Source organism: Lithobates pipiens, unplaced genomic scaffold (assembly GCF_037356315.1).
Source record: "Lithobates pipiens isolate NorthernLeopardFrog02 unplaced genomic scaffold, aLitPip1_a1.2 Scaffold_23, whole genome shotgun sequence".
Lineage (NCBI taxonomy): Eukaryota > Metazoa > Chordata > Amphibia > Anura > Ranidae > Lithobates > Lithobates pipiens.
The window spans coordinates 127,919,218-128,063,396 of NW_027507785.1; the positions used below are offsets into that span (position 1 = coordinate 127,919,218).

At 44.0% G+C, this 144,179-nt stretch overlaps 2 protein-coding genes across 2 annotated transcripts; both read left to right on the forward strand.

Annotated features, from left to right (window-relative positions):
• The first annotated feature begins 42,603 nt into the window (after positions 1-42,603).
• On the forward strand, positions 42,604-67,609 carry MIURF (mitochondrial elongation factor 1 upstream open reading frame). The gene is made up of 2 exons (XM_077452329.1): positions 42,604-42,704; positions 67,361-67,609. The coding sequence occupies exon 2, from the start codon at positions 67,397-67,399 to the stop codon at positions 67,607-67,609; it is 213 nt and encodes a 70-aa protein (XP_077308455.1). The 5' UTR covers positions 42,604-42,704; positions 67,361-67,396.
• Positions 67,610-71,765: 4,156 nt separating this feature from the next.
• MIEF1 (mitochondrial elongation factor 1) lies at positions 71,766-102,102 on the forward strand. Its single transcript, XM_077452330.1, has 5 exons — positions 71,766-71,909; positions 77,405-77,585; positions 95,251-95,268; positions 98,278-98,513; positions 101,000-102,102. Exons 1-5 carry the CDS (start codon positions 71,766-71,768, stop codon positions 101,804-101,806), a joined length of 1,386 nt encoding a protein of 461 aa, XP_077308456.1. The 3' UTR covers positions 101,807-102,102.
• Positions 102,103-144,179: the final 42,077 nt, after the last annotated feature.

A 144,179-nucleotide genomic window follows, 5' to 3' on the forward strand; every position in this document is an offset into this window, starting at 1 on the left:
CCGTCTTGGCGCTTCTTAACCACTTACAGACCGGACCATTTTGCTGGTCAAAGACCAGACCACTTTTTGCGATTCGGCACTGCGTCGCTTTAACTGACAATTGCGCGGTCGTGCGACGTGGCTCCCAAACAAAATTGACGTCCTTTTTTTCCCACAAATAGAGCTTTCTTTTGGTGGTATTTGATCACCCCTGCGGTTTTTATTTTTTGCGCTATAAACAAAAATAGAGCGACAATTTTGAAAAAAACGCATTATTACTTTTTGTTATAATAAATATCCCCAAAAATATATAAAAAGCATTTTTTTCCCTCAGTTTAGGCCGATACGTATTCTTCTACATATTTTTGGTAAAAAAAAAAAATCACAATAAGCGTTTATTGATTGGTTTGCGCAAAAGTTATAGCGTTTACAAAATAGGGATAGTTTTATAGCATTTTTATTAATAATTTTTTATTATTTTTTTACTAGTAATGGCGGCGATCAGCGATTTTTATTGTGACTGCGACATTGTGGGGGACACATCGGACATTTTTGACATATTTTTGGGACCATTGTCATTTATACATTAATCACTGCTATATAAATGCAGTGATTCCTGTGTAAATGACACTGGCAGTGAAGGGGTTAACCAGAGGGTGGCAGTGTAAGGGTTAAGTGTTCCTAGTGGTGTGTTACTAACTCTGGGGGGGTTGGGCTTTCATTTAGTAAACACTGATCTCTGCTCCAATCACATGGAGCAGAGATCAGCGTCACTAGTTGCTAGGCAGAATGGAGAAATGCTGTTTACACGGCATTTCCTCCATTCAGCCATCCCGTGAGACGATCGCGGGTATGCCCACGGCGATCGAGTCCGCGGGACCCGTCACCGGACTCAAGGGGGTCCCGGGCAGCGCGCTCGCGATGGCAGGGCGGCATTGAAGATTGGACGTACCTGTACACCAATATGCCTGCCCGTGCCATTCTGCCGACGTAAATCGGCGTGCGCTGGTCGGGAACCGGTTAAAATATATGGATGTGATAATCTACCGACATCTAGTTAATGGTTTGTTATATTCCTCGAACCTGAAGTCACTGGAATATAACTCCTCATTTTACAAATACAGCTTCTAATGTCAATACAGCTAGGATCTCACATTGGTGACTTTTACCATAATTATATATATGTATTACCGTATATACTCGAGTATAAGCCGAGATTTTCAGCCTCTTTTTTGAGGCTGAAAGTGCCCCCCTCGGCTTATACTCGAGTCATCGCTGTCTGCCCGCTCGATCAGCGTGTCGAGCAGACAGACAGCGGCCATTCTATAATTCAAAAGCCGCGCCTCCGGCTCCGCCTTTGCCTGTGATAGGCGGAACACTGAATTTCCCAGCAGCCTGTGTTCCGCCTATCACGGACATCGTATCATCCTCGTACTACGGACGAGGATGATACGATGTCCGTGATAGGCGGAACACAGGCTGCTGGGAAATTCAGTGTTCCGCCTATCACAGGCGAAGGCGGCGGCGCAGCTTTTGAATTTTACAATGGCCGCCGAGGCGCCGACGAAGAGGGCACGGGACGGAGGCAAGGCAAGGCACGGCACGGGACGGGACGGGACGGAGGCAAGGCACGGCGGCAAGGCACGGCGGCAAGGCACGGCACGGGACGGAGGCAAGGCACGGGACGGAGGCTCGGGACAAAGGCTCGGGACACAGGTAGGCTGGACACACACACACACACACACACACACACACACACACGGATGGATACACACACACACACAGGGATGGATGGATGGATGGAGACACACACACACAGGGATGGATGGATGGAGACACACACACACAGGGATGGATGGATGGATGGATGGAGACACACACACACAGGGATGGATGGATGGATGGACACACACACACACAGGGATGGATGGACGGACACACAGGGATGGACGGACACACAGGGATGGACGGACACACACACAGGGATGGACAGGCATGTCTCACCCTCGGCTTATACACGAGTCAATAAGTTTGCCAGTTTTTTTGGGGGTAAATTGGGGGCCTCGGCTTATATTCGGGTCGGCCTATACTCGAGTATATACGGTAAATGGGTTTATATATGAATAACTAATACAGATATACTATAACCATATTATGAATGAAAACATTATTTAAAATACATCTATAATACGATAGCTTATTTGTGAATAAACCCTCTGGTTTCGTTACACAAAGACAATACTATTAGTTTATGTTTCACCGTCTGTGGAATACACAGTCTGTGGAATTTCCCCTTAGCTTGTTTATTTTACTAAGTGTCTAATTCTTTGAATTATAACCTGGGGAGTTTGGCATAGATAGATTTACAGACTCTTTGTAAGACATAAAGCCACTGTCTATTCATGAGCTATAAACTTCTGATTCAACTTTAGAGGGAAAATGGCTGCCCTCATGTTCATCTGAAAAATATACAATATAAAGGCCTATATTATATATATATATAGATATATGAATATAAATTCTTTTAACCCCAAAAGTTCTGACAAGCTGAACACCAAACAGATACAAGAGAACCCAGATAAAGAAAATATGTTTTAAACACAAGCAGTATACAGAATATACCTGAATAATAGAAGCAGCATAAAGAGCCAATTAGTTGTGATGCTGTGCTTATGTGCTAATAAGGGACATACTGATAGGATGAGATTGCAGACTGACAGAAAGAAGAGCTCATCCGTCTGCTGCTTTTCTTTCACCATCCAGTCACAGGCTGGAGGGGGACAAGGACTGTAAGCTGTATTTAACTTCAGTAGAGAAAAATTATACTCTCCTGCCGTGCTAGGTAGGGTTGTGCTATGAGTTGTATATGGCCCCTTTTACATGGGCTGTCCGATCAGGTCTGTCTGTCAGTTTTTCAGGTGGACCTAATCGGACCCTCCGGTCTCTTCTATGGAGTGGCAGATGTCAGCTGAGACCCGCCACCAAGCTGAACCAATTCTGTCTGCCAAAAACAGGTGGATGGTGGTCCTATACTCAGGGCTGGTGCAAGGATTTTTGACACCCTAGGCAAAAACTCATTATGTTGCCCCTATTGGCCCCACCCCTGACTCCACCGCCTTTGCACTGCTCATGTGACAGGAGGTGTTGCTTTACAGGAAGCATTGGCTCGGCTTCCTCTAGTGCTGGCTCCAGTGCTGCACTGCACCTCTAATTACACTACCGGTCGGACGGAGCAGCTGCCTGAGACGGAGAGCATGCAGATCCAGAGGAAAACCAGTAGCCGGGCGCCCCTGGCCGCAGTGCGCCCTAGGCGGTTGCCTAGTTTGCCTAGTGGTAGCATCGGCCCTGCCTATCTGTCCAGTGGATCAAATGGAAACGGACAGGCAGTCCATTTCCATCCGATTGCCCCATAGAGGAGAGCACGGACCTGTCACCTCTCCACTGATCCCCACTGAGCTGGCAGAGCCTGCTTAGCAAAGGTGTCTGTGTGAAAGGGGTCTAAATCTCAAAACTGAATGTATACAAATACACACCCTTTGGCAGGCAAAATAGCCCTTGTATGTATTTTTCTGAATTCCTACTGTAGTGGTTTGCCAAGAGTTTAAAGTATGGATTTACTTGTATATAATATATTTAAATGTCATAAAACATTAGCTTATAAAGCTGAATACTTACTACAACTTTTAGAAACCAATTGCTTTAAATTGTACTGTATAATTAAAGATTTTTTTCCAATCTTATCATTAATGAACAAAATTGTTCTCTCTTTTCTTCCTTTTACAGTGATATTAAGATAACCATGTATTAATAATTCCAAGTACTTTCAAAGTATTTTTCCCCCTTAAAGAGATGTTTAAGGAAAAGGGTATTATTAGTAATATAAAGAATAATGGTGGGAAAGGAACTTTTTAAGTAATTAGGTTATCCGTTTTATTTCTGGCTGTATCATTAAATGAAAATGTCTCATTAAGCAGATTTTTCTACTGGATTTCAGCAAGAATCAATTACCAGTGATTCACCATATTACCATAAACTAGTAGAAGGTTTCTATAGAAATATTCAAACAAAAAAAGACAATAGCGATTATAAAGGTGAAGAGCCAATTTAGAATCATGTCAATACATGATTTTCCTTTGTTACAATTTCTTCTCATAGGAAGAAGTCCAATGTATGACCTTGGTGTAGGGAAAATGAAAAAGCCAATTTTTAGATAAACAGAAGAATAAAACTGAATCCAACCTTATCTTCAGTCTTGTACATGCTCTGCTCCTGTACTGAAAAATTGCTTAGGCCATCTCATTTCCTGGCTAGAGGATGTCCAGCATCCTCTAGCTCTTTTCTCCTTAGATTTACTGTCCCTGGCCTGCCTCCTTTCACATGGACGTCACCAGTTCAGACACTTTCTTGCAGAAAAAAATTGAGGAATACGGATTTAGGTTACATCAGTTTTTTTTTGCCTAAAAACAAACATAAAGGGAATGGACGTAAACGGACAGCATCCATTTACATCTGTTCTGATCCATCTAAAACTGCATGTGTCAAACAAAAGGCCCATGGGCCGAATCTGGCCCACTAGGTCATTTCATGTGGCCCTCACATCTCTCCTGCAGCTGCAGTACCCTCCTCGTCTCTGAGTGCTCATGCACACGGACGTTTTAAAAAACTGGCTGCAAAGCTAGCTCTGACACCTGGAAAAATCGGCGTTAAAAACTCGATTCTTACCGCGTTTTTGCATTGGCATTTTTGCGCCTTTTTGCGCATTTTTTAGCGTTAGCGTTAAGTAGCGTTTTTTAAAGAAACACATCTCTTGGCTATAGCACTCCCAAATTTCCCACAATGCCACAGAAAACAAAGAAAATATGTTACGCGTTTATGCGCGTTTTTCCGCGAGTCGCGTTTTTACAGCTCTAGCTCCGTGCCACGGAACGCACTGGTCCTGGGTTTTTTTTACAGCTTAAAAACGCCTATGCCATTTGCAGCTCAAAAACGCCTAGGTGGGCATGAAGCCATAGACTAACATGGACAGCCGTTTTTAAGCTGCAAAAAAAGCTCAAAAAAGCGGCTGTAAAAACGTCCGTGTGCATGAGGCCTGACTCCCACTTTGTCTCAACAGTTGTCAACAGAAAAAACAAGGACAAGAATAATCCTACAGATCCTGGGCAACTTCAGCACCCCTCCTTTCTGCTTCCCTTGCTCTCAGCATTCATCCCGACCAGGACGCCATCTGCCTGGAGTTTGCATGTTCTCCCTGTGCCTGTGTGGGTTTCCTCTGGTTTCCTCCCACACTCTAAAGACATGCTGGTAGGTAAATCAGATCCTGTCCAAATTGGCCCTAGTATATGTATGAATGTGTGTTGGGGACCTTAGGTTGTAAGCTCCTTGACTGATGTGAATGTACAATGTATATGTAAAGCACTGCATAAATTGACGGCGCTATACAAGTACCTGAAATAAATAAAATAAAAATAATTCTATGCCAAATAAAAAGGTGAGTCATACACCAATGGTATCATCTACAACAGTGGTCGTCAACCCTGCCCTGTCCTAACAGGCTAGGTTTGGAAGATAACTGAAATACATCACAGGTGTGATATAATTTGCTGCTCAGTGATTGCAGTATTCTAGCCTGCATCTCTCCAAGGTAATACATAAAACCTGGCTTGTTAGTGGGCCTGAGGACAGGGTTGATGACCACTGATCTACAAGAAACTTTATTAGAGACTGCTCAGGCAGAACACTATGGCAGGACTGTGTTCTGTCTGAGCAATCTCCAATAAATTTTCTTGTGGATGATACCAGCGGTGTGAAAACCTCCTTTTCAGACTTACATCATCTTCTACAGGAGGGTGAGTGGGCTCTGTGGCAGTCTACCCTTCACAGCTTAAATCTTAAGTTATTACTAAAACCAGTAAGAGGTAATTTTTTTATTTGATAAATAGTAGATACTTTTATATAGTCCTACAGATTCAACTGGCCCTTTGAGGACAACTATATTGCTGATGCGGCCCATTATAAAATAGTTTTTGACACCCTTGATCTAAAACGGAAAAGGAGGCAGCCTTGTTCTGTTTGAAAAATTGGACATGAACAGACACAGATGTAGACAGATATAAACAGATGACCATGCTACAGTTCACCCTCTACAAACTTGTGGAACTGATAGATCCCTGCAAGGGCCCTGATACACCATATTGCCTTCCTCTCACTTTATTGTAATTATCCAAAGATTTGTAAGTTGATCATTCTGTACAGCTGGCCTGTGTGAGAAGCAATTGTCTCTGTCATCTTTTAGTGGCTTTGCATTTGCTGCTCTCAAATCAATAAAAATAATGATGATCATTCATTTACATCCTCTCACCCATAGACATACATTGTGGTTCAGTCTGAATGCATCTGAAAAACTGACAGACTGATCACCCGTTTTGAAAGTGCCCTTACAGTCATAGCAGCTCAGCATTACATTTGGCAGTTACCTACGGCAATTTGCATGAAAATACTCTCTGCCCTGGAACCCCCCTTTCCCCAGACTGATATCCACCCATCAAAACATTCTGATATTTGCATAACTCCTCGCCAGAGCCAGCCCATTGCTAGCATCAGGGCTGAGGGCTCTTGACCGGGGAACAGGTAGGTTGTTATAATGATAATGAAGCTACACACTGGACCCTGCAGGCCCCTCACACCAGCCAGGATCTGCCATTATTGCATAGAGAAGCACATAGTCTCATAAGTCCAAAATAAGGTGTGAAATGAAAACAGAAAAAAGTTTTATTTTAACATTTTATTTGCACATCGATTAATGGTGGATTGGAAGAGAGGAACCCGGGAAGGCAAAAATAAAAGCAGGATAACATTTTAGTTTTAAATATCGGGTGTAAACATCTTAAGAAAAAAAAAAACACCCTCACACAGTTTCTAAATTTTTACCTCCTTCACCCTAAAGAAAATAAAAAGTTTTAAACTAGACACAAAGTCATGGAGTCCAATGTTTAACTTTAAAGTAAGGCCTCTAGGTGATCTATATATGTTTTTTTTTTAGCAAACTTTGTTGCAGATTGTTGCACTCCCTTCTGTTCTGAAGAAAAACCCCCACCCCACCACATCAATCACCCCAGTCAGAAAAACTGTTCTCCAGGGCTCCCTGGTCCCCCGATCAATCAGTGTGTACATTCATAACTGAAGCAAAGTAAACTGAGTTTATTATGCTTCAGTTTACAAATGAACAGGAGCCTCTATCTCTTGTTTATTGAACTGCAGTGCAGCTGTGGCTACAGGGAAAGAGAATGTTTCCTCAGTCTCTTTCTTCGTCTCAAAACGGAGACATCAGGGGTTTATTTAGGCCCTTGATATTTTACCAATGCTCCCCACAGGGCTGTTAAAAAAATAGTAAAATTTAAAAAAATGAAGGGCTCATTTACACGGGTTCTTTTGCACATGCAGTGTGAAGTAGCGTCTTTTTTTGGGCGTCTGGAGCCACCTGTTACTCTATGGAGATGAAGCCACTGTAAGAACACAGCTTCAGGTCCCAATTTGACAGGTGTCTAGGTGCAGGCGAGTGGCCCCGAATGTACACTGTGTTTGGGGCTGCATATGGGCATCCGTGCGCCTGTCAAATTAGGACCTGTGGCTGGTTTGTACTGTACAGGCCACAGCACCCATGTGACTAAGCCCCAAGGCCTCATTCACGTACAGAGTTTTATTTATTAACTCAATACCGTTTCATCTTTTAGATTTAGCAGGAATTGTGTCAGTTATGTTGTGTTTAAATAACAAGCATAAAAATGCAGTGTTTCCATATACGTTTTTACCTGCATTTTTTATTTCCTTAAGTGTGAACCAGGGCCAAGAGTAGATACAACAATGTTACTTTGTAGCTCTTTATTTCTTGCCTAAACAGTCATTTTGACAGCCAGAAATGGCAAACAAGTTGGAAGGCTGGGGGGGGGGGGGGGGGGGGGGGCAGTAGGGAAAGGGGACAGCGTGTACTACACATGCTCTGGGTACTTTGATGAAGTTATTCTGGGTGCATGGAACATGTTTAGTGTCCGTAATTGTTTTTATTAGGAACAAGCAACCCTGAGGAAGTGTTAGACCAAAAATGAAACTCCTATTGCAGGGAATACCCAACATTTGATCAAAATCTCAGTGCAGAATTGAAGGAAAATCAGTGTGCCAGAATGTGTCCAACTTGAAATATTTAAAGAAAGCCATGCTGTCAGTGCTACCCATCTACCTCAATCCAGTGCATCCTATGCTTCCCTGCACCATGTGATCTCTGTGACCAAATTACTGCCATCACATTAGTAACAATGGCTGCATTATTCCAAACTGTGATAGTAAAATGATTGTTTATACAGTCATTATGACTGTATAAGCAATCACTGTGTAATAATAAAAAATAAAAAAACAATCACACTACACTCCTCTCAGTCACAGTGTACCTGATCACTGACACACCAGTGTCCCTAATCACTGCCAAAACTACCACTGTCCCTGATCACGCCACACCAGTCTCAATGTCCCTGATCACTGTATCACAAGTCATAGTGGCATAAAGACTTGTTTGCATGTGCAATGCTCTTTGAAGATTGATCCATGTTCAAATTGCTCTTCAGAAAGCATTTAACTGGTTCCCGACCAGCGCACGTCGATGTACGTCGACAGAATGGCACGGGCAGGCATATTGGCGTTCAGGTATGTCCAATCTTCAATGCCGCCCTGCCGGACTCGATCGCCGCGGGCATACCCACGATCGTCTCACGGGACGGCTGAATGGAGAAAATGCCATGTAAACAGCATTTCTCCATTCTGCCTAGCAACTAGTGATGCTGATCTCTGCTCCATGTGATTGGAGCAGAGATCAGTGTTCACTAAATGAAAGCCCAACTCCCCCACAGTTAGTAACACACCCCTAGGAACACTTAACCCCTACACTGCCACCCACTGGTTAACCCCTTCACTGCCAATGTCATTTACACAGGAATCACTGCATTTATATAGCAGTGATTACTGTATAAATGACAATGGTCCCAAAAATGTGTCAAAAATGTCCGATGTGTCCGCCACAATGTCGCAGTCACAATAAAAATCGTTTAAAAAATAAAAAATTATTAATAAAAATGCCATAAAACTATCCCTATTTTGTAAACGCTATAACTTTTGCGCAAACCAATCAATAATCTCTTATTGCATTTTTTTTTACCAAAAATATGTAGAAGAATACGTATCGGCCTAAACTGAGGGAAAAAAATGTTTTTTTATATATTTTTGGGGGATATTTATTATAACAAGAAGTAAAAAATAATGCGTTTTTTTCAAAATTGTCGCTCTATTTTTGTTTATAGCGCAAAAAATAAAAACCGCAGGGGTGATCAAATAACACCAAAAGAAAGCTCTATTTGTGGGAAAAAAAGGACGTCAATTTTGTTTGGGAGCCACGTCGCACGACCGCGCAATTGTCAGTTAAAGCGACGCAGTGCCGAATCGCAAAAAGTGGTCTGGTCTTTGACCAGCAAAATGGTCCGGTCTGTAAGTGGTTAAAGTGGTGTTCCACCCCCAAAAAAACATGACTGTGCCTAAAAAAAAAAAAAAAAGAAAAGAAAAGTTTGGATTTTTTTTTTTTTTTTACTCACCTCTAAATGGCTGTTAGGGGGGTCCCTCGTAGTCTGCCTCCTTCAGTGCCTGGGCTCTTGATGCCACTTCCCCTCAGCTCAGGAAGGGCTCAGCTCTGCCCCCTCCCTCTTGTCAATCATCTGGGACACGTGACAGGTCCCAGATGATTGCGTGGCTAATCACGGCACGCGGCGCCACTTGCACACACACACAGTGGGTGCCCGGCGGTGAAGCCACAGCCGAGCGCCCACAGTTACAATGCCGGTGCTGCCGAACAGAGGGGGAGATGACCGGGGCTTCGACCCCCCGCATCGCTGGACCCTGGGACAGGTAAGTGTCCGATTATTAAAAGTCAGCAGCTGCAGTATTTGTAGCTGCTGACTTTTAATTTAATTTTTTTAAATGGGAACCCCACTTTAACAGGCAATGAGGAGTTGTAGTACCTCCTCACAACCTGCTTTAACCCCTTGGACTCCACACAAGAACCCCTATTCTCTTGAATGAGTCATGATCGGCGAGGGTACAGGAGGTATAATTCTTGCCACAGCTGTAGCTGTGGCATGTGTACACCCCTGGCTGTCTCTACAGTTAAAGAGGGTAGTGGTTGAGGGGCATTAAAACCGTAGTTCAACTGAAAGGTTTAACCATCCCCCAACCTCACATGTGGACAAGCCTTACTGGTGCAGCCAATCAAAATATCTTCAATCATCACCATGCCAGTAACAGTGTCGCCAGGGCTGTGTAGCTATAACAGGGGTGGATCCAGAGTCTATTCTCGGGAGGGGCGCTGACAGAAAATATGTTTTTTTGCTGGCAATTTATCACGAAAATGGCTGGTGTTGGCGCTTTAATCAACCCGGCACCATGGTTGTTATGGTGTCAGGATGATTGAAGCACATTATTGCTATTATTACATTGTTATAGAATGAAATTGTTCAACTCACCAAAATGTAGAATCAGTGAGAACTCTGAGCGTGTCACTTGCCACCTGATATGGATTGTCACTTACCACGTCACCTGCCACATTTTGTGCATTGTCACTTAGCACGTCACGTGCCACACGCTGCGGATTGTCACTTGCCACACGTTGCAGATTGTCACTTGCCACACTTATCGGATTTTCACTTACCACGTCACCTGCCGCATGCTGCGGATTGTTGCCACGTCACCTGCCACAAGTTATAGATTGTCCCTTGCCACATCACCAGATGCAGATTGTCACTTGCCACGTCACATGCCACACATTGCGGATTGCCACGTCACCTGCCACAAGTTGCAGATTGTCACTTGCCACGTCGCCTGCCACCAGATGAGTTTCTATATGTGGACGTGGGGAAGAATGGCCGGATGTCGGATGGTGGAGTCTTTGCCCAGACCGAGTTCTATGGACGTCTCCAGAGAGGTGTCTTGGGATTGCCACCTGCGGAAGAGAACGTCAAAGGACTTCTGTTTGTTTTTCTTGCTGATGAAGCATTTGGTCTGGGCAATCACGTGATGAGGTCATTCCCCCAGAGGACCCTCACCCCTGAGAAGAGGGTTTTTAATTACCAGCTGGCCAGAGCCTGAAGAGTCCTGGAGAATACCTTTGGGATAATGGCCAGCTGGTTCTGCTTATTTCTAACGGCAACCAATCTGGTGGAGTACAAACTGAACCACATTGTTTTATGCTGCTGCATCCAGCACAACTTTTTAAAAAGAAATGCTCCAAATTATATAGCCTCAGTTGGGCCTGAGGCCGGACTTCGGGAACCAACAATGATGGCCCTTGAAGCTGTCTCGTCCTGGCTTACCCCCCCAAAGCCTTTTACTCCATGTACATTCACATGTGCGTTTTATAAAACATTTGGCAGTAAAAAAAAAACACATGTTTTTTTTCAAAGTTTTACCTTGAATTTTTTTTACAAATATAGAAATAGGCATGTTTCCAAACATAACATACACAACTCTGGAACTTACAAAGTTCAACATTGCAAAAAAGAAGGCCATATCAGACATTTTATAGTGTGAAAAGGGTCTTGATCTTGCCTTCATCAGATGGGGTGAAGTCACCCCGTAAAAGAGAAATTTAGAAGATGCACACAAATTGTCAAAATGGGGATTTCTGATCCCATACGTAATGTCAACGTGTGCTATCTCCCATCATGGGGGATCAATGGACGTGTTTTTGGGGTGCCACCACTTCCTCTTACCAACTAGAGTTGGGAGGAAGGGGTTGCACCCACAAAAAGCATACATTGAAATCCCCTGATGGCAGATAGCACATGTTGACACACTGTGTGCACCTTCCAAATTTGGCTTTTAAACTGTATTAAAAGTTTAGATAAAATTTTGGTTAAAATAAAAAAAAAACAAGAATCTTTTTCAGATTTAAATTCTCCCTAGTACATCAATCATGTTCTTCAGTCTTTGTTCAATCTGCTTGGGTTTTTTGTTTGATAAGGTCCAAATCCCGACTGCAAGACATGATTTCCTGGAAAAGCCGCTGTGCCCTGTCAGTGGTGAAATGACTGGTTTTTGGTACCACAACCTGAACATCACCTAAAAAAAAAAAAACACACCATGTCTTAAAAATATGCAGGCAAACATCTATTACCTGAATCTGTGGTGTCCGACACTGACCTGTTGTGGTGCCAAATTCCAGCACTTTTTCCACCTCTCCTTCCTTCACATCCTCAGGTACCACAAAACTCTGCTCCCCTTCTTGAGGAGGCGGGGGGGGGGGGGGTCCATGTTGTCCTCCAAGGGAGCGAGTCTTTTCTCCCCTATGAGAATGAAATAAAAGGTATACTTAGCACACAGATATTTGTGGCCAGAAATATGAATGTGAAACATTGCTTGGAAGTGGTGTAAAATTGTCTGTTTGAGTTCCAAGTTGAAGACATGATTAATTCCCTTTTAACCAAGCTAGAATACTTACCTTTTTTGGACAAGTTTCACAGATGGAGACACCCCAAGTATCCACTGGAGCACCTGTGTGGGTCACCCTAAAAAATGTGCTCAGGTGTCCCACATTAGTCCAGATGTGTAAACAGCTGATGAGTGTCCTCTCCTTACATTACACTAAATCAAGTTTGCAATTCATTCTAGTTTCAAAGACATCTAGACAATGTCCTAAACTTCTTTTAATACAAATTAGCAGGACCAAATGTAGTTAACCCTGTATCAGCTAAAAACATTGTATTTAGTTGGCAAACGAACAATATTTCCTAGAGAACGAATACTGTGCCCACGAACATGAAAGTAGCCATTTCAAAGTGTACAGTAAAGAAAAGCACATGGAGGAGCATGCACGTTAATAATCATAATAGGAACACACGACAAGTACTTACTTTTTTGAAGCCTTTACTTTTCTTTATCCTTCTGTACTGATCCAGCTCCCTTAATTTTAGGTCTCACCAGCGTTTCCTTAATTGCTCCTATGATCGTCGTATCCCAAATTTCTGCCAAAGACTCTTCACCACTTTCATCATGATTTTGGCCTTTTGCAGATTGGGGTTTGGGTACGGCCCATTCTTTCCATCATAGTCGGCCCTCTTCAATATGTGGACTATCTCCATCATCTCTTCAAAAGGACATATTGGAGGCCTTAAACCTCCTCCTGGATCGGGACATTTCGGCCTCCGGGCTTTCCTCCACATTACTACTAGTAGTAGTCACCTGCTGTGTCTCTGCCATGTTCCTCTCCCACTGTGACGAAAGAGACGGGTTGGGGAATCTTTGAGAAAGAATATTAGGGGCAGGCGACGCAGGCGGAGTTTCATGCATGCACAGTGTATATAAAGTTAAGACGCGTGTGTCGTACGTACATTTGGTGTGCTGAAGAAGGGGGACGAACGTTCTTGAGGCCTATACTGGGATAAGATTAGGAGAGTTTAGCCTGATATTTAGAGTTTTTGTCTTGTGTTTTGTCTTGCAGCAAATATGAAAAAATTCAAAGACCCTGAATTAATGGGCCACTTCATAGACAAATACAGGGATATGCGAAATTTGTGCGAGGTTAAAAACTCCTTATATCGAAATAAACCAGCTAGGAAGGCATTGCTGGAGAAACTGCTGGAATATGTGAAAACGCAGGTCTCCAACGCAGACATTGAGTTTGTGGAGAGGAAAATTGGTAGCTTGAGAAGCACATATAGGAAGGAACTTAATAAGGTTCAGGCTTCCATGAGATCAGGAGCTGCAGCAGAGGATGTCTATGTACCCAGTCTGTGGTACTACAGCAGGATGCGGTTTCTGGAAGACCAGATGGAAGTCAGGGAATCACTTTCTACCCTTCCCTCAACCCCAGCTGACGCTTCAGAGGACCAACCCGGGCCTTCCATCCTGGAAGAAGTTAAGGAGCCCCGCTAGAGCCAGGTATAGTATTTTTTAACATATTTATTGTCCGAAAATGATTGTTGTTAACTAGATGTGTGACAAGAAAAGTCACTAGTGTGACAAGAACGAAAAATTCTGGGGTCAGAATGATAGTCTTTTCTATTTATTAACATTCAATTTGCATGAGCTGAAATTTGGGTGTGATTGATGAACCAAAAACAAAACGTATGTCCCTTTTTCATACATAGGAATACCTCAGCCAGGACGAGGCTCTGGAATGTGTCAGCCAGGAGGAGGCAGGGGTAAGTGGCAGCCAGGAGGAGGCAGGGGTAAGTGGCAGCCAGGAGGAGGTGAGGGTAAGTTGCAGCCAGGAGATGGCAGGGCCATGTAGCCTCACCCAATCTCAGGTGCCTCCCCTCCGCCTTCCAACAAAAAGGGCCAGGAACGTGGAGGAGACAGCAAAGGGCCTCATTAAGGATGCTAATGTGGCCCTGAAAAGCCCCCCCCAATGCTGTAGAGGCCTAAGGCTGCTATGTATCTGCTAAATTGCAGCAAATGGAGGAGGGACAACGCCTCAGGTGTGAGATATTTGTTTTTGAGGCCATTCAGAAGGGGTTGAGTGACCAAATAAGTGATAACATGCACTTATGTATGCTCGCCCATCCTCCTCCTCCTGCCACAAGTCCACCTCCAGAGCCACAGCATCCAAGGAAGGCTGCAGGGAAGACAAGAAAGTAATGGCCTGGGTTCAGTCTGGTCTGATAGAAGAAGCAGCCTGTAGTAGTACCACCGCCTGGGGACATATATGTCATCTGCTGCTGTTCATGATCTCTGGAAGTCCTAGACCAGATTGTGCTCCCAATTATATGGACTTCTCAGGCTACCAATTTTCTTTTCCAAATAGTTGACCTGGGGTAGAAAGGCTTCACAAATTCCAACAGTTTATCCAGCTTTGCCTTCTTTATTTTGTTTTAAAAGGGAAAACACTGTGCTGTGATAGAAAAAAGCTAAAAATAAAGGACAGCAGCTAACACTCAAACAAACAAAGTTCAGTGAATATAAAGTAACAAATAGTGTAGCGCTAAATAAGTGAGAGAGTGTCAGCAATGAAGCTGACAATATACCGCACATAAATAATAAAATATGCAATTGCGTGAAAAAAGTAAAATATTAGTTCACTAAAAATACAACATAAATATAAAAGTGTGTCGATACTGAAAGGTATCGGTAACTAGAATGTGAGTCCCAGTGAAATAGTCCACATATATTAAATGGTAAACAAATGTTATGGTTAATCTTCCCAACGAGGAGGTCAGGCAATCTATGAGTCAGATAAGACCAGAAATAACGGCTTTTCTGAAGTGGCTTCAAAAAGTGGTTAAATACTCTTACCAGAGAGGATGCACTCATCTGTCATACGACGGTTGAGTCAACAGCGCTTGAGGTCCAGAAATGGAACCAATAGTAAGTTGATAGTAGTCCAAGCAGGTGGCTCAGCTGTCTCCAGATTGGGAGGACTTCCAATATAGAAAGGCTGTGGTATGCGTCTCTCAGGGTGACAGGATCCGATTAGTCGCATTGGGGTGCCAACCTCAAATGTAGAGGATGGTCGGCAAGTGGGGAAAAAGAAGGGATCAGTAATTAGAAACAAAATGTGTGCGGGATGGTTATCCAATGAAATTATATCATGGGTGGTTCACTTTAAACTTAGTAACCAATGAACATCGGGCCATCCAACACACAGACACCATGTAAACGCCAGTCAGCTAAATACATTATCAGAATATCAATGAACTCAAACAGTGTAATCAAAGCATTCACAAGTAAAGCTACGGTTCCACATCCATCCCTCCATATCACAAACGAAGCACTTACTAATGTGTCATGCAAAGTCAGTTCAGTCACATGGAGGCATGGGAGATTAGGGGGATGTGCGTAGTCAGCGCACCGGCCAATATACACTCAAGAGACCAGATGCTGAAAATAAGCAACCATCTAACCCCTCTCACATGGCGGCCAGGTGTTCACATAACACGGATGGCCCTCACTTCACCAGCGACGAACCTGCCCAACCAGGCAGGGATCGCTGGATGGATCCTATGGCGTCCGTGAGCACAGTGTCTCCATTGCCATGACACTGGCCGGGACGCTGCGCACGCACACCCCTCCATTCGGGGTCACATGACTCACGACGTCATCGCAGCTGGTACAATACAGAGCGCCACGTCTGGTCCCATGGTGTCCAAGGTCAGTTGCCATGACACCAGGGAGGGACGCTGTGTGCGCACCTCCTAATTCCGGGTCACATGACTCACGACGTAAACACCGCTGGTCACGCGACGTGACCCCTCCCATCCTCCAAGCACGTAATGTCCGACATCAGCGTTCTGTGTAAAGAACACAGGCGCTGGGCGGACATCCCTGCTGACAGTGGGCGTGGCCACAACCTGTGTCCCCATATACGACATTTAAGCAAACAGGGCTGTACTGCATACCATATGGGACAGATGGTTGATGAATGCAAATGCAAACTATGCCAATTGGAACCCGCAATATAGTACACCTTATCCCCAGTATGCAGTGCTGTCACTTCACGAGGAAAAACTGCAAAATCTTCTAAATTTAAATATGCAGCTACGCATAAAATTATTTTGCTTAGAAAAAATGCATGTATACAAGATGGGGAACCTTAAAAGAAAGGAAATAGTTGCGACTCCATGTAGTCATTATACCTACATAGAAACACAAATACTCAAACCGATATTGATCTGAAATATATTGTGTATCTACGTAGGTTATTATGGGCATATGGTCCATATTTCTTAGAACCACCTCTAGACAATCACTATATTATATAGAGTATAAAATCATATCTATTCCATAATAATGATAATTTTAGGGTATGCAATATATTTCTACATAAATAGTTGGAGGCATGGAATCCATATATCTTAGAGCCCACATATAATATCAAAAAGTAATAGTCTAACTTTACCCAGGATATATACATCAGGGGATGCCTATCCCTATTTAGATGTACATTTATGCTTGATTGATGAAGCAATTAATATCCCAATCAGTGTTCATGCCGTGGGGGGAGTAGCACCTCAATTCGTGTATCCAGAAAGTTTCAAGGCGCAACACACCCCGCAAGCATGAATCGCCCCTCCAATTAGGAATGAATCTATCTATAATTTGGAAATGCGTGCCTGTTGGGTCTCTACCATGGTGCAACCCTTTTTTATTTTTGCAAGATGTTCGTTCACCCTAATTGAAAAATTTCTGATGGTACGGCCAACGTATTGTTTTTTGCACGGGCATGTAATAAGATAGACTATAAATCTGGTTGTACAAGTAGTGAAATGCTTCATAGAGCAGGGGTTGACAAATTTGCTTGGAATCTAGGAGCCAGCTTAAAAAGTTAGGAGCCAGGTCCGTGACGGCGATCCAGACCCGGCCTGACATGGAGACGAGTGAGGGGAAGATAGCAGCGCCGTCGCCGCCGCCCCCCCGTCTCCAAGTCATTGCCCATAGCGCTTAGAGGGACATTTTTTTTTTTTTTTAAATGACAATTTTTTTTTCAATTGCATTTTAGTGTAAATATGAGATCCGAGGTCTCTCTGACCCCAGATCTCATATTTAAGAGGACCTGTCATGCTTTTTCTATTACAAGGGATTTTTACATTCCTTGTAATAAGAATAAAAGTGACACAACATTTTTTTTAAAAGAACAGTGGAAAAAAAAAAAAGAGTTAAAATAAGCAGAAAAAATAATAATTTTTAAACGCGCCCTGTCCTGCCCGCATATAAAATCGGTGTTCGAACCACACATAGGAGGTAGCGCCGTGATCGGTAGAGCAAGAGCAATAATTCTAGCCCCAGACCTCCTCTGTAACTCAAAACGTGCAACCTGTAGAATTTTTTTAAACGTCGCCTATGGAGATTTTAAAGGGTAAAAGTTTGTCGCCATTCCATGAGCGGGTGCAATTTTGAAGCGTGACATGTTGGGTATCAATTTACTCGGCGTAACATTATCTTTCACAATATAAAAAATAATTGGGCTAACTTTACTGTTGTCTTATTTTTTTATTAACTAAATTATTTTTCCCAACAAAAGTGCGCTTGTAAGTCCGCTGCACAAATACGGTGTGAAAGACAGTATTGCAACAACCACCATTTTATTCTCTAGGGTGTTAGAATAAAAAATATATATAATGTTTAGGGGGTTCTAAATAAAGGGAAGAAGAGGCAGGTAATATAAAACAGTCATTAGCATTGCTGGTTTGTCATACCAACGGCGACCACAAGAGGGCGCCAGATTCCATAAGGAATCATAGGACCGCAGAAGGCCTCAAAGCCGCGGCCTAAATTTTCGGCCGCCGGCGGAACGGCCCGACGCGATCACGCTGGGGGGGTCCACAGAGACAGGATACCCCCAGCTGTGCTGCCCCAGGCGCGAGGTCGCTATTTCTAGTCGCCAATGCGACCTGGCGCCCGGGTTTTGTCGAGCCCTGTCATAGAGTATACCCGCTGCGTGGTTGTGGATGTGAAAGTACCGCTCTTTCGCCTCCCCAAAGCATTGTGTATACAAACATTGCATTTTCTGCAAGCAAAGAAACCCTTACATTGCGGAAAGTACTGAACAGGTTTGGGAATATCGATCGCATTAGGGGCAATATCGCTCTGAATAGAGCGAGCCCCCCTGTAAATAGCCCCTGCTTTCTCCGGAATCAAACTTCCAAGAATTTTGTCACTACAGAGTATTTTCCAATGTTTATTAATGATTTTCTTTATTTCGTTGTGTTGAGTGGAAAAGGTCGTGAAAAATTACTATTTGAATTTATCATTCTTCTTGATTTTGGACTTTTTTTTTTTTTTTTTTCAATGAATCTCTGCCTGATGGTATGGGCTTGAGATATGAAATCACTGTCATTAGTGCAGTTACGCCGCAACCGAAGGAATTGGCCACGTGGGACAGATTTTAGCCATTGATGGTGGTGGCAACTGTCCACAGGGATGTAACCATTCCTATCGGTTGGTTTGAAAAAGGTTTTAAGCTCCAGGCATTTCTGAACGACAGTGATTTCCAGATCTAGAAAATGTATGCTAGTGGTACTAGCTTCAAAATTCAAAATAATGCCACGATCGTTGTTATTGAGAGTTGCCATGAATGAATTTGGGAGGGCCGGGTGCCTTTCCATAGGAGGAGGATGTTGTCTATATATCTAGCCCATAGGACCAATTCGGGCCTATTTAGGGCATAGACGATATCCTCCTCCCATTGGGCCATGAAAAGATTGGCCAAACTGGGAGCATATTTAGCTCCCATGGCAACTCCCTTGATCTGTAAATAAAAGGTACCCTGAAACCAAAAATAATTGTGTGTAGTAGCAAATTGTAAAAGTTCCATGACGAAATTTCTATGAATGAAAGAGAGTGTAGAGTCTCTTGAAAGAAAGGATTCTACTGCGTTTAAACCCAAATGTTGTGGGATACAGGTGTACAAGGCGGATACATCAGCCGTAACCAGGATTAGATCATCATGGTATTGAACCTTCTCTAGTAATCTTATCGTATCTCCTGTATCTTGTAAATAAGACGAAATACGTCTCACCAAGGGCTGGAGATAAAAATCTATATATTTACCGATTCGGGAGGTGACCGAATCGATGCCACTAACTATCGGACGACCAGGCGGGTTAACAGGGTCTTTATGTATCTTAGGTAATTGATACATGATAGGGATACGAGGTGCAAATGGAATCATAAATTCCTTTTCTTTGTGATTGAGTATATTAAGGGAAAAACCTTCATTTACAATTTGAATAAGTGCTTTTTTATATTTAGAAGTGGGGTCCCCCAGCAGTGGGCTGTAGGTAGTGCGATCTCCCAATAACCTATTCATTTCTTGAATGTAACGTTCCTTGTCTAATATTACTATTCCGCCCCCCTTGTCGGCGGGACGGATAATGAGATCCTTCCTTTCACAGAGAGATTTAAGACCAGTCTGTATGGCTTGATCATGATGTATTCTTTTATTGGGCAATTTATCTAGGTCATTTAACACAAGATTTCGGAAAACATTAATAGATGGAGCTATAGTGCCCGGAGGGTTAAATAGGGAAGGGTTAGCTAATCCCGAATGTCTATCCAAATTGCAATCTGGGGTTGTAGTATTCCCAGTAGGCATGGACAAAAAATGTCTTTGGATATTGAGTTTGCGAATGAATTTTTGCACATCTATAAAAGTGGTAAATTTATTTAACTTCCTAGGTGGGACAAATTTGAGGCCTTTATCGAGAATGCGTTTTTCACTTTCGGTTAGGGTTACTGTGCTGAGATTAAAAATACCCGTTCCTATTGTGTCCGCTTTCTTTTTCCGTTCGATGCGCCACCCCCTCTGGAGCCTCGTTTGGTTTTGTATTTCCTGTATGGTTGGGAGTAGGCCTGTGAAAATCCTGGTATTGTGGTGGTCCAGGGTAATTATGGTTATAATTATATGGAGTCCTGGGGATCTGTTCTTCCCCATGAGTCATATAAGAATAAGGGTCACGATAGGTGTCATATGGGCCCTCATCCCTAAGGGGCATGTAGCGGTTATGTGTACGTATGGGGGTACTATGGGAATAGTTGTCCCTCCTATAGTTTGATCTGTCATCCCGCCAAGGTCTAATTGTCTCCCGAGGGGCTTCGTGGTGATATCCACCATCGGTTTCACCATAATGGCTATCTCTACCACGGTTATGATTGCCTCTACCTCTATTTCGGGGTTTTGGGCCATTTCCTTGGTGATTGGGATGTTGAGCCTTGTTCCGTGGTGTATGTACATATTCCCCGGCTCCAATTGGGCCTGGGGGGGTAGTTGGGATGGAAGAGGTTCATAGGTTAGCCTCCTATCAGTGTTCGGAACCTCAAATTCTACAGTTTCCATCGGCAAATTGCAGCCTGATTCAGTAGCAATTTTTTTCTGCCAATTAAAGACAAAATTATTTTTATAATCGTTAATGTCACAATTATATTTTTTCTGTTTCTTACTTCGCTGTTCCTTCTCTTTTTCAAGGTGACTTTTTAAATTAGTAGACAATGTGATGTACTCTGATGTACCTAATGAGGGGGGTTAGTTTTTCTTTCAAGTCTTTGATCTCTTTATCAATAGAGATGATGATCTAATCCTGGTTACGGCTGATGTATCCGCCTTGTACACCTGTATCCAGTAGCGGAACTACCGCCATAGCAACACATGCGGGCGCTATGGGGCCCACAGTCAAGTGGGGCCCGGTGAGGACAGGCGGCGCGGCTCCGTGGGTGATAGCGGGCGGCCCACAGCTCCACGAGTGGTCCGCGGGCGAGAGCGGGTGGCTCCGTGGGTGATAGCGGGCGGCCCGCGGCTCCGCAGACGGTCCGCGGCTCCGCGGGTGGTCCGCTGGTGAGAGCGGGCGGCTCCGCGGGTGAGAGCGGGTGGCTCCGCGGGTGAGAGAGTGGGCGTGAGTGGGCTGGCCAATCAGGGAGCTGATGGGTGGGGGACCATAGAGATGACATCATCTCTCACTGCCCGGCGCCTGCCCTGCATCCCTGCAGTGCAGTTTCCCCCTCACTGTGCAGGCAGCCAGGAAGAAGAGAGATGACATTATCTCTCTGCTGCCTGACTATATGCTGCCTGACTCTGTGGCACAGCAGGAAAGTGACAGAGCAAGTGACAATCCATAATGTGTGGCAGGCGACGTGGCAAGTGACAACCGGGACATGGCAAGTGACAATCTGTAATGTGTGGCAGGTAACGTGGCAAGTGAAAAACCGTGACGTGGCAAGTGACAATCCGTAACGTGTGGCAGGTGACGTGGCAAGTGAAAATCCGTGACGTGGCAAGTGACAATTCGTAATGTGTGGCAGGTGACATGGCAAGTGACAATCCATAATGTGTGGCAGGTGACGTGGCAAGTGACAATCCATAATGTGTGGCAAGTGACAATCCATAATGTGTGGCAAGTGACAATCTAGGACGTGGCAAGTGACAATCCATAATATGTGGCGAGTGGCAATCTAGGACGTGGCAAGTGACAATCTGTAATGTGTGGCAAGTGGCAATCTAGGACGTGGCAAGGGACAATCCGTAATGTGTGGCGAGTGACAACCCGGGATGTGGCAAGTGACAATCCATAATGTGTGGCAAGTGACAATCTAGGAAGTGACAATCCATAATGTGTGGCAAGTGACAATCTAGGACGTGGCAAGTGACAATCCATAATGTGTAGCAAGTGGCAATCTAGGACGTGGCAAGGGACAATCCGTAATGTGTGGCCAGTGACAATCCGGGACGTGGCAAGTGGATAATCCGCAACATGTGGCAGGTGACATTCTGCAACGTGTGACAAGTGACAATCTGCACCTGGTGGCAGGCGACGTGGCAAGTGGACAATCCACAACGTGTGGCAGGTGATGTGACAAGTGACAATCCTTAATGTGTGCCAAGTGACAATCCAGGACGTGGCAAGTGACAATCCATAACGTGTGGCAGGTGACGTGGCAAGTGAAAATCCGTGACGTGGCAAGTGACAATCCGTAATGTGTGGCAGGTAACGTGGCAAGTTACAATCCATAATGTGTGGCAGGTGACGTGGCAAGTGACAACCTGGGACATGGCAAGTGACAATCCGTAATGTGTGGCAGGTGATGTGGTAAGTGACAACCTGGATGTGGCAAGTGACAATCCGTAATATGTGGCAGGTGACGTGGCAAGTGAAAATCCATGACATGGCAAGTGACAATCCGTAACGTGTGGCAGGTGACGTGGCAAGTGAAAATCTGTGACGTGGCAAGTGACAATCCGTAATGTGTGGCAGGTGACGTGGCAAGTGACAATCCATAATGTGCGGCAGGTGACGTGGCAAGTGACAACCTGGGACATTGCAAGTGACAATCCGTAATGTGTGGCAGGTTATGTGGTAAGTGACAACCTGGATGTGGCAAGTGACAATCCGTAATATGCGGCAGGTGACGTGGCAAGTGAAAATCCGTGACATGGCAAGTAACAATCCGTAATGTGTGGCAGGTGACGTGGCAAGTGACAATCCATAATGTGTGGCAGGTGACGTGGCAAGTGACAACCTGGGACATTGCAAGTGACAATCCGTAATGTGTGGCAGGTTATGTGGTAAGTGACAACCTGGATGTGGCAAGGGACAATCCGTAATATGCGGCAGGTGACGTGGCAAGTGAAAATCCGTGACATGGCAAGTAACAATCCGTAATGTGTGGCAGGTGACGTGGCAATCCATAATGTATGGCAGGTGACGTGGCAAGTGACAACCCGGGATGTGGCAAGTGACAATCTAGGACGTGGCAAGTGATAATCCATAATGTGTGGTGAGTGGCAATCTAGGACGTGGCATGTGACAATCTGTAATGTGTGGCAAGTGGCAATCTAGGACGTGGCAAGGGACAATCCGTAATGTGTGGTGAGTGACAATCCAGGACGTGGCAAGTGGATAATCCGCAACATGTGGCAGGTGACATTCTGCAACGTGTGACAAGTGACAATCTGCACCTGGTGGCAGGCGACGTGGCAAGTAGACAATCCGCAACGTGTGGCAGGTGATGTGACAAGTGACAATCCTTAATGTGTGGCAAGTGACAATCCAGGACGTGGCAAGTGACAATCCATAATGCGTGGAAAGTTACGTGGCAAGTGACAATCTGGGATGTGGCAAGAGGACAATCCGCAACATGTGGCAGGTGACATTCTGCAACGTGTGACAAGTTAAAATCTGCATCTGGTGGCAGGCGATGATGGCAAGTGACACGCTTAGGGATCCCACTGATTTTGCATTATGGTGAGTTGAACTATTTTGTTTTATATAACAGAACAGAAATTGGTTAGAAGGCATGGAGGTCAGCAATGTGTTCCCTTCAGAGGCTGCATACAGTATACTGCATACTTTGTTGTTAAAATTAATATAAGCTGTTGCCTGGGTACTGTGCCACATGGATGTGGTAGTCTGTTGTTCAATGGCATTAGTTAATTATTTTTTTGTGGGGGGGTGGGCCCCATACAACATTTTGCTATGGGGCCCTGTGATTTCTAGTTACGCCCCTGCCTGTATCCCACAACATTTGGGTTTAAACGCAGTAGAATCCTTTCTTTCAAGAGACTCTACACTCTCTTTCATTCATAGAAATTTCGTCATGGAACTTTTACAATTTGCTACTACACACAATTATTTTTGGTTTCAGGGTACCTTTTATTCACAGATCAAGGGAGTTGCCATGGGAGCTAAATATGCTCCCAGTTTGGCCAATCTTTTCATGGCCCAATGGGAGGAGGATGTCGTCTATGCCCTAAATAGGCCCGAATTGGTCCTATGGGCTAGATATATAGACGACATCCTCCTCCTATGGAAAGGGACACTCCCTAGATTCATTCATGGCAACTCTCAATAACAACAATCGTGGCATTATTTTGAATTTTGAAGCTAGTACCACTAGCATACATTTTCTAGATCTGGAAATCACTGTCGTTCAGAAACGCCTGGAGCTTAAAACCTTTTTCAAACCAACCGATAGGAATGGTTACATCCCTGTGGACAGTTGCCACCACCATCAATGGCTAAAATCTGTCCCACGTGGCCAATTCCTTCGGTTGCGGCGTAACTGCACTAATGACAGTGATTTCATATCTCAAGCCCATACCATCAGGCAGAGATTCATTGATAAAGGATACAAACCATATGATTTAGACACTGACATAATATCAGTGTTACAAACCAATAGGACTACTCTTATGGAAAAAAAGTCCAAAATCAATAAGAATGATAAATTCAAATGGTCATTTTTCACGACCTTTTCCACTCAACACAACGAAATAAAGAAAATCATTAATAAACATTGGTACATACTCCGTAGTGACAAAATTCTTGGAAGTTTGATTCTGGAGAAAGCAGGGGTTATTTACAGGGGGGCTCGCTCTATTCAGAGCGATATTGCCCCTAATGCGATCGATATTCCCAAACCTGTTCAGTTCTTTCCACAATGTAAGGGTTTCTTTCCTTGCAGAAAATGCAATGTTTGTATACACAATGCTTTGGGGAGGCGAAAGAGCGATACTTTCACATCCACAACCACGCAGCGGGTATACTCTATGAAGCATTTCACTACTTGTACAACCAGATTTATAGTCTATCTTATTACATGCCCGTGCAAAAAACAATACGTTGGCCGTACCATCAGAAGTTTTTCAATTAGGGTGAACGAACATCTTGCAAAAATAAAAAAGGGTTGCGACAGACACACTGTCCCCCATCATTTCTTGGAGCACCATGGTAGAGACCCTACAGGCACGCATTTCCAAATTATAGATAGATTCATTCCTAATTGGAGGGGCGATTCATGCTTGCGGGATGTGTCGCGCCTTGAAACTTTCTGGATACACGAATTGAGGTGCTACTCCCCCCACGGCATGAACACCGATTGGGATATTAATTGCTTCATCAATCAAGCATAAATTTACATCTAAATAGGGATAGGCATCTCCTGATGTATATATCCTGGGTAAAGTTAGACTATTACTTTTTGATATTATATGTGGACTCTAAGGCCGCGTACACACGGGCGGATTGTCTGCCCAACTAAGTTCGTCAGACAATCCGACAGACAGTCCGTTCAAAATTTGCATGAGCGGACTTGACCACACACGATGAGCAGACAGTCCGCTGAAAGCGTGCGCGATGACGTGTACAGCACGTACGACGGGACTAGAAAAACGACGTCCTATACACTGCAATGCAACCTTCGGCCGTGTAAATCCGTTCTGAGCATGCGCCATACTTAGTCCGTCCAACTTGCCTACACACGAGCGGACTGTCCGCTGAAACCAAGTTTGGACGGACAAAACCAAGTTTGAACGGACAAAATTTCGGAAATTCCGTAAGACTTTGTTCGTCAGACAGTCCGCTGGAAAAGTCCGCTGAAGCCCACACACGAGCGGATTGTCCGCTGAAACACGGTTCAGCGGACTAAGTTGGACAGACAATCCGCCCGTGTGTACGCGGCCTCAGAAATATGGATTCCATGCCTCCAACTATTTATGTAGAAATATATTGCATACCCTAAAATTATCATTATTATGGAATAGATATGATTTTATACTCTATATAATATAGTGATTGTCTAGAGGTGGTTCTAAGAAATATGGACCATATGCCCATAATAACCTACGTAGATACACAATATATTTCAGATCAATATCGGTTTGAGTATTTGTGTTTCTATGTAGGTATAATGACTACATGGAGTCGCAACGATTTCCTTTCTTTTAAGGTTCCCCATCTTGTATACATGCATTTTTTCTAAGCAATTAATTTTTTGCACATCGTTACATCCCTACATTCCCATATGGGGTGGTACTTATTTTTTATATCTGCATTTTCATGCAGAAATTTTTTATTTTTAACTTGGTTTTATTTGTTTCTGACTTTTTATGTGTAGCTGCATAATATTTAAATTTAGAAGATTTTGCAGTTTTTCCTTGTGAAATGACAGCACTGCATACTGGGGATAAGGTGTACTATATTGCGGGTTCCAATTGGCATAGTTTGCATTTGCATTCATCAACCATCTGTCCCATATGGTATGCAGTGCAGCCCTGTTTGCTTAAATGTCGTATATGGGGACACAGGTTGTGGCCACGCCCACTGTCAGCAGGGATGTCCGCCCAGCGCCTGTGTTCTTTACACAGAACGCTGATGTCGGACATTACGTGCTTGGAGGATGGGAGGGGTCACGTCACGTGACCCGCGGTGTTTACGTCGTGAATTACGTGACCTGGAATTAGGAGGTGCACACACAGCGTCCCTCCCTGGTGTCATGGCAATTGACCTTGGACACCATGGGACCAGACGTGGCGCTCTGTATTGTACCAGCTGCGATGACGTTGTGAGTCACGCAACCCCGAATGGAGGGGTGTGCGTGCGCAGCGTCCCGGCCAGTGTCATGGCAACGGAGACACTGTGCTCACGGACGCCATAGGATCCATCCAGCGATTCCTGCCTGGTTGGGCAGGTTCGTCGCTGGTGAAGTGAGGGCCATCCGTGTTATTTGAACACCTGGCCCCCATGTGAGAGGGGTTAGATGGTTGCTTATTTTCAGCATCTGGTCTCTTGAGTGTATATTGGCCAGTGCGCTGACTACGCACATCCCCCTAATCTCCCATGCCTCCATGTGACTGAACTGACTTTGCATGACACATTAGTAAGTGCTTCGTTTGTGCTATGGAGGGATGGATGTGGAACCATAGCTTTACTTGTGAATGCTTTGATTACACTGTTTGAGTTCATTGATATTCTGATAATGTATTTAGCTGACTGGCGTTTACATGGTGTCTGTGTGTTGGATGGCCCGATGTTCATTGGTTACTAAGTTTAAAGTGAACCACCCATGATATAATTTCATTGGATAACCATCCCGCACACCCTTTATAGGCGGGCCAGTTATGGGGTCGTTTATAAATCAGATAGCAATGTGGAGGGTTACAATATGCCCCTGTTGAAGACCTATGCTGTCGAAACGCGTCGGGCTTGCATTTGGCACCCACATTGCTTTTGTATGTTTTAAACATTTTTTTGTGATCACGTCATAATTTTGTTACAGTTCTTATGACTTTTTTTTAAAATAAACCCAAATGGTTACCATCTGATCTGCACCATTTGGAGCCTTTTTTTCCCTTCTTTTTCCCCACTTGCCGACCATCCTCTACATTTGGGGTTGGCACCCCAATGCGAATAATCGGATCCTGTCGCCCTGAGAGACGCATACCACAGCCTTTCTATATTGGAAGTCCTCCCAATCTGGAGACAGCTGAGCCACCTGCTTGGACTACTATCAACTTACTATTGGTTCCATTTCTGGACCTCAAGCGCTGTTGACTCAACCGTCGTATGACAGATGAGTCCATCCTCTCTGGTAAGAGTATTTAACCACTTTTTGAAGCCACTTCAGAAAAGCCGTTATTTCTGGTCTTATCTGACTCATAGATTGCCTGACCTCCTCGTTGGGAAGATTAACCATAACATTTGTTTACCATTTAATATATGTGGACTATTTCACCGGGACTCACATTCTAGTTACCGATACCTTTCAGTATCGACACACTTTTATATTTATGTTGTATTTTTAGTGAACTAATATTTGACTTTTTTCACGCAATTGCATATTTTATTATTTATGTGCGGTATATTGTCAGCTTCATTGCTGACACTCTCTCACTTATTTAGCGCTACACTATTTGTTACTTTATATTCTTTATTTTGTTATCAGCCAGAATAAATGGAGATTTTTTTTTTAGAAATTACTTGCCTATGTGTTTTTCTTCAAATAGGACAGTTTGTTTTTGTGAGTAGACAGGTACATTTCAAAAATACAATATCAAATTAACAAGGGACACAACCAACCTCCTTGAGCTTTAAAAAGACAAGATAATAATGTTGTTGTGTAAACTTGACATAAAAAAAAAAAAAAAAAAATGTTGGAGATAACTAGAAAATAATTTCTAAAAATTCCAAAAAAAGGAGTTCTTGATTAAAAAATAAATAAATAAATAAATAAAACACAAAAAAAAAATCCAAACATTATTATGGAGATTTGGCTTGAAAAAACAAAAATTATTATTCATGAGGTCAGGAGAAAGAAAGAAGTTTGTGAGAACTCTGTGTGAATATGTGCAGCAAAACAACTTCATTCTTCTAGAATTGTAAATAACAAGAGAATGTGCTGCATTAAACTACTAAAACAAATTCAGAGTGACGAATATGCTATGTCCATTACGAACGGCAGTTTTACCAGACCGATCGCTTCCGTCTCATAGTTGAATCTGAGCATGCATGAGTTTTTGCGCATTGGAATTGCATGCACACTAACACATTTTCGGATAGGAACTTTTTCCATTGGAAAAATTGAGAACATGCTCTCAAACTTGCCAGCAAAAGTCCGATGGAGCATACACACGATCGCATTTTTTCGACCAAAAGCTCTCATCTTTTGCTGGCCAAATTTCCGATCGTGTGTACGTGGCATTACTCTTGGACCTTTCCGCTGCCTTTGATATAGTTAGATAAAGGAGTGCTATGAATAGATCTGGCGCTATACCTGTGTGTCAGAAACTTAATTTGCTAAATTAAATTTAAAATTGTTACGTTAATCCGGTGTGTAAGTTTTAGTGTGCCATATATTAGTGTTGGGATAAAGTATAAAATGTAAACTGTAGGTGGGAAGTAAAAACTCAAAAATATATGTGTATAAATTGTTAAAAATTTACCAGCATGCTGGCTGGAAAAGTAAAATATTGTCTCAGGTGCGATAAACCTAAATAGGTGATTACCTTATACACTCTTAATCACATGAATACCTTAAACATGTGGACTACTTAATAAATCAGGTAAAAATTATACATGTAAATATGAACCATAAACATAATACAATTGTGCACAAATGTGACAAATAAAATCTATGCGTGCAATACTAAAATGTACAATAAATCTGTGATAAATATCAAATAAAATCTTTGCGTGCAATACTAAAATGTACAATAAATCTGTGATGAATATCAATACCCCACGTGAAACATGCCAAATATTGGGAGTGAAAAAAGAAAAATGAAAATGGAAATAAATTTAAAAGGAAGTGAATTCAAAATTCCAAAAATAAAATAAAATGAAAAATAAAAATTTTTTATATAGATATTTGTCCCAAGAAATAAAAATATAAAAATGTATGCAAAGAGAAGAAAAAAGGAAAAAAAGAGAAGCAAAAAAGCAGTCTCTGATGCAGTGCAATTAATGGGGGATTTCCCGTAGATGCAGGAGGGGATGTGATGGATCCAAAACAACTAATCTTCATGCATTGTGGGCACTTATAGGATGTACTCTCACCAGAAAAATAACCCCATCCGGGGTGGATCAGCCTTCACAGTATAAGCTACCGTGTCGCTCTCTGGCTTGCTTCAAATAGGCTGTTGAGGATCCCTCGTTATTTCCAGGTGGAGTGTGCCTCAGTATATGTATTGAAAGAGAGGACCATACATAGTGTGATACTGTATAAATCACTTTATTAAGAAAATACTAAAAATTACTCACACTTTTGAAAGAAGAAAATGGCTTGAATAAATGCAGTATAAAGGTGCAGTATGAAAGGTATGGAAGCTGCTGAGAGCGTTCCGTTCGTCTTCCACGCCGTAGTGTAAAGGTGCAGTGTGAAAGGTATGGAAGCTGCTGAGAGCGTTCCGTACGTCTTCCACGCCGACTGTATTGGAAGTGTGTATTCGATAGGCCACGCCCTACGCGTTTCGTCACTAGGACGTCATCCGGAGCGGCCATCTTTACACACCTCACGCTCTTTATAGGACACAATACACCTATCGCGCATGCGCGGACAACCGCCGCCATTTTTACTGTGGGAATGCCCATATGTCGAATAGAGCGCGGTGGTGATTGTGTTTCTATGACTATCCTACATAATGTTCTGCCGTTTTTAGCCCGCTGTTGGATTTTATATATACAGAGCTTATATGTGTATGTATTTGTTAATAAACAGTTACTCTGCCTATTTAAAATATAGATTACACATAAATATGGTAAATACAGATTGCAATTAAAAACCCATGTTAAAAATCCATGATAAAAAATCCATGATAAAAAATACAAATAGGTAACATTAATTGCAATTGAAAACCAATGATAAAAGCAATGGTAAAAGATAATGGTAAAAACATACAAATAGGCGACATTGATAATAGCGTACTATAAAAATGGACCATACTATAAGATGTTATTCTAAATGATCAGTGGTGGCAATAAGCGGATAAGATTTGGATTTTTGTTATGTAATGCGGAGGGAAAGAAAGATATATGATAAAAACCTATGTAAAAATAACTGGGAAAAAATTAGGATAAAATTAAAATAAAATTAACATAAAATAAAAATAAAAATAAAAATAAAAATCAGAATGAGCTATGTAAATTGGTAATAAAATTGAAGGATATATAGAAAAATAACTTGATGTAAGATGTTTTGCAGCTACGTAAATATATGTATCCAAAAAAAAGGGGGATATTTTAATGGTTGGGTATGCCCTTCTTTGATTGTTATTTTTCTGGTTAAAATGATGGTTTGGAATATTCATTGGTTGAATAGATAACATTCGACCCTCGACATTCGACCCTCTGTGCTATAATTAATATTCGACCCATATTTCTACCTGCAAGGGTCTATGCTTATTTTTTCAATGGTAATATAAGCGAAAAATATATATACTCTTGCTGTATTGGCTGGTAGGCAACATTCGATCCCAATTATTATAGACTACATTCGACCCCAGATGTTATAAACTGTATTCGATCAGGAGTTTAGCACTGAATAGTGTTATTTTCGATAAACGTGTAGATGGGGTTGTATTCAAAAATAAAATAAAATTTAAATGTGAGAACTTTATATAGAAAATAAATTAAAGTAGAGGTTAAAAATTAAAATTTAAAATTAAAAATTGGTTATAAAACAGTTCAAATCCAGGTCTATGTTCATTCCTGCTGGATGTAAACTTTCTAAATTAAAAATCCACTTTGTTTCATTCTGTGAGATCTTTTTAGTCAAGTCTTCACCTCTCCAGTGTCCCTTCACTTTGTCAATGGCATAAAAAATCATTTGATTGGGATCTTGGTTGTGAAAATCTCTAAAATGCCGCGAGACACTATGTTTGTCGTATCCCTTCTTAATGTTTTTAATGTGTTCGCCAATTCTTATGTGTAGTTCCCGTGTTGTTCTGCCTACATATTGTTTGCGGCACGGGCATTCTATGACGTATGTCACATGCGTGCTCTTACAGGAAATCAATTCTTTTATAAGGAATGATCTTCCATTGGTGACTGACATGAATTTAGTGGTTTTCCTTTGGGTTTTTTTGCTTTTACGACATGGGAGACATTGTCCACACTTAAAGAAACCTTTTAAATGTTTACTGATTGTTATATATCGTGGAGGGTCGATCGTGTTTTTAACCAATTTATTTCTTAGATTGGGGGCCTTCTTGTAAATGAACGCAGGATTATTAGGTAATAATTTCTTTAGCGTTTCATCCGTTTTAAGAATTGGCCAATGTGTTTTTATAATCTTTTCTATTTGTTTATGGTGTCTGCTAAAACCTGTAAGGAAGGCCATTTCTATATTGTTCTTGTTTCTGCCGGTCGTTTTGTCCTCTATTAATTTCTTTCTCTCAGTTTTCGTTATAGTCTCTTTGAGGGCTCTGAGATAGGGTTCCTTGTATCCTTTTTGTGTGAATCTTCTGATAATAACCTCTGCTTGTGCGTCAAAGTCCTCTCTTTTGGTACAGTTTCTGTATATTCTTAGGAGTTGTCCTTTGGGTATGTTGCCTATCCATCTTGGGTGGTGGCAACTTGACGTGGGTATATACCCATTTCTGTCCGTAGCCTTAAAGAAGGTTTTTGTGCCCAATGATCCTTCAGACTTGAAAATTTGTAAGTCTAAGTAGTCTATGCTTTGAGTGTCATGTTTTCCTGTAAATGTGATGCCATAAATGTTAGAATTTATTTCTTCCAGAAAGGACCGTAATTCATCTTGGGAACCTCCCCAGACTATTAAAATGTCGTCTATGTATCTCCTATACATTTTTAAATTCGCTCTGGGGGTTCCGTAGATTTGCTCCTCCTCCCAAAGGTCCAGGAATAAATTTGCTACACTGGGTGCGTACTTAGCCCCCATAGCGACTCCCTTGGTTTGGACATAGTATTTGTCTTGGTACCAGAAGTGGTTATGTTTCATCGCCAGGTCTAGTCCTTCAAGTACATAATCTATTTGTTCCTGTTTTAAGTCTGATCTTCTATGGAGGGCCCATTCTACCGCATTGAGACCGTCCTTCTGTTTAATATTGGTATATAGAGAGTTGACGTCAATAGTGACTAATAGGTCCTCTTCCTCAATTTTAATGTTATCCAATTCCTTTAACAGTTGTCTGCTGTCTCTCAGATAAGATTTGCCTTTGGTTACCAGCGGTTGTAAAAAACCGTCCACATATGCTCCTAATCTTGAGAAAAGGGAGTCGATCCCGCTTACTATGGGTCTCCCCGGGGGTTGCGTTTGGCTCTTATGGATTTTTGGGACATAGTAAATTACAGGAGTTTTTGGTGCTTTTGGGATTAGATATTGGGCTTCTTTTTTGTTGAGTATCCCTTTATTTAGGCCTTTTTGAACATAGCTCTTCAGTTTGTTTCTGTATGCCGTTTTCGGATTTTTCTTTAATTGTAGATAAGTGTCCGGAATATTTAAGAGATTGGCCATTTCCTGTTCATAATCCTTTTTGTTAAGTATGACCAATCCACCTCCCTTATCCGCTGGTCTTATGACTATATCCTTCTTTTTCTCTAACTGTTTTATGGTTTTCCAGATGTCCTTCTTCTTAGAGGGTTTGATGGTTAATTCCCTAATGTCTCTTTCAACTAGTTTTTTAAAAACTTTAATTCCCTCGTTTTGTTGCTGGTTGGGGTTAAAAGTTGAATTATTTCTCAGCTCAGAATGTTTAAAATTTGTTTGCTCTTTTTCTTTCCCTGAATATGTGTTGTTGGCAAAGAATTTTTTAATATTTAATTTCCTAATGAATTTTTGTAAGTCGATAAAAGTTTCAAATTTATCCAAATTCTTATCCGGCGCATATTTCAAGCCTAAGTCAAGTACTTTGAGTTCCTCCTCGCTGAAAGTGGTCCCGCTTAGATTGTATATACCTTCACCTAATATTCTCGCCTTCTTTTTCTTGAGGCCTCCTCGTTTGCCCCTCTTTCGTTTCCTTCTGCCCATCTTGGAGGTCTGTATTCTCTCCCCTGGTTCTCTCGGTAGCCCTGTTGTGCTGGATATTCTTCTCTCATGTTTCCTGGGCCTGTCCACCTGGGGTTCCATCCTCCATTCCTCCTCGGAGGTCCCTGGTGTTGATTTCTTGTTGGATATCGGAAAGGCCTCCAGCCGTTTCTTGGTCCAAATGGGGGATTTCTCGGTGGTCTGTGTCCTTGTCCCCCGTGAAAAGGACCATTGTGGTGCCTATTCTGGAAGGGGGTAGTTTGGGGGTATCTTCTGAGGGGGGAGTACCTATTGTGATGTCTTGGGATATTATAAGGGTCCAGGTGTGGTTGTGGGACATATCTAGGAGTATCCCATTCTCTTCTGTCCCGGTTTGCATTGTGGTTGGTTTCTGATCCTCGATAGTTAGGTGTATGAGGTTCTGTCAATCTGATTGCTCTGTTAGGTGTTTGAGTGGGTTGTTGCCATTCCGCATCTTCTCCATTTCCTTGGTCTTCATCTGGGTCATCTCCCATGGAAATGTTGTTGTCCTCATCTGTATAAGTGGTGTCCATTTGCCACTTATAAATTTGCTGATTTTTATAGTCCAATACATCCCTTCGAAATTTTTTCTGCTTTTTTTGTTGGACTTCTTTATCATATTTTTTAATTGCTTCTTGTAGATTTTTCTCCTTCTCCTTGTATTCAGTAGTCTCTTTATAGGGTGATAGTTGTTCTTTGATGTGAGAAATCTCTACTTCAATATTTTTGAGTTTGACTTGTCTTCTAAGTACAATCTTTTGTAATAGCAGAGTTTCACTTTCATTGAAAAATTTGAACCAATCTTCCATTAAATGTTTATCGTTGAGAGCATCATTGGGGGAAACATCCCATCTGAGTCTCCTGGGGGTGATTTTTGCTGAGATATACATCTCCAAAATGGCTATGTCCCACCATACTCTTAATTGTTTTTCTAAACTGTGTTTTAATTGTTTGAACAAGCTGTCTAAATCCTGTCTATTGGCTACATGTTCTTGGTTAAAAATTTCCATAAGATTAATAGCTCTGCTATCCACGTATTTAAAAAGATCCATTGCTGCAACCTGTTATTGGGAGTCAAAAAGGCTCCGAATAAAAGGATAAAAATAAAAGGGGTAGGTTGCGCTAAGGAACTTATGAGCGAATCCAAATTATAAAAACATATAGAATATAAAAGAAAATAAAAGAAAAAGGAAAATAGGTAAGAGCTGCCTCTATTACTATCCACCTGGTGGGGTGGAAAATGTTAGATAAAGGAGTGCTATGAATAGATCTGGCGCTATACCTGTGTGTCAGAAACTTAATTTGCTAAATTAAATTTAAAATTGTTACGTTAATCCGGTGTGTAAGTGCTAGTGTGCCATATATTAGTGTTGGGATAAAGTATAAAATGTAAACTGTAGGTGGGAAGTAAAAACTCAAAAATATATGTGTATAAATTGTTAAAAATTTACCAGCATGCTGGCTGGAAAAGTAAAATATTGTCTCAGGTGCGATAAACCTAAATAGGTGATTACCTTATACACTCTTAATCACATGAATACCTTAAACATGTGGACTACTTAATAAATCAGGTAAAAATTATACATGTAAATATGAACCATAAACATAATACAATTGTGCACAAATGTGACAAATAAAATCTATGCGTGCAATACTAAAATGTACAATAAATCTGTGATAAATATCAAATAAAATCTTTGCGTGCAATACTAAAATGTACAATAAATCTGTGATGAATATCAATACCCCACGTGAAACATGCCAAATATTGGGAGTGAAAAAAGAAAAATGAAAATGGAAATAAATTTAAAAGGAAGTGAATTCAAAATTCCAAAAATAAAATAAAATGAAAAATAAATTTTTTTTATATAGATATTTGTCCCAAGAAATAAAAATATAAAAATGTATGCAAAGAGAAGAAAAAAGGAAAAAAAAGAGAAGCAAAAAAGCAGTCTCTGATGCAGTGCAATTAATGGGGGATTTCCCGTAGATGCAGGAGGGGATGTGATGGATCCAAAACAACTAATCTTCATGCATTGTGGGCACTTATAGGATGTACTCTCACCAGAAAAATAACCCCATCCGGGGTGGATCAGCCTTCACAGTATAAGCTACCGTGTCGCTCTCTGGCTTGCTTCAAATAGGCTGTTGAGGATCCCTCGTTATTTCCAGGTGGAGTGTGCCTCAGTATATGTATTGAAAGAGAGGACCATACATAGTGTGATACTGTATAAATCACTTTATTAAGAAAATACTAAAAATTACTCACACTTTTGAAAGAAGAAAATGGCTTGAATAAATGCAGTATAAAGGTGCAGTATGAAAGGTATGGAAGCTGCTGAGAGCGTTCCGTTCGTCTTCCACGCCGTAGTGTAAAGGTGCAGTGTGAAAGGTATGGAAGCTGCTGAGAGCGTTCCGTACGTCTTCCACGCCGACTGTATTGGAAATTCCAATACAGTCGGCGTGGAAGACGTACGGAACGCTCTCAGCAGCTTCCATACCTTTCACACTGCACCTTTACACTACGGCGTGGAAGACGAACGGAACGCTCTCAGCAGCTTCCATACCTTTCATACTGCACCTTTATACTGCATTTATTCAAGCCATTTTCTTCTTTCAAAAGTGTGAGTAATTTTTAGTATTTTCTTAATAAAGTGATTTATACAGTATCACACTATGTATGGTCCTCTCTTTCAATACATATACTGAGGCACACTCCACCTGGAAATAACGAGGGATCCTCAACAGCCTATTTGAAGCAAGCCAGAGAGCGACACGGTAGCTTATACTGTGAAGGCTGATCCACCCCGGATGGGGTTATTTTTCTGGTGAGAGTACATCCTATAAGTGCCCACAATGCATGAAGATTAGTTGTTTTGGATCCATCACATCCCCTCCTGCATCTACGGGAAATCCCCCATTAATTGCACTGCATCAGAGACTGCTTTTTTGCTTCTCTTTTTTTCCTTTTTTCTTCTCTTTGCATACATTTTTATATTTTTATTTCTTGGGACAAATATCTATATAAAAAATTTTTATTTTTCATTTTATTTTATTTTTGGAATTTTGAATTCACTTCCTTTTAAATTTATTTCCATTTTCATTTTTCTTTTTTCACTCCCAATATTTGGCATGTTTCACGTGGGGTATTGATATTCATCACAGATTTATTGTACATTTTAGTATTGCACGCAAAGATTTTATTTGATATTTATCACAGATTTATTGTACATTTTAGTATTGCACGCATAGATTTTATTTGTCACATTTGTGCACAATTGTATTATGTTTATGGTTCATATTTACATGTATAATTTTTACCTGATTTATTAAGTAGTCCACATGTTTAAGGTATTCATGTGATTAAGAGTGTATAAGGTAATCACCTATTTAGGTTTATCGCACCTGAGACAATATTTTACTTTTCCAGCCAGCATGCTGGTAAATTTTTAACAATTTATACACATATATTTTTGAGTTTTTACTTCCCACCTACAGTTTACATTTTATACTTTATCCCAACACTAATATATGGCACACTAGCACTTACACACCGGATTAACGTAACAATTTTAAATTTAATTTAGCAAATTAAGTTTCTGACACACAGGTATAGCGCCAGATCTATTCATAGCACTCCTTTATCTAACATTTTCCACCCCACCAGGTGGATAGTAATAGAGGCAGCTCTTACCTATTTTCCTTTTTCTTTTATTTTCTTTTATATTCTATATGTTTTTATAATTTGGATTCGCTCATAAGTTCCTTAGCGCAACCTACCCCTTTTATTTTTATCCTTTGATATAGTTGACCACCCCCTCCTCCTCAAAAAACTCCATTTGCTTGGTCTCCATGGCTGCACTCTCTGTTGGTTCGAATTGTACCTATCTCATAGCACCTTCAGTGTCACTTACAACTCCACTGCCTCTTCTCCAACTTCTCTTACCGTTGGGGTCCCCCAAGGTTCTGTCCTTGGACCTCTACTATTCTTGATCTACACATCCTCCCTGGGTCAGATGATAGCCTCCCATGGCTTTCACTACCATTTATATGCTGATGACACCCAAATCTATCTCTCTGCCCCTCAGCTCACTCCATCAATCTCCTCACGCATCACTGGTTTACTAACAGACATATCAGCCTGGATGTCAAACCACTTCCTCAAACTGAATCTATCTAAACCTGAGCTCTTAATATTTCCTCCCCCATGCCCCCCCTCCCCTGACTTCTCTGTCAAGATCAATGGCACATCAGTCCGTCCCCACATGCAAGGGTGCTAGGGGTAACCTTAGACTCTGAACTGTCCTTTCAGGCCCTGTCCAAATCATGCCGCCTTAGCCTCCGCAACATTTCAAGAATACACTCCTTTTTAACTAATGACACCGCAAGCTTCTTATTCACTCCCTGGTCATCTCTTGTCTCGACTACTGCAACTCCCTCCTCATTGGATTACCTTTACATAGGACTATCCCTCTTTAAGTCCATAATGAATGCAGCTGCAAGACTCATCCACCTTACCAACCATTCAGTGTCCTCTACCGCTCTCTGCCAATCCCCCCACTGGCTTCCACTCACCCAACGAATAAAATTCAAAGTACTAACAATCATTTACAAAGCCATCCATAACTCTGCCCCCAGCTACATCACTAACCTAGTCCCAAAATACCAACCAAGCTGCTCTCTTCAGTCTTCCCATCTCATCTCTAGCTCCCTTATCACCTCCTCCCATGCTCGCCTCCAGGATTTCTCCAGAGCTTCTCCCATCCTTTGGAACTCCCTACCCCAATCTGTCCGACTGTCCCCTAATCTATCCATCTTTAGGCGATCACTGAAAATGCTTCTCTTCAAAGAAGCCTATCCTGCTTCTAACTAATACTGTCTTACTTGCTCCATCAGCTCATCCCCCCACAGCTATTACCTTTTGTATCAATTGATGCTTCCTTTTTAGATTGTAAGCTCTAACGAGCAGGGCCCTCTGATTCATATTGTACCAAATTGTAATGTAACTATAATGTCTGCCCTCATGTGGTAAAGCACTGTGCAAACTGTTGGCGCTATATACAACCCGTATAATAACAATGTTCTTCCAATTTTTAGGGTAGAACATATAAGATGTTGCTGCAGCAGTTAGCGATTCAAGCCCTCTGAGTGACAGCAATATGGGGAGACGTTCCCCATACCAGCTGTTACTTTTTAAAAAGAGCTCCGCCCCCAAGGCCACGTCATTCATTTATAGAGTTCTGTGAATGAATTAACTACAAGTACTGACACCCTTTGCGGATGTCGACCTGGAAGTTCTCAATGACTTACCAGGGTGCTGTTGAGCTCTCTGGTAGTTCATTGATTCTTCCTGTCAGTGTGAAACTGCTTGCCCATACGATGTATGAACAGATAGATTTCACCGAGTCCTGCATTGTACCAGCAACCTGCAAAAAAAAATGTGTATTTATTCAATCTTTTTTAAAAGGTGAACTTATTCTTCAACAGAGCAGACACCAGAGCTTATTTTGGCTGCTCCGCTTGCGGTACTGAGCATCCAAGTGCTTCCATGTGAAAGGGTAACCTGAAAGAATAAGGTTTTTTTTGTCTTTGGGGCCAGCACCTCATTTACTCGCTCAGCAGATGCGCTTCTACTGAGCGTTAAAGAGAGCCCAACACGCCCCTTTCCTGACAAGCACCCAACTTGTGTTTATCACACTGCAAGGTCTCTCCCCTCCCTGCTAGTCCCGGTGCCGTACTGGAGACAGGCAGGAAGGTGAGTAGGAGATAAACAGCTCAATGTTAAAAACATTAAAAGTTTAAGTCACCATAAAGCCACTTTCATTTTTAAAAGCCCCAGATATTGCTAAAAGCATCTCAGATTTAAACACAGTTTTGGTTTTATCAGGACAACTAGATTGTCACAAGTGACAAGTAGATTGGGACCATGATTTAGTCACTTGGAGAAGTAGTTGTTTTTTTATGTTTCCACATCCATGTTGGAATAACCATTTAGGGCCGGTTCACACAGCGGGCAATGCGAGGCGACACGACTCGCCTCGCCTCGCTCCCGCAAGTCGCCCCCGTTCTGTACAATGGAACCGTTCTGAGAGGAGCGACTCGAGTCGCTCCGACTCAGAAAAAAGGTTCCTGTACTACTTCTGGGCGACTTCGGGGGCGACTTGCATTGACTTCTATACAGAAGTCCTCTGCAAGTCGCCGCTGAGCTCGCCGCAGGTCGCGGCGAGGCAAGTCGGAGACGCCTCGCCGCGCCGCGCCTGCAGTGTGAACCGGCCCTTACACCTAACTCATAAAAAAACTGATCTCCAGAGCAACCTACAAATGAAGTTTCAAACACCTCACTGGTACTGATCTCTGGCCTTGCCTTACAAACTCTTTTCTACAACTTTTCATATTTGTTGAAAATGTGGTAATGCCAGAGTAACACTACTACATACACGGTGAATCTGTCATGCCTGGAATACGGGTTGTTACATAGTAGGTGAGGTTGAAAAAAAGACAAAAGTACATCAAGTCCAACCTATGTCAGTATTCCAGTATTCTATGTTATATGTCAGTATTACATTGTATATCCCTGTATGTTGTAGTTGTTCAGGTGCTTATCTAATAGTTTTTTGAAACTATCGATGTCCCCCACTGAAACCACCGCCTGTGGAAGGGAATTCCACATCCTTTCCGTTCTTACAGTAAAGAACCCTCTACGCAGTTTAAGGTTAAACCTTTTTTCTTCTAATTTTAGTGAGTGGCCACACGTCTTATTAACCACTTCAGCCCTGGAAAATTTGGCTGCTCAATGACCAGGCCATTTTTTGCGATACGGCACTGCTTCGCTTTAATTGACAATTGCGCAGTGCCACGCTCTTTCTACATATTTTTGGGAATAAAAATCGCAATAAGTGTATATTGATTGGTTTGCGCACAAATTATAGCATCTACAAAATAGGGGATAGATTTATGGCATTTTTGCTATTATTTTTTTTACTAGTAATGGTGGTGATCTGCAATTTTTATCAGGACTGCGATATTGTGGCAGACAAATTGGACACTTTTGACACATTTTTGGGACCACTGACAATTATACAGCAATCAGTGCTATAAAAATGCACCGATTACTGTATAAATGTCACTGACAGGGAAAGGTTTAACACTAGGGGGCGATCAAGGGGTTAACTGTGTTCCCTAGGTCTGTTCCAACTGTAGGGGCATGGGACTGTCTAGGAGGAGAGAGATCGGTGTTCATACTTAGTATAAACACACGATCTGTCTAGGGCTGAAACAACTAATCGATTAATCGACAACTAATCGATTATGAAATTAATCGATTACTGTTTTCATAATCGATTAATCGGCCACTAACATAATGAGGTTAAAAAAAAACAAAATGAGCCCTTTATAGTACAAAAAGAGCAAATAATCGCTACTGTAAATATTTCACTATTCTACAGTAAAAAAATGAACCCCTTACAGTAGTGATTAGCTGCTTTTTTTCTACTATAAAGGGCTAATGTTTTTTTTTTTTTTAATCCTATTATGTTACTAAACGTCTTAGACCTGGTTCACATCTATGAATTTATTGGTGCTTTTTGCAGAAATGCACTACAATTCATTTACATGGTTTCCTATGGGACACGTTCACATCTGAAAGGGTCCGGGACTTTTAACGCAAAATGGTGCTTTATTGGTTCAATATACTTCAATGGAGAAGCTGCAGAAAAGAATGTAATGCGTTTTTGCGCAATTTGTGTTTTTTAATCGGCCGAAAAAAATGCAAATTGCAGTAAAATCACGTGTGCAAAAATCAAAACACACAGCAAAAAGCACTACAGAAACAGATCAAAAGCAAACTGCATAGGTGTGTACCTGAGCCTTATGCTGGCCTCACAGATCATTTTTCAGATGAGAATATTCAGACGAAAAATCTTTGTACATTCGCTGAATGAAAGAATTTTGTTTGAAATTTTCACTTGTTTTTAACATTCTGTTTTTAAAATGAATGCAATTTCTGAACAAAAACCACATACACTGTCTGAAAATTCCTCTGACTAAGAAGTTTTCTATTATTTCCAAATTTTCCCATCACTGTGGTCGAAAATGAACATCAATTTGACCCACTTTTTTTTTTAAGGTTATTAACCGATTAATCGAAACAATAATCGGCCAACTAATCGATTATGAAAATAATCATTAGTTGCAGCCCTAGATCTGTCTCCACTCCCCTGAAAGAACCAGGATTTGTGTGTTTACACACACAGATCCCAGTTCTCGCTCTGCCACGAGTGATTGCGGGTGCCCGGTGGTCATCACGCCCGCCGGGCACTCGCATCGACTCCGAGCACACGTTGCATGTGCGTGTTCGCCCCTCCAGCAGACACGCACTCGCCTCTATAGGCCAAAAGGCAAAGCGACGCAAGGTATTGTCGTTTTGCCCAGCCGTGCCATTCTGCCACAGTAAAACTGTGGCAGCTGGTTAGCAAGCAGTTAAAACAACAAGGGCAGAAGATTTAACAGATGGAAAAAAAATTACTGATGGTCCGCTTTAATATAATAACAAAAGTATGAAAAAGTAAGCTGGTAACAAATACAACAGCCATAAAAAATAAAAGCAAATATTACAACAAAAACTAAACACTGACTAAAATGACTTGCCTTTTTAATCTGATTACATTGGCATTTGGCAATAGCTGAAAATAAGACTATCGGATGGATAAGTAGCTGTGAGGCGCCCATACTGATTGAATATCACTGACACGCCTCAGAACTATACTTCACTTATCCTCTCCAAGTTCACCGCCTGTTTTCTATCCCGGCATGCACAGCGCACGGGGCGCGCTCTCTCCTCACCTCTATGGTGTGCTGAATCCGGAAATCGGTTTACACCCCCCCCCCCATTGAAGGCGGAAGTTCCGACATCGTACTGGCGACCCTGAGAGGTAATCGGGCGGTGAGCGGCATTTAGGAAGAGAACTATTAGAAGGGGAAACGTATAGGGGCAGGTTGTGCCGATACAGGCTTGTAGGGGGTCATTCTATTGTCTTTGACTACATACAGCTCCATGATACTGATATAACCTCTGCTGGGCTCACCAGTACTGCTCAGTAGTATTGGCTGTAATGGCACACTAGGAAAGAGGAATACAAGGAAATCCACAGAAAGCAGGACGAACCATAACGCAATGTGTTCAGGTGATCGGCACACTTCTACCACAGTCCCAGGAAGAATTTCTAAGCTGAAAATGATGGTTTAAACCCAGATATCTTTTTTCACACCATTACGTTTCCTTTATGTTAGCTTAGCAAAACAATAAAGAGATTGGAGACAGGTTTCAGTGCAAAATAAGGTTAGCCGTACACAGTTAGATTTTCATTTGACCATTTGTAGAAAAATATGTCATCAGCTCATTTTTTTTTTCTTTCTGTGTATAGAATGAAAGGAAAGGCTCTGTGTTCATGTGTATAACAATAAAAAAGAACATAAGCACATATAACACTGCAATGTGAGTCAATTGTAAAATCAACATTTAGCAAGCTGGGAGTCCATAGGTGATAATAATCCCAACACCAGAAACGATTGCGCCTATAAAAACTTCTAGTTCTTCCACCACGAGTGATCAGTGGGAAGGTGGCAACTCCAAAGGTGTTTGACCCTTTTTGTAGGATGGTCAAAATGTGCATTTGGAATACCAAATTGATTCCACCGTCGGCACCACTCCACTGGCCCCTCTGGATGAAGCTAGGATATGAACAATGACTCCACAGGAGACATGGATGAAAGTCTCCTAGTGTAGTGATTTTTAATAAAAATTAAAAGCAGTAGTAGTACAAGTTGCACTCACATGTAGAAATGCCTGGCCTGGTACTAGGTATGGACAGCGTGTGCAGATATGGCTGATCTTACACCTTTGGTCAGGATACGGAGACCGGAAGTGACGCTCGCACCAGAGCGGTCGATTTGAACTGTTTTGCTGCTAATGCTGCCTATTTACCCCATTTGGTTTGTGAGTAATTTTAACCTTTTAATAAAGTAGTGATTTTTAAAAACATACTACGCTATGGTTGCTCTTATACTTATTCTCTGAGCTATATTGGAACATCTTGCTGGAGTATATTGTGATGGAGATCTGAGAGTGACCCCCTGAGGCCCCCCCCCCCCTTCCACCCCCTTTCCTGGGACTCCTGGTATATCCAAGAGGATGCTGCATATACGCTATATTCCATATAGCGGGAAGGTAATTACCCAGTGTGCACACTTATGCGTGGAATCACTTATGTGGAGGAAGAACCTCTGAGACATTTCCCAGCACGGAATCACTTTAGATGTTTATGTGACATCATCACGGGACTGTGTTCATGTCATTAACAGCTGGATATAGTCCAATTTTTTGCACTCGGCACTTTCTGTTTATGGAGATTTGTTCTATAGCTCGATTATTATGTTTTTTATTAATATTTTGTGTTACACTAAGCACTTTGCTTGCATTTTTTGCACTGTAGTTTTGCATTTTTTGCACTTTATTATTGTCACTAGTTTGCGCTTACATAGCCAGTAACTGTTTATATTTCAGTCACTTTGGTTTTGCTATGATGCACTCAGCACTTTCTGTCATAGAAGTCTGATTTATAGTTAGACTACTGTATGTGGTTTTGCACTTGGCACTATTTTTATATCATAGAGATATAAGTTGCACTTGGGATTGTGACAGTTATTATTGTGTACACACTGATACAGGCACTATTGATAGAAGAATTTCTACATTAGGATAAGAGTTCTCCCTTACTACTTTACCATACTAGTTTGAATATATACCATCTGACATATCTCCATCTGAATAATTAGCTTTATAACATTTTCGTGTAAGGTCCCATTTTTTTGGAAGCGCAGCACCACCATTTTTTCTTTTAGTCTATATACATGAGCCGGTGTCTCATGAAAGTGCTTGCGGCATCCACTAAATAAGAGCATTCCTCACAAATCCCATTTAAGCACAGGAGTCCATTGAATATTTACCTTTGGTGAGTTGCCACCTTCCCATTGAGCACTCGTGGTGGAAGAACAAAAGCAATCGTTTCTCATGTTGGCATTACTATCACCTATGGACTCTCAGCTTGCAAAATGTTGATTTTACAATTGACTCACATTGCAGTGTTTTATGCTTATGCATTTGTACTTGTGCTCTTCTTTTTTTTTTTTTGTTATGAACATAATGCCTTTCCTTTCATTCTATATAGACTTTCACTGGTGAACATTTCACCTTAAAGGGGCATCTTGGTTTATACTCACAAACCATAATTCTTTTGGCCTCTTTGAGTTAACTAATTTAATTTGAACCCCTTAAAATTTCATGCAGATCTGCTATTTGAATGGAATCCCAGATGTGTCAAAGCTGAACTAAAGTCTTGATACTTGCCCCTCCTTTAAATCGGAAGTGAAGTCTTCTATAAAATTTTTTTTTTTTTAGACATCCCCCCCCCCCCAGGTGGGTTATGCCATAATGTAATAGTATGCACAACATATTGGTACATTATGGCAGACTTATCTGTCATATGGTGTACTCCAGCGCTGCAGTGGGATCAATATGGCAGGCCCACCCTGCGCTTCCATCTTCACCCGTTTTTTGTTCCGTGCCTTCAGACATTTGATAGGCCAGGCTGCATACACGGCCCAGCGAACATGACAGCTGACAGGCAGAAGAATGCGTTTATGGTAGAAGAGACCAGTAGTGTCTCTTCTGTCATAAATACCATGCTTGTCAGCCATTTATTTACAACTCAACTTTACTTCCACTTTAACAGTCCAACCTCCTGTGCTGGCATTTTCCACCCGGCTTCTTGTAGGTGCCGGACTGCAGCCATCTTCATTAGCCATCACAGGAAGATATCACTTCTGTGTATGTGCAGGAGTTCAATCATCCTGGCACACAGACGCTGTGCCATAATGTAAACTGCGCTGCATTTGCGCATGTGTCTTGTGCAGTAAACAGCTTGCCTGCTCACAGTCTTTAAATCTGGGGCTTTATTTCCACTTTAACTGCTTCCTGTCTGTAGAACATCATATGATGTCCTGGACTTTGAGTGGTGATACTAAGATAATGCCTGCAGCCCCTTTTTTATTTATTTTTTTCCTGCCGGCAATGCTCTGTAATGTAAAAGCAATCCTAGCAGCTGATTAGCCACTGAATTGCTTTTACATGCAGTGGGAGGGGTCCACCCACCGACTTTCCAGGCTTTTCCATCCCAATGGGGAGCCTGGGACTGAAGCAGTCGGTTGTTATCATGGAGATGACCAAAAGTCAAATTCAGTTATAATTTTGTTCATTCAATAAACATTTTCCATTCTGCTCCCTCAAAAACCCTCCAGTACAGTAAAAAAACAAATCGAGCGAATAAACCAAAAACAAAAATTTGTGAATAAAATTCTAACTGGTGAATGGCCAGCTTTACCCTTCAAGTAGTGGTTAAATAGTAGATTTTTATAGACCCCTGGCGATCCTGCCTTGCTTTCCCACAGCTCTTGTGGGCTCTTCATTGGATGGATGATAGCAGCACAGCCATTGGCTCCTGCTGCTGTCAAATCAATGATGCAGCGCGCTGTGGCGCCGCAATGGCCGCCGACTGTATCACATGGGAACACGCTTGCAAGCTAACCCCCTTGGGAGAGTGCTTTCCAGAGGGGGTTAGCTCTTGCGAGGAGGTGCCGAGACAGCCGCCGTGGGACCCAGAAGATGAGGATCGGGGCCACTCTGTGCAAAACTAACTGCACAGTGGAGGTAAGTATATGTTTTGTTTTTTTATTAAACCTTTACCAACCCCTTAAAAGCACCTGTGCAAGATAAAGGAAAACCTGCAAACATGGCCTGTTGGGGGTACTTGAGGCTGGAAATTGAGAACCACTGCTTTAAATGTCAGTTATCATGGATGTTATGGGTAATGATCAGTCCACACAAGTAAGAATGGGATCCTAGAAAGCAGATTAAACACATCAGTGCCTTGTTTTCTCCAGTGCTTGCTAGCATATGGAAATAATCGTTATTATTCCTAAGGCACATTTGTAATATTCGTCTATATAAACACCTCTGTTACCTGAATAGTGATTTATGTTGATTATATTAGACCTAAAAGGGTGCAATGGAGGTACAGATGATTTTGTTTCAGAAGAGGGACAAGTGGTAGCCAGGCTTCCATTAGTTGACCACAACAAGTAATAACTTGTCACTGTGCTGTCACATTGGAATGTGTGATGCATTAATTTCTCTTCTGTATGAATGGCCTAGAGACAATTTTCAGCCCTGTTTGTATTGTAGTTACAAGTCTCAGCTTGACGTCACAGGCAAAGTCTGTCCCTGCTTGCTGGTATAGATAGTTCTGTTTTAGATATACATCCTCTGTCTGACATCCATGTCCTGTGCAGGGTGTTAGTAAAGTTTACCGTTGAACACACTTGGGAGACATATTCAGTGGGTGTAAATGACTTGTTCACACCTTCCATGTTTTAGTGCATGTATTGCAACACAAACAATGGATACGTCAGAGAAACACGTTATCCAATTAGGCCGTTCACATTTATATGTTGCAATACATTTTGAAAAATTAGGCATGTTTGCTTTTCTGTGCTTGATTAGCTGCTTCCACAGGAGCTAGAGAATGAATGAACTTAAACAAAATGTTTGTCACTTCTGTGTTCATCAGAGAGCAGATCGGGGATCACAAACGGACATCTATTAAGAATTTAAACATGAATTGGTCACAACATCTTGAGGAAATATCCCCCCCCCCCCCCCCCAAAAAAAAATACAATAAACCAAAGTAAAAAAAAAAACTTGCTCTAAAACGCATATGTTTTGCAAAGGCATAACAAAAGAGAATACATGTTACAAACTCCCAAATGTACTCTCTTGCTGGCCACACACAATCTTGCCACTTTTCAGGGCAAGGTAAAGAATGCAAGCTTTATATAACATAGGTTTGTGTGCTAATGAGGCAATTGAAAACACATGCACAGTCCATGAAACACAAAAATGCAAGTTCACCCAATGTAGAGACAGAACTTCAAAGTGGGTACACCTGTTAAGGATGTCCTTAAAATACTAACCCAAAAAGCACACTCTCTGCGCATGGGCAGAAAAAGTGCTGTTCACACATAGGGATGAGCTCAGGCGTGTTCGCATGCTCCACTTGCAGAGCCTGCCAGGAAGTCGGCGCTGCGCTAATCACAGGCAGTGAGACATTGCCCGATCTCTGCAGCCGTGCATCGGGGCAATGTCTCACTGCCCGTGATTAGCGCAGTGCTGCGCCGACTTCCTGGCAGGCTCTGCAAGTGGAGCGTACGAACATGCCTGAGCTCATCCTTATTCACACACACAAAAAAAAAAAAAAGCAAAGTCCCTAACCATGCCCAGACCAACCCAAATGCAGCTAGCACAAAATAAGCCACCCACTTGTCCAAAATTAAACACATCATCCAGCATGCTACAAAATTACAGATGGGACAAACACCCCCCGGTCTGGGGGGGGGGGGCAATTAGAGAGCCTAACAAGGGCAAAACTTATACAACAAATTAGAGGTCGACCAAAATATCGGCCGGCCGATATTTTCCGTTTTCTAATTAATCCGCATCGGCCGATTGTGTTGATAAAAAGTCCGATTATAACTACAGCGCGACTTGCAAATGACTTATGTAATAGAAGTCAATGCAAGTTGCCTGAGTCTTCATAGAAGCTACTTGTTTCCTCTCTGGGCAGTCTGCCAAGAAAAGAGTAAAGAGATACAATGTTTACACTTTATGAATGAATTCAACTCTGTGTGTAGAGTTCTCAGTTTAACCATTTAAAGACTAAATCTTTTCTGACACTTGTTGCTTACAAGTAAAAATCACTTGGAACCTCCAAAAATGTTATATATTTTTTTTAGCAGTGACCCTAGGGAATAAAATTGCGGTTGTTGCAGTATTTTATGTCACGCGGCATTTGCGCAGGGGTCTTTTAAAGAGGAAGTAAACCCTGATGGGTTTACTTCCTCTGAGTCCCTGCAAAGGTAAAGCATAATGGACTACTATGCATCGCACAGTAGTCCATTATGTGTCACTTACTTACCTGACACAGGAGCCAGTGAAGTCACCGCTGTCTCCTTGTGTACGGAGCCTCCATCTTCTTGGTGGGTCTCGCTGCTCCGGCGCCGCCATTCGACGGAGCCGCGATGACGTCACTCCCGCGCATGTGCATGGGAGCCGTCACTCGCGGCACATCGCCGTTAACAGCGGCGCGCTCAGTGCGCCAGCGCAACGCTGTCTACAGCGCAAGCGCCGTAGACAGCGGTGACTGTCTTTTGGCAAATATCTCCTAAACTGTGTAGGTTTAGGAGATATTTCTTGGACCTACAGGTAAGCCTTAATCTAGGTTTACCTGTAGGTCAAAGTGGTTTGTAAGGGTTTTCAACCACTTTAAACGCAATTTTTTTGGAAAAAAAGACACTAATGATTTAAAAAACTAAAAAACTAAAACCGTAACGTTAGCCTATTCTTTTTTTTTTTTCATCCAAAAGTTTTGATTAACTGTTTTTGTGTATTTAAAAAACAAAACAAAAAAGATATATTGATCTAAATTATACATACAAGTGAACTGTTTGGAGGTTTGTTTTGTTTAACCACTTAAGGACCGCCGCATGTAAATATACGTCGGCACAATGGCACGGACAGGCACAAGCACGTACCCGTACGTGCCTGCCTTCCAGCGGATGGGGGCCCGATTGGACCCCCTCCCGCTGGCTGCGGCAGTCCGTTTCGCTTCAGGAGCGATCCAGGATGAGGGGATGGCCGTTCCCTCTCGATCACTCCTCGCGAATGAGAGGCTTCCCCCTGCCTGTGTAGTGTAAACACAGGCAGGAAGAAGTGATGTCACTCTCCTCGAGGCGGTCTTTTTGACCGGACGGCGAGGAGAAAAGACCTCATAGTAAGTGCACCAACACTACACTAACATGTAGGTACACATAGGCACACTTTCACCCCCTGATCACCCCCCCCCCCCCAATCACGCCCCCCTCCCAGTCACAGTGTCACTGATTGCAGTGAGCATTTTACTGATCACTGCATTTAGTGTCAGTTGTGACTGTAAAAAGTGTCAGGGCAGTTAGTGTTAGGTCCAGGGTAGCCCCCTACCCCGTTAATAAAGGTTTAACCCCTTGATTGCCCCCCCGGGTAACCCTTTCACCCCCTTTCGCCAGTGCACTAAGCGATCATTTTTCTGATCGCTGCATTAGTGTCACTGGTGCCACTAGGTAGTTAGTTATTTTTTAGGTTCACCGCCAGGTTTTTATAGCGCTAGGTACCCCCATATACTACCTAATAAAGGTTTTAACCCCCTGATTGCCCCTAGAGTTAACCCTTTCACCAGCGATCACCGTATAAGTGTCACTGGTGACGTTGGCTAGCCAGTTATATAGGTTCCCCGTCAGGTTTTTATATAGCATCAGGGACCCCCATATACTACCTAATAAAGGTTTTAACCCCCTGATTACCCCTAGTTAACCCTTTCACCAGTGATCACCGTATAAGTGTTACGGGTGATGCTGGTTAGTTTGCTTTTTATAGCATCAGGGCACCCACCATTTATTACCCAATAAAGGTTTAACCCCCTGATCACCCGGCAGGTGATATCAATTAGGTTTTAGGGTCAGGGTCTGCATCGCCCCAGGCAGCGCTAGGTTAGTGCCAGTACCGCTAACACCCACGCGCAAAGCATAAACCTCCCGTAGTGGTATAGAATCTGAACAGATCAATATCTGATCTGATCAGATCTATACTAGCGTCCCCAGTTTAGGGTTCCAAAAAAGCGCATTGTTAGCGGGATCAGCCCAGATATTTGCTAGCACCTGCGTTTTGCCCCTCCGCCCAGCCCACCCAAGTGCAGTATCGATCGATCGATCACTGTCACTTACAAAACACTAAACACATAACTGCAGTGTTCGCAGAGTCAGGCCTGATCCCTGAGATCGCTAACAACAGTTTTTTTGGTAGCGTTTTATATTTAAATCCTGAAGGCGGTGCTTGGTTTTTGGGGTCCTGTACGCGGCTAGGCTCCTAAAAAGTCCCCCACATGTGGTATCCCCATACTCAGGAGAAGCGGCAGAATTTATTTTGGGGTATAATTTCACATATGCCCATAGCATGTGTGAGCAATATATCATTTAGTGACAACTTTATGCGAAAAAAAAAAAAGTTTGTAATATTCCCGCAACTTGTGGCAAAATATTAAATATTCCATGGACTCAACATGCCTCTCAGTAAATAGGAGGGTGTCTCCAAAATGGGGCCATTTGGTGGGTTTTGTGCTATTTTGGCATTTTATGGCCTTCGAAACTGTGATATGTAGTGAGGAGTGAAATCAAAAATTTGCACCCTTAGAAATTCTGAAGGCAGTGATTGGTTTGCGGTGTGCCGTACGCGGCTAGACTCCCAAAAAGTCCCACATGTGGTATCCTCGTACTCAGGAGAAGCAGCAGAATATATTTTGGGGTGCAATTCCACATATAACCATGGCATGTGTGAGCAGTATATCATTTAGTGACAACTTTTTGTAAGCTTTTTCTTTTTGTTTTGGTCATTATTCAATCACTTGGGACAAAAAAAAAATATTCAATGGGCTCAACATGCCCCTCAGCAATTTCCTTGGGGTGTCTACTTTCCAAAATAGGGTCATATGGGGGGGGGGGGGGGTTGTACTGCCCTGCCATTTTAGCACCTCAAGAAATGAGATAGGCAGTCATAAATTAAAAGCGGTGTAAATTCCAGAAAATGTACCCTAGTTTGTAGACGCTATAACTTTTGCGCAAACCAATAAATATACACTTATTGACATTTTTTTTTACTAAAGACATGTGGCTGAATAAATTTTGTTCTAAATGTATGACTAAAATTTAGTTTATTCGATTTTTCTTATAATAAAAAGTAGAAAATATATTTTTTTTTCAAAATTTTCAGTCTTTTTCCATTTATATCGTAAAAAATAAAAATCGCAGAAGCAATCAAATACCATCAAAAGAAAGCTCTATTTGTGGGAAGAAAAGGATGCAAATTTCGTTTGGGTACAACATTGCATGACCGCGCAATTACCAGTTAAAGCAGTGCAGTGCGAAATTGTAAAAAGACCTCTGGTCATTAGGCTAACAATTGGTCCGGGGCTTAAGTGGTTAATAAATGTTTAAATGTAAAATTTTCTGTATCACTTATTACTTTAAGGCTGCTTTCACACTGGAGCGGGCGGGAGTTGACAGTAAAACGCTGCTAGTTTTTATTTTTTGAAGGGGGAGGGGGGGGAAGGAAAAATAAATTAAAAATCGGTCTAACATATTGGCCCAAAAAAATTGGCATTATATATCGGCCATCAGCCGCCACGATTTCTAAATATCGGCATCTACCAGAGAAAAACCCCATATCGGTCGACCTCTACAACAAATACCATTGTAGTCTATGGCAGGGCTCGACAAAACCCGGTCGCCAGGTCGCATTGGCGACTAGAAATAGCGACCTCGCGCCTGGGGCAGCACAGCTGGGGGTATCCTGTGTCTGTGGACCCCCCCAGCGTGATCGCGTCGGGCCGTTCCGCCGGCGGCCGAAAATTTAGGCCGCGGCTTTGAGGCCTTCTGCGGTCCTATGATTCCTTATGGAATCTGGCGCCCTCTTGTGGTCGCCGTTGGTATGACAAACCAGCAATGTTAATGAAGATTCCTCTGCCTGTATTATATTACCTGCCTCTTCTTCCCTTTATTTAGAACCCCCTAAACATTATATATATTTTTTATTCTAACACCCTAGAGAATAAAATGGTGGTTGTTGCAATACTGTCTGTCACACCGTATTTGTGCAGCGGACTTACAAGCGCACTTTTGTTGGGAAAAATAATTTAGTTAATAAAAAAATAAGACAACAGTAAAGTTAGCCCAATTATTTTTTATATTGTGAAAGATAATGTTACGCCGAGTAAATTGATACCCAACATGTCACGCTTCAAAATTGCACCCGCTCATGGAATGGCGACAAACTTTTACCCTTTAAAATCTCCATAGGCGACGTTTAAAAAAATTCTACAGGTTGCACGTTTTGAGTTACAGAGGAGGTCTGGGGTAGAATTATTGCTCTCGCTCTACCGATCACGGCGCTACCTCCTATGTGTGGTTCGAACACCGATTTTTATATGCGGGCAGGACAGGGCGCGTTTAAAAATTATTATTTTTTCTGCTTTATTTTAACTTTTTTTTTTTTCCACTGTTCTTTTAAAAAAAATGTTGTGTCACTTTTATTCTTATTACAAGGAATGTAAAAATCCCTTGTAATAGAAAAAGCATGACAGGTCCTCTTAAATATGAGATCTGGGGTCAGAGAGACCTCGGATCTCATATTTACACTAAAATGCAATTGAAAAAAAATTGTCATTTGAAAAAAATAAAATGTCCCTCTAAGACCTATGGGCAATGACTTGGAGACGGGGGGGGGGGGGGGCGGCGACGGCGCTGCTATCTTCCCCTCACTCGTCTCCATGTCAGGCCAGGGACAGGTCCGGATCGTCGTCACGGACCTGGCTCCTAACTTTTTAAGCTGGCTCCTAGATTCCAAGCAAATTTGTCAACCCCTGGTCTATGGAAACTGACTTGTTAATTTTGCTAGGTCACACTTCGCTGGCTTCTAGTTATTGGCCTTAAAATGGATATGGGGGCCCAGGGCCTATACTAAGGACTTATATCAATGTCATCAGTTTGGACAACCCCAAAAACTAAATGAGAAGTGCCCTTTTAAAAATGCAAAATTGTTGAAAATCTAGTAAATTGGGGGGACTTACTCTGCCTGCATAGTGGTGCATCTGTAGCATGTATCCAAAATGCTGCTTCAAAGATGTATGGGATTTTAACACCAAAACAAAAATAGTCTGTCGCCCCCCCATACATAAAAGGTCATTTGGGTCTGTTAAGACTTAAAATGATAACCCCCCCCAGGTGAAAAATCCCACCCCAAACAAAAAAATATTGTGCCCCTCCCAAACACTAATAAGCCCCTAGCCTAACTTGCAGCACGCTAGCCCATGGAAATCCAAGGGGGGAGAGAAGAGCATTGTAGAATGGAGTGTGGAGTTCCCCTTTTAAAAGCAACAGTTAGCCCAAAGAAATCATATGCATTAGAAGGAGGAGACGAGAGCATTGGAGAATGGAGTGTGGAGTTCCCATTTAAAAGCAAAAGCTAGCCTAAAGAAATCGCATGCATTAAAGGGGGAAGGTTAAATTCCCTTTTAGGAGGAGCTAGAGGAGTGAGAGCCTTTTTACATAATTTTAACAAGGTGCGTGTCACATGTTGGCAACTTAACATAACATGACCTGTGTGCAAATCTCCTTAAAATCAATACATAAAGGTGAACCAGCGTAAAAAATGTGTCAAGTTTAGAGCTGTGCCCGTTCAGCCCACACAATTGCATTTATGTTGCTTTGACATTTTACTAAGATTTTGGCCACGCAGTGAAGAAACGCATTTGCATGAGCGCAAGAGCCGCTTGAGCATGCGTAGTGCTTACATTGATCTTACGCAGTTCTAAACATACTTGCATCCTCACATCACCCCATAATATTGGCACCTCCATCTAGCGAATTGATGATGCCGTGCGCCATGTCCATAGTGGCACACAGATTGCATTCTCCCATGCGCCGAGATGGCTATAGTAAATGGGGGATTTGCGCTCTGTTCCCGGCACACCGCTTCCTAAATATGAAAATGTGCATTGAACCTCTACTGATGGCGCACGGCTTTTGAAAATCGGCCCCATAGTGTGTTTTTTATTTTTTGCAAATGAGTCTGCTAAGCATTGAAGTCTCAATCAGTGGGCTGTGTGTGCCCTGCCAGGCTCCTCCTGACTCTTCCTCCAGCTCCTTGTCCATACCGAGCCTATGGTCTTATTACCTGCCATTATTTTCCTGAGAGTCGGTGAACTAAAAACAAGTATGCAGGCTACAAATGTAGAAATGGCTAGGTGAGTAAGTCACTAGATTAGTGACATCACCGAAAGGGTACACATAATAGTAAATGTAACGCTACAAAAAAACTGCCAGAGACGGCAGACATGCATCAGGAGATGATCAGAGATTGCATACATGCTACAGAAGATGTTGGAGACTGAAGATATGCTTCAGGAGACTGTCATAGGCTACATATACATCAATGAAATGGCTAGAGATCACTGCTGATACAGCCCCTCTACAAATCAATACTTCCACATTTGTATTCCCAACAGTCCCCTTAGAAATGTCTTGTGCCATTACCGGTGTTTCTAAGCAGGATACCTTGAAAAAGATCAGAGAAAAACAATATACAAAGAGAAATGAATAGACAGAAGGGAATACGTGAAATAGTGTGAAAGAAATAAACCCAACTATTTAACTACTAGCGGTCTAGTAGGGAATTTTTCAAAACTGGAACAGACATAATCTGAAGCAGCTCTGCATGGAAACCAATCAGCTTCTGCATTAGCTTGTTCAGTTGAGCTTTGAAAATGAAAGATTGGTTGCCATGTACAGTTGCTTCAGATTCTGCTCCAGTTTTGATACATTTCTCCCCACTGTTCTTTCACTGACTTGAGTAAACACCAAAATCCCCAAAGTATGTGCAGTAAGTGTCAAAGGACCCCAGGTTGGTCACTAGAGCACTAGATAGTGAAGCCAGGCTCAGGGTGACAGTTCCATAGTCTGAACCTTTGAAAAACAAGTAATAGAAACTGCCTTGTTTTTATATTTGATTAGTATGCTGAGTCAACTTTTGCTTTAGTTTTAATTCACTATTGACATTTCCTGTTAATTAATGAGTTATCTTGTATGTGTTTTTTTTATTATTTATATCAGGAAATGGGTCCACATAGACCAACAGGTTACAAACTTTCCACATAGCTTACAGATAGCGAAGCAGTACATGAAATACAACATCAATACCCTGCTAGCATTATCGCCAAGAAAAATAAACAGCAGTATGTGGAGTTGGGAATTCATATCATCTTGTGGTCTCACTTCCCAGTTTATTTTTAACTAACTAGGTATCTATATTGATACCACGTCCAGTGTATGGGGGGGGGGGGGGGGAGGTGAAGCAATGGAAGAGGAAGAACAGAGGGGCAAAGAGAAGAAAGGGGGGTATATCAAGTATGAGGGATAAAGGGGGAGGGAGTGAGGGGAAAAAAAAGAGGGGGGGTTGAAGGGGGAGCAAGGTGTGTTACCCAATCATGGAGTGCGCAGATGACCAATCAGAATTACATATGCGGCGCCTATCTCCATGGCCCCCAGGCTCAACATATCCTGGACACTGCATGCGGTATCACCCGTCTGTGTCCGACCGTCTCAGGGCCTGGCCCTCAGCCGAGTATAGCAACACAGTCCAGCCCTGCCAGATTTTAATGAAGGTCTCCTCTCTATTTTGCGCTGTGAAGATGAGATCCTCCATTTTCCTGATGTCCTCCACTTTACTAAGCCAGAGGTCAATGGTCAGCGGGAGGGACGATTTCCAATGGTGTGGTATGCAGGCCTTAGCTGCATCAAGTAGATGGCGGATCACTGATTTCTGGTATTTCCTGTCAGGTACATCGGAGGCATGCAAGAGAAAGAAAGCTGGGTCATCTGTGAGGGGCTGGGCCGTGAATTGTTAAATTGTCTCATGCACCACTTTCCAAAAGTGTGTACGTTTCGGGCATGACCAAAAGATATGTAGCATGGTCCCTTTGTCTGCGAGGCATCGCCAACACAGGTCTGATGTATTCGGGTAGAGCTGGTGGAGTAGCGAAGGGGTCCTATACCAACGTGAGAGAATTTTGTAGTTTGTTTCTTGGATCTTGGCACAGATCAAAGTTTTGTGGGTAAAATCGGAGTATACGCTGTATCTTGGTGTTGTTGAATTGGCAAACTAACTCTTTTTCCCAGTTAAGTAGTCCCGGGGGAATAAAGTCTGCTGAGGGAGCATTTAGAAGATATTATAGGTCAGTGAAAGTGTGTGTGAAAGGACACCCGCGTCAGTGCAGAGCACCTCCATGGCAGTAAGCGTCTGAGCGTCTTCCTTGGGGGGTGGGATCGTAGAGAGGAAATGTGTGAGTTGAAGCATCCTCAGGAAGTCTAGACGGAACGGGCCCGCAGGATCTAGAAAATGCGCCATAGTTTTCCAGTGCCCCCCCTGAACTAAAGTGGGAGGCTTGATGTAGTCCTGCCTCCCCCAGGTTCCGAAGACTCCCATCATAAAGACCTGGAGTAAATAACTGGTTGCCTATGATGGGGTAAAGGGGCGAGTTCGGGGTGGAGAGGGGCGTTTGCGAAACTATCCGAGCGCAGACCTTCGCCGAGTTACCAATCAGTGGGTGACGTTTTATCGCAGCTGGCAAAGCCGAGTAGCACCATGGCACCCTCCGGAGCGGAAACATACTTTGGGACTGTTCCAGCTGGGCCCACAGCTTTGGTGCCTCCATCAGGGTACAATCGATGAGTCTCCCCAGATGAACAGCCTGATAGTAGGCTTGAATATTCAGTAGGGCTAAGCTGCCATGCGATTTGGGGAGCACCAAAAGTTTGTTGGCGAGTCTAGGTCTTTTTTCCGCCCATACGAATTCTGTGAATGCGGATCATACCCTATTAAAGAAGGCGGAAGGTATATGTATAGGTGGGGCCTGCATCAGGTAGAGGATTTTCGGGAGGACAGACATCTTTAAGATGTTACAACGTCCCATCCAGGAGTGCATGCCCGATTGCCATTGGGACAGAAGTGTTTTTATTTCCAACAGTAGTGGAGGGAAGTTAAACTCGTACAGTTTCGAGAGTGTATGTGGGTTGTACGTACCGAGGTACTTCAGAGCCCTGTTCGTCCACTTCAGGGCGAAGCTGGCTTGACGGTGGTTAAGCTGCGCCGCCGGTATCCCCACGCCCATTGCCTCAGACTTGGCGAAGTTCATCTTTAACCACTTGCCGACCGCCGCACGACGATGTACGTCCTATTTTTGAAGAGGGATATCTCGGTAACGGCAGCAGCTGCTGCCACAACCGAGATATCCATCTCTTCAGGCGGCGGTCGGCTGTACGATAACGGTGGTCTCCGCGGCGTATTTGCTGCGAGATCACCGCTATCGGCGGCGGGAGAGGTGCCACCCCCCCCTCCCGCCACCCTCCCGCACCTTCCGCCGCTTACCGGAGCCGTCGGTAGCGGTGGAGGCGATCGGGTCCTCTTCCTAGCTGGGCATAGAGACAAGTGAGGCTAAGATGGCCCCAATCGTCTCTATACCATAGGAGGGCGGAAGCAACGTCAAAACGTCACTTCCGCCCATACCTCTTAAAGGTATATTTTTTTTAAATGTCATTTTTTTTTTTTCTTTTTTTGTTGCATTTTAGCCCAAATATGAGATCTGAGGACTTTTTGACCCCAAATCTCAAATTTAAGAGGACCTGTCATGCTTTTTTTCTATTACAAGGGATGTTTACATTCCTTGTAATAGGAATAAAAGTGATCCATTTTTTTTTTTTTTAAATCAATTAAAATAAATAAGAAAAAAAAAAGTTTTTTAAAAGCGCCCCGTCACGACGAGCTTGCGCACAGAAACGAGCGCATACGTGAGTAGCGCCCGCATATGAAAACGGTGGTCAAACCACACATGTGAGGTATCGCCGCAATCGGTAGAGCGAGAGCAATAATTCTAGCCCTAGACCTCCTCTGTAACGCAAAAAATGCAACCTGTAGAATTTTTTTAAATGTCGCTTATGGAGATTTTTGAGGCTAAAAGTTTGACGCCATTCCACGAGCGGGCGCAATTTTGAAGCGTGACATGTTGGGTATCAATTTACTCGGCGTACCATTATCTTTCACAATATAAAAAAAATTGGGCTAATTTTACTGTTGACTTATTTTTTTTATTAAAAAAAGTGAATTTTTTCCAAAAAAAGTGTGCTTGTAAGACCGCTGCGCAGATACGTTGTGAAAAAAAGTATTTCAATGACCGCCATTTTATTCTCTAGGGTGTTAGAAAAAAAACAATATAAAATGTTTGGGGGTTCTAAGTAATTTTCTAGCAAAAAAAAAACTGTTTTAAACATGTAAACACCAAGTCTGAAAAAGAGGCCTGGTCCTTAAGTGGTTAAATTTGAGAGCGTCCCGTACGTTCAAATTCCCGCATCAAATTTGGGAGGGATACCACCGGGTTGGAGAGTGAGAACAGCAAGTCGTCCGCATAGGCTGACACTTTGTGTTGGGTGTGTTTAACCGAAATGCCCGTTATGTTCGGATTTAATCTAATGTGGCATAGGAACGGTTCGAGGGACAGTGCGAATAGGAGGGGTGAAAGCGGGCAGCCCTGTCGCGTCCCGTTTGTAATCCGGAAAGGTTCGGACAGTACCCCATTGGCCCTAACCCTGGCCGACGGTGTTGTATATATGGCCTGGATCCATCCTAACATGGTGTTGCCCAGTCCTGTGTGGCAGACATGAAATCCCAGCTCACCCTGTCAAGCTTTCTCAGCGTCCGTTCTGAGAAAGACACTTGGCCTGTTCTCCATGTTAGCAGGATATAGCAGGTTCAGGACTTTGGTGTTGTCCCTAGCCTCTCTGGTGGGGACGAAGCCCACCTGGTCAAGGTGTATCAGATCGGGGATGTATGACTGTAGCCTCGTAGCTATGATCTTAGTAAATAGTTTAAGATCTGTGTTCAAAAGAGAAATTGGGTGATAGCTCCCGCACTGAGACGGGTCCTTGCCTTCTTTAGGGATCACTGCTATATGAGCCTGTAATATGGCCTCATGGAGCTTGCTCCCCTTAGTAAGATCATTGAAAAGGTGTAGAAGATGATGTCCAAGGGATGGGAGTAGGGTCTTATAATATTGTAGTGTTAGGCCGTCCGGACCCGGGGCCTTCTCTCTCTTGGTGTTACTAATTGCCTGTTGGATTTTGGACAGTGTTATAGGCTCCTCCAAGACGTCCCGTATTTCCGTTGGTAGGGGGGGGCATATTGGAAGAGGCTATGTAGTCGGCTATTTGTACTGGGTAGGGTCGGGTAGTGTCCAGGTTGTAGAGAGACTCGTAAAAGGGCTTGAATGTATTGGTAATTTGTTGGGGTAGCGTATCTCGCGTCCCCTGGGAGGATAGAACAATAAGGTATATAAGATGCTGCCCGTTGGGTTTTCAAAGATTGCGCGAGTAATCTACCACATTTATTGCCCGATTCGTAGATTTTTTTACGGGAAATCTGGAGCGCTGCCTTAGCTTTAAAAAGGAGGAGGTTGTTTATCTGGGAACGTATCGTATCAAGCTCACTACCCAAGGGAGTACTCGGTGTCTGTTTATGTTTAGCTTCTAAAATTTGAAGTTTACTGAATAACTCAGACAGTTGGGCAGTTCGCTGTCTTTTAAGTCGTGCGCCGTGTTTTATCAGTACTCCACAAATCACCGCCTTGTGTGCCTCCCAAACTAGGCCCGCATCGCATTCCCCCGTACCGTTAGTGTGTAAGTAATGAGATATTTCTGTTGTCACGTCTGACAGTACCCCGGCGTCCTGGAGGAGGCTCTAATTGGCTTTTTCTGTCCCTTGTAAAAGTCTGTCAAAGCATAATGTAATGTAACTGGGGCATGGTCAGACCACGTGATAGACCCTATGGTGGATCCTTTGACTGCCTGTAGCTGATTATGTGACATCAAGAAATAGTCGATACGTGAGTACCCGTGGTGCCGTCTAGAAAAAAAGGTGTAATCCCGTTCCCCGGGGTGGAAGAGGCGCCATACATCCACCAATTGTGCGGCATGTAAATCTGCGTGGGTAGCTCTCCTCATGCCTCGGGGGAAGGAGGACTGCCCTGTGGAGGTGTCCTCTGCGGGTATTAGGGGGATGTTTAGGTCACCGCCTATGATCAGTTGGCCTTCCGTAAAGTTTTGAAGTAGGTTTAAGTGTCTCTTCACAAACAGGTCTTGCCTGCTGTTAGGTGCGTATAAGTTAGCAATGGTAACCTTCACACCGCCAACCAGGCCTTTAAGGAATAAAAACCTTCCCTCCGGGTCTGATTTTAGGTTCAACAGAGTCCACGGCACTCTGGCCGCTATTTGAATGGAGACCCCTCTAGATTTGGGCTCCGTGTATGTAGAGTGGTAGACTGTCGGGTAGTATCTGTTTTTCAAGATAGGGAACTTGTTTTCCCTAAAGTGAGTCTCTTGTAATAAGACAATGTCAGCGTTCTGTCGTTTCATGACGTTCAGCAGCATGAGTCCCTTCGCATTAAGGGTAACAATATTAAGTACATCCATGATCAGGTCGAGGTAGGAGTGGGAAGGGGGAGGAAAGAGGATAAAGGACGTGTGGGTGGAAGATTGAGGTGGTAGAGAGCAGTAGTGATAGGGTAAAGGGGTCAGGAATTTATAGGGGCGTGGCCGAGAGGGTGAGGACTCTGTCAGCACTGTCCAGCGGAGCTGGAAAACTTGAATGCCGCAATTGGCTGCTTCAACGCCCACCGGGTAAACCCGGATGGAAGGCGTCAATCTATTTGGGGGAGTGCTCAGAGCGGGCCAACGGGGAGTCCCCCCGGAGCCCCAGGCCATAGGTGTATGTGTAGATGTGTATATTTAAATAATGCCCATATGGGCACGGCTGTTTTAGGCATAAGGATAGAAACCTCCCATGATTCGTGAAGGCTAAACAAACCACAGAACTAGGCAAGAAATAACGTTGCATAAGATATCTACTAAGTAGCTACACTGGCTGTAAACATGGCATACAAGTGAATGCAAAACATAGAAACCCATAAAGCATCCCTAAACCAGCATTCCACCTTGCCCGTCAATGTGACACAACTTCCCCCGCCCCCTCCTGTAGACAACAACAGATCCCAAAAGGAGTAAGACATGGGGGGGAGGGGTAAGGATGTGGGGGAGCGGAGGAGGGAAGGAAACAGAGGGGCCCCCCCCACCCAACAGTCCAAAGACAGATATCACCCCCCCCTCCCCACCCGGCTGCTGCATGATGTCCGCCACAGCGACCCACCCGACCCCCACACATGTTCCGGGAGTCTTCAGAGGGATACCAGTCGAGAGGGCCAGGCATATGGGCCATGAGGGGCCCTGAGGTCGAGAGCTGTGCCATACGACCAAGGGGCCAACAGTGTCTCTCCAAAGTGTTGCATGGGTGGCCTCTCTACTCCTACGGGAGTGAGCAAACTTGTATGAATGTCCGGGGCCGCCAGGGCATGGCATCTCTCCACGCCTCCCAGGCATGGCTCCAGCAGGTGTGACGGCCTTGTGGCGGGGGCAAAGTCCAGAAAAGGGGGATGCCAAACAAGGGAGAGTAATACTGATGTTGAGTGTGAAGGTCAACCAGTGCAGAACAACATAAAAAGTGCCAGAGGGTGCAGTCACGTCTCGCGTGTTCCATTAGCAGATGTGGAGATGGTGCGGGACCGACCTCGGGACCTCCGGGAGCGAGCTGGTGGGGCAGGCCTGCCCGACGGGGGGCTAAGCGGCCCGCTGGGCGTTGGATCCTTGCTAGCCAGTTCGGGACCGGTTCTTCCCCCAGGAAAGCAAAGAGGACGGGGAGATCTGCTGGTGTGCGTAGTGTGAAGGAGCCGCTATCCCTGCGAAAGATGACTGTTAGGGGGTAGCCCCACCAGTATGTGCAGCCGTGGCATCTCGCAACTTCAAGTGCCGGTATCAGCATGGCACGGCGCTGTAGTGTGGCCCTGGATAGGTCTGGGAGTATCTGGATCTGCGCACCATCAAAGTCGATGACCCCATGTTCCCAGGCCTTCTTCAGGAGTATTTCCTTTTGTGCAGATCGATGGAGGCGGCACAGAACATCACGGGGTCTTGCCGAGTCGGTAGATCTGGGACCCAGCACCCGGTGAACTCGGTCGATTTCCAGAGAGGGAGATGGGTCCCCCAGGAGCCTGTGAAAAATAGCGGTAACAGTGTCTGTCAAATCCTCTGGTCCTGTAGCCTCCGGGAGACCATTTCCTCTAAATGGAGCTGCATCTCCTGCGTTCCTGCTGCATGGGAATCCTGCGCGTGTTCCAGGGCTTGCACCTTAGTTTCCAGCAAGGTGATCTGGGTTTCCCCAGAGGTGACCCAGTCTTCTATTGCGTGCAGCTCCGTTCTCACCTCTTGTATGTCCCTGTTATGTGCTTCTTCTATCTGCAGGATTAAGGTTTCAATGTCCGCTCTCGTGGGGAGTGCCTCAATGTCCGCCCCTTGTAGGCAGGGCCTGCAGCATTCTGCGAAGGTCATCGTTAAGGTTTCCCTGGTCTGTGGTAGAGCCAGCTATCTCAGATTGTAATGCGGTTGGAGCCCCTAAGAAGGGGTCCGAGGTGGGTGCTTTGAGGAAACTCTGTGTCTCAGTCCCAGGGGGGACTGGTTCCGTGTGGGGTCTCCGAGGAGTGGTGGCGATGGCACCTGGGGAAGTGCACGGGCTCCCTCTGAAGAAACATTGGCTATCGGGCTGATCATGTCCCGTATCGTTTGGGAGTGTGCATGCCGAGGTCACATCTGATAAAGTTGTGTTGTGGCTAGGGATGCACCGAATGGGTTTTTTGGTGCCGAAACCGATACCGAAAATGAAAAATACACTAGGCCGAAAACCGAAACCGATACCGAAACAGCACCGAAACCGAAAATGACTGTTTGTTTTTAAAAAATATTTTTATACAGGAGGTGGTCAGAGACTGGTGACATGGTACAGGAGGTGGTCAGAGACTGGTGACATGGTACAGGAGGTGGTCAGAGACTGGGGACATGGTACAGGAGATGGTCAGAGACTGGGGACATGGTACAGGAGATGGTCAGAGACTGGGGACATGGTACAGGAGATGGTCAGAGACTGGGGACATGGTACAGGAGGTGGTCAGAGACTGGGGACATGGTACAGGAGGTGGTCAGAGACTGGGGACATGGTACAGGAGGTGGTCAGAGACTGGGGACATGGTACAGGAGGTGGTCAGAGACTGGGGACGTGGTACAGGAGGTGGTCAGAGACTGGGGACATGGTACAGGAGGTGGTCAGAGACTGGGGACATGGTACAGGAGGTGGTCAGAGACTGGGGACGTGGTACAGGAGGTGGTCAGAGACTGGGGACGTGGTACAGGAGGTGGTCAGAGACTGGGGACGTGGTACAGGAGGTGGTCAGAGACTGGGGACGTGGTACAGGAGGTGGTCAGAGACTGGGGACGTGGTACAGGAGGTGGTCAGAGACTGGGGACGTGGTACAGGAGGTGGTCAGAGACTGGGGACGTGGTACAGGAGGTGGTCAGAGACTGGGGACGTGGTACAGGAGGTGGTCAGAGACTGGGGACGTGGTACAGGAGGTGGTCAGAGACTGGGGACGTGGTACAGGAGGTGGTCAGAGACTGGGGACGTGGTACAGGAGGTGGTCAGAGACTGGGGACGTGGTACAGGAGGCGTCCACCATTGCAGGCCAGTGTCCCCCATTGCAGGCCAGTGTCCCCCATTGCGTCCCCTTTTGCGTCCAGTGTGTCCCCCATTGCGTCCCCTTTTGCGTCCAGTGTGTCCCCCATTGCGTCCCCTTTTGCGTCCAGTGTGTCCCCCATTGCGTCCCCTTTTGCGTCCAGTGTGTCCCCCATTGCGTCCCCTTTTGCGTCCAGTGTGTCCCCCATTGCGCCCCCTTTTGCGTCCAGTGTGTCCCCCATTGCGCCCCCTTTTGCGTCCAGTGTGTCCCCCATTGCGCCCCCTTTTGCGTCCAGTGTGTCCCCCATTGCGCCCCCTTTTGCGTCCAGTGTGTCCCCCCTTTTGCGTCCAGTGTGTCCCCCCCCCCTTTGTTGCAGCCTGTGTAGGGAAGAGAGCCGTCTCCGCCGCCTGTTTGATCACAGCGCCGGGAACATCACAGCTTTCATTTCAATAGCTGTGTGTTCCCGGCCGCGCGCCGTCACACACAGCCCCTCCCCATTGTCCGGGCACTTTTATAGACAGATCATCCGTCCAATCCTGCGGATGATCTGTCTATCTAAGTGCCCGGACAAGGGGGAGGGGCTGCGTGTGAACCCTCCAGGGTTCAACTTTACCCAGCCATCATCAAGTCGTTACCACCGGAGCAGGGTGTAGGCATGTTAAGGGTAGCAGGTACCTCTCTGTGAGCGCTCTTCCCTTCGGACCCCTGGTCTAGAGACGTCACTGAGGGGAAATCTGGCACATCCCTGAAGTACCCCGAGCCAGCCCTCTCCAAAGATAAAGCCCACCCGCAGTCTCTCACACTGGAATAGCGGGCAATTGAAGGGGGGCTCGGCTGTGTGTGTGGGGGCCCAGAGATACCCCAGAGTGCAATGTCACAGGCCTCAGCTCACACAACCCCTTAGTCACGGGCTGTGGTGGCCAATCAGACAGGAGCCAGGGCCCAGGGGACTGAGTGGGCAGGAGTGGGGAAGTGTTCTGTGTCCCCCGTGAAGGCCGGAACGGCCGCGGTGTCTGCCGGAGGGGCCGCCGCCTCAGAAAACAACGGGGATGTGTAGGCCGCGCTAGGCCCGAATGGACCGCCGCGTCACCGGGCCCCAGCGAGGCCTCCAGGGCGTGCTCCGCCTCTCTCCGCTCACGCACGGGGGGTTAGTAAAGAGTCCCCTACCTCCGTCTCCTCGCTATTGGCTCTGGCAGGCTTCTGGGTCGCAAGATGGCGGCGGCCCGGGTGTAGCAAGATGGCGGCGGCCGCGGAGGGCTGGAAGATCAATCTGACCGCGCACCGCCTGCAATCCTCAATAATATATAATAATATCCTGTGCGTCTCCGGGGGTCTCAGGGGACTGGGCAGGCTGGTTTTGGGAATCGCTCAGCTGGTTTATCGCTCCGATGGCGATGGATTGGCGGCGATGGTCCAGAGCTCCCTGAGGAAACGTCCGCCGTCGCCCACTTCCGGACACGCCCCCATCTTGTATGTGTTTTAACCCAATAGTAGAACCATTTTACCATCAGCCATTTTTTCAATTCCAGCTAAAATATTTAATCCAACATCCTGCTATTATTTAAAACATGCTATTATTTTTTTAACCCCTTCCCGCCGAGCGTACGCAGATGTGCGTACTCGGCTTCCGGGGGTTATACCGGTATGATGCCCCCACCTGCAGGCATCATCCCGGTACCATTTTTTCAGCGGGCGATTGGCTATCCAGCCATAACAACCGATGCGGCTTTTAGCCGCTCGGCTGTTATGCCGGAGGAGCCGCCTCCCGCCGCTGTTACCGGTGCTCCCGCTCGATCGGGAGCACCGATCGCACATCCGCTACCTCCGGCTGCTGGGGAGGAACTGGAACTAAGCCGTAATCGTTCCAGTATCCTAATGGTAGACACGGAAGCGATGTCATGACGTCACTTCCCGTTTACTCGGCTGCCAATGGCGCCGGTTTTTAAAAAATATACGGTATTCAGAATCGCCGTTTTTGGCGATCTGAATACATTGAAGTGTAAAGGAGGGATGGGGGGTCTTTTAGACCCCCCCCATCCCTCCATAAAGAGTACCTGTCACCACCTATTACTGTCACAAGGGATGTTTACATTCCTTGTGACAGCAATAAAAGTGATCAATTTATTTTTTATTTTTTTAAACAATTTAGTCATTTTAAAATAAATAAAAAAATATATATATATTTTTTAAAGCGCCCGCCGTCCCCGCAAGCTCGCGAAGCAAAGAAAACGCATACGGAAGTCGTGCCCGCATAAGTAAACGGTGTTCAGATCACACATGTGAGGTATCGCCGTGATCGTCAGAGCGAGAGCAATAATTCTAGCACTAGATCTCCTCTGGAATGCTAACCTGGTAACTGTAAAAAAAAATTTAAAGCGTCGCCTTTTGAGATTTTTAGGTACCGTATTTTGTCGTCAATCCACGAGTGCGTGCAATTATAAAGTGTGACATGTTTGGTATCTATTTACTCGGCGTAACATTATCTTTCACATTATGCAAAAAATTGGGCTAGTTTTACTGTTTTGTTTTTTTTTAATTCATGAAAGTGTCCCTTTTCCCAAAAAGTTGCGTTTAAAACACTGCTGCGCAAATACCGTGTGACATAAAATATTGCAACAATCGCCGTTTTATTCTCTAGAGTCTCTGCTAAAAAAATATATATAATGTTTCGGGGTTCCAAGTAATTTTCTAGCAAAAAATATGGATTTTAACTTGTAAACACCAAATTCCAAAAATAGGCTTAGTCATGAAAGGATTATACCTGCCTATACATCTGAGCGGAGCGTATTCTTGGTGGTTCTTGAAGTGTGTTTTTGTTTTGTTTTTTTCCAAGTGCATAATATTCTCAAAAAAAAGCTTGTGTGCTTGTGTGTAGGCTGACTGAACATACAACTGTAATCGGGGGCAATTAGAATGGGATTCTGCACGCTGAATGTAGGGAAACAATCTGAAAAACATTTATGTGACGGGGGCTTAAGTTCTTGTTCATGTTGTTAGTTACGATTAAGGAAACCTTTGGGAAACATGGTGGATATTTCTGCTTGAGTTAAAGGACAAATGATATGGGATTAATACATAGGCTGACATTTTTCTAGCATTTGCAGGAGATCAACATGATACTTTCCAATATGTCATTCATGAAACACTTCTAACACTTCTGTCTTTGTCTGCAGACTGGCAGGACCAGCTCTTTTCTCTTCACACCTGCCATGGCAGGCTGGTCCCGGGAAGCAGTCCTAAAGCTGTACCGTGCACTTCTGCGAGAGGGACGAAAACTCCAGCTTACTGACCGTGACTACTACTCATTTTACATACGTCAAGAGTTTAGGAAGAATCAGATTCTCTCAAATCTGGAGGACAGAGAGAAGCAGTTGGCAAAAGGACAGTTTTTCCTCCAGACCAAGCTAGGGGGACTAGTGTGAAGGGTGCTCTTCATCCATTATCAGCTGTTTTTTTGTTTTGTTTTTTAACAAAAGGTAAAACACCTGAAATATGATAACGTAGTGATCACTGCCACTGTGTTTATATTTGGTGATACATTCTTGATACTGTGACCAAATGATTATGCTTGAAGCAAGCTAAAGTGTATCTATAGCATCATTTTTTTTCTTCTAGTTTTGAATAGTGTGGGTAAAGATTAGAACCCCTGTCATATTTTACTGCTGAAGAAACAGAAAAGGTGCCACCAGATTAGAGCCAGTTGCATTTAATAAATGTACAAGTGCATGCATCCACTAATATGTAATGAAGAAGATTTCCAGCACAAAGTCCTCTGTGTTGCGTCAGACCAGCGTTTTCTTAGCCTGTAGATGTGTCCTCCATGGGAGTAAGTAGTCTTGTCCAGCAGGATTTCCTTATCTGACTATGGGGGCTGAAACCGAGGTTTGGCTCTGGTCTGCAGTAAAACGCAGGCATCGAGCGCGTTGATGTCGCTAGCAGTAGTAGCGATGACATTTCGGAGCTTGCGCTCTGTGTACATGAAAAACAGGCACGCTCCTTCCTCAAGCTTGAGCAAGGAGCGTGCCTGTTTTTCATCTACACAGTGCAAGCTCGGCTCCATTTGCGCAGCCGAGCAATGTTATAATTGAGAATGCTGGAACATATGTCAGTTTTTAAGTATTGTCTGCTTCCCTGTTTCAGATTCATCCACACTTCCTGTCACCAAAACAGCAAGTGAGCAGAAATCCCTGTAACAAAGCCCCGGGTAGCAGTAAAACCTAACAGGGGTTCTAACTTTTCTTCCTCCACCCAAACTAGAAAAGTGTTTTTGCTATAGATGCTCTTTAATTTTTGCAAGTGGGATGTAAGGGGCAATATTTATGCCATTTCATCTTTTCTGAGGAACGCTCAGTAGCATGGATGTTTTACCAGTGGAGTAAAAACACATTGTAATAGTATTACTTTAGATTTTTCAGGATTTTGTACTTTTGTATTATTCTGTATACAATTTTTATGTTAAAACGTGGCCATAGCAAGATTGTTTTTCATAATGTTATATTGATAAAGGAAAGTTACAAGATCAGTTGAATTCAAATTGTGAATACCTGCTGACTTCGATACCTCTAGAACAGGAAATGCAGTGTTTTCTGTCATCTCTGAATCTCAACATCTATCCCTTTCATTACAAGCCACAAACTTCACAGCTGCTATATATCTTTCAACGTTCAAGCATATGGCCCTAAAACAGCCGCTGTTGTCTCTCCAGTGTGAAAGCCCCGCTTGCAGGGCGGTCAAAAAAGTCCTGCAAGCCGCATCTTTGGAGCGGTGTATTTACGGCTCCTAAAGTGCCCCTTCCCATAGAAAACAATGGGGCAGCGCTGCAAACCCACCTGCAAAGCGCCACTGCAGCGGGCGGTTTTAACCCTTTTTTGGCCGCTAGAACGATGGTAAAGCAGCTCTAAATATAGCACCGCTTTGCCGCCATTGCCCGCAACTCCCCAGTGTGAAAAGTAGCCTTATTATGATTTTATTTTGGATATCCACAATGAGATATGGTGATCAACTCAGGTAACCCACATTCTGAGGACTAATGGTATTTTATCAGGGCTGGGTACATTTACATACAGACATTCCATCATGCTTACTGTCTAGTTGTTCTCTTACCCTTCCCACTCCTTTTGACCTCTCATTCAGTCACTCCTGCTTGTTTTCATTTAAAGCTCATATCTCTTATCTGCCTGACCCTCAGACAAGAAACAAGCTATAGTTCTTGCCCTGAACATGTTTTTCTGACTTGACAAAACACTACTCTCTATGCAGTTTCTTTATAGACTAGCTGTTGTCATGAATATAGCAACAAGAAATATGCAACACTTGTTCTTTTTCTCTACTTCACTGTGTGTGTCCCATCCATCTTTGCCTGCTAGTTTCATGTAAAAACCAACCTAAAGTGGTTCTAAAGGGAGAAGGTTTTTCTTATCTTAATGCATCCATGTTTCCCATGAGGAGAAAGTGGGGGGGCAGGGCCAAGCCGCACAATGTGCGTCAATGGACAAACAGTGCGGCTCGGGGTCAAGCCTACATGAGTGCCGCCATAGCAATCGGCTTGCTATAGGGGCACTCAGAAGTGGTGCCGGCTAAGGCTTCATTCTTCACATAAAAGCCATACAAAAAGCAGTGATGCTCTTCTTTCTAGACACTCATCTGTTGGGAACTTTTATGCTTCATAAGAAGTGCTTTCTCCTCTTCTCTAATCACTTTTTCTCATTGACACATGCAATTGTTTTTTCCATGCATCATCTTTGCTATAATATACCCTCATTTCTGATGCAAGACACAACCCCTAAGTCTTTAAAGTCTGTTACTCTTACTAAAGTTATCTGTATACACAACTCCCACCACATAATACCAACATACCAAGATTTTGCGAATGCCTTAGCAAAAAAATTTAGCTGCCACTTGTTCAGTATTTAAATTTTATGTAAAGAAAAGTGTTTGTTTTAGATAAAGAGTATTGAAGTATTAAAACCTCAAGATTTCTGTGCTGTCTGTCTCCTATTGAGATGCACCCTCTCCAATAGTCCTGGTAACCACTGTCTCCAGTTTAGAAAGTAATGGGAAATGTTTTAGTTGAGGCATCTTTTCTAGTGACAACTGTTTAAGGTAATTTCCCACCACTTTAGAGAGATTTGATTTTACTTCCTGCTGTACCTCTGAGACAGGCAGTAAAGGGGGGGATCACCTTCACAGGAAAAAAATTGACATGGGTCTTATACATCCCCCACTCTATTTAAAAAGTAAAACGCATTTTGGTTTTACATACATTTCATCAAATCTGCCTTACCTTTTTTCCCTCCATTAAATTGCTTTGCCTAACGCAGATCCAACACATTGCTAAGGCAAATTGCTTTATGTCCTATTGCTTTCGTTTAAACTAATGTGCTGTTTTGGTGTGTGCTGAAAAATAGTAGGACATGCTTTATTCTTGCACAGCATGTTTCGATGTGCTACACTGCAACACAACACGTTGCAGTGCATACATTTTAAAGCGGAGGTCCACCCTAAAATGGACCTCCGCTCATCGGAATCCCCCCCCCTCCGGCGCCACAATTGGCACCTTTCAGGGGGGAGGGGGGTGCAGTTACCTGGATAATCCAGGTAACTGCACCCACTTCCGGGATAGCTGTCTGCGGAAAGGGGCGTAGATTACGCCCCTTTCCGCAACTGCCCGCCCCTTTGCGCAAGTGCCCCGCTGCCTGCTGGGAAACACACAGTTCCCAGAGGCAGCGGGGACCGTCCGGATTGCGCATCACGGCTCGCGCATGCGCAGTAGGGAGCCGGGAAATGAAGCCGAAAGGCTCCATTTCCTGATTCCCATACCCAAGATGGCGGCGGCAGGACCCGACAGACGACCTAGCGATCGGCTTCGGGTGCCGACATCGCGGGCGCGCTGGACAGGTAAGTGTCACTATTTTAAAAGTCAGCAGCTGCAGTATTTGTAGCTGCTGGCTTTTAAAAAAAAAAAAAAAAAAAAAAACGCGGAGTCCCGGTGGACTCCCGCTTTAAATGTTGTTTCTGTCACTTCAGTAAAATAAAAAAAGGTAAACACATTCTAGCAACCCATCGCAAAACCCTTTCACGGCATATAATGTGGGTGCATTTTGTACAGTGCACAATATGTGCCCGCTGGTGTGAGTTGGCTCTTAAGCTGCTGTTGGTACAGAACCACTGTCATAATCTAGAGCGAAATGTATTATATATATATATATATATATATATATATATATATATATATATATATAACATTAGGGTTATGTTATACTATTTGTGAAATGATTATCTCCCAGCTTGAGTCCTTGTTGGTTTCAATATGGATATGCCACTCATGGGTGTTACACAAACCTCGATAGAGGGGAAGTAAAACAACTTGCTGTAAAGCGTAACTACACTCCATTTGAGCACCATAAATGCTATTTAATTAATTTTTAATATTCAAAGCAAACTCACTCATTCATCCATGTCTCCTTGGTAATTACAGTTTTATTACTTATTTAAAATTATTTAAAATAATTTATTCATCAGCATAGAAGAACTGTGCTTCCCGTGTTACATTTTTAATTTATTCTTCTACAGGACATCATGGCAGGAGCTGGTGAGAAGAAAGGCAAGAAGGAAGACAATGGCATTGGGACTGCCATAGACTTTGTCTTATCAAATGCCCGTCTGGTTCTTGGAGTGGGAGGAGCTGCGATGCTAGGGATAGCCACTCTTGCAGTGAAGCGAGTATGTTGAGATATTGATTGTTCACCATATTGGTATTTAAAGCGGTATTAACCCCCAATCCAAAAATGTAAAATATTGCAGCTTAGCAGTCATTAGGTGTGGTAGCTGCAATAGTTTTTATTTTAATTTTTTTGTCTTTTTGCCTTCTGTTATCACTAGTTAACCTAGTAACCTTCTGTATTTAGAATGCCTCCACTCTGGATGAAGAAGAACAGCAGGCCCCTTTGGACAGCAGCATTGTTAATCTGGAGGGAGGGGAGTGGAGTTTGGATGAACTAGCAGATTTGGATACACTAACAACACTTAATTGCTACATTATATTTATGTATTCTTTATTACCTAGTTGGTGTCATTTCCTTTTTAGGGGCTCTTCTGTACTTAAATCTGCATTTTTTAACATGAATTGGAGCAAATGATAGTTTGTTGTTTGTTTTTGTTTTTTTGTTTTTAGTGCAGGGCAACAGATTGAAATACATATAAAACCACTTTGTGTCACTTATATGCTGTGCAATAATTAAAATTACCAAAAACATTTCAAGTAATAACACTGCAATAGTACCCAAAGGCAAAAATGTAATCATTGACCTTTAGAACTGCAAACTTATTTTAGGAAACCTATGTGCATCTAGAGATGGAGTAATTCAATAAAAAAAATCATTCATTCAATTTATTACACCTTGGCAAAATTTGCAATAACTTGGATTATCCTCTTCAGACCACGGTTTCAAAGGATGTCGACTTTTTTCACAATTTCTGACCATGTTAACACATGATGAAAACTGGCACAAAATAATGGATATTATTGCTAATTCTTTAGTATCGCCAATATATTTAACCCAGAGTTTTGTCTAGCTGAGCTGACACTTAGGAGCCATTCCAAAAAACTTCCTGGTATATGCTTTCCTATGCCAAAAATATATTCTGCGAATATGCAAGTGATTCCCCCCCACATATTACCTGTTTGGTTGCAAGCAATAAACTCCATACTTTCTTATAAATCTAAATATAAAGATAGGGGTAATTCAAGTGTATTTGGTAAAATCTGGGGACTGGGAATTGCCTCTTCATTTACTTTACCCCCTGATTATTTATTGTATGTAATGAACTTACACTATGGGGTTGATTTACTAAAGGCAAATATACTGTGCACTTGCTTCAGAGCTTACAGAATGAGTTAAAACTTCACTTTGCAAAGAATACTTAATCATACAATGAAAAGATGTTAATTTTTTTGTTGTAAATGATTGGATAATAGAAACCAGCAGACTCATTTCAGTGCTTCCCCTTAAGTACTCCTCACCCCCTGACATACCACAGTTGGCATGTCATTTTTTTTTTGGGGGGGGGGGGGGGACTGGGTACCTGGTTTGGAGTGGAACTTCCTGTCCCACTTCCTCCTTCTGGCTGCCTAGGTGGCCCTTCCCTCTAGGCAATGTTCTGGGACACGTCGCAGGTCCCAGAACATTGCCTGACCATTGACGGTGCGCAGCATGTGCCCGGCTGTGAAGCCGCAGACTGTCACAGCTGGGTGCCCCAACCTCACAATGTCGGCACTGCGAAGAGGAGGGGGAGAACATGGAGGCTGGACCATGGGACAGGTGAGTGTCTGTTTATTAACCTCACTGCAGGTATGATTTATTTCAGACTTTAGGTGCTGAAAGCGATAACATTATTTTGCATGGAAATTTGGCGTTTTTATATTGTAGGCCTGTAATTCTTAGAAATAATTCACTTTAAATCCATCCAAACAAGAGTCTAAAACACATCCCGGGTAAGATAAAATTTGAAATACGAAATCATAAATTATAATAGGTATCTTTTATTCAATAACTGAGTTGCAGAATTGTCGCTGTCATTACTTTTAGTGTTTCCCCACAAATTATTACTCAATTCTTCAAGTGATTCTAATTTATTTTTGCTGTTTTCTAGCTGGTCTATAACCACTTTTGATGTAAACTGTTATTTTTTGGTTGCTATGGACAATCTCCAGCTTCCTGGCATAAAGAACAGTATTTATAATATAAAACTGCATGCAGGACACTGGACAAACCACTAGGGACCAAGGGGATGTGTAATTATTTGATACAGTACTGTAATCTGTAAGATTACAGTATACTGTATCTATAATGTGTTTTTGAATTTGGCGCTGAACTCATCCCTGTGTGTCGCAACGCTCGCAGGGAACGGAGCTCTGCACTGTCACAGATCAAGCTAGACACAGCGGGGAGACATCGCTGGATCCAGGGGACAAGGTAAGTAACCCCCCCCTACATGGATCCAGCGATGCGATCCCGAGTCTGGCTCTGGAATACCGCTTATGGTAATGAAATCTGATCCTGAGCCAGACTCTGGAGTACCGCCAGGGAGGTTAAAAGTCAGGAGCTATACTTTTTGTAGCTGCTGACTTTTATAAACTCAAAAACCAGTGGAACGCCACTTTAAAGTGCACAGGATATTTGCCTTTTAGGAAAGCAACCTCCTATGTGTTGATTGGATAAAAGGCACGGCTACACTGTTATTGTATGTAGTAATGGAAATCTTTCTTTTGTATATTTCTTGATGTACCATGTTTGAAAATCAATAAAATGCATCTTTAAAAAAAAGTACTTGTGCAGCATTTTAAAAATAGCACGTTCTTTGCAACAATGTAAAGTAAGTGAGTGTACATCTTGTATAATGGTGTAAATTTGCTGTTCCCTCAAAACAACAACACAGTCATTAATGTCTAAACTGATGGCAACAAAAGTGAGTACACCCCAAGTGAAAATGTCGAAATTGGGCCCCAAAGTGTCAATACTTTCTGTGGCCATCATTATTTTCTAGCACTGCCTTGACCCTCTTGTGCATGGAGTTCACCAGAGCTTTACAGGTTGCCACTGGAGTCCTCTTCCACTCCTCCATGACGACATCATGGAGCTGGAAGATGTTAGAGGCTTTGTTCCTCCACCTTCCATTTGAGGATGCCCCACAGGTGCTTAAAGTGGTTGTATACTCAATTTTTTAACTTTTACCTACAGGAAAGCCTATAATAAGGCTTACCTGTAGGTAAAAAAAATATTCCCCTCGGTATGCGCCGCTGACTGCAGCGGCGCATGCGCACAAGGGGGTTCTCGGCCTGAAAATCCGGCAGTGGCCGACCAGCCGGAATGAAAGTTCCCGCGCGGAGCCGCGATACCCGGAAGAAACGCAGAGGGAGCATGTTGGCTCCCTCGGCGTGGATCGGGCCAGATGTCGGGGCCTCGTTCTAAGGTAAGTATTTCATAATGAGCTAGTATGCGGTGCATACTAGCTCATTATGCCTTTTGCTTTGCAGGTTTAAAAAAAATTTTAAAAAATTTGCGGGTTTACTACTGCTTTAATAGGGTTTAGATCTGGAGACATGCTTGGCCAGTCCATCGCCTTTACCCTCAGCTTCTTTAGCAAGGCAGTGGTCCTTGTGGAGGTGTGTTTGGGGTCCTTATCATGTTTGAATACTGCACTGCGGCCCAGTTTTTGAAGGGAGGAGATCATGCTCTGCTTCAGTATGTATGTCACAGTACATGTTGGCATTCATGGTTCCCTCAATAAACCACGTCCTTAGTCTGCTTGTCTTCAGCAAACTGTTTGCAGGCTTTCTTGTGCATCATCCTTAGAAAAGGCTTCCTACTTTTGACAGGCTGACCCCCCCCCCGCCCCTTCAACCTCTGCAGCAATGGTGGCAGCACTCATATGTCTATATCCCAAATACAACCTCTGGATATGATGCTGAGCACGTGCACTTAACTTCTTTGGTCGACCATGGCGAGACCTGTTCTGTGTGAATCTGTCCTGTTTAGACATTAATGGCTGTGTGTTGAGTTATTTTGAGGGGACAGCAAATTTACACTGTTATACAAGCTGTACACTCCCTACATTACATTGTAGCAAAGTGTCATTTGCTCAGTGTTGTCACATGAAAAGTTATAATAAAATATTTACAAAAATGTGAGGGGTGTACTCACTTTTGTTAGAATGTGTATGTGTGTATATATGTATAGTCTTTATCATTGTGCATATATACTGTGTGTGTGTGTATATATGTATGTGTGTGTATATATGTATGTGTGTGTGTGTATATAATATATATATTTCTCTGTATTTACTTAGTGCCACTTGTAACATTCAAGGGAAAGGTATAACGCCAACATGTCAGAAAATAATTGAAAAGATCACCCACCCCCCTTGTGTCTGTATTTTTCTTTAATTACAGCCTTTAACCTTTTTATTAAAGCATTCTTTCTTTACAGCACTTCTTCACACCCGCCTAAAACTCTTAAACCGTAATATATACACAGCCTGAAATTAAGACGGACAGTTTTTTTGTTTTATCCAGCTGTATTTACTGAGTGCAACTTATAACATCCAAGTGATACAATGCCAACATGTCAAAAAAAAATAAACTGAATCACTGAGTTGGAAAAAGGATCACCCCGTGTGTCAGTATTTTGTTGAATTACATTTTGCTTTAATTAAAGTCTGTTGGGATAAGTGTCTAGGAACGTTGCATATCTAGACTTTGCAATATTTGCCCACTTTTCTTTGCAGAACTTCTCAAGTTCAGTTAAATTTAATGGTGACTGTTTGTGGACTGCAGTCTTCAAGTCGTTCTTGGATGCTGGCTTCAAACCCTCGATGCTGAGAAGTACAGGCAGATACTTATCCATTCCTGTCATACCATCAGGGAGGTGTTTGAGTGGCCCCAAATGTATTCTGCGGCAGGACAGTGACCCCAAACAGTCATTAAGAACTATCTTCAGTGTAAAGAAGAACAAGTTCTGGAAGTGATGGTTTGGCCCCCACGGAGCCCTGATCTCAACCTCATCCAGTCTGTTTTGGGATATAAGAGACAAGGATTTGAGGAAGCCTACATCCCCAGAAGATCTGTAGTTCTCCAAGATGTTTGGGAAAAAAAACTTCCTCCTGAATGCCATTAAAAACTGTGTGCAAGTGTACCTAGAAGAATTGATGCTGTTTTAAGAGTGGTCACATGAAATCTTGATTTAATTTGGATTTCTCTTCTGTTCATTTTCTTTTTATTTTGTTAAAAATAAACTAACACTTCTGAAAGCATTCTTAATTTACAGAATTTTTATACACCTGCGCATTATATATATATATATATATATATATATATGTGTGTGTGTGTACATATACACACACACATTTTATATATATATATATATATATATATATATATATATATATATATATATATATATGTATGTACACACACACAAGAGCAATACTGATTGCTAGCTGGCTTTCAGTCCCCGTATCCAATTTTTATACATAATGCAGTACAGGTTTATGTTGAAACAAAGTATTATGAAAAACTATGCAAAGATTTCATTAGTTTTTATGTTCATTTTAATTCCATCATCAGAGGTTCTAAAATGCATTATTAAAATAACTGCTCAGATAATGCATGCTCCTATGTCCTCAGTATCCCTATTAACTTGTATCCCTGTTTTGTTTAGATGTATGATCGTGCTATCAGTGCTCCTGCCAGTCCTTCACGTTCCAGTCAGTCTAGTAAAAGAAGCTGGGAAGAACCAAGCTGGTTGGGCTCATCTACACGACTGTTGAACCAAGACATGAAGACGTCTGTGAGTCGCAGTCTGCAGACCCTACCAACAGACAGTTCAGTATTTGAACCAGGTGAAGGCTTCTTTACTTGTCTTCAGGCTGATCACCAAATAGAATAGTTTGTATTGCTAATCGGCTTTGAAAAAATTAGGCCGTAAAATGCAGTTTTATAATGGACCATTTGTAGATTTTGATCATCTTTGTTTGATTTATCTTGCCATTTTAAAGTGGACTGGTGTATAGAAAACTAATTTATCATGCTTGCCATTATGTTCCTTTTCTTGTACAATGCACAAAAAAAGGTGCAAACGACCCTTATGGCACTATGAAAAGATGTTCCTTGTTGATCAACAAAAAAATATGCTGTAGTTTATTCCTAAGGAATTATGAGGCCCTTTTGGATAAACACCTGAAAAGTAGGTGATCAGGAACGAAGAGAGGAATACCTATTTCGCTGCCTTGAGCCCATAACTCAGATTTGGGCTCAGATCTAATGCCGCGTACACACGATCGGAATTCCAGCCCAAAAAAACGATGAGAGCTTTTCATCGGAAAATGCGACAGTGTGTATGCTCCATCGGAATTTAGCTGTCCAAATTTCCGCCAGCCAAAAATTGATAGCATGTTCTCAATTTTCCCGACGGAAAAACTTTCTATCGGTAATTCCGATCGTGTGTATGCAATTCCTACACGCCAAAAATCACGCATGCTCAGATTCAACTACGAGACAGAAGCTATTGGCTACTGGCTATTGAACTTCCTTTTTCTAGTCCCGTCGTACGTGTTGTACGTCACTGCGTTATAAATGACCGGAATTTGATGTGACCTTGTGTAGGAAAGACAGCTTGAGCCGAATTCCGTCGGGAAAACCATCAGAGCTTTTTTCCGATGAGAATTCCGATCGTGTGTATGCGGCATAAGAGTAACTGAACAATCAAGAGAACTAGAAAAAAAAAGTGTGTGAGCCTTTTGTAATAATGATTCACGTTTTGTCTATAGTTTGTAGTATCGTGGCTGTTCAGTTCCCCTATTGTCCATGTATCAAAGTGACACTAACTGATATCCCTACACATTTTCTACTTAAGGGCACTGAAATCAATTTTTATGGTAAATTTTTTATTTTCTACATAGGTTCCTTTAAGCTAGTGCATTGTTGGTTCACTTACCTTTTCCTTTGATTTCCCTTCTAAATGTTTTTTTACTTTGTCTGAATATCTCACTTCCTGTTTCTCCTCAGTAAACTTCTCACCATCATCCGAGCTGGTGGTTAGTCAGCCAGAACAGCTTACTGAACAGCTTACTGGGGTGAAACAGGAAGTGAGAAATTTAGACAAAGAAAACAAAGAAAAAAAACATTTAGAAGGGAAATCGAAGGAAAAGATAAGTGAACCAACAATGCACTAGCTTAAAGGAACCTATGTAGAAAATAAAATAAATACCTTTACAACCCCTTTAAGGTTTCGTGGCTGTTGCTTGGCAACTCAAAGTTTCAGCTCCCTCCATACATTTTCTATAGGATTAAGGTCTGTAGACTGGCTAGGCCACTGAATGACCTTAACGTGCTTCTTGAGCCTCACCCTTGTTGCCTTGGTGGTATGTTTTGGGTCATTGTCATGCTGGAAGACCCATTTACGACCCATGTTCAGTGTTCTGGCTGAGGGAAGAAGGTTCTCATCCAAGATTTTATAATACATGGCCCTGACCATTGGCCCTTCAATGCTGCAAATTCAGTCTGTACCTTTAGCAGAGAAACTGCCCCAAAGCATAATGTTTCCACCTGCTTGACTAGGGATGGTGTTCTTAGGGTCATAGTCAGCATTTTTCTTCTTTTAAACATGGCAAGTTGAGTTAATGCCAAAGAGTCAACATTTTGGTCTCATCTGACCACAGCATTTTCTTCCAATCCTTCTCTGAATCATTTAGATGTTCATTTGAAAACTTCAGATGGGTCTGTACATGTGCCTTCTTGAGGAGGGGGGCCTTGCAGGGGGTTGCAGGATTTCAATCCATGGCGTCGTATTGTGTTACCAATGGTTTGGTGACTGGTCCCAACTGCCTTGAGAACATTCACAAGTTCCTCCTGTGTTGTTCTGGGCTGATCCCTCACTTTTCTGATGATCATCCTTAACCCGTGAGGCAAAATGTTGCTTGGAGTACCAGACCGAGGGCGATTGGTTATTTTGCGTTTCTTCCATTTGTGAATAATGGCTTCAACAGTTGTCTCCTTCTCACCAAGCTTTTTGCTGATGGTCTTTTGCCTCATTCCAGCCTTGAGTAGGTCTACAATCATGTCCCTGATGTTCTTTGACAGCTCTTTGGTCTTGTACGTGATGGTGAGGTTTGAATGAAAGAGTTTCTGTGGACAGGTGTCTTTTATACACATAACAAATTTTGTTAGAACCTTCTTAAATGGACAGGACAAATCTGTGTACCACATGAGCATATACTGTAGCCAGTCTGGAAGCCAGAATTATTGTTAGTTGGTAGATCGTATACTTATATTACTCACTGAACTGCAACTCCGTTTATAACCTTTGTATCATGTGCTTGAATTTTTGGTTGATATTCTGTGTCTATCATTTAACACCTTCAGCCCCAGAAGGATTTGCCCCCTTCTTGACCAGAGCACTTTTTGCGATTCAGCACTGCGTCACTTTAACTGACAATTACGTGGTCGTGCGACATTGTACCCAAACAAAATTGACGTCCTTGTTTTTTTTTTTTCCCATACAAATAGATCTTTCTTTTGTTGGTATTTGATCACATCCTGCAATATTTTTTACTTTTTGCTATAATATCCCCCAAAAATATATTTTAAAAAAACTATTTTTTTCTTCAGTTTAGGCCGATATGTATTCTTCTACATATTTTTGGTAGAAAAAAAATTGCAATAAGCAATATTTTTATTATATATTTTTATTAGTAATGGCGGCAATCTGCGATTTTTATTATAACTGCGACATTATGGCGGACACATCGGACACTTTTGACACTATTTTGGGACCATTGTCATTTATACAGCGATCAGTGCTATAAAAATGCACTGATTACTGTGTAAATGACACTGGTAGTAAAGGGGTTAACCACTAGGAGTAGATGAAGGGGTTAAGTGCATCCTAGGGAGTGATTATAACTGTGGGGGGGGGGGTGGGCTTCAGCACACATGACAGAGATCACTGTTCTCAGTCATGTCGCTAGGCAGAACAGAGAAATGCCTTGTTTATAACATCTACCCATTCTACCTCTCTGTGACACGATCGCGGGCACCCGGCGGACAATCGAGTTTGTGGGACTCATGGTCACGGAGAACGCGGCATGCGCCGTAGACAGTGGTGGCTGTCTTCAGGTAAATATCTCCTAAACGGTATAGGTTTAGGAGATATTTCTTGAACCTGCAGGTAAGCCTTAATCTAGGCTTACCTGTAGGTCAAAGTGGTTTGTAAGGGTTTACAACCACTTTAACCTGTGCAGTTTCCTACTACATGCCTCATGTTTGAACACAAGCAGAAGCTTCTGATACAAGAATGTTTGCTTAGTTATATGCTGGGTCTACAAGGGCAACCAGTAACACTATAAAACCACTTAATGATTGTAGGAGAAAAACACTTGGTGCAGATAGAAAAGTTTATAATGCCTTTAACCGCTTAAGCCCCGGACCATTTGGCTGTCCAAAGACCAGACCACTTTTTGCGATTCGGCAGTGCGCAGCTTTAACTGAAAATTGCGCGGTCGTGCGATGTGGCTCCCAAACAAAATTGACGCCCTTTTTTCCCCATAAATAGAGCTTTCTTTTGGTGGTATTTGATCGCCTCTGCGTTTTTTGTTTTTTTCACTATAAAAAAAAAAGGGCGGCAATTTTGAAAACGCATTATTTTTAACTTTTTGCTATAATATCCCCAAAAAATATAAATTTTTTTTTCCTCAGTTTAGTCCAATACGTATTCTTCTACGTATTTTTGGTAAAAAAATTGCAATAAGCAAATATTGATTTGCGCAAAAGTTATAGTGTCTACAAAATAGGGGATTTGGCATTGTTATAACTTTTTTTTTTTATTTTTTTTTTTTTTTACCAGTAATGGCGGTGATCATCGATTTTTATCGTGGCTGCGACATTATGGCGGACACATATTAAATTTTGACACATTTTTGGAACCGTTGGCATTAATTCAGCGATCAGTTTGATTAAAATTGCATTGATTACTGTAAAAATGTCACTGGCAGTGAAGGGGTTAAAACTAGGGGGCAGTGAAGGGGTTAATGTGTGTCCTATTGTGTGTTCTAACTGAAGGGGGGAGGGGACTGTGCAGGGAAACTAACAGATCGTCTATTCATACTCTGTATGAACATACGATCTGTCAGTTCACTCCTCAGAGTTCCGGAAACGGTGTTTACACACACAGTTCCCAGTTCTCCGTGTGCCCCGAGCGATCACATCGGCTCGGGGGGGGGGGGGGGCGTAAGCGCCCCCTAGTGGCCGATTGTTACCGACATAACATAACAGCGTTTCACTTAGCCGAGCTATGTTGCCGCAGTACAACTGCGACGGCTGGTCGTCATGAGGTTAAAGAAACACTGCCAGCTTCCACTTCCTGTTCACATTCTTATTGGCTCATCACTATGTGCAGTAGGCAGGCAAACTTTACTACTTTCGGGAAGTGCTGAAGATGAGGCATACTGTAGGCACTTCGAGGCCTCTAAAATTATTTACTTAATGCCTGTAGCAGTTCTTTTTCTGAATAAGCTAGTCTTTATAAAATAAACTTGAGGGTGAATTTATATGGGAGCTGTTATTGCTAGGTTCTCCTTCTACAAGTCTTGGCTTCCTTCGCTGTCATCGTGACTTCAGTACCATTATTGAGTCTCTGGCTTAGCAGACCAGGAGTTCCATGTTAAGGTGGTTCTAAAGGCATGACGTTTTTTTTACCTTAATGCAAAAACCGTCCATGATTGGCCCCCAACCCACACGTCTGCGACTTACTATAGGGACAGACACAGAGGAGAAGTTGACAGCACCAGCAGGGGAGCCCAGAGGAGGTGGTTAGGGGCAAAATTGCATAGAGCAGCTAAGTACAACATATTTTATTATTTTTAGGGTTGCACTGATACTTTATTTTATTTTTTTCAGCGAGTACCGATACTTTGGGTTAAGTACCTGCAGGTACCAAGTACTGATACCTTTTGCATGCAATTTAAACAGGAATGTGGTGCGATTTACTGTCCGAACCGCTCCTGTGTAAACCCAGACTGAAATCACTATGACAAGTCTGGGTTCACACAGGAGTGTTACGGGAAACTGCATGCGATTTGGACAGTCATCACACTCCATTCCTGTTAAAATCGCTTTAGATTCTTTTCAGTGCGATTTGAGCCTGTTCATTTTGTATGGGTTCAAATTGCACTGCAAAGCTATCGGTTTCGGGATATATATAATTTGTATATATTAATCTCTTTACAACTACTTTAATGATCTAGAGCAAGGGTCTCAAACTGGTGGCCCTCTAGCTCTTGCAGAACTACATTTTTGCATTTTTGCATTTTTTCTTTCAGGATAGATTTTGGGTAAAGGTGGTGTTTTTATTTTATTTTAAATGTTGTTTTTGACTATTATACTTAGGGACGCACCGAAATTTTGGCCACCGAAACACATCAGCCGAAAATGCCCTTTTCGGCAATTTGCCGAAACAGAAATCACGCCGATAATGGCGCCAGAAATGGGACGGGGCCTGGGCGGGTGTAGGCCCATTACGGGGGTGTCATCAGAGCTGATCCTAGGTAGGTGCAGTTCACCTGGGCGCCACAGAGGTGGGAACGCTGAAGCGCCAGAGTGCTCCCCTCCATCCTCCTCCCCCATCCTACTTCCCCCCGCTGCTTTGTTTCCCAAGCCCGTCTCCCCTTATGTCGGAGGAGGAGAGCGGAGCGGCTGTCTCTGTGTGGAGAGAGACTAGCCGCGCAGTGACGTCGCTGAGGGGGCAGTCTGTGCCTGCAGTGACGTGTTCTCCTCCTCTGTCTTAACTCCTGCCTGCTTTGATCTGTTCTCCCATCTGTTTTTATGTACCGTAATGGGGGAGGGTTGTCTTTTGGGGGTCTGTACTAATGAAAGGGGCGGGGGGTTGTCCTGGCAGTTCTGTACTAATGAAGGGGGCCGGGGGGGTTGTCCTGGCAGGTCTGTACTAATTGAGGGGGGTGGTTTGTCCTGGGGGGTATCGCTAGGTCGGGTGAGAGGGCGGATCGGCCATTATCTACTGACGTCCATAGGAACTGCAGTCTCTGGCCATCTCCTGTACCATGTCGGCAGTCTCTGGCCATCTCCTGTACCATGTCGGCAGTCTCTGGCCATCTCCTGTACCATGTCGGCAGTCTCTGGCCATCTCCTGTACCATGTCCCCAGTCTCTGGCCATCTCCTGTACCATGTCCCCAGTCTCTGGCCATCTCCTGTACCATGTCCCCAGTCTCTGGCCATCTCCTGTACCATGTCCCCAGTCTCTGGCCATCTCCTGTACCATGTCCCCAGTCTCTGGCCATCTCCTGTACCATGTCCCCAGTCTCTGACCAGGTCCTATATAAAATATTTTTTTTAAAACCGTAATTTCTCTTTCGCTCATTGACGGACAAAGCATCTTCATCTTGGCCTTAGGGTTATATCGCCCCTTTAGGAGAGGACTAGACAGAGTGTTAAAAACAGCAACACTTGCACACTACCACCCAGGGGGCGGTGCTACTGGCTATAACCCCTCACACTGCATCCAGCGGCTCAGTTTTTTTCTGCCTAGTGTAGAAGGACCTGGCTCCCTGTGGGACCATTGGTCCTGGGAATTTTTTTATTTTTTCTGCATTTTTGATTCCTGTGATCAAAAATCAACAGCCGGGCTGTGTGACAGGCTGGATAATACAGATTCTGGTAGTCTCTCCAGCCTGGCCATCGAGCGTGAGCAGGCCCTAACTACGCACTGGGTCAGCCACGACATGCTCCTTCTGATCCAGGGTGGCTATATGCCCCGGGCACACATATGACCGGGCTACTGCTGTCTGTGTCACAGTGGGTCGTGGCTGACAGCCACTCTGTACTGCTCGGGTGTTGGGTCTGTCTGTGGAATGTGTCGAGCACTCCCTGCAGGGGGGTAAGTATGGTTCCACCTGTCTCGGCAGGATGGAGCAGCTGGGCATTCCCTGGCAGGTCTCTCCCCCCCTTTCTTCTCTCTGTCCCTTCCCTCCTCCCCATGCTATGGGCTGCTGTGTGACTGAACACATGGGATGCGGTGCACATTCCTGTCTGGGGGGCTCTGGGACCTGGCAGGGGGCTGTGTTGGGGGTCTGCTCGTCCCCTGTTTGTGGGCCACAGTGGGGTGTTTGTGCTGTTTGACATGTGGGAAGGTTGCCTCGCGCTCCACGGCCATCTTCTTGGGGTTACGGCCATTTTTTTGTAGCCACAGACAGTTTTTTTGCATTTCTGCCATTTTCTCAACGCCCTCCGATGTTTTTGCTGAGGCGCCCATTTTCTAGTAGCCTTAGGTAGTTTTTTCTCTAGCGTTGGGTGCTTGTTTTCTTCTAGAACAGCGCACTTTTCACACAGACACCCCGTGGATGGCACAGGGGAGAGCAGACAGCAGCGGCATAGAGCAGTACCTGGGTCAAGGTGGTGAGTCCTGTGGGGGGGCCCCTCAGTCTGTGAGCAGCTAGGAGGGTGGACATTTTGTGTGCCTTGCCTTAGGTCCCTAAGTGGTGACAGGCGAGTGTAGATCAGCATGGCGTCGGAAGCTGCCGCTTCTTCCCCAGACATCCCTGTTATTGCAACTGGTTCCCCTGCACCTATGGACGCTCTGTCGGCGGTCCTGGAGGCTTTTGTTGTCAGGGTGCAAGGGGGGTAAAAAAAACGCCCCCTCCCCCCACCGCCTTCTAGGGAAATCTCTGGCCCCAGTGTGACAGGGGGCCCCTGTTCTGACATATCAGAGGATGCGGACCAGGACCGTTCGGACAGTGAGGATGACTCCGTGTCAGCGCAGGAAAAGGCTCTTGTAGGAGCACTTATTACAATGGTGCAGGATAGCCTAAAGATGGAGGATACGGCGGGGTCATCCACAGAGGTGTCAGTTCCTTTTGCGTCCCACAAGCAGGCCCAAATGGCTAAGGTGTTTCCTTGCCCAACTTATTTTGGTAATTTTATTTACAAGGAGTGGGGAAAACCGCAGCGGGCCTTTTCAGTCCCGAAACGCATGGCAGTGCGTTACCCATTTGAGGAGAGTTTCCTGTAGAAATGGACATCTCCGATTGTTGACCCCCCCCCCCCCCCCCCGGTATCCAGGTTAAATAAGGTAACCACGATTCCGGTAGAAGGGACTCCTTTCAAGGACCCTGCCGACAGAAGGGCCGAGACAGTTGCCTGGTCAATGTTTACGGTGGTGTTGTCAGCATTGTGGCCAGTGTTAGCCACGGCCCTGGTGTCACAGACGCTTACTGAATGGGCAAAATTGTTGCACCGTGAGTTGGAGAAGCAACAGGCTTCCCCAGTCTGCGTGGAGATGGCGGACCAGTTGGTGCAGGGCCTTAAGTATGTCTGATGCAGCCTTAGATACGGCTCCCTTGCTCTCTAGAGCCTCTGTGTCAACAGTAGTGCTACATCGCCTAATTTGGCTGAAATGCTGGTCTGCGGACCAGGCATCTAAGAAAGCACTGGCAGACTTGCCCTTCCAGGGAGAGAGGCTATTTGGTGCCTCGCTGGATGACCTTATTAAGAAAGTGACTGGGGGTAAGAGTACGTTGCTCCCACAGTCCAGAAAAGGTAAGGAGCCACGCCATAGGCAAGGGCCCTCTTTTTCCACTCAGAAGCGGATTTTTCGTCCGCCCGGGACAGCAGGTAAGCGTTTCCAGTCTGACAAGGTGCCTGCTGAGGGACAAAAGCTTCCCTGGTTTTCGCAAGCCTGCGAGCAAATCTTACCGCATGAAGGTTTGCCCCCGCCCGACTCTTGGGTGGGGGGTCGCCTTTGGGAGTTTTCAGCCCGGTGGCCCCTCCCTCCTTTCCAACCAGTGGGTCTGCAAACTGGTTTCATCAGAATACTAGAGAGTTTTTCTTGTCCGCCAAACAGATTGTTTCCCTCCAACCTTCATCATCTTTCGGCTCGTCTGGAAGTTCAGGGCAGTACAGGACCTGCTGTTGCGGGGGGTAATAGTACCCGTACCAATGCCAGAAAGGTTTCAGGGATTCTACTCCAATCTGTTTGTAGTCCCAAAGAAGGAAGGGGTCCCGTCCAGTCCTGGACCTCAAGGCCCTCAACAGCTTTGTGAAAGTACAAAGGTTCAGGATGGAATCAGTTCACTCAGTGGTCCCTGCACTCCATCAGGGGGATTTTCTGGCATCCCTGGACATCAAGGACACATACTTGCATGTCCCCATATGCATCAAGCATCAGAGGTTTCTGCAATTTGCGATTCCTTCACCAAGGTGCTAGCCCCAATTTTGGCTGTGCTAAGGCAGCGAGGGATCGCAATCGTGGGTTACCTGGACAACCTCCTTCTGAGAGCAGCTTTCCGCCTTAGAATTAACCACTTCAGCTCCGGACCAATAAACACCTTAAGGACCAGAGGTCTTTTTGCAATTTCGCACTGCGCTGCTTTAACTGGTAATTGCGCGGTCATGCAATATTGCACCCAAACGAAATTTGCGTCCTTTTCTTCCCACAAATAGAGCTTTCTTTTGATGGTATTTGATTGCCTCTGCGATTTTTTTTTTTTTTGCGATATAAATGGAAAAAGAGCGAAAATTTTGAAAAAAAAAGATATTTTCTTCTTTTTGTTATAAGAAAAATCGAATAAACTAAATTTTAGTCATACATTGAGGGCAAAATTTATTCAGCCACATGTCTTTAGTAAAAAAAATGTCAATAAGCGTATATTTTTTGGTTTGCGCAAAAGTTATAGCGTCTACAAACTAGAGTACATTTTCTGGAATTTACACAGCTTTTAATTTATGACTGCCGATCTCATTTCTTGAGGTGCTAAAATGGCAGGGCAGTACAAATCCCCCCCAAATGACCCCATTTTGGAAAGTAGACACCCCAAGGAAATTGCTGATGGGTATGTTGAGCCCATTGAATATTTATTTTTTTTGTCCTAAGGGATTGAATAATGACAAAAAAAAAAAAAAAAAATTTTTTTTACAAAAAGTTGTCACTAAATGATATATTGCTCACACATGCCATGGTTATATGTGGAATTGCACCCCAAAATATATTCCGCTACTTCTCCCGAGTATGGGGATACCACATGTGTGGGACTTTTTGGGAGTCTAGTCGCGCACGGCACCCCGAAAACCAATCACCACCTTCAGGATTTCTAAGGGTGCAAATTTTTGATTTAACTCCTCACTACCTATCACAGTTTCGAAGGCCATAAAATGCCAAAATGGCACAAAACCCCCCCAAATGACCCCATTTTGGAAAGTAGACACCCCAAGCTATTTACTGAGAGGCATGTTGAGTCCATGGAATATTTTATATTTTGCCAAAAGTTGCGGGAATATTACAAACTTTTTTTTTTTTTGCACAAAGTTGTCACTAAATTATATATTGCTCACACATGCTATGGGCAGAAGTCAAATTACACCCCAAAATAAATTCTGCTGCTTCTCCCGAGTACGGGGATACCACATGTGGGGGACTTTTTGGGAGCCTAGCCACGTACGGGACCCCGAAAACCAAGCACTGCCTTCCGGATTTGAATATAAAATGCTATAAAAAAACAAACTAACCAGAGTCACCCGTAACACTTATACGGTGATCAGTGGTGAAAGGGTTAACTAGGGGCAATCAGGGGGTTCAAATTTTTATTAGGTAGTATATGGGGTCCCTGGCGCTATATAAAAACCTGACGGGGAACCTAAATAACTAACTGGCTAACCAGCGTCACCAGTGACACTTATACTGTGATCGCTGGTGAAAGGGTTAACTAGCAGCAATCAGGGGGTTAAAAACCATTATTGGGTAGTATATCGGGGTACCTAGCGCTATAAAAACCTGGCTGTGAACCTAAAAAAATAACTAGCGACACTGATGCAGCGCTCAGAAAAATTATCGCTTAGTGACACTGGCAAAAGGGGGTGAAAGGGTTAACTAGCGGAAATCAGGGGGTTAAAACCATTATTGGGTAGTATATCGGGGTACCTAGCGCTATAAAAACCTGGCGGTGAACCTAAAAAAATAACTAGCTACCTAGCGACTGTAGCGACACTAATGCAGCGATCAGAAAAACGATCGCTTAGTGACACTGGCAAAAGGGGGTGAAAGGGTTAACTAGCGGCAATCAGGGGGTTAAAAACATTATTGGGTAGTATATCGGGGTACCTAGCGATATAAAAACCTGGCGGTGAACCTAAAAAAATAACTAGCTACCTAGCGACACATGCAGCGATCAGAAAAATGATCGCTTAGTGACACTGGCAAAAGGGGGTGAAAGGGTTAACTCTAGGGGCAATCAGGGGGTTAAATCTTTATTGGGGGGTGATAGGGGGCTACCCTGGACCTAACACTAACTGTCCTGACAGTTTTTACTGTCACAACTGACACTGAATGCATTGATCAGTAAAGAAATGATCAATGCAATCAGTGACACTGTGACTGGGGGGGGAGGGGGGGCGGGGGGCGATCGGGGGGGGGGGGGGTTTGTGTGCCTGTGTGTACCTACATGTCAGTGTAGTGTTGGTGCACACTTACTTTTAGTCTTCTCCTCGTAGTCCGGTCAAAAAGACCGCCCCGAGGAGAATGACATCACTTCCTCCTTCCTGTGTAAACAATACACAGGGGAGGAAGCTTCTCATTGGCCAGGAGCGATCCAGAGGGGGTGGCCGAAAACCAACGGCCATCCCCTCATCACTGAGCGCTCCTGGACCGAATCGGACCGCCGTAAACAGCGGGAGGGGGTCCGATCGGACCCCCCACCCGCTGGAAGGCAATCACGTAGATGTACGTGATTGTGCCTGCCTGTGCCATTGTGCTGACGTACAATGGCAATACGGCGGTCCTGAAGTGGTTAAGGAAGGATGAGGCAATCACTATGCAGACTCTTTGGGAGTAGGGATGAGCTTTGAGTTCGAGTCAAACTCATGTTCGACTCGAACATTGCCTGTTCGGCGAATAAAGTGAGCAATTTGGGGTGTTTTTCAAAAACACATGGCAAATTCAAAAAGCCGTGGAACACCCTGTACAAGTCTATGGGAGAAAACTAAAGTGCTAATTTTAAAGGCTAATATGCAAGTTATTATCCTAAAAAGCTGACAATTCATTATAGCCGTGAGTGATTTTAAATGACTTTTTCCTGCAGAAATGACACTTTGTGCAGGGACAGTTCTAAGCACGGGAAACATGCGCCCATTCACAGGCATACTATAGACACCCCCCAGGTACGAAATTTAAAGGAATATTACACTTTTATTGTTTCACTTTAATCATTAAAATCACTGCTCCAGAAAAAATGGCCGTTTTTAAAACTTTTTTTGCATTGATACATGTCCCCTGGGGCAGGACCCAGGTCCCCAAATACTTTTTTAGGACAGTAACTTGCATATTAGCCTTTAAAATTAGCACTTTAGATTTTGAACGTTCGAGTCCCATAGACTTTAATAGGGTTCTAAAGTTCACACGAAGTTTAGGTCTGTTTGCTGGTTCTGGTGCGAACCGAACCGGGAGGTGTTCGGCTCATCTTTATCAGGGAGTTTGGTTGGGTACTGAACCTACAGAAGTCGTGTCGGTGCCGACTCAACGAATGGAGTACCTGGGCCAGCTTCTGGACTCCTCAGAGGCGAGAGTCTTTCTCCCTTTGGACAAGGTGCAGACTCTTCAAGCTGCTGTGAAGTTGTTGGTGTCCCGCAGGTGGTTGTCGCTGCGTTTTTGAATGCGAGTCCTGGGTGTCATGGTAGCCACTTTCGAGGCGGTACCGTATGCTCAATTCCACACTTGAATCTTGCAAAAGGAGATCCTGTCCAAATGGGACAAATCTCCATTGTCCCTGGATTGTCAAATTCGGGTGAGCCAGCTAGTCAGGGATCCTTCGGTCCAAGAAGTCGTTCCTTCCTCTTCACTGGATAGTGACCACAACTGACGCCAGTCTGACCGGTTGGGGGGAGCTTGGGGCATACAGTCAGCCCAGGGTCGCTGGACCCAGGAAGAATCCCGCCTGCTGATCAACGTGCTGGAACTTCGAGCGATCAGGCCGGTCCCTCCCCACATGGTCACAGAGGCTGCAGGAGTGTCCGGTTAGAATCCAGTCGGACGACGCCACGGCGGTGGTGTATGTCAACGATCAAGTAGGAACAAGGAGATCGGCTGCAGCACTGGAGGTCGCTCACATCCTGCGGTGGGCAGAGCAGCGCGTTCTGGCTCTGTCAGCCATGTACATTCTAGGCGCAGGAAACTGGCATGCAGACTACCTAAGTCGTCAGATGCTGGACCAAGGAGAATGGTCGCTACATCCAGATGTATTTCGGCTCCTTTGCCTAAGGTGGAGCATCGGCTGATTTTTACTTTCCCCCACTCGAACTTCTACTACGTCTGCTTCGCAGAGTGGAGGCCGAGGGGATTCTGGTAATTCTGATTGCCCCAGATTGGCCTTGATGTCTGTGGTATGCCGACATGGTACGAATGGTGGCGGATGTTCCTTGGTGACTGCCGATGCAAGGTCCAATACTTCATCCTGCTTTACCATCACTGGCTTTAACGGCATGGCTGTTGAAGGCCAGGTGCTAAGGGACCGAGGTCTGTTGTATTCGGTAATATCCACTATGCTGAGGGCAAGGAAGTCATATTCTCGCTCGGAAGATTTATCTAAATACGTGGAAGGCCTACATCTCCATGTGTGAGGAGATGGGGTGGCGTCCGTGCACATCCTCGATTTTCCAGGATCCTGCTGTTTTTGCAGCAAGGAGTGGATCAGATATCAGGGGCAGATATCAGCTTTGGTCGTCTGTTTTTTTTTTTTTTTTTTGTTATTTTTTTTCAGCTACCCTTGGCAACTCATTAATTGGTGAGTACGTTTGTTCAGGGGGGTTGACATGTGGTCCCTCCGGTTCGACCACCGCTGCCTCCGTGGGATTTGAATCTGGTGCTCTCGGTGCTTCAGAAAACGCAGTTTGTAAACATTAGGGAGATCCCCTTATTGACACTCTCAGAAAGTAGTCTTTCTGGTGGCTATTACATCTGCCAGGAGGGTTTCTGAGTTGGCGGCCTTGTAAGTCTCCCTACTTGATCCTCCACAAGGATAAAGCGGTGCTGCGTCCACAGCCTTCGTTTCTGCCAAAGGTTGTTTCGGCCTTTCAGCTAAATGAGGACATTGTGCTTCCATCCTTATGTCCTCGGCTGTCACACCCCAAAGAGGCTTTGCATTCCTTGGACATGATCCGGGCTCTGTGGGTGTATCTCTTATACAGCTCCTTTTCGGAGGTCGGACTTGCTGTTTGTATTGGTGGCTGGTCCGAAGAAGGGACTAACGGTCTCATCGGCCACCATTTCTCTGTGGATCAGACATATTGTGGTTCAGGCTTATGCCATAAGGGGGCAGGCGCCTCACTTTCCTGTCCCGGTACATTCTACCAGGGCAATTGGTGCCTCTTGGGCTTTCAAACATCAAGCGTCCGTTTCCCAGGTGTGTAAGGCGGCGACCTGTTTGTCCGTTCACACTTTCACAAAATTCTACAAGATTTATGTGAGCACATGTTCGGATGCTTGCTTCGGCTGCAAGTTTTTGCAGGTGGCTGTTTAAGGTTGTATCTCCTCCATTGAGCTCTGGTTGTAATGGGTGTAGTTATTGCTGTTCCCACCCCTTGTTTCTTTGACACTGCTTGGGGACATCCCTAAGGTCAAGATGAAGATGCTGTGTCCATCAATGAACGAAAGAGAAAATAGGATTTTTATACTCGCCGTGAAATCCTTTTCTCTGAAGTTTGACGGACACAGCACCCACCCCTCCGATTTAGGTTTGTACTGCTTTTGACTAACTGAGCTGCTGGATGAAGTGTGAGGAGCAATAGCCAGTAGGACCGTCCCCTGGGTGGTACTGTGCAAGTGTTGCTGTTTTTAACACTTTCTGCCTAGTCCTCTCCTAAAGGGGCGATATAACCCTAAGGTCAAGATGAAGATCCTGTGTCCATCAATGAACTTCAGAGAAAAGGATTTTATGGCAAGTACAAAAATCCTATTTCTCTTTCGTTCATTGATGGATACAGCTCCAGTAATCTTAACCGTAGGGTTATTACTCCACCTTCAGGAGAGGACTAGGCAGAACATGTAATACATGTGAAAACAGAACTTTACAGTTCCGCCCAGGGTGCGGTCCCTCTGGTAATAACCCCTCAGCCTGCTTCCTGCAGCTCAGTTTTTTTCTGCCTAGTGAAGAAGGACCTAGGCTACCTGCGGGACCATCGGTCCTGGGATTTTTTTTTCAGAATTTTTGCCTTTTGCGCAAGATTTTAAGATCCTGTGATCTGCTATCAACAGCCGGCTGGGTGATAGGCTGGATAATCTAGATCCTTGTAGTCTCCCCAGCCTGGCCATCGAGTGTGTGCAGACCCTATCTACACGCTGGGTTGGCCACGACGTGCCCCTCAGGCTCCAGGGGCGGCCGGTGAGTACAACGCTCCGGGGCACACACATGACCGGACTACTTATGTCCTTGTCAGTGTGCCGTGGCAAGCAACCACTCCGTACTGCTCAGCAGTGTGTCTGTGATGGGATTTCCCCAGCTCGTCCGGATGGTAAGTACAGCTCTTCCTGCCTCGGCGGGATTGAGCAGCTGGGCATTCCCTGGGAGGTCGATTAGGGGGCCCCTTTCCTGCTCTTCTCTCCCTGTCCCAAAGGGCTGCAGGAAGGTTTTTGTTATTATTCCCACTTTTCCCTCCTCGGAATCTATGACCCACATATGGTGGGATGAGCGAAGTTAGCCCTGGGGAGAGAGAATTCCCCCGCCCCCTTCGGACCTACCAGCTAGTTATATCTTGAATTGTGTTGCTGACAATTGGTTGTTCTACTACAATTTGATAATGGCATTTGTTATGCTGTCTTACTCGTGTACAAAAACTATATTATGATCATTGGACTGGGTCTGACACTGAGAGAAGTTGGTCAATATGTTATATGTCTTTTTGTATATCCTGCAATCCTTAAATAAATAAAAAAAACTGGTGTTTCTTCCCTAGAACTCGCTGCAATTGCAAACGGCTGGTCTGCAAACAGTGCTGTGCCTTTGGACGCTTTGTCGGCAGCCCTTGAAACATTCGTTGTCAGGGTGGAGGTGATGTTGGGGTGCAAAGGTGGTAAAAAGCGGCCCCTGCTTGCATTTAAGGACCCTACTGACAGGAAGGCTGAGGCAGTGGCCCGTTCCTTGTTTACGGTTGTGGGGTCAGCAATACGACCAGTGCTGGCCACAGCACTAGTGTCGCAGACACTTACTGAATGGGCAAAACTTTTGCACCATGAATTGGAGAAGCAGCAGGCTACTTGTCTGCGTGGAACTAGCAGACCAGTTAGTGCACAGCCTTAAGTACGTTTGTGGTGTGGCCCTGGATACGCTTCCTTTGCTCTCCAGTGTCAGCAGTGGTGCTGCGCCGCCCGATTTGGCTAAAATGCTGGTCTGCGGACCAGGCATCTAAAAAAGCCTTGACAGATCTACCCTCCCTTGGCGGCTTTTTGGAGCCTCGTTGGATGACATTATTAAGAATGTGTCACAGGTGGGAAGATTGACTTGCTTCCACAGGCTAGGAAGACTAAGGAGCCACACCGCAGGCAAGGGCCCTCCTTTTCCGCTCAAAAGGCTTTTTCGTCCGTCCGGGTCTTCGGCTAAACGCTCCCAGTCCGACAGGACGACCTCTGAGGGACAAAATCGTCCCTGGATCCGCAAGCCTAACATGCTTGCGAACAAAAGTGCTACCGCATGAAAATTTGCCCCCGCCCATCGCTTTGTTAGGGGGTCGCCTTTGGGAGTTTGAGGCCCAGTGGGCCTCTTGGCTGTCCAACCAATGGGTCTGCGAAGTGATTTCATCTGGCTAGATTCTTCTCCTCCAGCATACCCTCACTCCCGGCTCGCCAGGAAGCCCTGTTGGGGGCAATAAGGGACCTGCCTGTTCCGGAATCGGAAAGGATTCAGGGGTTCTACTCCAATCTGTTTGTAGTCCCCAGAAAGGAAGGGGTAAGTCCAATCTTGGACCTGAAATCCCTCAATTGCTTTGTAAAAGTACAGAGGTTCAGAATGTAATCAGTTCGCTCAGTTGTCTCTGCACTCCATCATGGGGACTCCCTGGCATCTTTGGGCATCCAGGATGCGTACCTGCATATACCCATATGCCTCAGGTATCAGATTTCTGTGATTTACAGTAGGGGAAGCCCACTACCAGTTTGTGGCTCTCCCCTTTGGCTTGGCATCAGCACCCGAGTCTTTACCAAGGTATTGGCTCCAATTTTGGCGTTGTTGCGACAACGTGGGATCGCATTCATGGGTTACCTAGATGATCTCCTCCTGAGAGCAGCTTCCGCCTCAGAATTAAAGGAGGATGTGGCATTCACCATGTAAACCCTGCAGGAATTTGGGTGGCTGTTGAACCTCAAAAATTCGGGTACTTATACCGACTCAGCGTCTGGAGTACCTAGGTTTACTGCTGGACTCTGTGGAAGCGAGTGTTTCTCCCTTCAGACAAACTGCAGAGTCTTGCAGAAGGAGATATTGAAAAATGGGACAAATCTCAGTTTATCCCTGGATCGGCAGATTCGGGTGAGCCAATCGGTCAGGGACTCCCAGCATTTACACCCGGGAGTAGAAAACTGGCAGATGCTGGATCCAGCAGAATGGACGTTGCATCCGGAGATATTCAGGCTGCTGTGCCTGCGGTGGGGCACACCAGACTTGGATCTCCTGGCCTCCTGACTCAATCGGAAGGTGCCGAGATTCGTATCCAGGACAAGAGATCGTTGGGCGGACACGTCAGATGCGTTGGTGGCTCCATGGGATCAGTACCCACTGATCTACGCTTTTCCTCCGCTAAAATGGTTGCCACGTCTGCTCCGCAGAGTGGAGGCCAAGGGGATTCCAGTGAAACTGATTGCCCCAGATTGACCTCGGCATCCCTGGTACGCCGACCTAGTACGCCTGATTGCAGATGCTCCCTGGCGTCTACCGATGCGAGAAGACCTTCTGTCTCAAGGTCCGATTCTCCATCCTGCTTTACAATCACTGGTTTTATCGGCATAGCTGTTGAGAGCCAGGTGCTAAGGAACCGGGGCCTATTAGACTTGGTGATTTCAACTATGTTGAGGGCACGAAAATCTTCTTCTCTGCAGATTTACCATCGTCCATGGAAAACCTATATCTCCTTGTGTGAGGAGATGGGGTGGTGTCTGCACACCTATACAGTTTCCAGGATCCTGCTGTTCCTACAGCGAGGAGTAGACCAGAAATTGGCTTTTAAGCACCTTTAAGGGACAGATATCCGCTTTGGCTGTTTTTTTTTCCAACAACCCCTGGCGTCTCACTCTCTAGTGAGCACTTTTGTACAAGGGGTCCGGCATGTAGTCCCTCCGGTGTGTCCACCCTTGCCCCCATGGGATCTGAGCCTGGTGCTATTGGCGCTTCAGAAACCGCCATTTGAGAACATCAGGGAAATTCCCTTGTTGACCCTTTCTCAGAAAGTGGTCTTCCTAGTGGCCATTACATCGGCCAGGAGGTTTTCCGAACTGGCAGCCTTGTCTTGCAAGTCACCTTATCTGGTTATTCTCAAGGATTTGGTGGGTGTTACATCCGCAACCTTCTTTTCTACCAAAGGTGGTTTCAGCTTTTCACATCAATGAAGACATTGTGTTACCATCTCTGTGTCTTAAACTGACACATCCTAGAGATGTTGCCCTTCATTCCCTGGATGAGGTCAGGGCTCTAAGGGTATATTTGTCTGCCCCGGCTCCCTTTCGGAAGTCAGAGTCTGTTCGTTTCGGTAGCTGGTCCGTAAAAAGGGATGGTGGTCTCGTCGGCCACCATTTCCAGGTGGATCAGACAGATTGTGGGCCAGGCCTATGCCCTGAAGGGGCAGGTGCCCCCCTTTCCTGTCACTGACCATTTCACCAGGGCACTTGGAACCTCTTGGGCTTTCCAACATCAATCGCCAGTCGCTCAAGTGTGTAAGGCGCGACTTGGTTGTGCGTTCACTTTTTTACAAAATTCTACAAAGTGGATGTAAGCGCCTCGTCTGCCTGATTTGGCTGCAAAGTTTTGCAGATGGCCGTGTAGTGTTGCAATTCTGCACTCTTTCTTCTGTTTTAAACAGTTATTTTTGAGCATCAGTGCACTGTTGCATTTGTTGACCGCAAGTTCTGATGCGGTTAGTGAGATGGTGACTCCCCGGTTAGGGAGCACCGCTGGTTGTGGGTTAAGTTGCTGTTCCCACCCCTCGTTATGACACTGCTTGGGAACATTCCTACGGTCAAGATTACTGGAGTTGTCTGTCAATGAACGAAAGAGAAAATAGGATTTTTGTACTTGCTGTAAAATCCTTTTCTCTTAAGTTCATTGACGGACACAGAACCTTCCCCTCCTATTGATTTATGCTATACTGCTTGTTGACATACTGAGCTGCAGGAAGTAGGCTGAGGGGTTAATACCAGAGGGACTGCCCCCTGGGCAGAACTGTAAAGTTCTGTTTTCACATTTATTACATGTTCTGCCTAGTTCTCTCCTGAAGGTGGAGTAATAACCCTACGGTCAAGATTACTGGAGCTGTGTCCGTCAATGAATTTCAGACAAAAGGATTTTACGATGAGTACAAAAAATCCTATTTTCTGTGTTGGTTTCGGTTTTCGGCCTAGTGTATTTTTCATTTGTGGTATCGGATTCGGCACCAAAAAACCCATTCGGTGCACCCCTAATTAAACTTTATCTTTTGCCATGCATGGGGGAATAAGACTTGGAGATGGGAGCGGCATGTTCCCTGGTATGTGTAATTAAAGCAAAGTTTTACTTTTGTTTTTTAATTTTCTTATTTTACTTGGGTGAAGCGACCAGAAAAAAAACCTGATGTAGAAGTGTGTGTGTGTGTGTGTGTGTGTGTGTGTATGTATATGTGTGTGTGTATATGTGTGTATGTATATGTATATGTGTATATATATATATATATATATATATATATATATGTGTATATATGTATATGTGTGTGTGTGTGTGTGTGTGTGTGTGTGTATATATTATATGCGCTCACACACAGTATTTTTATGAGGGTTATGATCTCTCATAGGGAATGGCTTTACCTATTATAGGTTATGTCCCTACATATCCTACAATTATGTAAACAGTAGGATACTCTTAGTATCCAAAGATACAGTAAAATGCCTAATATATAGGAGACATCCAAAGAAAAGGTTGGCGGTGCTATAGCCTTTCACTAAAGCAGAAATGCACACCTCTGTGATATTATTTGTTTATATTGCACCAATACCTCCTGTGCTCTGCATAAAGTCCATGATAAAAACAAGGGTGAGTAATACAGTTGGAGACAAAATCAGTAGGGGGAGCCAAAGTCCTGTATTATATAGAGAGCTAAACAATTCATATCTTTTTAGGGCTGGTTTTCACTCTAGTATCGTGAAAATATTTGCAAAATAGCTACCTCCTAATGCTCCATTGTATTTTAAAATGTGTCCCTTACTATTTGGTTTGTTTTACTCCAGATTAAATGTTCATAGAATTTTTATTATTTTTTTTTTATATCGTTTACTAATCCTGTTCTGATTTTTAAATTTTATTTTTCAGAGTCTAGTCGCAAGTCCCAGTCCGATATAAAAAAATCACGGTTGAAGCTTTCTCTTCAGGAGAAGCTATTCAGCTATTACAAGAAACATGTTGCTATTCCACCTGCAGAGCAGAGCTGTGCTAAGCAAGCTGCGATAGACATCTGTGCTGAACTGCGCAACTTCATTCACAGCAAGTTTCCAGACATGCCATTGAAAGACATGCACCTTAGCGGAAGCCTGTATGATGATCTGCAGGTATCATTCTTGGATTTTCTTCATTTTCATTTATGCAGTCTGTTTTGGTACCCATGTTAACCTTTTAGACTTTTAAAACCTACAGGTTATGTTAATCAGTTTGTACTGAAGCAAGTGTTAAACATCTAAACTGCAGAATGGATATTTCAATGTTCTTCCCAGCATTTTTTTTTTTCGGGAAAAAATATTCTGCTGTTCACTTGCAGCTGCTCCAAGTAACAATCTGCCCTCGGCATTTGTAGGTTCACCTCATCCCATGTTAGGCTTTACTATAAACTGGCAGTAATGTGCAAGGCGTATTTAAACCTGAGCCATTTCTATTAGTTCGTAGGTGCTAGATGATGCCATTGTGTCAAACTTCCTTCAGTGATTGTAAAAGACAAATATAAAAGTAAGACTTTAATTCTCTCTTTAGTTCCAGTCTGGCGTTGAGATTGCTAGATCAGAACAATGGTGACTAAGGTTGATTGGGTCAGATGGGCAGACAGATCTAGCTTTGAAGCCAGCGAATAAAAAAGCTTGAAAGTTAAATTTATAATACATTTGGACTCCTTAAAGCAATTTAAAACTTTTTTTTTTTTTAATAATAAACATGTTCTATTTACCTGCTGTGTGCAATGGTATTGCACAGAGTGGCCCTAAACCTCCACTTCTGGGGTCCCCCACCGGCGCTCTCGGCACCTCCACTTTTCTGTGTGTTACCATAGGAAGTTCTCAATACCTGCAGAGGTAGCCACCCCTCTCCTTAATTCACCTGTGCCTGAGTGCGGGTACAGTTGCAATGTGCCACCAACCACATCTGCAGAGAAAGGTAGCGTAGACCCCTGATGATCATCAGATCACCAGTTTTGCTCATAAACTTCAGTCAAGTACTTTATTGATGATAATAATAGTTGGTAAAGTTGAATAAAGACACCAGTCCATACAGTTCAACCTGTTTAGGTGTATGTGTGTAAGTATTTAGGTCTCTATCATTCCCCATATCCCTGTATTTTACAGTCATTAAGATGCCCATGTTAAAGTTTTTTTTTTTGTATTTTATTTTTTATCAACACTCCCTGATGACACCACCAATTGTGGAAGGGAGTTTCACATGCTGACTGCCCTAAGAATTGCACAGATGAAGGTTAAACCACTTTTTATACAACTTTATTGAGTAGCCCTGTGTCGACTTAAGTGACCTTAGACTGAATAGTTTTCTCCCTATGCTAAAATCACCATTTAGATTTTTTTTTTTTTTATATTGCTATCATATGTCCTTGTAGTAACAGAACTGAGGTCCTCCAGTGCCCTTATCTGGATTCTCTCCATTTCCAGCACATTATTCCTGAGGACTGGTGACCAGAAATAGAATGGCATACTCAAGATGTGGCCAAACCAGCATTTTTTAAAGTGGTAGAATTAGTTTAATCTCTGGAGTAAATCTCCCTTTTAATGCATGCTTATATTCTGCTAGCCTTGCTTGCTGCAACTTGGCATTTAATTCTATTTCTGAGCCTGTGATCTACTAGAACCCCTAGATCCTTTTCCATCTTTGATTCTCCTAGATGCTCCCATTGTAGATTTATGGGTCAGATGCACTAAAAAATTATATGGTATAGAAATCCTGCTCTTCATGAAACAAATGGTTTTACAAGAAATCTTTTTTCGGTTGGGTGGCTTGTTTAAACTTAGGATGTGATTTGCTGGTATCGAAACACTTCAGACAAGGGTAATTGTAGATTGTTTTTGTTTTTATAAGAAATCCAGATGCTGAACACCCCTTCGGCCCCTTTCACACATGCGGACAGTATGTCTGTATTTCATCCATCCGTTTGCGGATGAAATAAGGGCAAACATGCATCCCTATGGGATAGCGGGTGTCTGCTGATGAACATCCGCAGACACCCGCTATTGTCCGCCTCCGCTATGGTCCGATTCAGCAGACGGAGGAAAATCCTATTTTTCAATCCGTCTGCAGATCGGATGAACACGGGCAGAAGGTCCGTGCTCATCCGATCCCCATAGAGGAGAGCGGAGAGCTGACAGGGCGGTCCCTGCACAGTGTGTGCGGAGACCGCCTTGTCCACCGCCGGCTCAGCGGGGACAATGGAGCGATCCCCGCTGAGCGAGCGGATCATCACGGGGCTGATCATTACTGATCCGTCCCGTGTGAAAGGGGCCTTCCAGATAAAGTCACCAATCCGTATGAAGCCTTTGTTTTCACATTCTCAAAAAAGGTGTGGGAGTAGCTTCAGAGAAAATTCTGGATTATTTAGTAAGGGAACAAGAGGAATGTGAGAGTAAGATTGTTTCCTTGCTCTCTGTATATCCCAAACATTAACCTGTAGAATAAAGTGGGACACGTAATAGGGGGCCAAACCTGTGTTTTGAATTACGGTAACTTCATTATAAGCATATTGGTTGTAAGAATGACAAATTAAGCAGTTTACATCTATCCATTTGCATGCTTTAAAATATTTATCTTTGTGCTCTTCATATTTCAGGTGGTGAGAGCAGATCACATTCAGCTTATAGTACCACTCGTAGTGGAAAATAATTTATGGTCATGTGTCCCTGGAGAAGAGACTATCCTCAGCTTACCAGGGTTTTGCCTTTTGCGTAGAGAAAACATTGAGTACTTTCCTCGTGGGACCAGTTACTGGGATCGCTGTGTTGTAGGGGGTTACCTATGTCCAAAGGCGGTGATAGCCACATTTGAAAAAGTTGTAGCTGGTTCAATTAACTGGCCAGCCATCGGCAGCATGTTGGGATATGTGATTCGGCCAGTAGTGCCATCTGAAAGCCTTATCTTGGAAGTTCAGTATGAGGATGACAGGAAGCTCTTCATAGACTTTTTACCATTAGTTGTGCTCGGGGAGCACCTAGCAGTTGCTAAATCTCATAGACTAGAACGTTATGGAAACATGTGGAGATTAAGTCAACGTGGAGCAGAAACTGCTGCATTAATTGGGCGGGACCAACAGGATTCAGGATGTCGATGCCTCTGCCTAAAAATATTAAAGGCCCTCTGTCGATACAATCTGCCTCTTTCCCATCTCACAGCTTCCCACCTCACCAACATACTTTTACATATTTGTGAAAATGACTGGACACAGGGGTCTTTAGCAGATCGATTCCTTCAAGCACTTCGAGAGACCGTTGGCTACCTAGAAAAAGGAGAATTGCCTTCAGCCTTGGACCCGAAGGTGAACTTGTTTTCAGAACTCACACCAGATGAGGTGGATGAGATGGGCTACTTCCTCTATTGCTCCTTATCAGAGCCAGAGGTGCTGCTGAGGACAGGAGAATGAGAATGTGTGGTGGGGAAAGTGGTAATGGGGAGTAGACAATACAGGGTTAATACATTGATAAACTTTGAAGGACAATTCTAAAATCCAGCTAACAGTACTGTTATTACACAATGCAAAAATACTTTCATATGTTATTTCCTAGTAACTTGGCTTTGCTCTTTTCAATTTGCTTACAGCTGCTCTCAGGTAGGAAGTTTCTTTGTTCAAGATTTACATGATAGTAAACAGAATTTTGCACTGAAAAAAAAAGTAACCAAATACAACATTGTCAACTGCGTATAAAATACTCCTCATTAGTCCATTGACTCCAGTTTTTGCTCTTGTTGAGATGGCGGTATAGCTAGCATCTAAAGCAGGGGTGCCCAACCTTTTGAAGAGCGAGGGCCACTTAAGCGACTTGGTAACTGGTCACGGGCCACAATAAGTGGAGCGGACAGAAGACAGATCTGTGTCCGCTCTGTATATGCAGAGCGGACATGGACACAGCCCACTCTACTCTGTAGCCCCCCCCATCCCGATCCAACCAGATGTAGGGGGATGGATCCCCTTCTGTATTTTTTTTTTTTTTTTTTTTTTTTTTTGTGGATCGGATTGGAGGTAGGTGGGTTCAAATGGACACAAGTTCGTTTACATCTGCCACTCTATAGAGGTGAACGGAGGGTCCACGTGGGTTGAACCGATCATGTGAAAGGGGCCTAAGGCTGCTTTCACACTGATATTCTGCAGTTTACCTGTACTACAGCTAGAGTGCACCTGTGGCTTTCCTGCAGGTTAGCTGCACTTTGCCATTGATGTCTATTATATCCTGCAGGTGTGGTGCACTTTCTGAAAGCGCACCAAACCCACAGATAACAGAAGTCTATGACTCAGTGAAGGTAACCAGAAGGTGCAATGCGCTGCACCTGTAGATCAGTTTGAAAGCAGCCCAGTAACCACTGCAGAACAGATGCCCATATATACACTGTTTTAGTAATAAACTTACCTTTCATAACAGTCTTCCATTCAGGTATCGCCGGCTGTTTCTGTCCCAGGCAGAATGCATTTGGTATCCCCTCCGCTTGGGACAGGAGCCGGCGCTATACAGGAAGCATCTGCAAAAGCGGCTCTGCTCCCTCCGCAGCCGCTTGCTTCCTCTACCGCTGGCTTCATTTAAAACATAGATGCTTTGTGATGGCAGGTCGGCAGCCCACGATTTGGGCTTGACAACCTGCTATCCCAAAGCAGGAGGTCGTGGGCCACATCAGAAGGCTCCGTGGGCCACATGTGGCCCCTGGGCCACTGAATGGGTACCCCTGATCTAAAGCATCTAACACTTTATGTTGTATTTCTGCATTTGCCCACTGTGGTTTCATCCCCCAAACCATTATTTCACTAGTGTGTAACAGCTGAGGAAAGAAGCCTTTAAGTGCAGGGACTGTTTTGAATGTACATTAGGTAAAGAGCCGAGTACATTTTTGTACCTGTAATCAATATAGGCAATGGATGTGCCAGTTGTGGATATTTTACATGTATCGAAAAATTTTGTGTTTGGATATTTTTTTTTTTATGAACTTGATTTATCTATGGAGTTCTTGAAAAGCTACTTGACCATCACTTAGGTGTTTAGGGACCTCACACATCCCAAATTTTATTTAATTTTATATGCATCTATATTATTCAGTTACATTAAATGATTGGGGCTCCTCCTATAAAAACTGGTGTATAGTGAAACAGCATAGTTGCCCAAGAGTTCCATTGACTGCTTTTAATGTTCTAATATGCATTATCAAAACAGCTGATGACGTTTGACAGCTTGTTGTGGGTATCGCCCCTTACTTTTCTTTGGTCCTTATTTGTTTGAATGTTGTTGGTAGTGTATTAGCTGTTCTGTCCAAAAATGCTATATTTAGAAAGTTATTTTATCGATCTTGTCAGTCATTTTCTACCTCCATATGTTATCATTTTTAAATGCATAGCGGAAAACCTCCAGGTGTTATTTCATGCAGCAGCCATAATATAGTTCTATCTTACTACATCTTTTTAAAGGCTAATGAAACTAAAGGGCCATACACACCGGCCAAATATCGGGCAACATTGGTTGGTTTAATAGAAACTGACTGACGTTCGGCCCGCATGTACGCCTTCTGCCGAAGGAGCGCAACCAAAAAAGATCTGTCGATTGGAACCCTATCAGTGCACTTAGCCAATGGCTGAGAGCGCTGGCCAGTGTGTTCTAAGTCTTATACCCACCTGTCCATGCTCCCTACCGGAAGCTGCACAGCTGTAAGCGCTTTTGGCTTGTCCTCTACTTTTACATACATGTAAGGACATACATAGAATAAGGACCAGCTGCAAGACTTCAAGTGGGCTGATTTGGCGAGAAATGAGGGAAGGTATGGCTTTGAGAGAATGGGGGGGGGGGGGGGGTGGGGCTAAAAGGTAAAGTCTAGGTATGAAAGTGCAGTTGCCCCTTAAATCGGAGATAAGCCCTCCTATCCTTTACATCCAAAGAGGCTGCCATCTTTAGCCCCTTTTTGATCTGCAGTTGCCATGGTGCTGTGATCAGTTATGACAGCAGCCATTTGATGGCTTGACAGATCAGTCAAGAGCACAAGCAACTTTGACTGTTATCATTAAGGCATGCCATGAATGTAAGTGTTTTGGGAAGCCATTATGTTTATCGGTTTAGTTCCACTTTAGGTGCCAATACCAGATTTTTTGAGTGCTGCCAGGTATCTACTTGAATATCTGATGGTTGTGATAAAATATCTAGTAATTTGAAGTGGTTGTAAACCCAGTCATAAAATTTGAACCAAGTGTGTGTATGTGTGTGTGTATATATATATATATATATATATATATATATATATATATATATATATATATATATATATATATATATATATATATAAATAATCTCTGAAGTGTTCACTTGTCTCTCTCCAATGCTCTCCAAGTGTAATTTCTCCATTGTGCTTCATTCCTCTGTAATCAGCATGAGTCACTTCTGAGACGTTTTCCTGACACATGAGTTAAAATTATTACTGTGACCGGGAGGGAGATGAGCACACAGGGTTTTCAGAATACATCTCTGCATGTTCCTTTATTCCTCTGCCTAAAAGGGGGAGTGTTGTCCCTTGCCTCCAATCAGCTCTCACACAGTGTATAAGAGCTTTAACTGCATTTCTCCACCCCTCCTCTGTACTCCTCACAGATGCATAAGGATTGTATCACATTTTTGCACTTTTGAAGGGTTGTAGATAAGAGAAGACTGCAGATAAACATAAGACGTATGTAGGAGGATTTGATTAATCTCTGCATCATCTGAGGCTATTTGAGATTTTACCTCCACTTTATTCACTTATTTTTTCTCTCCCATGTTATACTAGATGTGGAAATGCTACATCAGTAAGTACTTGCAGGATTGAGGCAGAGATCCAATTTTCATTTAGGGGCATATTGATAAAGCAGGGAGTGTGACGTTCACCAAATACTGCAGGTGAAGCATTCCCTGTAATTTAAAGCACTAGCACCAGGAACAATTCACTTGCAGTGAATATATGATAAATGTTGCATGAGCTGCTTTCTAAAATATTCTAGAGTAAAAAATTCACTTTTGGTAGGAAAAAAAAAGATACATGTTTCACTGAATCATGTCTTCCAAGATGCCAATTAGACATTTGCCGAAAAAATTTTTTTCGCTTTATTCTTTTTCTTTTCCTTTTTTTTTTTATAATTTTTCGGGTCATTTGTTATAATCAAAATTCAAAAATTTGAAAGAATAACTTATAAAAACGAATAGGTATTGGAATTTTCTTTCAAATTTGGCTGTTAGTGAACGTAAGGAATACAAATTTATCCGAAGGTACGAATTATCTGAAATAACGAATGCCACATCTAAACAAATGCAACGGAACAAATTAATAAATAATAATCAAAAGCTTTTATTATTATTATTATTCATTACGTTCCATTCGTTTAGATACGGCATTTGTTATTTCGGATAATTCGTAACTTTAGATAAATTCATATTCATTATTTTCACTAACAGCCAAATTTGAAAGGAAATTCCAATACCTATAATTTAATAAGTTAATAGTTATTTCAGATCTTTGAATTCTCAAATATTTGGAAAATTTGTTAAGGGTTTTCGTTAATTCGGATATTTCCGAATGAACTCGTTTGTCGAAATTCGTTAAAACTAATTTGGAACTAAACGAATTGCACCTGTCTAATGGCAATCATTTATAATATATTTTAGTGTGCAGTCATTGAATTGAGATCCTCAACAACTACATTTTGTATTCTGTTTATAATAATTGGATGTTTTTTTCTGGAAGGAAAGCTAACATTGTGAATGCCAGGTTACTATGCTGTTTTTCTATACAGTAATACCTTGGATTACGAGTAACGCAATCCAAGGTTCCACTGTAATTTTATTACAAGAGGACTAGCAGAAAACATCAGGCAGATTGTATAACCTAACAGTCAAATAAGCAACATTTGTGTTTTGATGTGAATCGCATGCTATGGCAGAGTCTGAAGATAGGAAAATTGATTGTAATGCATACTTTTTTTTTACTCCACAGCTGCTAAATGTGTATCATTGACGTCCACATCTATATATCATATATCTGTGATATGAATGATATTACCAAAATATTTGCCTACGTCTCTCTTCTGGTAGCAGGAGTGTTATCCAGATTTTTTTATTTTTTTTTTTATTGTTAATGCATGACCATTTTCAGGTGCCAATCAGGAAACAGAACTTTGTCAAGCTTTTAGTTCGTATGTGAGTTTTGAATTATGCTTTTTATTGCTTTTTTTTTTTTTTTTGCCCAAATCAGTATTTAACAAATTTTCATGGTTCTGGTATACAAATCATGGAGAGAAAGGTGCAGGGTATTATCTTTATTGCAGGTGTTGCATACAGCAGCCAATGCAGTTCTTGTGTTTTGTTATCAGATGTGTACACCAGAAATGACAGTTGAAATCTGGTTTCTATGGGGAGTGCCTTCACTTTTCCATCCCGTTGTTGCCCCATAAAATTCCACTTTATTTCCAACCTGTAGTGGAATAAAAAAATAATGGATTTTTCAGAAAACTTGTGCTAAAAAAAGCAGTGGGAGTTGCCATGCTGATGCCCTCCTAAAATGCCATTTGCTTGCCAGTTCGTCTCTGACATCTGTCTATGAGTAACTAACCAAGAGCAAATGTATTACACGTAAAGGCAGAGTAAAGTAAAAACTCCTGGTTTGTATTCTTGTTTGATGGCAGTGACTTAAGAAGTGTTCAAATAATTGCTTGACAGTTGGGCAACTGGCATTTTCATTACATCTTCCTACTTTTTTCTTTTTAAAACAAGATTTTTATTATGTTTTTGTGGCTGTTGAGCATTTCCTTTATAGCTGTGCGTGCAGTGCATATCTGTTTCCTGTGCTTGATAACAGTCCATATAAATCTATATTGATTGCCTCACTGCTTTATGACCCTCTAGCATTTTATTGAGCATTAAATAACATTTTGGTGTGCCACCATTTATTGTTCTTTATGCAAACTATGTCTTCTAAGTTTACAGAACAGCTAGATAAGCCATGTCATGACAATATGACCATACCAAGCCCTATACAGGTTGTCAAACTGTGAGATACTGGTGCTAGAAAGACTTTGTTTTTATGCTGGGTTTTATTGCCAGCTTGATCCGATGACCATTCTTACACTAGTGCCGAGAAAGCAGTATCGTTCCATTCTGTTGAAATGAGAAGTTGAGGAATCGAACACTAAAAACGTAATGCTACTGTCCTGTGATATAGAATACATGAATAAGTAACCTAATTTTTCCTTAATGCCCAGCACCCCAGCAGCATATACCTTCAATTTGCTCCTCTGCTGCTACCAAGAGTGGAGAAAATCCCATGGTACTTCTACTTATGATGGAATATGTGACTTGCTCACCTTTCTGTCACGTGGCAGCTTTGGGGCTTGGTGATTAACTGATTGATGTCACATGGGGGCTTGAGAGACCTTAGCCCTGTCTAAGCTTCGCCTAGAGCGAACTGGAGTTTACAAAAAGCTTCTTCACTCTCTTCTGGCAGCTGTGTATTTGCTTTTGATGAATATTTAATCAAACCTACAGCTTTGCCCTGCATGGACCAATCACAGGTTTGCTTTAAGGAAATGATTATTGCGCTGAAGTACAACATTAGGGTATATTGGTTTGTTTGACACCCTAGTCATATAGTGGACTTGCATAGGTACTCCAGTTTTCTCCCACACTCTTGGGCTCCATCTAAAATGGCAATGATGAATTTTAATGAGCGTGCCCAAGGTGGCTGCCTTGCCATCTGCCCCAACAGCAGATAAAGCTGCATATTTTTGGCTTTCATTCTCTATAAGCCATTAGGGTGTGAAATGAAGGTATATAAAACTGGATGGCAGCCATTAAGCTAACTTATTGCTTTACCCCGCAATTTAAAGTTAAATGTGTCAGCACACTTTGCCCTATTAAAGCAGGCACAGAAAGAGAGGGTGAAAGGAAATCTTCCAATGGGGAAACCTGTCCTGGTGAGAACTGTCTGAGGGACTCCGCTTTTGAGAGATCACTGATTACTTCCTGCCGTGTATCTGTACCAGGTTGTAAGCATTTTACCAAATCCAAAACTGAAAGCAAATGGTTTTGACTTCACATATATTTAAAACCCCTTCCACACTGAGGCATTTTTCAGGCGCGTTTGGGCTAAAAATGGCACCTGTAAAGAGCCTTAAAAACGCCTCCCCTGCACTAACAGTATGAAAGCCAGAGTGCTTTCACACTGGGGAGCTGCATTGGCAGGACGTTAAAAAAAAAACGTCCTGCAAGCAGCATCTTTGAGGAGGTGAAGGAGCTGTGCATACACTGCCGATGCCCATTGAAATGAATGAGCGCCGTAGCACCTGCAAAGTTCTTCGGCAGCAGCACTACACTAGCACGTTTAACCCTTTATGCGGGGTTAATAGCGCCCGCTAGTGGCCGAAAAGCATCGCTGAAACGATTGTAAAGCACTGCTAAAACTAGCATCATTTTACCGTCCAACGCCCGCCCAGTGTGGAAGCAGCCTTAAAGATCTGCAAGGTGCAATCATTGTAGAGTACTATTACACGGAGCAAGGTATGCATACGTCATAAGCAAAAATGGCTGCCCCCAAATGCAGAATTAAAAATTAGATAAGTAAACATGGCTTTTAGCACACTAGACATTGGTAACATTAGTTACATTTAGGTGAACCCTTGTGTAGTTCCCCTTTTAATTGCTTCAGATTTAGTAGATCAGCTGCCAGGTCAGGAGCACTTCATTCTAATACGTTTTTCAATTTTGCCCATAATTTACTTCTATTGTGTATTCAATCACGTGGAGGAGCAGCAGCTGTCACGATTGGCTGTGGTCCTTTACCCAATAGCTATATATATATATATATATATATATATATATATATATATATATATATATATATATATATATAATTTTTATTTATTTTTTCTCAACACCCCAAATTCTTTCATAGAGAATTAAAAAAAAAACTGGAGAAAACAGAATTTGTAGCAGCTCTGCGTGGTAACCAATCAGTTTCTAGCTTTAATTTTAAAGAAGCTGTTCCAGATTCTGTCTGCTCTAGTTTTAGTAAATTTCAACCAGAATGCACTACCGGTTAAATATAGAATGGGTTTTCTCTTGTGCTTCCAGTTTTAGATGAACTCTCAAAGCAAGCCTTCTATAAGGATGATATTTATCATTTTGACATATTTTTTTATTTTTTTTTTATTTTTTATGGAGCATAGCTAAGAAATTTGCACTTCCATGTAATCTATCATTGTAATAACGTGTATTAGTTGTAAGTTGGAAATATGTTTTGTGTAAATTCCTTCATTTTCCTGTATTAACTATGGTTATGCAGCCTTTTCAGTGACGGGTTTCACTTCACACTGTGTATGGAGCTAAATGTTACTCCCCTATGTATTTTACTAGGTATCTTGAATATTTATCAATGAAATGGTTTGAAAGGATATAATGTGCATGTTTTTTTATTTTGTTTGTTTTGAGGGCGTGTGTGTCAAAGTATTATAACCAATAAAAAAGATTAAAATCCTAGTTGTGTGTTTTTCTAAATAGAGCAAGGACAGCCGTTATGGAGCAGATTTCTTGGCAAGAATGACAGTGAGAAATCTTCTCGCCTTTACGTAACTTGCTTACTGCTAGCACTGTTGAGGTATTTTCCAGACTTGGTCCTTAAATAGATGTTGGGACTGATCTGTTTTTTTTTTTGGGGGGTAGGAAAAATGATTTTAAAATTACTCAAGCACTTTTAACAAGTAGTTGCAATAAACAAGTACTTCCAGCTCTTGGTGTGGCAGGGCACTAGAAATACAGGCACTGTCGGGGTCATGCTGTATGGGGCTAAGCGCCTATATAAATTAGCCCTCATGCATTTACAGCGTTAAGGTCAAAAACACACCTCTGCATTTGCAACCCTCTGTCCTGGAGATAGCAGCAGTTAATAAGAACCATGGGTAAGTGTTTGGGGACAATCTGCATCCTTTCCCAAACTTCCTTATCCTACACTAGACAGGCCTAGTTTACACTTGTGGTCAACAGATCTTGCAACTGAACACAACCCATGTAGGTGAATGGGGCCATGCCCTTCAATTGTGCAATGCATGCAGTTTCGGCATGGTGGTGCAGGCTTACAGGGTTAAAAACGGGTGGTGAGGAAGCAACTTATTTTCTCCCAGCCGCCTAATAAATGCCCTCTGGAATGAGCTGCTGCAAATGAAACAAGCCTTGATAGGCTCCTGCTGCCATCAGTCATGAGCATGACTTGCTAGGTATTGTGTGTGTCTATGGATGCACACGGCTTGGTTCAGGTTCCAGATAGAAGTGCACACCACGGGACAGCCATTTTGGGACCTTTTGGACAAAGGAAAGAAAATGTAAGGAATTTCGCTCAATATAGTTGAATGTGGATCCCTTCCTTATAAATTATACCGCTTGTTCAGAATATGTAAACACACTTGTTGGCAAGTTGGCACAAAATTGGCCCTAGTATATGAATGGGGAAATTGGATCGTGGGCTCCTTGAGGGTAGGGACCGTTGTGAGTGTGCAATGTACAGGGATAGGGACAATTGTAGACACTCACTCAGGTTGAACTGGGTGGACTGGTGTCTTTATTCTACCTTACTAACTATGTAACTAGTGTTCATGATTCGGGCACACGTTCTTGTTTAAAGCAAACTTGTGCACTCCAAACTGGTAAACTGACCACATAATCTAAATGCAGGTACCTAGAAATTTCCATCATGTACAGTGCCTTGAAAAAGTATTTGTACCCTTTGAAATGTTCCTCATTTTTTCATGTAACAACAAAAAACAAAAATTTATTTTATATGATAGACCAACACCAACAAATTATCTGAAAAAAGTGGCATGCATTTAAATTCAGCCCCCTTTACTCTGATACCCGAATTAAAATCTAATGGAACCAATTGCCTTCAGAAGTCACCTAAATAGAGTCCACCTGTGTGTACTTTAATCTCAGTATTAATACAACTGTTCTGAGAAGCCCTCAGAGGTTTGTTAGAGAACATTAGTGACAAACAGCATTATGGAGGCCAAAGGAACACACCCGACAGGTCAGGGTTAAAGTTGTGGAGACATATAACCACTTGCCGACAGGCTCACGCCGATATATGTCCGCAAAGTGGCAAGGGTGCGCAAAATCCTGTATGGGTACGTTGGCCCTTTAAGAGCTGCCAGAGGTGAGGTAGAATAAAAACATATCGAATCGGGCAGGACTACAGTGATGCAGGTTTTCTTTATTTTTGAGTTTTACGACAAGTTAAGTTAAAACAAAAGGGACAAATATTTAGTACACAACTGTGTTTATTTAGTAAAGCTGAAAAGTGCAAAATTAGGCTCACTTCTGCATAGAAACCAATGAGCTTCTAACTCCAGCTTGTTCAATTAAGCTTTGGTAATAAAACCTGGAAGCTCATTGGTTTCTATGCAGAAGTGAGCCTGATTTTGCACTTTCCAGCTTTAGTAAATAAACCCCATTGTGTACTTAAAAGTGGGGTATGCCTGTATAACTGGTTTTGTCCAATTAAAAACACCTGTGTAGAGATAGTATGGCACCCAGCTGTGTTAAATCAACCCTCATCCTCATAAGACTTCAGAACTTCAAGGATAACAGATTTACTGCTTTGGGAGAATGAACTTTCAATAACCCCACTAAATGTAAGTCTTTTTTGTTTTTCACTATACAATCCTATGTGCATGTATACATACGAGTTTCACAAAAAGTACTGTATCATCTACATAAAATATATATATATATATATATAATATGCGTATATATATTTTTTTTATACAATGCCAGTTACTTTATTTAATATATACATATCAGTATTTCCTTATTCAATGTATTTCAACAGTTTTAATGAGGGCACAAGCAGATCTTTGACCTTGTCAAACTTAATGAATTGTACATAACTTTCCCATATTCCACATTATTTCTAAACCACCTATATAAGATGTTCTTATCTTATCAGGCTGTAATTCACGTGCTGTCAAGTTTTATTTTCTAATTAGTGCTTACTTAAAAACTAAAATTGAACTATCCTAATGAACTTTCACCCAGTAAACTATCTTCTAAAAAATATCAGAAGCAGAGAGGTCATCTAAATTATACCAGCAGACTCGGTCCCATAAGGCTCTGCCTTTTCCTGCTTGGGTCTTTTCAGCTTAGCCAAGTGCTTGATGTTTTTGGAGAGATCTTCGTCATCATTTGCTGGTCCAGTATCATAACACAAGCTGCTTTGGATGCTGTAAGACAAGTTCAGTGCATACCTGTTCTGCAAAGATGCAAGTCTCTTCCAGTTCCTCCTTTAGTGCGTGAAATCCTTCCTTTGTAGCAATTAACCACTTGACAACTGGGTACTTAAACACCCTTAAAGCGGAGGTCCACCCTAAAATGGACCTCCGCTCATCGGAATCCCCCCCCTCCGGCGCCACAATTGGCACCTTTCAGGGGGGAGGGGGGTGCAGTTACCTGGTTATCCAGGTAACTGCACCCACTTCCGGGATAGCTGTCTGCGGAAAGGGGCGTAGATTACGCCCCTTTCCGCAACTGCCCGCCCCTTTGCGCAAGTGCCCCGCTGCCTGCTGGGAAACACACAGTTCCCAGAGGCAGCGGGGACCGTCCAGATTGCACCGCGCGGCTCGCGCATGCGCAGTAGGGAACCGGGAAATGAAGCCGAAAGGCTCCAATTCCTGATTCCCATACCCAAGATGGCGGCGGCAGGACCCGACAGACGACCTAGCGATCGGCTTCGGGTGCCGACATCGCGGGCGTGCTGGACAGGTAAGTGTCACTATTTTAAAAGTCAGCAGCTGCAGTATTTGTAGCTGCTGGCTTTTAAAAAAAAAAAAAAAAAACGCGGAGTCCCGGTGGACTCCCGCTTTAATAACCATACCAATTTTCAGCTTTCAGTGCTCTCACAATTTGAATGACAGTTACTCAGTCATGCAACACTGTACCCATATGAAATTTTGTCATTTTTTTCACACAAATAGAGCTTTCTTTTGGTGGTATTTGATCGCCTCTGTGTTTTTTACTTTTTGTGCTATAAATGAAAAAATACCGAAAATTTTGTAAAAAAAAAAATGCATTTTTCTTCATTTCTACTAATTTTTTTTGTAAATAAGTAATTTTTCTTCATAAATTTGGCCAAAAATGTATACTGCTAAATATCTTTAGTAAAAATAACCCAAATTAGTGGAAATTTTTTATTCTCTGTGAAAGTTATAGGGTGTACAAGCTATGGTGCCAATCGCTGAAAATGTATCAATTTGATCACACCTGATGAACTGACAGCCTATCTCATTTCTTGAGACCCTAACAAGCCAGTAAAGTACAAAAAAAAAACAAATGACCCCATTCTGGAAAGTAGACATTCCAAGGTATTTAGTACATGGCAAAGTTAGTTTTTTGAGCTTGTCATTTTTTCCCACAATTCTTTGCAAAATGAAGATTTTTTTAAATTTTATTTTTTTTCACACCAAATTGTCATTATAACAGGTTATTTCTCTCACACAGCATGTACATTCAACAAATGAAACCCAAAAATATATTCTGCTGCTCCTCCTGAGTACGGCAATACCACATGTGTGAGACTTTTACACAGCCTGGCCACATACACAGGCCCAACATTGAAGTAGCAACTTCAGGCATTCTAGGAGCATAAATTACCCATCTAATCTCTCAACCCCCTATTACACTTTTGAAGGCCCTGGAGCACCAGGACAATTGAAACGCCCACAAAGTGACCCCATTTTGGAAAGCAAACACCCTAACGTATAATCTATGAGGCATAATGAGTCTTTTAAATGGTTCATTTTTTTCCCAAAGTTTTTGGAAAACGTGGAAAAAAAATGAAAATGCATTTTTTTTTTACAAAAAGTTGTCCATTTATAAGATATTTCCAACACATAGCATGTACATAACAAAAATGACACCCCAAAATATATTCTGCTACTCCTGAGTATGGCGATACCACATGTGTGAGACTTTTACACAGCCTGGCCACATAGAGGCCCAACATCTAAGAAGCATCATCAGGTGTTCTAGGAACATAACTTGCGCATCCAATTTCCTTACAATCTATCACATTTTTGAAGGCCCTTCATATTTCTAACATAGCACGTACATACCAAGAATTACACCCTAAAATACATTCTGCTGAGTAAGGGGTAAACAAAAAATTACCTGTGGTTTTAGTAGTCCAATTGTCCACAGGAGGAGAGCCCTGATCCAGGCAGCAGGCAGGAACGTGGTCAGCGACAGTGAATGGAATTGTCCAGGCAGCAGGCAGGAATATTGTCTATCCTGGTAGTAAGCAGGAACATGGTCCAAGTAGCAGGCTATGAAATAATGGGGAAAGGGGTAGAGGCTTCTCCCGCCCAAATCTCTTTGAAGCCTCAGAGTCTCCAGTCCCTAATTCGGGAATAAGAAAACTAAAAAATGTGTTTTCTTCATCCAGAAAAACTATTCTGGAGCCCCTCACATATGTGAGACCCCTTTTGTTCCCACTAGCATAGCAGGGTAAAAGATCAATCCAAGAGGCAGGCAAAAAACATGGTCAAACAGTCGATGGTCAGTTCCAGAGAAGGCAGAGGCAGGTACAGTTTAGCGTTAGGCAGAAGCGTGGTCGTATAACAGGCCAGGGTCAGTTCCGGAGAAGGCAGAAGTATGTTTAGCGTTGGACAGAAGCTTGGTCGTATAACAGGCCAGGGTCGATTCCGGAGAAGGCAGAGGTATGTTTAGCGTTAGGCAGAAGCTTGGTCATATAACAGGCCAGGGTCGGATTCCGGAGAAGGCAGAGGTATGTACAGTTCAGTGCAGTGGCATAAGGGGTGTGGAGGAAAATGACAGGAAATGAGAATTACGTTTACCATACTTCCCTAATAATGTAGAGAAGTATGGTAACGGTGGAAGCATTCACCTATACAGAGGCCTGGTTGGGAAGGACAATCGGGACAATATAATGTGGTGTCTCTTTTAATTCCTACACTGGAGCACACACGGCATTTTTTCTGACGTCTGCAGCCTGTTTCACGGGGCGGGATTTTGTCAGGAAAGTGGCGCTCGTGGAGTCTGCTCACGCAATCAGAGCGAATGGTTTCTGGTGGGCCTTCAGGGTACAAAAGGGCGGAAATAACTTCTTCTTGGTAGTACAGATAGGATACAGGGTTCTCTGTAGATTTTGGTAAATAACATAAGTGTTATACATGGCCAAACTGAAAAAATAAATGGACACTTTTTTATACCAGTGGCGGGATTTTCTTGTGGGAAGGTAGGGTTCAATCATCTGATCGTTGAAGTCCACTCCCCCCATAAACAAATTGTAATCGTAGATGCAGGCTGGTTTCTAGATTGGGCCGTTTCTTCTGGAGACTTCTATGTAGGTGTCATTATGGATTGTCGTCAGCATGAGGACGTTTCGTTTGTCCCTCCACTTGACAGCCAATAGCTCCTGGTTCCGCAAAGATGCTGTCTCCCCTCGTTGTAGCCTTTCATTGACGAGTTTTTGCGGGAAGCCCTTTCTATTGGCTCTTACTGTACCACATGCTGGGGTGTCTCTCCGGTGAAGATTGCGGAAGAGGGGCAAGCTAGTGTAAAAATTATCCACATAAAGATGGTATCCCTTTCCAAGGAGTGGATAGACAAGCTGCCAGACCACTCTTCCGCTGGCTCCAATGTACTCTGGGCATTCAGGGGGGTGCAGTTGGGAGTCCTTCCCTTCGTAGACCAGAAAGGAGTAGATTTACCCCGTGGCTCAGTCACAAAGTTTGTACATTTTAACCCCATATCGGGCCCTTTTGCTGGGGATAAACTGTTTGATGCCAAGCCTGTCTGAGAATTTTACAAGGGACTCATCCACGGAAATATTCTGTTCGGGGGTATATAATTGGGGAAATTTTTCAGAGAAATAATTTAGGAGTGGCCGAATTTTAAATAGTTTGTCAAAAGCTGAGTCATTTCGGGGAAGGCACTGGGTGTTGTCATTGTAGTGGAGGAACCGCATAATCATTAGGTATCGTGATCTTGGCATAAAGGATGAGAAGAGTGGCATGTGGTGGACCGGTTTGGTAGACCAATAGGAGTACAATTGTTTTTTTTTTTTTTTTGAAAGTCCCATAGAAAAAGTTAGGCCTAAGAAAATTTTGAATTCCTCTACAGTTAGTTCTCTCCACTGAAAGGGACGGGTATAACTAGAGCCAGGGTTGCTTACTATGTGCTGCTGTGCGTAGAGGTTGCACTGGGCCACGATGGACGATAGTAAGTCTTCGGTTAAAGCCAAATGAAAAAAATCTAGCATTAAAAAATAATCAGTGTTCACCTGGATACCTGGCTGGGCGGTGAAGGGGGGGATATTTGCTTCTCCGGAATTAGAGGGCAGCCACAGGGGGTTTTGAAGGGCATAGGGAAGGCTGGCATGGCCCCTATTCGAAGTGGACGGGACTGCTCTCGAGGTGGACGGCTCTGCGCTGCTGGTAGTAGGCTGCTGCTCCATGCCAGAACGCCTTCTTTTCATGGGCACATATTCCTCTTCTGATTCTGTATCAGACCCGCTGCTTGTAACGGGTTCATAGGCAGAATCCGAATCGGTCTGAGAATCAGAGAGCTCCCCGCTGCTCTCATCGGTCATACTTAGAAGCTGGTAGGCCTCCTCACTAGTAAAATATTTTTTGCCATACTGGTGGCTGGTGAGGCTGCACTGCGGAGCACTGGTGGGCACAGGGGGCACTGGTGGACACAGGCGGCACTGGGCACTATAGTGGCTTTGGTGGCACTGGTGGGCACACAGATGGCACTGGTGGGCACAGGCGGCACTGATGTCACTATAGTGGCTTTGGTTGCACTGGTGTAGCTCTGGTGGCACTAGTGGGCACACAGATGGCACTGGTGGGCACAGGCGGCACTGATGTCACTATAGTGGCTTTGGTTGCACTGGTGTGGCTCTGGTGGCACTGATTAGCACACAGATGGCACACAGATGGCACTGGTGGGCACAGGCGGCACTGGTCTGGATCTGGTGGCACAGAGGTGACAGATGGCACTGTTGTGGCACTGCTGGGCACTGTTGTGGCACTATTGGGCACTGTTGTGGCACTCACAGTTAACTCGATCGCTCTCCTCTCCTCTCACGCTGCATCCGTGTGAGGAGAGGAGAGAGATGAACTTCTGATGACCCCATTTGACATGTTTGTTTACATTTGTGATCGCTCCATCATTGGACGGAGAGATCACGTGGTAAAGGGCCGCTGCCATTGGCCCTTTACTGCGATCCGTGTTGCGTCGGGTCCCGTGAGCACGGATGTTCCGGTGCCCGAGGGGGCGCGCAGGAACGATTCTCCGGGAGGACGTCATATGACGTCCTCCCAGAGATAACAAACCGACCTGTAGCCGTCATTTGGCTATAGGCCGGTTATTAAGTGGTTAACATATGTAACAAGTTGCATCATGTCTTCATCATTATAGTTGTAAAAAATATTCGGTGTCAGAATACAATAGGTCTCTGGCAAGCATTTCAGGGCAACCAACAAAGCAATGGCTCCTACACTATCATTTTATCTAATAACTTAATTTAGTGCGTTCCTTTTCTACAACATCCGCTAAAATAATATACATGTATCTATATAGTTTTATCATAATACAATACTCTTAGAATATTCCTTAACATTATTAGTAAATGGAACAGTGGAGAGAACCAGGTCGGGCAAAAATTTAACAGCGCACCTCATCCCAATTATGTCAAATAAAGAGAAAGAAAGGTAGGTGGGATTATTGCGGTGCTGTAGAAATAACGAGGTTGTATAGTATAAAAGTAAAAAAGGATTTTATTAAATATTATAGTAAAAAACAATAGTAAAGGTAAGTTCAAAATTTTGAAATTACAGACATCAATACCAGTACAAAAATGACCACACTCCATCAATTAGTTTAAATAAAGGAGTTCTTGGCTGTTCTGATGGAATCCCGACATGTTTCGCTTACACAGAGGCTTCTTCAAGGGAGCCAGTAATTGACAGGAGGTAGTTATAAAACAAAAAAAGGAGATTCACTGTAAACAGAATACAACAGATTTAGTGGATTAGGTCAACCTAAAAGACCGCTGTCATTCAATAACCATTACCATATTGAATGGCAGCGGTCTTTTAGGTTCAGTAAACCTCTACGCTGCCTGTTCCACGATCCTCGTATATGCCTGGGGCGGCGTCTGTGTTTCCGTGGTTACGGAGCCGCCGCAGTGCACTATGGGGATTGTAGGCCTAACCACCCGGGACGCATGCGCAGTCTTGCATTTCTCGTCCGCTCACACCCGGCGTAACTGATTCGACGCCAAGTGTATGGGAGATAAAAGGCACACCCACTTTGCAGGTGTGTCGGTCCTGCAAGACACTACAGCGTGGAGATCTCTTTGTAAAGGTCAGTCTTTTGATAAGGACATGGTCTGTCCACACAGCCCATGGTTCTTCTCCTACTTTCAAGTTACACCTATTCCTCTCTCTCCGTGCTCATTGGGGTTCGTTTGTTCCTTACTTTTTTTATATATTAACACCCTCAGGTGCCACACATGTTGGCTGATTGACCAGCGTGCTGCAGCCCACTGCTAAATTTCTCAACCATAGTGGGAGTCTACACTAATCCCAGTGGAACACTGCAATATTTCTCCTTGTTTTTTTCTGTCCACGGTAAGCGTTTTCCCAGTGATTTATTTAAGTAATCTGAGCATAATGCTATCTTAATAATCATAGATTATTCATTCTCTCTATTAATATAATTTATTCACTTATCCTGTTACGTACATATTGGCCTCATATAGAGAGATTTCTGATCTTTTTAATCATAATTTAGGTCCTTACCCTGAAACTACATCCGTCTATGGACCTGCTCTTTTGCATTCATTAGCTCCCTTCGTGAGACACACTAAATACCAATTTGCTCAGGTAGGTTTTCTTTGTCGTTTAATCACAAACTACATCGATATTTTTCCTAATTTATCAAATCGCCTACGCAAGCCCTTTTTGGCCCCATGATTTTTAATGACAGTGGATTTTCTGTCTGTTCCATTTGTCTCCTGCAGTCACTTTCTGGGGATTTTTGGGACTGATTCGCTCTCCACGTTTTAAAGGCGTCTTTACTGCATTGTGTAGGCGGGGCTCGTGGTTGGAGATTGGTAGGCATAGTTACTCATTTAACTTACAATATATAATTGGCTTCTTTAGTCCAACAATTTTTTGAAATGTGTAAGCGTATCTAGAGTCTGGGCTGTGTTTCACTTTTATGACCTAATCCACTAAATCTGTTGTATTCTGTTTACAGTGAATCTCCTTTTTTTGTTTTATAACTACCTCCTGTCAATTACTGGCTCCCCTGAAGAAGCCTCTGTGTAGGCGAAACATGTCGGGATTCCATCAGAACAGCCAAGAACTCCTTTATTTAAACTAATTGACGGATTGTGGTCATTTTTGTACTGGTATTGATGTCTGTAATTTCAAAATTTTGAACTTACCTTTACTATTGTTTTTTACTATCATATTTAATAAAATCCTTTTTTTACTTTTATACTATACAACCTCCTTATTTCTACAGCACCGCAATAATCCCACCTACCTTTCTTTCTCTTTATTATTAGTAAATGTTTTCAGTATGAAGTATTTTATATAGATTATTCTTTCAAATGTTATTTCCTAGTTTCCAGCCAATACTATTATTCTTTCATTCATTGATGGACACAGCTCCTTTAAATCTATAACCTTGGTTATATCACCACCTTCAGGAGAGGACTAGGCAGAGCATGTAAACCAGCAAAACTGCACAGTACCGCCCAGGGGGCAGTCCTACTGGCTATAATCCCTCTCTGCTTCCTGCAGCTCAGTTTTTTTTTTTTTTTTTTCCTGCCTAGTGTAGAAGGACCTGGCTCCCTGAGGGGACCGTTGGTCCTGGGAATTTTTTAATTTTTTCCTGCAATTTTGATCCTGTGATCTACAACCAGCAGCCGGGCTGGGTGACAGGCTGGATAATCTAGATCCTTGTAGTCTCCCCAGCCTGGCCATCGAGCATTAGCAGACCCTAGCTACGTGCTGGGTCGGCCACGACATGCCCCTTTCTGGTCCAGGGCGGCCGGTGAGCTATATGCTCCGGGACACACATGACCGGGCTACTGCTGTCCGTGTCACAGTGTGCCGTGGCCGACAGCCACCCCGTACTGCTCAGGTGATGGGTCTGTGGTGGAATGCATCCAGCAGTCACGACAGGAGGGGTAATTACGGCTCTACCTGCCTCCGTCGACTAGGGGGTCTCGCACTGTCCCTTTCTTCTCTCCCTCCTTCCCTCCTCGCCATGCTGGGGCCGCTGTGTGACTGGGCATGAGGTGTGGTGCATGTACCTGGCCGGGGGGGTTCTGGGCCTTGGGGGGCTGCGATGGCTGTCGGGGTCCGCTCCTTCTTTCCCTGTTCTTTCTGGCCACAGTGGGGTGTTCAGGCTGTTTGCCATGAGGGGAGGCCGCCGCGCGGTCCGCGATACATTTTTTTGAGGCCGCGCCCATTTTCCTGTAGCCTTGGTCAGTGTATTAATGTCAGCCATTTCCTAGAAGGTTCGGTGGCAATTTTCTGAGTTTTTTTTGCTAGAACGACCAGCGGCCATTTTCTTGTAGCCTCAGCGTGGTTTACCTCTAGCGCTGGTGACTGATTCCAGAACAGCGCGGTTTTTACTCAGAACATCTCGTAACTGACACAGGGCAGAGCGGACGGCGGCAGCACAGCGCAATACCTGGGTCAGGGTGGTGAGTCCTGCAGGGGGGCCCCTCAATCTGCGAGCAGCTAGGAGGGTGGGATTTTGTGTACCTTGTCCCTGAGTAGTGACAGGTGAGTGAGGGTCAGCATGGCGTTAGAAGCTGTCGCTTCTTCCCCAGACATCCCTGCTATTGCAACCGGCTCACCTGCCAAATGCGGCGCCTATGGGCGCTTTGTCGGCGGTCCTGGAGTCTATTGTTGCCAGGGTGGAGGTGATGTGCGGGCGCAAGGGGGGAAAAAAACACCTACCTACGCCCCCGTCATCTGGGGAAAGCTCTGATTCAGACTCTGGCCCCGCTGTGACAGGCAGCCCGTGTTCTGATGTGTCAGAGGATGTGGACCAGGACCATTCGGACAGTGAGGATGACTGTGTCTGGGTTAGCGCAGGAAAAAGCACTAGTAGGAGGACTTATCATAGAGGTGCGGGATACCCTGAAGATACAGGATACAGCAGGGGCATCTGCAGAGATGGCGGTCCCTTTTGGGTCCCACAAACCGGCCCGCACGCTTAAGGTGTTTCCGTATTTGACTTGTATTGAGTTCATTCCCAAGAAATGGGGAAGCCCGCAGCGGGCCTTTTCAGTCCAGAGAAGAATGGGCATCTCCTCCGGTCGTTGACCCCCCGGTATCCAGGTTGAATAAAGTAACCACGATTATGGTAAAAGGGACTCCTCCCTTCAAGGACCCCGCTGACAATAGGGCCGAGGCAGTGGCCTGGTCCATGTTTACGGTGGTGGGGTCAGCATTACGACCTGTGTTGGCCACAGCCTTGGTGTCACAGATGCTTACTGAATGGGCAAATTTGTTGTACCGTGAATTGGAGAAGCAACAGACTTCTCCAGTCTGCGTAGAACTGGCACATCAGTTGGTGCATGGCCTTAAGTATGTCTGTGATGCGGCCCTAGATACGGTCCCCCTGCTCTCTAGAGCATCAGTATCATTAGTGGTGCTACGGCACCTGATTTGGCTGAAATGCTGGTCTGCGGATCAGGCATCTAATAAAGCACTGCCAGATTTGCCCTTCCAAGGTGAGAGGCTATTTGGAGCCTCGCTGGATGACATTGTTAAAAATTTTACCGGTGGGAAGAGCACGTTGCTAGAAGGGTAAGGAGCCATGCTGTAGGCAAGGGCCCTCTTTTTTTCCGCTCAGAAGCGGCTTTTTCGCCCACCCGGATCAGCAAATAAGCGTTCCCAGTCTGACAAGGTGCCTGCTGAAGGACATAAGCGTCCCTGATTTCGCAAGCCAAACAAGTCTGCAAGCAAAAATGTTACCGCGTGAAGGTTTGCCCCTGCCCGACTCTCGGGTGGGGGGGGTCGCCTCCGGGAGTTTGCAGCTCGGTGGACCTCCCTACTGTCCGACCAATTGGTGTGCAAACTGGTTTCATCGGGATACAGTACAGAACCTGCTACTGCGCAGGGTGATAGTACCTGTACCGACGCTGGAAAGGTTTCAAGGATTCTACTCCAATCTGTTGGTAGTCCCAAAGAAGGAAGGGGTCTGTCCAATCCTGGACCTCAAGGCCCTCAGCAGCTTTGTGAAAGTACAAAGTTTCAGGATGGAATCAGTTCGCTGCACTCCATCAGGGGGACTTCCTGGTGTCCTTGGACATCAAGGACGCATACTTACATGTACCCATATGCCTCAGGCAATATGCCTCAGGCCACTACCAATTTGTGGCTCTCCCTTTTGGCCAGGCATCAGCCCCCCCGGGTCTTCGCAAAGGTGTTAGCCCCCAATTCTGACGTTGTTAAGGCAACGTGGGATCTCAATCGGGGGTTACCTAGACTACCTCCAAGCAGCTTCCGCCTCAGAATTAAGGGGAGGATGTGGTGATCACCATGCAAGCTCTTCGAGAGTTTGGTTGGGTACTGAACCTAAAAAAGTCTGTGTTGGTGTTGACTCAACGCCTGGAGTACCTGGGCTTACTGCTGGACTCCTCAGAAGCGAGAGTCTTTCTCCCTTCAGACAAGCTGCAGGCTCTTTAAGCTGCAGTGAGGTTAATGGTGAACCGCAGGTAGTCGTTGCTGCGTTTCTGCATGCGAGTCCTGGGTCCGGCACGTGCTGGCCCTGTTGGCAGTATACATTCCGGGTGTAGAAAACTGGAAGACGGACTACCTAAGTTGTTAGATGCTGGGCCAAGGGGAATGGTCGTTGCATCTGGATTGATTCCAGCTCATTTACCTAAGGTGGGGCATGCCAGATGTGGATCTCTTGGTCTCTCAGCTCAATCGGAAGATGCAGAGGTTTGTGTCCAGAACAAGATCGAAAGCATCAAACGCGTTGGTGGCTCCATGGAGGCATTATCGGCTGATTTATGCCTCCCCCCACTAAAACTCCTGCTAGGCAGAGTGGAGGCCAAGGGGATTCTGGTGATTCCGATTGCCCCGGATTGGCCTCTGTGTCCTTGGTATGCCGACCAAGTACGACTGGTGGCGGATGTTCCTTGGCTGATGTGAGAGGACCTTCTATCGCAAGGTCCGATGCTTCATCCTGCTTTACCGTCGCTGGTTTTAATGGTATGGCTGTTGAAAGCCAGGTGCTAAGGGACCGGGGTCTGTCAGATGCTGTAATTTTCACTATGCTGAGGGCACGAAAGTCATCTTCGTGGAAGATTTATCATCGTACGTGGAAGGCCTACATCTCCATGTGTGAGGAGATGGGGTGGCGTCCACACGCATACTCAGGATTTCCAGGATCCTGCTGTTTTTTGCAGCGAGGAGTGGATCAGAAACTTGCTTTAAGCACCATCAAGGGACAGGTATCAGTCTTGGCTTTCTTCTTTCAATGTCCCTGGGTGACTCACTCATTGGTGAGTACATTTGTGCAAGGGGTATGACACGTAGCCCCTCCGGTTCGACCACCGCTGCCTCTGTGGGATCTGAATCTGGTGCTATCGGTTCTTCAGGAACCGCCATTTGAAAATATTAGGGAGATTCCTTTGTTGACTCTCTCAGAAAGTAGTCTTTCTAGTGGCAATTACATCTGCCAGGAGAGTTTCTGAATTGGCGGCCTTGTCGTGCAAGTCTCCCTACCTGGTTCTCCACAAGGATAAGGCGTTGCTACATCCGAAGCCCTCTTTTCCTCTGAAAGTGGTTATGGCTTTTCATCTAAATGAGGGCATCGTGCTGCCATCCCTATGTCCTAAGCCGACACATCCGAAAGAAGTTGCCTTACATTCCTTGGACGTGGTCCGGGCCCTACGGGTGTATCTGTCTGCTACGGCTCCTTTCCAGGGGTCAGACTCTGTATCTGTGGCTGGTCCGAAAAAGGGTCTGGTGGTCTTGTCGACCACCATCTCTCGGTGGATCAGACAGATCGTGGTTCAGGCTTATGCCTTAAAGGGGTGGGTGCCCCCCATTCCTCTCACGACATATTCCACCAGGGTGATTGGAACCTCCTGGGCTTTCTGACATTAAGCGTCTGTCTCCCAGGAGTGTACGGCGGCATTTTGTTCACACAATTTTACAAAGTGGATGTGAGCATATATTCGGATGCTTGTTTTTTCCACAAGGATTTGCAGGCGGCTGTGTAAGGTTGCAATTCACACTTTCATTTGTTACAAGGTTGTTGTGAACGCATCTTCAGATGCATACGTTGGCTGCAGGTTTTGCTGGCGGCCGTTTAAGTTGGCAACTCCTCTGTAGAAGAGTTCCTCTTTGTTGTGGGTGAAGTTATTTATTGCTGTTTCCACCCCTCGTTTTTTGACACTGCTTGGGGATGTCCCTAAGATCAATATTTAAAGGAGCTGTGTCCATCAATGAACGAATGAGAAAATAGGATTTTTGTACTCACCCTAAAATCCTTTTCTCTAAAGTTCGACAGACACAGCACCCACTCCTCCTATTTATGTTTGTACTGCTTTTTGATGAACTGAGCTGCAGAAAGCAGAGTGAGGGGTTATAGGCAGTGAGCCTGCCCCCTGGGTGGTGCTGTGCAGTTTCGCTGGTTTTACATATTCTGCCTCCTCCTCTCCTGAAGGTTGTCGATATAACCCTAAGGTCAAGATTTAAAGGAGCTGTGTCCATCAATGAACTTCAGAGAAAAGGATTTTACAGTGAGTACAAAAATCCTAGTTTGCCATAAAATAAATTAAAAATTCTTATTTCTAGGAACTTGAATAATAAAAAATCAAAAGTGAAATTTTACAAAGTATAACTTTACATATGAAAATGTGCTGGCTGCTCCTGGAATAAAGAAACAAATTATTACTTTAGTTAAAATAATAATCAGCCTGATGATTACTAAATATTGTAATCCGGTAGGACAAAATAAGTTATAGGCAATACCAATAAGGGACCTTGCTCACCAGAGCTTACAAGTTAATATTAAAAATGAAGACTCTAATTATCAAACTCACCCCCTGTATGTGCTACATATAGCACATATAATAAGATGGTAGCACTGTTTTTACCATGCATCACTCTTCACTATTCTTTTTATAAAATAAGAAACAAATATAAATTTGGAGTTCCCTTGTACCAAATAAATGAATCCCATTGCTATCTTTGTTAATACTACTAAGTAGGCAAATATATAATAGTACACATAATACTGTACAATAAGATGGGGACATGACAAAAATAAACAACAAAAGCTACAAGGGAGAATAAGTACCTTACTTACAAGAGTGATGCACTAAAAATAAAAAGCACCTATCACTACTGCAGTCCATCATAGGACATAATACCCATTATAATCTACAATTTATATTCTAATAGAGACCTATTCCTATGATAGACATTTCCCTTTTTAGAAGCATAAAAAATAAAAATTAACAAAATGTTTAAGAATAAGAACGTATTCTGAGATTTTTCTGGTCAGCTAATCAAGTTTCTGTCTAAATTCACCAGACAGAACTCCCTAAACGTGCCCCTTTACAGAGTATGGAGATGAACTGTCACCAAAGTGATTTAATGTTGCACATACGTGCAGACAGCTTTTTCTAAAATGGTGACTATACCTTCTACTCTCCTACACACATGCTGAAAGAAATACATTTATCTTGTCTAACATGTAAAACCTACAACTGTAAAATTCTTTTTAAACATGACATTAATTACATTAGCAGCATTGAATTTATCTACAGAATCAAGCTATGCTGGGACTTGTGGTTCCACAACAGATAGTACTCAGAGAAGCTACAACAATGAGATATATGCACAAATGATATCTAAGCATCTGATCAGAGATCATTAGTCATCTGCACCATCAAAACATCTAATATTCTTATGACTATAAACTTCAGTATTATTTATGTCACACTGAACCATCTGCCTATTGCAGAATTTCAGCAAGAAAAGGGGCTAATGACTATAAAACAAAACAAACCCTTTTTTTCATTTTAAGATGGTATGATTATCTACATACATTTTCCTTCCAGAAGCAGTATGCTAGATACAAAATATATGGGTAAATTCCACTTTATACAAAGCCACATACAATAAAATCCTAGATATAGTCAGATATAGGCTTGGCTAGACTAGAATGCTATAGATATATATGTAGAAGATTCTATATATATTTTATGCACTGCAGATCACCGAATCACCTGCCTGCCTGAAAGTGTATTTGTAAACGTACACCAGGAATGGCCTGCATTCAGATATAGGCTTGGCTAGACTAGAATGCAGTGGATATATATGTAGGAGACTATATATATTATGGCTCTCTTTGCAGACGGCACTGTGATTGGCCAAAGCATGTGGGTCATAGTGCATGCTTGGCCAATCATCGGATAGCAATGCACTGTGATGTCGCAGTGCATTGTGGGGCGTGGTGTGAACGTGGATGTTCGTATTTAGACGAACCATCGAACAGCCAATGTTTGATCCAAACTCATGTTCGACCCGAACATAAAGCTCAGCCCTAATTCCAACATAATATTAAAAAAGTCACTTATTCAAAACATAACACCCACCATCATATACAGTGCCTTGCGAAAGTATTCGGCCCCCTTGAACTTTTCAACCTTTTGCCACATTTCAGGCTTCAAACATAGATATAAAATTGTAATTTTTTGTGAAGAATCACCAAGTGGGACACAATTGTGAAGTGGAACGAAATCTATTGGATTTTTGAAACTTTTTTAACTACCGTATATACTCGAGTATAAGCCGAGATTTTCAGCCTCTTTTTTGAGGCTGAAAGTGCCCCCCTCGGCTTATACTCGAGTCATCGCTGTCTGCCTGCTCGATCAGCGTGTCGAGCAGACAGACAGCGGCCATTCTATTCTAATTCAAAAGCCGCGCCTCCGGCTCCGCCTTCGCCTGTGATAGGCGGAACACTGAATTTCCCAGCAGCCTGTGTTCCGCCTATCACGGACATCCGCTCATCCTCGTACTACGGACGAGGATGAAAGGATGGCCGTGATAGGCGGAACACAGACTGCTGGGAAATTGTGTTCCGCCTATCACAGACAGGGAGGCGCGGCATTTGAACAGGAAAATGGGCGCCGACGAAGAGCGGTGATCCTGGGACGGGACCGGACGGAGGCTCGGCTCGGCTCGGCTCGGCTCGGGACGGGACCGGACGGAGTCTCGGGACGGGACGGGACCGGACCGGACGGAGGCTCGGCTCGGGACAGGACGGGACCGGACGGAGGCTCGGGACCGGACGGAGGCTGGGGACACAGGTAGGCTGGACACACAAGGCCACACACACACACACACACACACACACACACACACGGATGGACACACACACAGGGATGGACACACACACAGGGATGGATGGATGGATGGATGGACGGACACACACACAGGGATGGATGGATGGATGGATGGACGGACACACACACAGGGATGGATGGATGGATGGACACACACACACACACAGGGATGGATGGATGGACACACACACACACAGGGATGGATGGATGGATGGACACACACACAGGGATGGATGGATGGATGGACACACACACAGGGATGGACAGGCATATCTCACCCTCGGCTTATACACGAGTCAATAGGTTTCCCAGTTTTTTGGGGGTAAATTGGGGGCCTCGGCTTATACTCGGGTCGGCCTATACTCGAGTATATACGGTAATAAAAAAATGAAAAGTGGGGCGTGCAAAATTATTCGGCCCCCTTGCGTTAATACTTTGTAGAGCCACCTTTTGCTGCGATTACAGCTGCAAGTCGCTTGGGGTATGTCTATCAGTTTTGCACATCGAGAGACTGAAATTCTTGCCCATTCTTCCTTGCAAAACAGCTCAAGCTCAGTGAGGTTGGATGGAGAGCGTTTGTGAACAGCAGTTTTCAGCTCTTTCCACAGATTCTCGATTGGATTCAGGTCTGGACATTGACTTGCCAATTCTAACACCTGGATATGTTTATTTGTGAACCATTCCTTTGTAGATTTTGCTGTATGTTTGGGATCATTGTCTTGTTGGAAGATAAATCTCTGTCCCAGTTTCAGGTCTTTTGCAGACTCCAACAGGTTTTCATCCAGAATGGTCCTGTATTTGGCTGCATCCATCTTCCCCTCAATTTTAACCATCTTCCCTGTCCCTGCTGAAGAAAAGCAGGCCCAAACCATGATGCTGCCACCACCATGTTTGACAGTGGGGATGGCGTGTTGAGGGTGATGAGCTGTGTTGCTTTTATGCCAAACATATCGTTTTGCATTGTGGGCAAAATGTTCGATTTTGGTTTCATCTGACCAGAGCACCTTCTTCCACATGTTTGGTGTGTCTCCCAGGTGGCTTGTGGCAAACTTTAGACGAGACTTTTTATGGATATCTTAGAGAAATGGCTTTCTTCTTGCCACTCTTCCATAAAGGCCAGATTTGTGCAGTGTACGACTGATTGTTGTCCTATGGACAGACTCTCCCACCTCAGCTGTAGTTCTCTGCAGTTCATCCAGAGTGATCATGGGCCTCTTGGCTGCATCTCTGATCAGTCTTCTCCTTGTCTGAGCTGAAAGTTTAGAGGGACGGCCAGGTCTTGGTAGAATTGCAGTGGTCTGATACTCCTTCCATTTCAAAATGATCGCTTGCACAGTGCTCCTTGGGATGTTTAAAGCTTGGGAAATCTTTTTGTATCCAAATCCAGCTTGGGAAATCTTTTTGTATCCAAATCCAACCCTGAGACTATCACAGAGCAGGTGCATTTATACAGAGACTTGATTACACACAGGTGGATTCTATTTACCACCATCAGTCATTTAGGACAAGATTGGATCATTCAGAGATCCTCGCTGAACTTCTGGATTGAGTTTGCTGCACTGAAAGTAAAGGGGCCGAATAATTTTGCACACACCACTTTTCAGTTTTTTATTTGCTAAAAAAAGTTTAAAATATCCAAAAGATTTCGTTCCACTTCACAATTGTGTCCCACTTGTTGGTGATTCTTCACAAAAAATTAAAATTTTATATCTTTATGTTTGAAGCCTGAAATGTGGCAAAAGGTTGAAAAGTTCAAGGGGGCCGAATACTTTCGCAAGGCACTGTACATACATTGGTGACCATGTTCTGCTGGAAGCTGCATTTCTGTGTACATGATTAAGCAATGAGATCAAAGTGTAGAGGGTCAGCACATGCTTCCAAACCAATTTTGCATGGTCAGACAGGAACAATACCCACACAACTGGATGGACTTGTGTCTTTTTTCAACCTGGCTAACTATGTAACATTGACAGCATGGCCATATAAACCCACTTTTGATCGAAAAAATTCACAAGCAAACAACCCTAGTGGGGCATTTGTCAATATGCACAATCTCATCCCCCCCCCCCCCCCACACACACACACACACACACACACACTTCACAGAAAAAAACTGTCCTCTTCTTAGGCCAACCAAACCCCCCTACTGCAGCCCTTTATATAAGATAGGTTGTCTTGTTAGCACACTGACACATGCCCAATAGAAGTACATGCCCACCAGTATCTTTCAATCCATCTCTTCATGTATGTCTAAAGTGATTGCACCAAATGGGCAGGAATACATAATACTATTTGCAACTGTGTTAGCCCTTGGCTATGTGCATCAAATCTTCAACTACAGGCCAAAGACTGAAGTTCTTTTTCATGCACATAAACAAAGCAACAGTTTTCTAAGCATATTTACCTGTGCAGTGTAAACTCTACAATTTTAAATGTCCAAGTGCCTGGGTATGATTAGTGCTAACAAACATCGGGGGTTATTTACGAAAGGCAAATCCACTTTGCACTACAAGTACAAACTATAAGTGCAAAGTTCACTTTAAAATGCACTCAAAAAGTGCACTTGGAAGTGCAGTCACTGTAGACCCGAGGGGGATATGCAAAGAAAATAAAAAACATAATTTTAGCTTGCACATGATTGTATGCTAAAATAAGCAGAGCTTCCCCTCATTTCAGATATTCCCCTCAGATCTACAGTGACTGCACTTCCAAGTGCACTTTCAGTGTAATTTCAAGTCCACTTTGCACTTGTAGTGCAAAGTGGATTTTCCTTTCATAAATAACTCTCATTAACATCAGTCCCTGGCTGTAATGAGCTTCCAATCTAAAGTCCAAAATTAACTTTCTTACCTTTAGAGACTATTTAGACAGGAGACAAATACAATGCCATCATGCAGGGGCGTAACTAGAAATCACAGGGCCCCATAGCAAAATGTTGTATGGGCCCCCCCCCCCTTCAAACAGCCCCCCCCCCCCACAAAAAATGGCAGGACTTAAATTAAATAGTGGGCGTGGTTTAAAATGCGTGGCTCAAAGGGGGTGTGGTTTGAGTCTGAGATGAAGGAGGAAAGAAGGAAGGAAGCAAAGAAAAGGGATGGAGGGACAACAGGCCCAGATCCTACACCACAATAGCAATATACATATTCCAGAACGTATAACAATCAACAGATAAAGATACTCCAAACAGCTGGTGTTAGCGCTTCAATAATCCTCACCTGTCTCAGATAAGTTACCACTGACACCATTGATCTTTTTAACTATCTGTAAGGTGGGAATTCTTCCCAATGACCACAAGAGTAAGGCTCGGTTCACACAGGGGGCGGCACGACTTGCAGCGCGACTCACAGACGCGACCTGCATGCGATCAGCGGCGACTTGCAAAATGACTTCTGTATAGAAGTCAATGCAAGTCGCCTAAAGTCGCCCCAAAAATAGTACAGGAACCTTTTTTCTAAGTTGGAGCGACTTGAGTCGCTCCTATTAGAACGGTTCCATAGTACGGAACGGAGCGCGACTTGTCAGGCGGCTAAGTCTCCTGGACAAGTCACTCCTGTGTGAATCGGCACTAAGGAGCATTCATCTGACTGACCATCATACTAGTATATCATGAGTTGTAGATATAGTCATTTTTTCGCAGGGGTTCTTTGAGACGGAAAGTTATTTGAGGGGTTCCTTTGTGTTGAAAAGGTTGAGAAAGGCTGGCTTAGCATAACCACTTTTGAGATTAAACATTCTCTACTCATTTAGTAAATCAGCCCCATTGCATTTTGCAGAGGTTTATACCTTTACTTTGATAGAATAAAAGTGAGAATTTTCATTATAGGGTTGAATCTACCAACTGTCCCTTTTCAACCAATCAACCTAGTGATTTTTTTTCTTTCCTTCATTCTCATTCTAAGTGAACAATTAAGTTATAGTTTAAAAATGCAAACACTAATACTGTTAACTTTATAGCTGTTAAAAAAAAAATAAAAAAAAAAAATCTGAAATATGTAGTAAAGATAATTCCTACATGCAAAAATGCACTGTACATTACATGTTCTTTAGACATAATTTTTTTTTCCAAACATTAGTTTCCTTTGCCAATTCAAATTCAAAAAATTACCATATAACATGAATTAAAAGATCAGCATTTGTAAAGATCTGAATGATCTGGTAATTTTCCTTTATGTAACCAATGACTAATGTTAGAATTAGAACAACTAGAGAAATGCTGAATGAATGTGCAGTCACAATTGCAGCCTCACCTGCACCTGTGCAGAGGAAGAGGCGAGCCAGTGGCAGAACTACCGGGGAGGATGTGGAATGCATACTGGAGCCCTCAAATGGCTGCTGGCCCCTGGCTGGGGGACCGTGCGGGCGGTGCTCGCCCCCCAGCCAGGGGAAGTGAGGAGAAGAAGAGGCAAGCTGTCTGTATGAGCAGAGAGCTGTAATAGCTTTCATTTGAATGTCCTGTGTTCCCGGGGCTCACCGTCACATAGCCCCACCTCTTGGCCTGCAGCCTTTGATGATGTCACATGTCCCGCATTGGACCGGTGTTCTGTCTATCAAAGACGCCAGACCAAGAGGTGGGGCTATGTGAAGGTGAGCCCCGGGAACACAGGACATTCAAATGAAAGCTATTACAGCTCTCTGCTCGTACAGACAGCTTGCCTCTTCCTCTCCTCACTTCCGCTGTCTAGGGGACCGTGCGGGAGGTGCTCGCCTCCCCCCGCAGTATGCATTCCTCATCCTTCCCACGGGCCCCTCTCAGCTGCGGGCCCCATAGCGGCTGCATGTGCCGCTATGGCGGTAGTTCCGCCACTGCCATCATGTCTTTGGATTGTGACCCACTGTCAGAAACCATGAACCAGACTGAGACAGAAGTACAATTAAATCACACTTGTATATTAATAAAAATAAAAAGGTAACCTGTACAATCTAAAAAAGGACAAGAGCACCATACAACCCACGCAATCGGACATACTAGACTTCCTCGCCCACGTAGACCTTCCCGCTTTATCCCCCACACAACTAACTACACTTAACGAGCCCTTCACGGTCCCTGAGATAGAACTCACGATCAAAAAACTCCCCATCGCTAAAGCCCCTGGCCCTGATGGATTCAATGGGGAATATTACAAAAGATTCCACAAACTACTAGCTCCTGTTCTATGCGAAGTATACAATTCGGCAGCTCAATCCTTGACATTCTCAAAAGACATGCTTAGCGCAACTATAATAACTCTTCCAAAGCCAGGTAAGGAGCCTAATGTACCTCAGAATTTCCGCCCCATCTCCCTACTAAACGTAGACATAAAAATCTACGCAAAAATGATCGCCAATAGACTATTAGACATTACCCCAGGCCTGATACACCCAGACCAATCGGGGTTCACGAAGGGTCGCCAGGCTTCAGATGCCACCAGACGAATGGTGGATATCATTCACCAGGTGCCGCACACGGGTGCCCCCTCTGTACTCCTGTCCTTGGATGCTGAAAAAGCGTTCGACAGAGTGCACTGGGGGTATCTGACTGCGGTACTGGAAAAATTTGGTTTCACGGGCCCCATTTACAGCGCTATAATGGCTCTTTATTCCTCCCCCTCTGCCCGGGTATATTCGGCGGACGCACTATCATCCCCGTTTGACATCTCCAACGGTACTAGACAGGGGTGCCCCCTGTCCCCCCTAATCTTCAATCTAGTAATAGAACCCCTCGCGCAATCCATCCGAATGACTGATAACATACAAGGTATAACCATAGGCAAAAATGTCCATAAGATAAGTTTATTTGCGGACGACGTGATTCTCATGCTCTCTGAACCCACCACATCCCTTCCGGCAGCTCAAAGTATCCTTGCACATTTCAGCAAAGTATCATTTTACAAAGTAAATGAAGCCAAATCGCAAATTTTGAACCTGGGCCTTGATGCCTCCACCAGCTCCATACTACAAAACCTGTTTCCATACTCATGGGCAGACAGGAGCATCACTTATCTAGGGGTTCAACTAACCAATAACACTGCCGACCTTTTCTCCCACAACTTCATCCCCTTTCGCACTCAATTACAGATTGACCTCCGCAAACTGGCATCCTTTGAGCTGTCGTGGATGGGCCGCCTCGCAGCCTTCAAAATGCTTCATCTACCCCAAGTGTTGTACCTATTCCGGACCTTACCGATCATCATTCCCCACTCCTTTCTTAAATCATTACAAGCTATTCTTTCAGCCTTTCTATGGCAAGGCAAAAAGGCCAGAAGCGCACACAAACTCCTTGTTAAACATCGCTCGGCGGGTGGGGCAGGCTGCATTGACTTCCACGACTATTACATGGCCTCTATCTTGACACAAACACGAGAATGGATAGCCCCCTCTCAAACTACTCTTTGGGGACAGTTAGAAGCATCACTAACCCCGGGGAATCACCTGCATGTATGGTTGCTCTCCTCCAAGTGCCATCTCACCAGAAATCCACATTTTCCCCCCACTATGTTAGCCACCCTCAGGGCATGGAACAGCTTTCTACACCTCACCAACAATCATACTAACAGGGCCACTTTAAAAACTCCGATACTCGTCCTCCAAGCAAAAATTGACTTGGTGTCCTATGCATCTTGGCGAGCCAGAGGTATATCGCATGTCAATGATCTCTTCGCATTGGGGCATCTGAAAACGTTCCCTGACCTGCAGAAAGAGTACCGACTTCCAAACTCAGACCTCTACCTGTACCTTAGAACCAGGCATTACCTCCATGCATCCCCAAATTGGGAATGCAAAATCCCCCACCTTGCATGGTTCTTCCTTACGAACCCGACTTGCAAACACAAAGGCATTTCTCTCTTCTACGCTATACTCCAACAAAAACACATACTTGTTAAATCAGCTCCTATGCTCAAATGGGAAAGAGACCTCAGCCTCACGTACACACCCGAACAATGGGCCAAGGCAATCAAAACTACTTACCAATACACTAGATGTGTCACATTATGGGAACTGATGATTAAAATAACCCATCGGTGGTACTTGACCCCAGACAGGATGTCAAAGTTCTCTGATCAGCATTCTACGAATTGCTGGAGGCAGTGTGGGAACAAAGGGGATGTACTCCATATTTTCTGGAGTTGCCCCAAACTGGTACCCTTTTGGGAATCGACCTTTAAGTTAATATCTGCTATATCCCAAGTTGTAACTACCCCACGTCCTGACCTAGCGCTGCTCTCCTTGAGCCTTGACCAATTCCCAACGAAGATGAGGCACTCTATCTCACATGTCTTGCTGGCAGCTAGACTGGGAATAACCAGACGGTGGAAAAACCCTACCCCACCGACTTTAGCGGAAGTGATAAGCACCACGCATTTACATCACATTTACGAGCTAACGCTTGCACGCAGTAATCCCAAGAGGGACCAGGTGATTCACAACTGGTCCCCTTGGTCAACTTGGATTGCACACACCAACATTCTTCCGCTGGAAATTTGCTCTCAACCACCCTGAGGTTCTTCTTCATTGGGATTAACAGACGTTACTTTAGAGAATCTCTGTTCCACTTTCGTTATGATAATGTACTCAGTTGTTGTGCTTATGTTATTACCGTATTATGGTTTGAAACAATATGCTCTCGGAACGAATGGGATCCCGAACCGCTGCCTGGGGGTGCTGCTCTCCTCCCGGACACAGAAGTGTTCCCGTAAGGGGTGTCTAGGTGGAGAGGAGTTCCCCGCCAAATTTTGGGTCGCGCTCTTTAGCTCTACATTTAAGAGGTGTTCGCACCAAGGGTTATCATCTGGTTGTCTACATAGACCTATGCATAATGTTTATTCTGTTGCTAGATATTTTGTATGTTACCTTTACTGTTGACATGTAAGAAATTATTCGACCTGCGATACTTGTAATATGTGAAAACCTAATAAAAATTTAACTTTTAAAAAAAAAATAAAAAGGTAAATAGAAAAAGCGTAGTCAAGCATAGCCAGAGTCCACTAACCAGATCGGGTAGTCAGCCAGGCCAGAAGTCGGGGATCCAAGTAGAGCAACAGCTAGCAGGATAAGAAGCCAGAAGTGATGTCAGCAAGCCAGTCTTTAAACAAACCGCAGGAGATGGTTTCTAGTGATGTGACCAAGGCGAAGGCAGAGGTGAAGTGAGCTGGAAGGCTTTAAGTAGGCAGGTCAGACGAGCATCATCAGGAACAGCTGGTAACTGTGGAGAGAGAAGAGAGCTGGCAATTAGCCAACAGCTGAGCGGCCAGCCCAGAGAAGGAAGGGCTAAGCCAGCCCTGACACCCACATAGGGAGAACATATAAACTTTGACACAAGCATTAGCATGTTAGGGAATTGAACCACCAACCCCAGTGATACTAGACAGAATTGCTACCCTCTTAGCCAGCAGGCAGACTCACACATGTTGTCTGCATCTCTGTGATGTGAACCAGCCCTAAGTCCATAGCCATGCTCAGTGTCAGGAGCAATATACAATATATTGGCCTAAGTATTGGGACACCTGCCTTTAAAGGCACATGAACTGTAATGGCATCCCAGTCTTAGTCCGTAGGGTTCAATATTGAGTTGGCTGACCCTTTGCAGCTACGACAGCTTCAACTCTTCTGGAAAGGCTGTCCACAAGGTTTAGGAGTGTGTCTATGGGAATGTTTGACCATTCTTCCAAGTGCATTTGTGAGGTTAGGCACTGATGTTGGACAAGAAGGCCTGGCTTACAGTCTCCACTCTAATTCATTCCCAAGGTGTTCTGTTGTGTTGAGGTTAGGACTCTGGCCAGGCCAGTCAAGTTCCTCCACCCCAAACACACTCATCCCTGTCTTTATGGACCTTGCTTTGTGCACTGGTCCAAATCATTTGGTGGAGGGAGGATTATGGTGTGGGGTTGTTTTTCAGGGGTTGGGCTTGGCCCCTTAGTTGCAGTGAAGAAAACTCTTAAGGCATCATCATATTAAGAGATTTTGGACAATTTCATGCTCCCAACTTTGTGGGAACAGTTTGGGGGTGGTCCCTTCCTGTTCCAACATGACTGCATACCAGTGCACAAAGCAAGGTCCATAAAGACATGGATGAGCGAGTTTGGGGTGGAGGAATTTGACTGGCCTGCACAGAGTCCTGCCCTCAACCCGATGGAACGGCTTTTGGCTGAATTAGAGACTGCGAGCCAGACCTTCTCATCCAACATCAGTGCCTGACCTCACAAATGCACTTCTGGAAGTATGGTCAAACATTGCCATAGACACACTAAACCTCATGGGCAGGCTTCCCAGCCTTCCCAGAAGCTGTTCTAGCAGCAAAGGGTGGGCCAAATCAAATTTTAACCCATGGATTAAGACTGGGCAATACTTTTGGCTAGATAGTGTATCTAGCAAGATTTACAATGGTGGTGGAACCCTCCTACACATAAATACTACATTTAGACATAGTTTTAGGACCTGGGAGATAAGACAACTTCTCTACATGAAGTGGCATGTTTGGGATTTGAACCCAGACACACTAAGCAGAAGTTCTAACCTCTAAGCCACAGAGCTGCCACATGTGAGAGCCTCCTACACTTAAATACATATAAAAACTGCATTTGGACATACAGGTGATGGAATTACATTACTCAAGAGTTATTCTTCTTGATTTATTCTGTGATATTTGGTGGTTCTTTGTGGGTAAGTGAATAGTGATATTATCCTCAAATTTTTGGGAATAACATTTTGATTTCTGATGTTGGTACACATATCAAATTTTTTGGGGTCAAATTATGATTATTTGTAAATAATAAAAAGCACAACATTTTTTTACTCATTTTAAATTTTCATCAGCAATTGTATTGTTTGTGGTTTGTAAAGAAACCCGTGTGAGTTTGGGTTAGTGCCGGTTCACACAGGAGCGACTTGTCAGGCGACTTAGCCGCCTGACAAGTCGCGCTCCGTTCTGTATTATGGAACCGTTCTAATAGGAGCGACTCAAGGCGCTCCGACTTAGAAAAAAGGTTCCTGTACTATTTTTGGGGCGACTTCAGGCGACTTGCATTGACTTCTATACAGAAGTCGTTTTGTAAGTCGCCGCTGAAGTCGTGTGTAGGTCGCGTCTGTGAGTCGTGCCGCCCCTGTGTGAACCGAGCCTAAAGCTTTTTGCTAAATGGAGAGCAACAAGTGAAAGTAACAGAGAAAAATATATTTTATCCAAACATCAAAACATTCCACATTCTAGTATTCTTAAAAACAAAATAGATGAGAAAAAAACAAAATAAAAGCAGCAACATTGTTGCAAGGAACGTTTATTTCAGGGAAAGATACATTTCATTTAAATGTAAAAGTATTTATTTATTGTACCATTAGAATCAATAGCTGAAACTTGGACTATAGTAGAGCCGATTTTCAGTCTCAAAAACGCATTTTAGCCAAGCGCTTATTTTGGTATTTACTATAGCGCCTGGTAGGGATGAGCTTCGTGTTCAAGTCGAACATATGTTCGACTCGAACATCGGCTGTTCGCCCGTTCGGCGAATTCCGAACGTTATGGGCCTTTGGCGACAAATTCGTGTGGCGCTCACGGCCCACAATGCACTGCGTCATCGGAGTGCATTGCTGGCTCATGATTGGCCAAGCATGCACTGTGACCCCACATGCTTGGCCAATCACAGCGCCAGCAGCGAGGAGAGCCATGATTGGCCACAGGCAGGATGCCTGTGGCCAATCATAGCTCAGGCTGTGTAATACACGCCCCACACTATATAAGGCCACCAGCGCGGCGGCCTTGTGTAGTGTGTTGGCGTCTGAAGCAGTTAGTGGGTGTTCTGTGTACCTTCAACACAGTACACACCGATCGTTCTTGGCCGATTTTCGATCTTGCTCTTCTGTAGTGGTTGTTGTCTGCTTGCCCTGACCGCAGTATACACCGCTATATTCACCTCACCTATATAGCTAGTGATCTATCTTTTATAATAGAGCTTGCAGTCAGTAGTGTTAGGAGCTTGTGCGTGCTGTCTGCGTGCTCTGTACCCAGTACAGACCGCTATATCCACCTACAAAGATCTTCTCTATTTGAGCCCACTTGCCATCTGCAGGAGTTATTGGAAGTTGTGTGTGCCTCCAGCACAGCACAGTATACACCTGTATCTACCCTTTATTGCTTTTCTCTAATAGAGCCATCTGCAGGGCTTAGTGGGTGTTGTGTGACTCAATTACAGTATACCCCTTTATCTCTGGTGTTCTATAATAAAGGCATCTGCAGGAGTTAGTGGGTGTTGTGTGCCTCCAGCACAATATACACCTGTATCTACCGTTTATTGCTGTTCTCTAATAGAGCCATCTGCAGGGCTTAGTGGGTGTTGTGTGACTCCATTACAGTATACCCCTTTATCTCTGGTGTTCTATAATAAAGGCATCTGCAGGAGTTAGTGGGTGTTGTGTGCCTCCAGCACAATATACACTACCCAACTGCTGTTTTACCCAACTCCCTTCAGGCCATTACCATGTCTGGAAGGCCAGCAAGGAGAGGCAGACAGGCGCGAGCCGATAAAAGAGGACAAGCAGGCTCTGTGTCTAGAGACAACAGTGCTGGTCGTGGGCGCGGTGCATTGTCATCAGCACGTGGCCATGGGACATGCTTGTCCTTCTTTTCGGCAGCTGGACATGTTGAACCGCAACATGCCAACGACTTGGTAGAGTGGATGACCAAGCCCTCTTCATCCTCCTCATCCTCTCTCACCCAGTCTGAGGGTACTAGCAAAGCAGCTGCCAACGCATCGTCTTCCCTCCTCTCAATGTCATCATCAGTGACTCCTTCCCTAGACCCACCGCGTCCTCCTGAGGAGTCTCCTGAACTCTTTGAGCACAGTGTTGGGTACATGCTCCAGGAGGATGCCCAGTGTTTTGTAGGCTCTGATAATGACACTCAGCTAGAGGAAGGCAGTAGCGTGAGCGCAGAGAGAGGGGATGCTCAAGAAGGACAGCAATCTGGCAGTCATGTTTCACAAGCTGCAGCATACTGCCAGGTTTGCTACAGCGATGAAGAGGGAGGGGATGATGAGGGCACTGACTCCACGTGGGTGCCTGGTAGGAGAGAGGAGGAGGAGGAGGAGGCACATGTCCAAGGAGGCAGGATGCCCTCCGGGGGCCAGCTTAGGGGCAGCACACCGACTGAATCACACCGCAGAGCTCCGCCTGTGCAGGGCGTTGCCTCTGCGCGTTATTCTAAAAGTTCTTTGGTGTGGGCCTTTTTTGAGACGAGTGCATCAGATCGCACCGCTGCTATTTGCAACATATGTCTCAAGCGTATCTCGCGTGGCCAAAACATCAGCCGCTTGGGCATCACATGCTTGACCAGACATAAGTTGACCTGCCATGCAGCTCGTTGGCAAGCGTACCTCAAAGACCCACACCAAAGAACAAAGCGGACCTCTCCTTGCTCCTCATCAGCTGGCATCTCCAACCCCACTAGACCTTCAGTCCTCTCTGAAACCTGCTCTGAGAGGAATGAAGGTGTAGAATTAGGTGTGTCACAGCCAAGTGCTTCGGGGCACTCTGCTAGCAGTACACCCACGTCCGATTATAGCAGGCAAATGTCCCTGCCCCAGCTGCTGGACCGGCGAAAGAAGTTCACTCCCAGCCATCCACATGCCCAGCGGTTGAATGCTAGCTTGGCTAAATTGCTAGCACTTCAACTGCTGCCTTTTCAGTTGGTAGACTCTGCCCCCTTCCGTGAGTTTTCTACAATGTGCGGTTCCTCAGTGGCAGGTCCACAAACGCCACTTTTTCTCACGGAAGGCGATTCCGGCTCTCTAACGGCATGTGGAAGGCAATGTCCTTGCCTCGCTGGACAGGGCGGTCAGCGGTAAGGTGCATATTACCGCTGACTTATGGTCCAGCAGGCATGGACAGGGACGTTACCTGTCTTTCACGCCCCATTGGGTCACTCTTCTGGCAGCTGGGAAGGATGCAGGACAAGGTGCAGTAGTGTTGGAGGTTGTAACGCCACCACGCCTCCAAAATGCTACTATTGGTTGTGACACACCTCTCTCCTCCACCCCCTCCTCTTCTTCTTACTCCATGGCCTCTTCCAGTGCTCTGTCCTCAGAACCAGCGGTGCTCCGTAGGCGTTCCAGGGGCTACGCAAGTACGCAGGCAAAACAATGCCATGCCGTGCTTGCGCTGGTTTGTTTGGGGGACAGGAGCCACACTGGGGCAGATGTTTTGTCAGCTCTGCAGGGGCAGGCCGAGAGGTGGTTGACGCCACGCCAGCTTAAGCCAGGAATGGTGGTTTGTGACAATGGCACCAACCTCCTCTCCGCCCTCCGACAGGGACAACTGACCCATGTGCCCTGTGTAGCTCACGTCCTTAACCTGGTGGTGCAGCGGTTCTTGGGCAGGTACCCCGGCTTACAGGATGTCCTGAAGCAGGCCAGGAAAGTCTGTGTGCATTTCTGCCGATCATTTAATGCCTGTGCTCGGCTGGCTGAGCTCCAAAAGGAGTTGAACCTGCCCAAGAACCACCTTATATGTGACATGCCCACCAGGTAGAACTCAACGTTGGCCATGCTGCAGAGGCTGCACACGCAGCAGAGGGCCATCAATGAGTACCTGTGCGACTACAGCACCAGGACAGGGTCAGGGGAGCTTGGTTTTTTCTCACCACGCCAGTGGGGCATGATCAGGGATGCATGCACTGTCCTGTCACCGTTTGAGGAGGCCACAAGGATGGTGAGCAGTGACAGTGCATGCATCAGTGACACTGTACCTCTTGTCCACCTCTTGGAGCATACGCTGCATGGAATAATGGACAGGGCACTTGAGGCAGAACAGAGGCAGGAAGAGGAGGACTTCTTTGCCTCTCAAGGCCCCCTTTATCCAGACAGTGTTCCTGCTGTGCCACCCATCACACAGAAAGAGGATGAGGAGGAGGAAGAGGAGGAGGAGGAGGATGATTGTGTCAGCATGGAGGTGGAGGCTGGCACTCAGCATCAGCAGCAGCAGTCTTGTAGGGATGATTTACAGTCCCAAGAAACACGTGGACTTGTACGTGGCTGGGAGGAGGTAGCTGCGGATCATGTTGCCCTTAGTGACCCAGAGGACTCCGGACCGAATGCCTCAGCTAACCTACGCTGCATGGCCTCCCTGATCCTGCAAAGCCTGCGGAAGGATCCTCGTATTCTTAGGATCAAGGAGAGGGACCATTACTGGCTGGCCACTCTCCTTGATCCACGGTACAAGGGTAAGGTTGCCGACCTTATCTTGCCATCGCAGAGGGAGCAGAGGATGAGACATCTCCGGGAGGCCTTGCAGAAAGGTCTGTGCAACGCGTTCCCAGAGACTGGGAGGATACAAACTCCTGGTCCTGGACAACGTGTTGCTGAGGCATCGGTCAGAAGGAGCGGTGGAGAAGGTGGCCGTCTGACTGATGCTTTCAGACAATTTTTTAGTCCGCAGCCCCAAAGTATGATCGGTTCCAGCAACCATTGCCAGCGTCTGATTTACATGGTGCAGGAATACCTAGGGGCAAGGTCAGACTTGGACACCTTTCCCACCGAAAATTCTCTGGCTTACTGGGTCTTGAGGATGGATCACTGGCCAGAGCTTGCACAGTATGGAATTGAGCTACTGGCCTGTCCTGCATCCAGCGTTCTTTCGAAACGCACCTTCATTGCTGCTGGTGGCTTTGTTACCGATCACAGGGTGCGCCTGTCCACCGAATCAGTTGATCGACTGACCTTCATCAAGATGAATTAGTCTTGGATCACCCACAGCTATCAAGCACCTGAAGCTGATGTAACCGAATAATTTTTTTTGAAATATTACATCCCTTCAAGACTGCCTATGCTGATGCTGAGTGACTGTCCTGTTATGTTGATTGTCTATCCTCTTCCTCCTCCGCTGATATGTTGGAAGAACATTTCTGGTTCTGGGTGATGCCATCAGCCCAATTTTTCTGCCCCTGTTTAACAGGGGCGTTTAATTACAATTTTTGATGCAATGCTTTGCAGCAGGGCTAATTCCTGCAATAAAACTAGAGTATATGGGAGAGGTTGCAGTGTCGTGGCACCAGCACCAGTGCCTAAGGCCCAATTTTTCTGCCCCTGTTCAACAGGGGCGTTTAATTACAATTTTTGATGCAATGCTTTGCAGCAGGGCTAATTCCTGCAATAAAACTAGAGTATATGGGAGAGGTTGCAGTGTGGTGGCACCAGCACCAGTGCCTAAAGCCCAATTTTTCTGCCCCTTTTTAACAGGGGCGTTTAAGTACAATTTTTGATGCAATGCTTTGCAGCAGGGCTAATTCCTGCAATAAAACTAGAGTATATGGGAGAGGTTGCAGTGTGGTGGCACCAGCACCAGTGCCTAAAGCCCAATTTTTCTGCCCCTGTTTAACAGGGGCGTTTAAGTACAATTTTTGATGCAATGCTTTGCAGCAGGGCTAATTCCTGCAATAAAACTAGAGTATATGGGAGAGGTTGCAGTGTCGTGGCACCAGCACCAGTGCCTAAGGCCCAATTTTTCTGCCCCTGTTTAACAGGGACATGTAATTACAATTCTTGATATAATATTTCACAGGAGGGCCCGTTCCTGTGCCCACCCAGAGTAACTGTGAGGACTTATAGTGTTGTGGCACCAGCACCACAACCACCAAAGGTCAATTTTTCTACCACTGTTCAACAATGGCATGTAATTACAATTCTTGATATAATCGTTCACAGCAGGGCGCTCCAGCGCCCACCAAGAGTCACTTTGAGGGCTTACAATGTTGTGGCAAAACTAACACCTTGTTCCACCATTTCTGCAGAGCATATAGGGCAGGCCCCTACTTTCAAACATCCAACTTACAAACATCTCCTACTTGAAAACGGAAGGAGACAACAGCAAGTGAGATGAAAAAAGATGGACGACAAAACAAATTATACAGGGGTGATAACCCTTCCCTATGTTTTCCAAAAAGCTTAAAAACATTTTTTTTGACTGGAGCTACACTTTAAAAATGTACCAGTTGAAAATTACAAACAGATTCAACTTAACACAACAAACCTACACAGTCCCTGTCTTGTTTGTACCGCCTGTATACTGCTGTTCTGAGTATATAGGGCCTGGGGGCCACACGCATTTCCTTTTTTTAATATGGGTACGGGGTTCCCCTTAATATGCGTACAAGACCCAAAGGGGCTGGTAATTGGCAGGGGGGGCTACCCATGCCATTTTTCTCAATGATTTTCAACCATATTGCAGGAACATTAAACCACAAGCAGTTTTCAATGATGTTATTTCCGTTTAATGTCATTTTGTGCAGGGACTGTTCTAAACACGGGAAACACGTCGCACTTCACAGGCATACTACAGACACCCCCAGGCACCATATTTAAAGGAATATTTCACTT

What these genes read in the sequence shown, in the direction of transcription:
- MIURF (XM_077452329.1), top strand. Translation starts at nt 67,397, where the DNA reads ATGGCAGGCTGGTCCCGGGAAGCAGTCCTAAAGCTGTACCGTGCACTT.
- MIEF1 (XM_077452330.1), top strand. Translation starts at nt 71,766, where the DNA reads ATGGCAGGAGCTGGTGAGAAGAAAGGCAAGAAGGAAGACAATGGCATT. An exon ending in CCACTCTTGCAGTGAAGCGA is followed by an intron (nt 71,910 to 77,404) that starts GTATGTTGAGAT and finishes TGTTTTGTTTAG; the next exon opens with ATGTATGATCGTGCTATCAG. An exon ending in GCCTGTATGATGATCTGCAG is followed by an intron (nt 98,514 to 100,999) that starts GTATCATTCTTG and finishes TTCATATTTCAG; the next exon opens with GTGGTGAGAGCAGATCACAT.